Source organism: Rhinolophus ferrumequinum, chromosome 22 (assembly GCF_004115265.2).
Source record: "Rhinolophus ferrumequinum isolate MPI-CBG mRhiFer1 chromosome 22, mRhiFer1_v1.p, whole genome shotgun sequence".
NCBI lineage: Eukaryota > Metazoa > Chordata > Mammalia > Chiroptera > Rhinolophidae > Rhinolophus > Rhinolophus ferrumequinum.
The window spans coordinates 32,616,503-32,760,681 of record NC_046305.1 but is presented as its reverse complement, the minus strand read 5'-3'; positions in this window follow the sequence as shown (position 1 = coordinate 32,760,681).

Genomic DNA, 144,179 nt, shown 5'->3' with positions numbered 1-144,179 from the left:
GAAGGAAACTCATCAAAAGATCTATAATAAAAATTTCCAAAATTTGATACATACACCATGTAGGTATCAAATGACATCACTGTTCCTGCACCTTATGAGATAATAAACTATATATATATATATATATATATATATATATATATATATATATATATATATGTTTTTGCTTCTGGTTCTTGGCACAGAGCTCCTATGATCCTTGTAGTTTCCTAAGTGATAAGGGCACTAGGAGCATGTTTTGTTCTAATGAGGCCACTCTGGGTGGCTCCTGGGTGTGTACTCAACAGGAAGATCAAGAATGATTAGAAGCTTGGAATTTTCAGCCCCACTCATCATTCTTCAAAAGGGGAAAAAGGGTGGAAATGGAGTTAATAATTGATCATGGCTGCATGATGGAGCCTCCATAAAATCCCAATAGTATGGAGTTTGAAGAATTTTCAGGTAGGTGAACACATCCACCAGGAGGGTGATACACCCCAACTCCATGGGGACAGAAGCTCCTGTGCTCAGGACCTTCCCACTCCTTGCCCTATGTACCTCTTCATCTAGTTTTTCATCTGTACGCTTTATCATATCCTTCAATAAGCTGCTTAACTTAAGAGTTTCCCTGAGTTCTGTGAGCCACTTTAGCAAATAATTGAATCCAAGAGGAAGGAGGTCGTGGGAACCTCCCATTTGTAGCAAAGTTTGACAGAAGTTGTGGGTAACCTGGGGACCTACTATTTGCAGTTGGCGTCTGAAGTAGGGGGCAGTCTCATGGGACTGAGCCTGAGGGGTTTTAACTGTCAGAGTTGAGTTAAATTGTAAGACATCCAGCCGGTATCAGATAATTGGTTGTGGAAAAAACCCTACATATTTGTTGACCAGAAGTGTTAGAAGCGAAGTGTGTGTGGAAGTAAAGGAAAAAGACACAGGAGGAGAACTGCAGGTTTTTTCAATATACACACCTAACCTGAATCCTGGAATCCTTCTCACTGGGTCCTTTTCCCTCACTCCCAGTGAACAGTGACTAAAAGTGTCTCAGTTCGGGCCGGCCCGGTGGCTCAGGCGGTTAGAGCTCCGTGCTCCTACCTCCGAAGGCTGCCGGTTCGATTCCCACATGGGCCAGTGGACTCTCAATCACAAGCTTGCCTGTTCAATTCCTTGAGTCCCACAAGGGATGGTGGGCAGCGCCCCCTGCAACTAAGATTGAATACGGCACCTTGAGCTGAACTGCCCATTGAGCTCCCAGATGGCTCAGCTGGTTGGAGTGAGTCCTCTCAACCACAAGGTTGCTGGTTCGACTCCTGCAAGGGATGGTGGGCTGCGCCCCCTGCAACTAGCAACGGCAACTGGACCTGGAGCTGAGCTGTGTCCTACACAACTAAGACTGAAAGGACAACACCTTGAAGATGAATGGCACCCTCCAGAACTAAGATTGAAAGGACAACAACTTGATTTGGAAAAAGAAAGTCCTGGAAGTACACACTGTTCCCCAATAAAGTCCTGTTCCCCTTCTCCCCCCAAAAAAAAGTGTTAGCAAAAGAAAAAGCACTTTACTTTCTAAAAAAAAAAAGTGTCCCAGTTCAAGTCACAGCAATCACTCCATTCCAGTCTATTCAGACTTTCATCTTGTTTAAACTAGTACAACAGAATTCAGTTTCTTCTTCTTACCTTTAAGATACACCACAGGTAATAGGCGTGTAGTAAGGAGCCACCCAAAATGCCAGCCAGAGAAAATTATTTGCCGTTTCCAACATGGGCCCTTTTTTTTTTTAGATCTCCATGCCTTTGGATAGTCTGCTCTTTTTCTTTTCTACATTCACTTTTCATACTCTGATCAGGGATCACCTCTCTTTCAAATGAAGCATTTCCCCTTCCCTTCATACTCTCCTTCCTCTCTCCACTTGGTTTAGGTAAAAATGGCTATGTTCGTTTGTCCCCACGGCACCCTGTGCAACACCCAAAGCTTTACGAACGATCTTGCTTTAACTGTCTGTCTCTATTGCTGTCTCTATTTCTAGAGCATATGAAATGCATTATATATGTAGGATTGAGGTTTGCAAAACAAGTTGTTTACTATTAGGGACAGGACTATGGCCACACATGTATGAGACTAATAAGAGTAAAGTGAAAGTAAACATGTTTATTTGTAGAGCATATACATGAAAGTAAAAAACATGTTTTTGTGTGAAACTGAGCATAACAAAATTGAGTGACAAACACATTCACCAAAAGAACTTCTGGTTATCACCTAAGAGGTAAAAAACTCCTGGCAAACAACTTCTAGTTATCACCTAAGAAGTAAACAAGTCCAAGGAAAAGAGGATAAAAGCAGACCTCCAGAGCGATGCCATGATGGTCCAACTGGGCGCTCCGGCTAAGCCCCTTTATGAGGCTCTGAGCGAGTCGCTCCAGAACAATCCTCCAGGATGTTCATCTGGGTGATCCAATAGAGTCCTCTGCGAGGTGCAAGCCATGATACCAGGACTCTCCGAAGTTCTTCCTTGCAAGACCAGCTTGCCTCAGACTCCTCGTGGGCTCTGCTGTCTCTCCTGGACCAGGGACCTTCACCACCTCAATTGACTCTGGGACTTGGTTCATTATTAAATTTTATTCTATTCTGTATAACCTTCTGTGCTGACCAGAGCACTGGCCTCTGGAGGGACATTGGCTCCCAAATAAAGCTGTGTTACTCTATCTGAACCTGTGTGCCGGGACTTTGTTCCCCACTTGCATTACGAGTACCACGCAGGGACGTAGAGCCCCGCTGAAGGGTAAATGTCCCCTTGACTTTCAGGAAGGGACTGAAATGTGGCGACTGCCCTTACAGATGTTCACAACACTTGCTCACATTGTTTGCTGCTTTAATAGTAGGCATGAGGCATATACTTCTCCAGCACCTAACAGAATGATAATCAAGTTACTATGGGAATCCCACTGGATAAGTAAACAGACATGGTCAATAGGGAGGAAATGCGCCATGCTGAGATGTCCTGTAGCTCTGAAGTGAGACACCTTAAAAGAGGTACAGGATGCTGTTCCTGATAAATGGCGAGGTGGGCAGTATTCCCTACCTTTTTTTTTTTTTTGGCCTCTTTTTTCCCTTTATGTCAATCTTTTTCCTTCCCAAATAGGTATAAAATTTCTATCCAAATGACATTTGCTATGTCTTAGGAAAATAAGAATTGTAGAGCTGTCAGTTCTGCTTCTCCTGAAAAATTTCTTGCAACTAGTTACACTGGTACCAGCTGGTGCTAAATGTCTGGGTCACGGTGTCCAAACCACAAACCATATGCTCTGCCTGCAATCCACATGGGGCTTCTTGATCAATCCCTCTCTTATGTACTTTCAAGAATAAATTTCCCAACTTAAACTATTTATTTTCTTGGTGTTATTTATACTCTCATGCGTCTCATACAAAGTCAGGGGACTTGAACTTGCTTGTATAACTGATGTATTGAACAAGGCTACTTTTGTGTATGCTGGCCTAAGGTATTTTTCAGATAAATTTTAAGATAAAATATAGATCTAATCAAAACAGATGAATTAGATAATTCTTTGTTTTTTTTTATTATTGTGGTAAATTGGTGTACAAGATTACAGATATTTGTATATGCCTCATAGTGACCACTACTGTAAGAATAGTTAACATCCATCACAATACAATTGACTCCATTCACCCATTTTGTCCTACCCCCAACCCTCTTGTAGTTACAAATCTGTTCTCTGTATCTATAAATTTGTATTTGTTTTGTTTGTTCATTTGTCCTGTTTTTGTTTTAGATTCCACATATAAATGAGATACTACAGTATTTGTCTTTCTCTTAACTTATTTCACTTAGCGTGATACCTCCAAAGTTTATCCATGTTGTCGCAAATGGTAAGATTTCCTTCTTATTTACGGCTGAGTAATATTTCATTGCATATATGTACTACATCTTCTTTATCCTTTCATCCATTGATGGACACTCAGATTGTTTCTATATCTTGGCTATTATAAATAACACTGCAATAAGCATAGGGGTGCATATATCTTTTAATTGGTGTTTTTGTATTCTTTGAATAAATACCCAGAAGTGGAATAGCTGGGTCATAAGTTAGTTCTCTTCTTAATTTTTTTGAGGATCTGTTTTCCATAGTGGCTGTACCAATTTGCAATCCCACCAACAAGTGTAGGAGGGTTCCCTTTAATCCACATCCTTACCAACACTTGTCTCTTGTCTTTTTGATGATAGCCATTTTCATTTTCCTGAAATTAGTGATACTGAACATCTTTTGATGTGCCTTTTGGCCTTCTGATAGTCTTCTTTTGAAAAATGTCTATTCAGATCCTCTGCCCATTTTCAAATTGGGTGGTTTTTTTTGGTTGCTTTGTTTGTTTGTTTGTTTGTTTGTTTTGTTTTGTTTTATGTAGTTGTGTGAGTTCTTTATATATTTTGGATATAAACCTCTTATCAGACATATGATTTACAAATATCTTCTCCCATTCAGCAGGTTGTCTTTCATTTTTTTGATGGTTACCTTTTCCATTGCAGAAGCTTGTTTAGTTTAATGTATTTCCACATGTTTATTTTTCTTTTGTTTCCCTTGCCTTTGGAGTCATACCCAAACAAAACATCGCTGAGACTGTTTTCAAGGACCTTACTGCCTATGTTTTATTCCAGGAATTTTATAGTTTTAGGTCGCACATTCAAGTCTTTAATCCATTTTGAGTTAATTTTGGTGTATGGTGTAGGATAATGGTCTAGTTTCATTGTTTTACTTGTGGCTGTCTAGTTTCCCCAGCACCATTTAATGAAGAGACTGTCCTTTCCGCATTGTAGGTTCCGGGCTCCTGTGTTGTAAGTTAATTGTCAATATACATATAGGTTTTTTCTGGCCTCTCTATTCTGTTCCATTGATCTAGTTTTGTTTCAATACAATGCTGTTTTGATTACTACAGCTTTGTAGTATAGTTTCAAATCAGAGGGCATGATACTTCCAGCCTTGTTCTTCTTTCTCAAGATTGCTTTGGCTATTTGGGATAATTTGTATTTCCATACAAATTTTAGAATTATTTTTCTATTTCTGTGAACAATGCCATTGGAAGTTTGATAGTTTTATAGTTCTCTGTTCCTTTTTTTCTCTTGGTTTTATGACTTTCTTTGGTGTTATGTTTAGATTACATTCTTGTTATTTTTTGTGTACCTACTGTAAGTTTTTTCTTTGTGGTTACCATAAGACTCACATACATCAGCATATATAGTATATTCCATTCTATTTTAAGTTGGTAGCAAGATAAGTTTGAACACATTCTAGAACTCTATTTTTACCCTCCCTCCACATTTTATGTTTTTGATATCACATTTTATATCTTTTTATTTTGTATATCCCTTTACTAACTACTGTACTTACAGTTATCTTTGCATCGTTTAACCTTTGTATTAACTTCATAGTTGATTAGTCCATTACCTTTTCTATATATTTACCTTTACCAATGAAATTTTTACTTTCTTATGTTTTCTTGTTACTAATTAGTACACTTTCTTTTTATTTTAAAGAAGCCTCTTTAACATTTCTTGTAAGGCCAGTTTAGTGGTGGTGAACTCCTTTAGTTTTCGCTTGTCTGGAAAACTCTTCATCTCTTAATCTGATTGATAACCTTACCAGGTGGAGTATTCTTGGTTGTAAACTTAGTGCTTCTAGCACTTTGAATATACCATGCCATTCCCTTCTGGCCTGCAAAGTCTCTGCTGAAATATTTGCTGATAGTCTTATGGGGGTTCCTTTGTATATAAAATATTTTTTTCTTGCTGCTTTTAAAATTCTCTCTTTATCTTAACTTTTGACATTTTGATTTTAATGTGTCTTGATGTGGATCTCATTAATTTATATTTGGAACTCTCTGGGATTCCTGGATCTGGACGGCTGTTTCCTTCCCCAGGTTAGGGAAGTTTTCAGCTATTATTTCTTCAAATAAGTTTTCAATCCCTTTCCCTCTTGTCCTTCTGGGACCCCATGTAATGCGAATGTTATTCCACTTGATATTGTCCCATAGGTCTCGTAAGCTATGTTCACTTTGTAAAATTCTTTTTTTGTCTTTTTGCTGCTCTATTTAGGTGGGTTCTACTGCTCTGCCTTCCAGGTCATTGTTCCTTTCTACTGCTTCATTTATTCTGTTGTTGAACCCCAGCGTTGTATTTTTCAGTTCAGTCATTATATTCTTTAGTCATTATAGTATATAAAGAGTGACTTCTGTTTGGAACTTTCTTATATTTTCTATCTTTTTGTTGAAGTTTTGTATGTGTTCTTTTTTTTTTACCTGAGATCAATGAGCATCTTTATAACCATTACTTTGACTCTTTATGAGGTATATGACTTACCTGTGTTTCTTTAGGACTTTTTCTAGGATTTTATCTTGTCCATTTCTCTGGAACACATTCCTCTAGATCCTCATTGTTCCTGACTCTCTGTGTCTGTTTTTATGTATTAAGGAAAATAATTGACTCTCCCAGTCTTGAAGGGGTGTTCACTGGAAGACTGGGGGTGTGTTTCAGTCTGCTGTCTGTGCAGTCCCCTGGGAGTAGTAGCCTGCCAAGAACTGTCTCTCTGCTTGTTTCAGTTCCATGGAGCCCAGAAACACAAGCCCCTGGCATATAGTGCCAGGCATCCAAGGGGCATCCCTTGTGTGGAGTGCACACACTTTCTGGTGCTCGTGGGGCGGGGGATGCAGTGGAGGAGAACCAGGCCAGGACAGAGAGTAATTTGTTTATAAATAGTTCCCCAGGTAGAGTATGAACTTCCATAGGGCAAGACTGAAATGTGTGCACTTGCATCTAGCACAGGATCTGAACTAGATCAGGTATTTTAAACATTATGCTCCTTATTTTTAGCTACAGAAAATCTGTGGTCTCTGTCAATGTACTTGCTCAATGTTCACTCAGTATATCCTTTATCATAGACTCTAACACGGGTTGATTTACTTCAATATTAGAGAAATGCCACTCCACAGTTATTATTTTACCTGGGAAGTGACCACTTTCTACTTCGTGGCCTCTGTAATTTCTCTGCCCCTGACTCTCTTGGACTACTGCCTTTATCTTCTGTGATGTGAGCAAAGGCAGACAATGAAGTCTAATAGTTAGGCATATAGACTGGTGTCAGATGGGTTTGCAGTACAGCTCTGCCACTTACTTGAGATCTTGGTCTAGTTACTTGGTGTTTCCATTAACCAGAAACATATAGGTGTTTTTCTGTTTACCTAAGTTTTCTCATCTTCAGGATAAGATAATGGTAGGATTTACCTCCTAGAACTGTTGGAATCATTAAATGATATAAGATGTGTAAGTTTCGTCAAACAGAACCTGCCACGTGGCAAGTGTTTAATAAACGTTAGTTATTGTTATTTTATACTTCAGTGGTAGAAGGGATTTTTATAAGCCAGTACTTATTGGTATAAATAACACCTTTCAAATTAAGCTATAAGCTGAAAACAGTTCTTCAATTAAATAAACATAAATCCTGTGAAACTTCATATAATGCTCTTAAAGATATCTTTTGCCACTGCAGCTTAAGGTTTTCTTGCTTTATTATTTCATATAATCTTATCATTTCATATAGACCCTTCTTACTTTAATTATGGTCCCTGGACCAGAAGCACGGATATCACCTGGGGGCTTGTAGGACATGCAGAATTTCAGGACCCACAGAAATCCTACTAAATTACAATCTGAATTTCATGACAACCCCATATGATTTTTATGCACATTAAAATTTGAGGAGCACTGATGTAGATTATACAATAATTTTCTTATCTAAAAACATAAGAACAATCAAAGTACCTACCTAACCAGTTTGTTTTGAGGTTGAATGTGTTAATGTATGTAAAGAATTTTGAACAGTGCCTGACGCATACAGCAAATAGTAAATATGTGTTAATATATATGTTGTATTGAGAAAATGGAAGTGAGGCTATTGCTCTCTCTTTTTTTAATTGTGACTCTAGATGGTAAAATAAGGAAAAATTCATAAAAGTAATAGATAGATTTGATTCAAAATAAGTAACAGGTTTAATTTCCTTATAGTTACATCCGTCTAAAGTAGAATGAAGTATTTTCAAGGAGGTGAGTTCTCTGCTCTGAAATGTCCAAATGGAGCCTGATGTTCACCTTCTAAGAGGGCAACAGGGATTCATAAACTGGGTCATTCCTGGGGAGCATCCAACTCCAAGATGCATGATTCTATGAATGATACAACTGAAAGGGTATTTAGCCTTCCTTTAGATTCTAGAAACTACAACCTCTTTGGTGTTTAGGAAAGTCACAGTGACTTTGACAATCTGTTACCTAATTTCTTATACATTTTTCCTCTCTTTCTAAATAATTCCTTGTCTCTCTTTTCCACATTTCAAAAGCAAAAAGAGACAGCAAATTTAGGCCTTTCTACAACCAGTATATAAACTACCCTCCACTGAGTTGGCTTTCTCAACCAAGAGACAAAAGCTACTTAACTCTTAAAAGGGAATGAAGCTACTACATTTCCCATCAATCTTTAAACATTTTCTTCTTGATATTATGTTACATTGAATAAGACTTCCTTTGCCAAAGGTATATATGCAAAGCTCATATTTTTTCTCCAGTAAAACTTCTGTAGGAATGTTCTACAAAGATCCTGAACTTACTTGGAGCAATCTATTTCAAAACCAATGTAAACAAATGTTGGAACGGAAAGTTACTTCATTAACTAAGTAAGAGGTTGAAAACCCATCAAGGCTCATTGTATCACTGTGTCATTGTTTTCACCACAGGGAGTAGACACTAGAAGAATTCCAGGCACCAAAGAAAGGCCAGTAGGACAAAGTTGGACGAGCTCAAATGTAAGATCAAACTCCTTAGATTGACATACACCAGGGTGAAGAAATATGACAGAATGATTGTCTAGTCTTTCATGAGCAACAATTGGTCTGGTGAACCTGACACAACAAAGGGCAAAGTTGGAAATGAAACAAAAACTGTCTGATAATCCACTGTGTACCAGATACTTCCATGTACATTTTCTCATTTAAGTATCATAGTAGTGTGGGAGGAAGGTTGGGCTCTTCTCATTGCACAGAGGAGGCAGCTGACGCTCAGAAAAGTCAATTACTTGCTCAAAGTCACACAACTAATTAATAGCTGAGCTGACATTCAAACTTTGATGTTTTGATACTCAATGTCGGTTCTTTCTAATTACTATATCCAAACTGCTGGAACTTATAGTTTATCCCTGAGATTAGACAACAAACAGAAGGGCAGACTCTCTTCTAAGTAAGTGCTCACTGTCAATTATTTCAATAACTTGATAGTGTTCCAGGTGGACAATGGCAGACACCAAATTTTTGCATGGGAAAGAGACAGCTTTTTAGATGCAAATGGTCCTAGACAACTGTCGATCCTTTCTATCTGACATACCTTTATAGTTCCCTGACTACTTGAAGAAGCAGTACAGACAGGGAAGGCAATTTGAAGACTTTAACTTGCTAAGGAAACCAACTCATCAGCATTCATGTACTCCCTATTATGTTCATGTGGCAAAGTGTGTGGGGCTGGCATTCAAGGGTTTAGAGGCTACAGTGTTGGAAGGACTCCATTTCATGTCAGCATGAGGGCAAACAATGGAGGAATTGGCTGTGATAGAGGTGTCAATAGTTAAAGCTATAATCACAACTTCAGGAGAGATCAACACCTACTGTACAAGAGGATTTAAAAATCCAATAAATGAAGCTAAATAAAGCTGCTATACTGAACAGTGGCATAAAGCCATGGTTTACAGGCAACATAGAACATCATTGCATAATGGCTGAACACAACCAGCGTGCTGTGTCAGGCAGCATGAAGCACGGCCTGCAAAAAGCCAGAGAGGGGTTTTGAAGTGATTGACCAAGGTATATGATTTGCAGGTGCTTTTGTGTACCCTTTCACTGGTCGGTCACTTATTCAGGAAGTGGGAAAGGCTTGAACCCATGCTGGCAATATGCTACTAATTTTGACTTTGGAAAGAAGCCAAGAAGAGAGGTCACAAAATGGTCTAGAATTCATAGGTGGCTTCCAATTTGTCTATAAAAAGGAAATCCAAGGAAAATCTCAGAAAACATCTTAAATCACAATTGTGTAAGTGTATTTAACAAACAGGTGATTCATTATAAAATTTATTTAGTAAAAGTATGACTGTGTGTACATGCATGTTTGTGTGTATTTCTTTAAAAACACACAGGCGTTAATGAAATTGATGGCATGTAGTCTTGTGCTGGGATCTAGCCGGTATGCATGCAAGAAATAAAGCCATAGCTTCTTCCACATGTTTTACCTCAAAAGAGGAAGAAATGAGCTTCTGTTGTTAAAGCCACTTTCATTGTCACTACTTTTTTTTTCTTTCTTTTTCTGTCTCTTTTTTCTCCCTGTTTCCTGTTATATAAAGCTATGCTTTAAATTTTGAAAGCAAAATAAAATAGAGAGCTATTTTAAGACAAAATATTAAGTATGAGAAATTTGGAGTTCTGAGGTTGTTTTTCTAATTACATAGAGAGTTAGTGTGTGGGTATTTTAAACAGGTGAAGCTTTAGCTCTCCCTACAGGCTTTTGTTACAGTAGCCATCTAAAAGGAAGAAAACTTCAGAAGTTCAAAATCATCCCAAAGAGTTCATCAAAGAGAGTGATTTCCTGTGTCCAAGATGAAGTCAGATGCTATTACCTGGGTGGACAGTGAGACGGTGCAAATTCCTGCTACCAGTGACACTTTATCACCTTATTGAGGCTACTGAGTCTTTTTCTTGTTCCTTTAGTAGTTCTCAGCTTTTTATAGGGAAAAAAGCACAGGAAAATAATAATAAAAACCATCATAATGGGACCACCTTAGGGAAGCCAGTCAGCAAAGCTGATGCTGCTTTTTCCGGTTTGCTAGTTTCTCCAGAGCGTGGCTTTGGAGACCAAGGATGACATCCTGAAGATGCTGATTCTGGGTTGGGCTCAATATCGACTCCAGATGGAATCGCTGTGCGATAGTAATCTATTAGCATAAGCCCTGTTTGAAAAACAGATTAACCACAAAGATCCTCAACGAACCTCTGAATGTTAAAAAGTAAAAACTAGTTTTATAAACACACTTTGGGCCACACCCCAAACCCAAAGGGAAAATAGTCCCCAGATAGTCTTCAGTGTTGCACAAGAGGTGCACTGAATCTATAACAGTAATAATAATCGATAATAAGAATAATCAGTAATCAATAATAGTAATTGTAACAACTACTATTTATTTATCATTTGCTGTTGGCTGCACATTCTGCTGAGCTATTTTATTTAGTCTTCGAAATAATGCAGACATGTAGGTGTGATTATGTGTTTCCCAGGTGAGCAAACCAATTCAGAAGTTACGTCACTTTGCCCATGGTCACCCAGTGAGTTAGGGCTGGAGGCAGAGCTCACACTTAGGGTTGTCCAACTATGGAGCCAAGATCATTAACCACCCTGTTCTGCTCTTCTCTTGACCACTATACTGTTTTGCTCTTTAAGAAGATACTTCTAGATATGACCTGACAGCAAAAATCATTTCAGCAAACATTATCGCTTTTCAACAAGCATGTTTAGTATTTATGGAATGCTAGAAATGGGCCAAGTATTTAACATACACTTAAAAATTGCTAAGAGAAATCTGGCAATGAGAAACATGAAGCAGGACTACAGAATATGGATAGATAAAGAAATAAACCTAAAGAAGGGGAAATGAAGGAAGTTACTGAATTATACAGGCTCTCATGCTAACACCACCACTGAGTAGAGGGAGAAAAACAAAAGATGTCATTATGACAGGAGTCAATATGAGGATAGACTGAAATGATGAATAATAGAAAATTGAAAAGAGACAAAGAAGGATTTTGTTCAGCTTTTCAACAGTTAGAAGTTATGGAGAGGATCCAACATTCCAACCATTTATTCATTCCACAAACATTCCTCGCGTGCCAGGGATAAAAATAATAAATGTTTTATTTCTTCTGGTGCTAAAGATTGAGGAAGAAAAACAGACCTATAAGCAATAAAATGTCATTACATTCTGATAAAACTTATGCAGGATACAGTGAGGCAAAGAGAATTAAGGTTTCATAGAAAACAATTTAATAGAATCTTGAAAGATGAAAAATATTTTTCCAGGTGAACTGGAGAAGTGGGATGGGAAAAGGAAAATATTTAGGGGAGAAAACAGGATGTACTCCTTAAGCAGGGACAGTAAGGTACATTTCTGCTTGGGTTTAACTGCAGGAAAGATTATGTCTTTCAGATCATTTTTATGTTTTTTTTTACCCTAGTTGCCAAAAATTTTACATCTAAATTTATTCAAATATTACAATTTGTTATACTCAAGTGACTGAAAGCATCTATTCTCCCTTCTTCTATAAGAGTTTTGTTGTGTTTTATCCATAAATACTTTACCTTGCATTGCATTTTAAACTGCCCTTAATAAATAAATACATTTATCAATAATTAGCTTCCTTCTAAGCAGGAACATAACTCTATATTTTGTATTTATGGCCAACATTGGAACCATCATGAGATCTTTGTGAGATGGAATATAGAAGTTTCCGGGGTCATTCCATGAGCAGCAGAAAATGTCTATTGAGGATGAACAATTAGAAGCATGGCTGGAACTGTGGATCTGTAAAAGCCCTCTCCCTATGCTGTTTTCTCTTTGTTTGAAACATTACGAGGTGAGCCTCTTTATCCTAAAGGCACTTACTATATAATTTGCTACCCCAGGGTCTGCAGACTTTACTAAAAGATTATCTTGAAAATCCAGTCATACATCCTTCTCTCCACCTTCAGCAGTTTGAAGATCATTGCTTAAGATGACTACTGTAAAATTAGTCAATTCGACCTAAATCAGAGAATCCACTTGATGCAAAAGGTAGAAAACAGATATAGGATGACTCCACTTGATCACATGAAAGCAGAAGCAAAGAGTGTACCATGTTGGGAAATTGCAGAAGGTAAATTCTTAGTGGGAGATTTATTAGCTTTATGATCCAGAAACCACCATTCTTAGAGTCAGTATTCTATTAGGTGGCAGAAAACCCAGAGAGAGGAGAGAAACAATGTTATTTTTCTAATAATATATTGAATTGCTATTGATATAAGTTTCTATTGAAATTATAATCTGTGGTAAGCCTGCACTGCAGGGCAGTCTGATTCTCTCTTGTGCAGAGCCTGGCATCCTGTTGGCTGCCAGCACATGTTTATTGTCAGTAATAACAATAATAATACTAATAATGATAATTTGATGATTAGAATCTTTTGCAGTAATAGCCAATGCTTGGATTATAAGAACTCGTTTCCTATAGTTTCCATTTTTGCTCTCCGTGGTTCATATCTCTTTCCGTCTTGAAAATGAATTCCCCATTCACCTTCTGTTTGAGTCTGGCAAACATTAATGTTTTTGTGTGTTTTTTTCCTTATGGACCTCAAAATTAAACGCATTTCCATTTCTCCTTGTTTGTCTTACCAGAATCACTGAGGAGGTCAACACAGCTATAGCAAGAAGAGATAATAGTTAACCATTGCTTTAGAAGCTACTGGAAAAGCACAGAAACCTCCACACCATATATATATACATATATACATATATACATATATACATATATATACATATATATTTTACATTTCTATAACAATAGTACACTTGATCTTAATTTCCCTAATTCTTAGTGATAAATTTATTATTTTAATTAAGAAATAAGGAAGTTTTTTTTTTTAAACCGGTGTGTACTTTCTTCCCAGACTTTATCAAATTTTATCATTTCAAATTGAGGCTTTAAGTCCAGTGACATAAACAAGGGAGAATGAGAGCAGTAACTATTTCTCAGCAGGAGGGTAGGGATGCCCAAGGGAGGGTACGGATGCCCAAGGGATGAGTGTGACAGTAGGAAAGGGAAGAGAAAGCATGGTGATAGGTAGGAGAAGGGGTGGGAAGTAGAAGAAAAAGGAGAAGGATTCCAATGTGGTCACAGCAATAGACAGATGATCCAAGTACCAACCCAGGGAAACGGAAGGAAACAGAAGTGGAAGAAAATGGGCCATGATGATGGCATGGGGAATCCCAAGTAAGGAGAATGGAAAGGAGGAGCAGGAGAGATGCGGCCTCTGGTTGTGCTAGTCTGGAGAGAAATTTCAAGTGGACACCATCTTTCATAACTAGGGGACTGAATTAGTAATTACGTGTTTGTTTTAATTAAAAATTTTCTTTTGCTTAGATTGATTTTATGTATAAAATAATTTCCATTTCCTTACCTGAGTAAATATGTTATGCTTCATGAAAATTTTTGCACATTTTGGCATCATGCGCAATGATGCTATTCACTCCCAAACAGTATTGTACCACTAAATTTTTTCTTAATTATTTTTATTAACTATGGCTTCACCTCTTAGTTGGTACCACAATCAATTGAAACTCAGGTTATTTAGCAGAAGGATTATACTTATTATTTATATTTTTATAGGATGGGACTTATGATCCAAGCCACTGCATGAATTGGAAATAGTGTGTTGTGTGATGGTTGGGACAACCCGGCTCCAACCTTGCCTTGATTTCGGCTAGTTATAGTACTTTTAACAGTTTTCTTATTTGTAAAGTAGAAGTAATAATGCCTATCTCATAGGGTCATTCTGAGGATTAAAATGCAATGGTGAATGAAAAGCCCTTAGCACAACTTGGCACATTTTAAAGGGGCTGGCAAAATGGTATCTGTCATAACATATTCCTTAGAAGATTATGGAGGGGTGTATAAGATAGAAGAAACAGGTATGAGATTGCAACTTATTTTACTTTCTGTCAGGTAGCATTGTAGGCATGTGTGCATCGTGGCACCTGTCTCAACGTCCCCAATAAGGAGGGCTGGGGGGGTTACATGTAGAGAGGAGGAAGCAATCTCATCACAGGCACAACCACACCCTCTGCTTTCTCATACCCATGGATATGAAAAGCAGAGTTAAACACCATGACATTTACTGCACTTTATGTTAAATAAACCAAGGCCTTCCATAAATTAAAATGATTTTCCTATGCAGCGTGACACAGGGTTATCTAATTTGTCAGAGAGGTGCAACTCAGTCTGTTGTAAGGGGAAAGTGCAGGTAGGTTGTGTTTAAAGCTGCAAGTACTATGTCAAAAAATAAAAGCCCCTCTTGGTTTAGTAAATGCATTTGCTCAGGACCTGATAAACTAAGAATGGAAAGAGGTTAATTGACAAAGTGCTACTTGTCCAATGCTGTCCTGAACATTGCATTCAGGCAGATGTGTGAGACAGGGATCCTGCTTTGCTGACAAGGATGATTATTATAACTGACTCTTTTTGCCCTCAAGGGTGTGGAGCTTCTAGAAGCTTTTCACCCTGGAATCTTACTGCTGTGCTACAGCCAATCCAAAGAGGGTTGTAAAACTAGAAAGCCAAAGGCCAACACGGTTTACACTTAACTTAAGCGTGTTAAGGCAAGGCCACAGATTGGCACTTATCCTAAAGGTTGTGGTAGAAATTCCACTTTGGGTTAACAACGTCCATCTATTGAGAATGTGCTAGGCAATATGCCAAAACTCTAGTCCCTTACCTTTTGCTCTTTACCCACAGTGATTAAATGAGGTAGGTGTTAGTCTCCTACAGATACAAATGACGAAACTGAGGCAATACATTGCACTGTTTTCCAAAGCACTTGATAATATTGATATATTAATTCAAACATTTGTTCCACGGGTGGTTGAGTCATTTAGTGATAAAACAATGGTCATAGACACAATGTCTGACTCAACTCATAACGCAGAAAATTACTGACTCCTTAAACTGGCTGTGACTATATATGGGGACTACAGGAGAAGGGCAGCTGCCTGGCTGCCAAACTGAAGATGATGGAGGAAATCCCAACCTTTGATTTTCTAACTATTGGGAGTAGGACTGAAATTCACTTGGAATACCAGCAGGATTGATATGCAGCTGAGAGGAGACAGCACTCTTGTTCTCTGAAAATCTGATAGTGAAATGAGAAGAACAAACTAAATAGCAAAGCAACAATGAATATATATATATATATATTTAAGTGACACATATTGCCCCTTTCATAAATAGTTATCTACCCATTGGCAGCTAAAACATTTGTTAGCTAAACATTTAAATGTTAGCTAAACATGTAAACATTCTTATTTTGAAAAGCTTGGGTTCTACTCAATAGCAGGGAATAATTGTGATTCTTTCAAAGCCAGTAGGATTGTTAGCTGTCATTTAAACTAAACAGAATAACAAAAAACCCTTTCCAATTGGGAATGAACTCTATTTTCATAGTCATCAGAGCAAGGCTCTTAAAACCTAAATTTCTCATAAGGACCTTCTCATGGGTTTATTGCTTTGTTTATTCTGCTTAGAGCAAGTCAGGGGGCAATTTGGAATTGACATTATTAAAAAAATTTTTTGAAAGTGTGTTGACCTTTCAGTTGCTCATTTTGAAGGGCATTAAACAGCTCTTTTAATGTGAGCAGTGGTCATCTGTCCATATGCTCGGCACACAAGTCATCAAGCACATTGTGACACGGGTTGTGACATATAGGTATACATCCCCCTTTATTAATACGTATGCCTGCCTTCCCCAAATGTACATTTATTGTGGTTATTTTGATCCCTTTCACCTAATCATTTCTAGATGTTACTTTCAGATACATCATACATAATTTAGTTGGTCCACTGTTTAGTTCTTTCTAATCAGTATGTGGATATTTATTCTTAAACATTCCTTTTTTAAGTCAAACTTATCTTTTTTCCTTTGCTTTTCTTTTCTCCAACATACCAGTGACGATGTTTTCTTATACAACTGGAAATATCTCCCAGGGTGGTCATTTTCCTAAGGTACCCTTGCAATATTCATTTTCTGAGTTACCTTTCGATAAACTAAAAGGTTTCTCCAGGTGACAAAAGATAACCAGAAACACACACACACACACACACACACACACACACACACACACATGCAAATGAACATCAAAATGCATAAAATAGTCATTGGTGAAGAGAAGATTGAAGGAATGTTTGTAGTTTTATTGTCTCTTATTTGAATACATGGTCTTATGTAGTATATATTTCAGATTTTAATATAAACTCCTTGAAGTATATTAAGAGTTACATTATCTTTCTCTAAGTTTTCATCACTGAATAGTTGAGAGAGTTAGTTGTCAGGCCACTTCATTCTCAAGTCTTGGGTAGAACAGAATGGAAGAAAAATAATGCCCATAATGGAAGATCTGGCACCAGAGCCCTAAGAACTGAGACAAGTGGACAAGTCATTTACTTTCTCTGAGGTTCAGTTTCCCTGGAAAATACATACATACATACATACATACATACATACATACATACATACATACATATATACATACATACACAAATAAATACAAATAAATAATACATACATATACAAATAGATAATAAACTCTGTGTGTATGTATATTGTCAAACAAAATTTTCTTCACTGTACCAAGTTAAACAGACTAGGAAGAATTTATTTAGAGCTATTGCAATAGTGGAGAAAGAAAAGGGTACAGTTTGAATTCAGTTCTGCTGAAACAAAGGGTGAGAGAGATTTGAGTTGGGAGGGGCGGGGGGGCATCATAGGCCATCTGTGTTTGCTAATTGGTATTACCCCAAGGAAAAGTAAACTTTCTTCAGGGCAGGATGTAGTTTTACAACTTGGAGCAAGGCACTCCTGAAGTTAGGTTTCTACCCTCCCAGAGAAACTGGACATAAGGGTGCTATTTCCTTTGACATTAACATTTCAAAGAGATGGATCCAGGTCTTTGAGAAAGACATTCATGGGTTGCAAATTTGGAATAGGCAGTTTAAAAAGATTTCCATCTCAGAGAGTCAGAGAAAGAATTTACAATAACAAGTTTTCTAAAGTAAATATTTTAAGAAAAGGGAGGTTAGGGGATAGAGTCAGGAAGAAGCCTGTCTAAGGTTGACTCAAACTCAGGGGAACATTAAGGCCATCATGGTAGTGTGTATGTATTTGAATGTGGCAAGGGAAAGTTTTGGACAAGATCAGATGCTCTTGTCCTTTCTGAGCTTTGATTTCATTAATCCCCTGTGTGTTTGGCTAACTTGTGACCAAAACCTGGGAAGAAAGATCCCTTTGTGCAAAGTACTGGCAAAGCCAAGCCCTGCCAGGGCAGACTTCCATGTTGCGCCTTTCAGGTGTCCTCTTGTTGTCTACCTGAGTTATTTCCTTACCCACCACAGTACTGGCTGCCTAACCTTGCACATGTGGCCTAGCATGGAGGAAGGCTGGAAGAGCTGAAGCCAAATATCACCTTGCTGCTTTGAGTGTAGCATTAGTACTACCTGAGGAGCTTGTTAAAGATGTAAAAACTCACCCCAGATCTAGTGAATCAGAATCTGCATTACAATAAAATCCTTATGTGATTCGCAGGTACATTACAATTTTGGAATAGAGGCCCCTGTAAAGAGAATCTCTGGTAGGAAGTGTCACATTAGTGGTACCTACCACTAAGTGAGAAAAAAAAGAATTCAGTGAAATGTCCATATCCCAGGTGACTATCACCATGCCAAGAAGTTACGGACTTGACAGATATGCCATCAACCATTGGTTAAGAATTTTGAAGCAGTTTGGGGAACTTTACCTTCCTTGTCACAGTTTTACTTTTCCAAATTTCTCTGGTCTCCTACCCCTGTCATCAGAACCTCCTTCTCCCTACCCTGCTGACATTGACACTTAGAGTTTTTCCCCTGTTGCTACTGTCAGATGCCACCGAAGTCCTTGTTCACCACATTGGCCTTTTCCCATCAGGGACATGCCTAGGTCATGGCTTCTGGATGCCAACAACACTATCTGTCATTTATATACATCCAGTCTTTCCAGAGAGCAGCCTGAATTTTTGGAAGAACATAAATTCATAACAGAATTAAGAACTGAATGAGTTTAGTGCAATGCTATGAATAATGGTAGACAAAGTCTGGGATGTGGAAAATGCCAATTTCAGCTGATGCTGTGAAAGTAGAGGATCTGCTTTAGCCCAGAGATATTTGCAATAAAGAGCAAGTCACTGAGCAGGCAGTACTCACTCCTCCAGTGCTCCCAGCAACCCCTGGCTCAGCACTCCTTTTTATTTCTATTTTCTTCCTCTACTAAAAACACCTTCCCTGGTGCCCAGCTCTGGCTCAAGGCCAACACCCTGACAGACAAGCAATCTCACAGTACCTGGGGGGGAAAAGCTGTTTTAACTAAAATAGATCAGCAGAAATATTTTCTTTGACAACGCTCTTTTCATGTAGGTTTACCTCTCCTACACACTGCCCAAGGGGTGAAAATGGACGAACAGGGAATTCACATGTGAGTCATCTCTCACTGACTCCACTCCCCAGGATCACCGAGGCTGTGTCTAAATGCAAAGGTGTCTCCCCATTTTTCCTGAATTCCTTGTGCAGCAAGTGTGGCACTGAAAGTCAGGAGTGGGGCTCTACTCCCTGTTCTGACAGGTCCTCACTGTTTGGCCTTAACCTTTAACCTGCCTTTTCCGTACCTCAGTTTCTTCATCTGTTAAATGAGAAGTTGGACCAGACCAGTGGTTCTTAGCCATTAGAATCATCCGGGGATCATAAAACAAAACAATAAAAAAACTAATGCTAGAGCTTCAATCATGTCAGAATCTGTGCATGGGGCTTTGACACTGGTATGCATTTTTAAGCTTCCAAGATCCTTCCTAAAGTGTAGGGAGGACTCGGAACCTCCGGAGTAGGGTCCTCACTAAATATGTGTCTGAGAACCTGTAGCACTGACATCACCTGGGAGCTTGATACAAAATGCAGAATCTAGGGCCCCACCTCACACAACTGAATCTGCATTTTAGCAACATTCCCAGGTGATCCATATACACATTCAAACCTGAAAGCAAATCTCAAATCTCCTTTTTAGCTTTGTCTCATAACATACGGATTGTGATTCTATTTTAATCACAGCTACAAATTTTGCTGGCTCTTTCTTTTACTTTACAATAATTTCTTGAGCATGTACTTTGTGGTAGGAATCATGTGAGGGGCTGAGGATGAAAAGTAAACAAGAAAGACATGGTATCTACCATCACAGAGCTTCAATCACCGGGACAAGCCAGATCCTAACTAAGTTATCACATCGGGTGATATATGTGAGGACAGACAAAATATTGGTAGTTATGAAAGCACCCAGTAGTCAAGAGTGAGATTGACTAGGTCAGGGGAGACCTTTCTGAGAAATAGAGTTTAAACTTCGTAACTAGTGCATCCTGGGAAATGGTGAGCTGGTTTTCTATGCATACATAATCATGATTTCTGGGAATACACAGACTGATGTTGAGCCCTCTTTGCATTTATACCTTGGAGCAACTTTGAAAATTGACTCTGAATTACTGCAATTTAGCGATTCTAAATTAAAACTTTTCCTCCTAAATCTACTAATGACCTGAGGAGGTCACCTAATGTCATTTTTCTAAGTCACATCTTGTTGATCTGTAGCTTTTAATAATAACTATGCTCATGTTGGTTGACCCTCACCTTCTGCCATCCCCTTCCCACCAAAATACCCACATCTTAATCTCCAGAACCTGTTACTTCAGAAGTGTGATAAAGTGAAGGATCTTGAAGTGGGGAAATTATCCTGGATTATCTGGATTGGCCTTGAATACAATCACAGGGTCATTTTCAGAGGGAGGTAAGAAGGTCACAGGAGGAAGTAGGAGATGTGATAATGGAACTAAGGACTTGCAATCATACAGGGAAAGCTGATTAGTCACGGGATGTAGGTGACCTCCAGATGCTAGAAAAGGCAAGGATATAAATTCTCCCCTAGTGTCTCCTGAAGAAATCAGCCCTACTGACAGCTCAACTCTAGCACAGTGAAACTGATTTGGGACTTCTGACCTCCAGAGTGCTAAAAGAGTAAATCTGTGTTGTTTTAAGCCAATAAATTGATACACCAGGGAAAAGGAATAGGGATTAGGAAGAGTAAAATAGGGAAAGAGGAAAAAGTAATGTGCATTATTAAGCTGGTTACCCCTGTGGGCAACTGGGGCTCAGTCCCACTGTGGACCCTCTTAAGAATCATGGACAATGCCATGTCTGCTATCTGCCCAAGGTGCGGAAGAGGAAATATTTATCTACCAGCTCCCATCCTCACTGGTTAAGCCTTGAGGGCACTGTTAATTCCCTTGCACTTCTAAGAGCAAGGATTAAAAAACACATGGGTAGCCTCCATTGGGAGATACAATTTTGTGGCAGGTAGTCAACAAATGCCATGTTTAAAATCCCAGGTGGTAAGTGGTAATATGAAAGATATGTTTCTAATGCAAGAAGAATAGAAGAAAGATTCCATAAAGGTATGGGGAAAGTTGCATGGAGAAATCGCTATTGAATTGAGACTGAAAAAAAGGGAGGTCATTCCAGGAAGGAAGAATAATACATACACAATCAGGGAAGTGGGGAGCCTATTGGAAATGGCTAGATGTTCTGTGTCAATGGGATGTAATGTTATAAGGTCCAGGGAGAAGGACACGATGAAGGAAGTTAGACTGATAGGAGAACGAAGCTTTGGGTCACTAGGCATCAAAGCCTTTGTCAAAGCAAGAGTCTTATGATAAAAGCCTCTTTGGTTCCAAGTGGCAGAATGGGAATAAAGCCCCAATTATATGATTCTTTAAACTTCCCTTCAGCCAACTTATAATTATGAAAATGTCTTGAATTATCATCCTCTACTTTTCCATTTTCCCTCAGCATTGTTTTGAGCAATTCCACAAAATAGAGGAAAAAAGTTAATTAGAACATAAAGCAGGAAAAGTTTAATTCCTTTTTCAATAAGAAGCTGGCTGCAGTTTATACGGGCTTAACGATAATTCTATTTTGTGCCTAACCATAATTACTCATGAATAATTACAGAATAGAAATATGAAAAAAATGTCTAATTAGAAATTAAACAAATCCTTCAAATTAGGTATTTATTATTGCAATTAGGTATTATTAGAATTAATAATGACATGATTGCAACATAAGATATTAATGAATACATGATTAGCTATTGAATGTATTTTGTTACGTCAGAAATAAGTTTGACATTTTCATGAAGATATTTAGTTGAAACTGTTATTGCAAATGTAAACAATGTAGGAAAATAACTCCATTTATTAGCTACTATATTACTCATGCATCCAATTAAAAGCAGAATTCCTTGCTGTGATGAACATAGATTTGTCTTGGTTAACTGAAAGGTGAAACACCTTGAGAAATTGTGAGGGTGTCTGGGGTCACCCTGCTGTGTCCTCATTTTACAAAAAAAGTGTCCTGAATATTTTATTAGCTCAGAGAAACAATGGAGGCTACCAGTCTTCTTTGAGGAAAGGCTTAATTAAGAAGAAAGATTTAATAAGCCTTTAAAGCGGCATTTTGAAACTTTGCGGTTGCCATGATAGTCTGGAATTATGTCATACACCCATGCTGACTGGGCCCACAATGACCTGGAGCACGTGCTGCTGACCAATCATGAGAGTCATACTTCTACGGAAGCTAGGAAACCTCACTGAAGGGATTGGAGTCCAGGAAATAGGTGAAAAAAGAACTGGGCATTTTATGGAACAGGTACGTTCAGAAAGATACCTTTGGGATTGTCATGCAGGGGACCCTGCTTGCTGGGCCAGTTGTCACGTGGGGCAGCCTGCGGGGTCTCTGGTCCCACTCCCCACACAAGAACGCAGGATATGGCTAGGCCAAAAAGGAACACCCACGGAGCCATAGGTAGGGAAGTCATACCACTATGGTCTCACTGAAGGCTGGGTTTACACGACGTGCAACCTGCTGTCCGCTTTGCTGCCAACTGACCGACTCTCCTCCACTGTCCTTCAGTCTCCTCCTCTCTCTTCCTCGACTTCCCTCCATAGCCTAGGCAGTTATATCAGTGGCCAATGGCTAAATGGTTACAGCTGACGGCCAACCAGCCACAGCTGATGGCTATCTACTACCTGAGCCAGCACCTTTCCACGAGGCTGAGAGCCTGGAAACTGCTCTCTGGGGCTCTGTCCCCACACTCCACCCCTACAGGTTCTTGCCTCATAATCACGCGACAAGCGTCTTTCGCGGGGGTCCCTGTGCCATATTAGCCTATTGACACCTACGGACGAAAAGAAATGGTAGTCTTAGGAACCAACAATGGCAAATCCCTTCCATCTGGGAGGATACATGCTAGCTTTTTGTCCGGGGAAAGGAAGGTCGCTGCCACTGGCACCTTTCCCGGTTTGTGGTACCAGACATTTATGTCAGTGCTTGGGGTCCCTTGCATAGTTTCAACATGTAACAGAACAGGGGACCCCATAATAGGCCATAGTGAGAGCACATAGGTTCCCCGCAAAATCATCCCGGTATCGGGACCTCCGTATACTACAGTCACTTGCGGTGGCCACTCAGCCACCACCCCTCGCATCACTTGCAAATCATGAGTCAAACCGGCCCCCCATGGGGCTATCAGGCCCAACCATCGACAGTGGGGGCGTTTGACCTGCCAGGGCCAAGTCCATTGCTGCCGTTACCCTGCTTTCAAGCATGTGGGTGTTGGCAGCAAAATGTTTCCATTTCTGCCGTAGCCTGGCTTTAACAGAGTCTCACTGGTGGCAACTTGTAATTGAATGGGAGCGGCCGTTCGATGTAGCAGAGCTTCTACTGGTGCGGGCCCTCCCTTCCGTGGTCTCTCATTCAGGATTCTCAGGACATCCCATAAACGCGAGGCCCAGTCATGCATCATGGGAGGGTGTTTTGACACCCAGAGACCTTGCTTCAAAAGGCCGTTATAGCGTTCAATCATGCCAGCTGCTTGTGGGTTATACGGAGCATGAAACAACCATTGCACGTCCATCCTGGCAGCCCAGCGCTGCACTTCTTGCCCTGTAAAATGGGTACCCCTGTCACTTTCAATGACTTGGGGGCGCCCATAGAGGACGCACAGCCGTGTAAGAGTGACCACTGTATGCCGCTGATCCACAGCTGGACACGGCCAAGCAAACATAAACCCCGTAGCAGTGTCCACTGCTGTAAATGCGTATATCGCATTGCGGGCCTTAGGCAGGGGTCCAATGTAATCCACTTGCCAGAGAGTGAGGGGCACCCTCCCTCGCGTAATCTGCTGTGTCTCCCAGGGGAGCCTCCGCCTTTGGGGGCTATCCTGGGCACACACCGCACAGTCATAACAGGCATCGGCTATCTCCTGCCATTTCAAAGGCAGACCCCAGCGTCTGCTCACCTGCCACATGGTTTGGCTTCAGGCGTGCTGCAATTTCCTATGCAGCCAATGGGCCACATCAGTGGCAGGAGCCCGTTCTAACCATCGGACCCGTGCTAGGGCATTTGCTTCATCATTACCTGGGGACACTAAGGGGGAGTGACCTGTGACATGCATTAGGGTCACATCTTTTCTCTGCCCTAGGTCTCAAAGGTCCTGCCACATGGCTTGACCCCATAGTGGACAGTGTCCTACAACCAGTGTTGGTGTTTCGACGTAGGGAGCCACAACGTTAGGCCCCGGAACACCGTCCAGCTGTCAGTACAAATAACTAGGGGCCTGGGCTCGTGGCTGATTACCATCCACACAGCCCGTAGCTCAGCCCACTGTCTACTCTGGCCCGTCCCAGTATCAAACCAAATTGTCTCTGTTTTGGGCTGCACACCAATAGCCGTCCAAACAGCTGCAGCCCCTCGGCTAGAACCATCGGTAAACCAGGCATCCTCAGGTACTGGGGACTGTCCTTCTTTATAGGGCAAGGGCTCCAAGTCCTCCCCTCTAGGCAGAGCGCTTGGCTCAGTCTGGGCTACAAGCTCCACAGGCCCCAGGACCTGTTGTAGCTCTGTGCTCAAAGGGCTTGAACTAAGGGTGCTACATTGCTCTAAGTAGGCACCCCACTTGGCGAGGGTGGTGATCTGTGCCACCCCCGTTTTGGGTCCCTGGGTCCACGTACGGACCCACCCCTGGACAGGATAGCTTGTTCGAACCAACACCCGTGCTGTTCCTGAAATGGCTTCTGTGGCCACTAGGGCTGCATACACAGCAGCCAGCTGTTTCTCTATTAGTGAGTAGCGGACCTCTACTCCTTTCCATAATTGGGACCAAAATCCCACTGGCAACCGGAGATGCTCCTACCGTTGCCAGAGGCCCCATCCGTACCCCTCTTGGGTTATGTGAACATCAAGTTCAAATGGGCGGCCGGGGTCCACTACTTGCAGAGCCTGTGCCTGCTGCACTGCCCGTTTTGTGGCAATGAAGTCTTGCTCTAAAGCCTCTGTCCAATACCATGAGGCCCCCTTTTTTTATCATATTGTTCAAGGGCCTTGCCATTTGTGCTAAATGGGGTACAAACGCCCGCCAATATCCTAGCAGACCCAAATATGTCTGCAGTTGGGAGACCTTGGTCGGCCGGGGAAAGGCTTGTATCTTATCAATAATTGCTTTAGGTATAACCTTTGTCTTACCCGACCACACAACACCCAAAAACTTGACGGATAAGCCAGGGCCTTGGACCTTTTCCTCATTCACCGCCCAGCCACGTGACTTCAGGTGGCGGAGAAGTGAGGGAGCTGCTTGCTCTAAATCAGAAAGAGAATGTGATGTTAATAGAATATCATCGACATAATGAAACAAGGCCACAGAGGATGGGCGATCCCACTGTGCCAAATCCTGGGCTACGAGCCTGTGGCAGATAGTGGGGCTGTGCAAGTATCCTTGTGGAAGGACTTGAAAAGTCCACTGCCGCCCATCCCAAGTAAAAGCAAATTGCTCTTGACACTCGGGTGCAATGTCAATGGAGAAAAAAGCATTGGCCAAGTCCACTACATAGTGATATGTCCCCAGGCAGACAGTCAGATGATCCATTAAATCATGAATTGAAGGTACTGCAGTGTGTAAGGGTGGCGTCACCTTATTTAACTCCCTACAGTTCACAGTCATTCGCCAGGTCCCATCTGGCTTCTTGACAGGCCATACTGGGGAGTTAAAGGGACTGTGCATTGGCCTCACAATATGTGCCTTCTCCAATTCCAATATTGTACGACCAATCTCCTCCTGCCCTCCTGGCAGGCGGTACTGTCACACTGTAACCACACGCCAGGGCTGTGTCAACACTTGAGGAGAGTGGTGAGCATGCCCGCGTGTCACCGCTTTCACCACCCGGATCCAGAGACAGAACTCTCCTACCGATGTCCGTAAGCCGAGGCCATGTAGCACGTCCACCCCTAGAATATACTCCGGAACGGGGGAGACATAAACCTTGTAGGTACGAGGGGGAAGCCTTCCTATACCCAGTGGTAAGGAAACGGCTTTCACAGTCACAGTCTTTCCCCCGTAGCCATCAATGCAGATTGCTGGTCCAGGGAACAGTTCTGGGTTCCCATAAACAAGACTGCAGTCTGTGCCAGTGTCAACTAGGGCCAAAACCCTCTGCACATTAGAAGGGGACCAATGTATGGATAGTTCCACGTGGTGCCTCCAGTCCCTGCTCGTCCCCTCTGACCGGGTACCTTGGCCCCACCTCTAATCAAGCTGAAAGGAGTTGTCCTCAAGCGGCTGCATGAAGTCCTGGAGGGACACGGGTCGTGCTTTCCCAGACTTCTCCTTTATGCTTCTCCAGAATTGTTGTTCTGGACGCAATTGTTTCCAAAGTTCCAGCAGGAGTACATTGGGTTTTCCGTCTCTTTTCTCCCGATCGACCCCTGCTGCCACAAGATCACGCCACATCTGTGCGTGTGTTACTCTCTGAGGTCCGCGACCTCGCCCCTTTACCTTTGGTTTAGGCTTCCAGGTCTCAACTGTGCGAACCTCCTGTCTTAATTTCCTTTGCCTCCGGCTTTCAACATCCCCTAGGGTGGCCATGGCAGTTGTAACTTCATGGATCCATTGCCCTACATAAGGTGTAAGAATAGCAACCAAGGATCCAAAAGCACTCACAGGTGCAGTATCCAAAACCAGATCTCTCATGCTGGCTGTAAAAAGCTCGTCATCTGGCCCCTGCATGTTAAGGTTAAAAATAGCATGTCTCATACCCATTTCACGGATGATCTGCATAAGTTCCATATATGACTGCCATTGACTCAGTGTCTGGCAGCTTGCCAGCCTGTCCCCATACTGTGCGTACCGCAGCAGTGAGCCACTCCATTAGAGAATGGTTGCCCTGGTCGTGGGCCAACCTATGGCAGTTCTGTAACCTTTGTCGCAGGGACGGATGCACTGTCACAAAGGCTAGCTTTTCCATCCCGCCTGGGGAGCAGAGAATGCTGTCTGCCCCCTCATCCCATAAACGTAATAGCCAAGCCGAGACTGGCTCTCTAGGGCGCTGTCAGTACCACCTCCCCAGCTCCTGCAACTCAGTGGGAGTGTAAGGGGTGTAGGTTGTGAACTCAGTCACAGCTGGGTTGCCTGCAGCAACGCCCCCTGGAGCCCAAAGGTTGCTCACGTTTTACTCTTTGCTTCAAGATTGGCCGGGCTTGGGGGTTGGGAGCTACATTGTCTCCACTCGCTTCCTCTGCCTCTGCCTCAGAGTCTCCACTGTGGGGCCCCGCTTCCAACAGGTGGACCCGAGCTTCCAGTGCTTCCAACCGGGACACCTGGTCTGGCACCTGGGCCATTTCATTAAGCACATTTTCCGTATTGAGACTCAAGGCGGTGAGGAACATCCAGCCCACACGACCAGCTGTAGCCTTCTCTTCCTCTGACAACCGCTCAACCAGAGCCTGCAGGGCCCTCTCCACGCTGGCCGGAGACCCGTCCATGTCCTCCCACCCCTCCTTGGGGGTCCAACTCCTGAGAACAGTGGCCACCGGACACCACACACTCTGTGGGGGGCCACACGTCCTCCTGCCCAGAGTCAGACTCCATTCCTACCTGGTCGGAATCTTGCTCACCGTGACAGGTGTCTGAGTGGGTGGAGGCCTCCTTGTAAGATGTCCACAACCCTCGGATCCTAAGGCCGCAGCAGATCACCAAAATTAAGACAAAGTCTTCCATGGCCAGCCAAGAAGGTGGTGTGCCAGCTGGAGGCTTGAGTCTCCCAGGCGGACCGTGCCTCCCGTTCCCTGGTGTCGCTCCTCACGGGCCTCCTGAAGCTGAGCTCTCACACGCACAAACGGCTCCCCCATGCTTTGGTAGGTTTTGGCCTGCACCACACCCTGCTTACGAAACTGAGCTTTTACACGTGTAAACTGCTCCAGTATATTCCGGAGAGTTTCGGCCGACACCATATCCTGCCGACTACGCCATGTGTCATGCAGGGGACCCTGCTCGCTGCGCCAGTTGTCACGTGGGGCAGCCTGCGGGGTTTCTGGTCCCACTCCCCACACAAGAATGCAGGATATGGCTAGACCAAAACGGAACACCCAGGGAGCCATAGGTAGGGAAGTCATACCACTGTGGTCTCACTGGAGGCTGGGTTTACACGACGTGCAACCTGCTGTCCACTTTGCTGCCAACTGACCGGCTCTCTTCCACTATCCTTCAGTCTCCTCCTCTCTCTTCCTCTCTCCTCCTCGACTTCCCTCCGTAGCCGCGGCAGTTATATCAGTGGCCAATGGCTCAATGGTTACAGCTGACGGCCAACCAGCCACAGCTGATGGCTATCTACTACCTGAGCCAGCACATTTACATGAGGCCGAGAGCCTCGAAACTGCTCTCTGGGGCTCTGTCCCCACAGGGATTTATACCTGCTGGTGAGATATTTATTATAAGAATATCTTACTGTGAAACATAACTGATATTTTAGGCTGGGCATCTGGTACCACTTGACAGCATAAGTCTACATTTTGAACCTTGCCCTGAATTCTCTCACAATCCTAAAACCATGTGGAGATTAAATTTGGGGCAGGAAAAATACATTTGAGACCCCTAGTTGGAGAGTTTGTAGCCCTGGGTGTGGGGAGTGCAGAGTGGGGAAAATGTGCTTGCGCCCAGGCCAGCTCTTACCTGAGTGAAGAAAAGAGGAGCAACAATTGCTGAGTACCAGTATGTGCCAGCCACTATGATTACCTCCTTTGCTTTCACAACTGTTGCCACGCAGCAGCCTACCCGTCTGTCCCCTCGTACCTACTGCTAAAGAAAGGAGAGTCTGTGAGACTAATCCTTTCAGGGACTTTGCTTCACCTTTGTGCTTACACCTTATGTCTCCCTGTTTGGCCCCGGAGGATGGCTGGTTAGTCAATGATGAGTAAGATTCCCCACGGGGGTGGGGGGTTGGGGGTGGGGGGGCGGGGGAACAACTCAAGCCAGGCACAGCTGAGCAAGGACCAACAGGAGAACCCATGGGGTTGATAGAGATGGGCATAGACCCCCACCTCCCCCCCCCAACCCCCGAAAGAGAGCTTCTGCCTTTGTGGCTGCATTCCTTCCCACAACCTGCTTGGGAAGAGCTTCAATGGTGTAATAACATCAGTTCTCCATCTATCCATTTCAGTAAGTTTCAGCATGAAGGTTTTATCTCTTGGGGAGGTACATCCTGAAACTGATGGTTCAGCTGCATGCAGGCAAGGATAATTAGTTCAAATCAGTTTCTTAGTATAATGTGTGAAATTCACAGACCTTGGAGGAAACAATGTTGCTTTCTTGTGTGGGCATCAATAAAAGCTACAAGGCAGCCTGATTTGGGGCTCTCAGTCCTTTGAGGCTGTGAGACCCTTGGCCTCTGTTTCATAACTTTTTTGATTTCTGTCTCTTACTTTCTTAACCCTTTACCGCCCCTTCTCGTTCTCTCACTGCCTGTGTTGCGCTGGATGCAACACACAACTCTATGAATTAGGCATTGTCTCTGATTTACAGATTAGGAATTTAGAGAAACTAAGATACTTGGCCAAATGCATACATTTAGTAATCACTAAAGTTGAGATGTAAAACAAGGTTTATCTGAGGGAGTAAATCCATGCTCTTCCCCTCAGTAAGTTACCTCCTAAGAAGGGAAGTAGGTTTACTTGGGATTCATCTGACTTGCTTAATACCTAGAGAGACTTCAGACCTATTTCATCCATTTGACAGTTCTTCACAGAATGATGGAAACACCCTATGCTCAGACCATTTGTTTGTATAGCCTGGTATTTATTTCATCAATGTTAGACATGTGTTAGACTTCAAATCTGATGGTGCTTGTTTAGGCCTTGTTTGTTAGTGTTCTGTGACAAGAGTTAAGAGTGCAGGACCTGGAACCAGATAAACCTGGATTTGTATCTATTCTCCATTCACAGGGCTCTATTACTCTAAATCAGGGGTCTCCAAACTGCAGCCCATGGCCACTTTTAATTGGCCCACAGCAAATTCCAAAAATATATTTAGTTTACTTAAATAAACCAGGTGAGGCAATACGTACTTCACCTCGAGTGAGTGGCCTGGCTGTTTGTGTATTTTATCGCATATGGGCCTTGGTGAAAAACGTTGAAAAAAATTTGGACACCCCTGCTCTAAATATATCTGAGTTCCGTAACCTGTAAAATGAAATAAAATAATGAATGCCTAGTACACATACCAGATGCTTAATAAAACATGGAAATGAAAAATAGGAGAAAATGCCTCTATAATGCTACCCAAACAAAAAAGAGAAAATATGAGCCTTTTAAACCTCACAATTAGGTTTTTCTTACCTGTATTTATAGACTAGAAACAACTTTAGCAGGTTACCTGCAGTGATCTGGGAACCACAAAAGGATAGCTGAGAAACTCAAATCTATCCATCAGCAAAATAGAATAAACTGTTGCTTAAGGACGTCATTATCTCCTCTTGCTAATCATTTCCTTAATTTAAACTCTCAAATTCAACTACACTTCACATTTTCCAGTTGCACTTTGAGGTGCATAGTTATAACATGGCTTTTTAATTGGTAAAACGAAAGAATATGAGTTTTCATATTTTTATTCCTATCAACAAATCTTACTACCGTTCACATATTATTGCATGATCTAACTTGACCTGCCAACCTATGAGCAACCCCTCCACAGGTAGGGAAGAGAGTGAGAAATAATAACTTTGTTAATTCATTTGAGAGGGATGGGAACACTTGTCCTCTGTTTGGACCTCTGTTTCCGATGATGACTGTCAACCTGCACAAGGGACTTTTTATTTCCCTCAGCCTTGACAACTGAGAGTGTCCATCGTATGGAAATCCCTGGGAAGTTATAGGCAAGAAAAGGATGAGAAAGGACTTACGGGACTCCTTTCCACTTTTTGCTCACCAGTTTTCACTCTGCTGCAGCAAGCTGTCTATCAGAAGCAAATGACCTTTCATTTTCTCCACACAGCCCTTGTTTAAGAGGCCCATGTTTCTAACTCACTCTCTGGCCTTTTGGCCTAATAACAAAGATACTCTTCTGGGTGAATGACTCAGAGGCTTGAACAAACACACAACGATAGTTAAAGAGATCATGTGTGTGTGTGTGTGCATGCGTGTGTGTGTGTGTGTGTGTGTGTGTGTGTGTGAGTGAGTGAACACAGCAGGGCTGGTACTGAATGGTGAAGGGATCTCCTTCAACCCACATTAGAATATTCTTTGTCATGAAACAAAGAAAAATAAATCTTTTTTTTTTTTTTAATTCCAGGAAAATCTATTAGTTATTCTTTCCCAGTTTCTTTAGCTTTGAAACAAGTAACTGCAGAGAAAGAAGACCTGGAACTAGGGGCTATGTGTGATCTGTCCGCTAAGCAGAGTGCAGGAAATAGGCCATGGGGGATCTGGGACTTAAGTGTAGGGAACTCCAGAGAGCAGTAGCAAAGAATCACAGTGCCCACGAGCCAGCTATGTAGAGAACCAAAAACAGGTCATTGGCTTCTGCCCTGCAATTCACAGAAACTGCCAGTGATATTTCTACATAGGTGAACACGCTTTACATGACAGCTCACTTTGCAGGAAATCTCCATCCTGGAGAGTTGAAATTGCACTAAGATTACTTCTCTGCAAGCACACTGACACCAGTATGCAATATGTGGTATGAGAAACCAAAAAGCCATTAATCTAAAGCAGGAATTTAAACAATTGTGTCTAACTCTGGGAGAATTCCATTGAATTAGAATGCCTTTCTAAATTGAAACTGCTTTAACTGAATGCAACGTTGCAAATAAAGATTTGATTTAGCAAAACAATCAGGTTTAAATGTAAATGACCCACTTTACCCTTTGATCCTACTTATTAATTAGAATATTTGAAATTGAATAAATAACAGGGCTGCCAAAAAATGTACACAAGTGGACATTTTGGTCAATGTTGCTCAAGCAGTAGTTCGCCGTAATCAAAAGTGTCTGAACGCTGATGGTAACCATTCTGAGCACCTCTTGTAATTGCAGAAGTCAAACATGGCTTGTATTCATCTTTTGTTATAGGTATATAATGAATATTACAATTTTAATAGTTTTTCTTAAAATGTATATACTTTTTTTTGCACCCTCTGTATATTCATGAAGTCATTCATCCATTCATTGAGTATTTATTGAGTACCATTCAGGGCCATGCATTGTGCTAGTGATTAGGATTACAAATGTGAATAAATTATGATCCCAAACTCTAAGGCATGTACAAATCCAGTGGTACTAGATGCGGAATCAGATCACTGTAACACAGTTTAAGGCTTGAACAAAGACATTGGAAGTGTTGGGGAGCAGGAAAGAATACCCCCACGCTACCCTTCTTTAGTTCTTCTGGCTGGGTTAGTGATATAATAATAAAATTGACACAAGACTGGATTAACAGGAGAAAAAAACAATTTAATACGTGTGCCTGGGAGGATCACAATATGATGCTCAGATCATAAAATAAGGCTCAAAGAAGTGATTGAACTAGATACCTTTTTATACTTTTTAGACAAAGCAACAATAAATTTGTGAGAAATTGACAGGACAAGGAAAGTGCTCATTAGAAAGGAATCCAAGCAAGGCTTGGATATTCATTCGTGAGAAATCTAAACAGAGTTGGGCTTGGGTAGTAAATTAGTACAGGGGTTATAAGCTTATTGACTCTGGATTCTTTTAACTCTTGTGATAAGGTTGTCTCTCAGTCCTTCAGAATAATCAGCATGCCATTGTGGGATATCTTGGGGCAGCCTGCCCTGGGCCCCAACCATTATAAAAAGACACTAGTTCACTTGGGTTCCTGGTTTATTGAATTTTGATTTTGTGCAGATAGTGTCTTTAAGTGAGGGTGCCTACCTCAAATTGATCGACAATCTAGATTCAGAAAGAACAGGAAAGTGTCAAACAAATATTGTGCCATCTTTCCTAGAAAGAGATGTGCTTTTAGGAATATTTCAACTGGACTTGACCTAGAATTCCTCATTATATTAATCACCAGCCCTGGAATAGATGTCACACTTCAGCTCCGGCCCACCTTCCATGAGAAAGCGACTCGCTCGTGACTTTACATTCATAAATACACTCACAATGCCAAGGGATGTTTTTTTCTCCCATCAATTCATTAGATCTGCTCACATGAATTATTTATGTGCAATGTTAAAAATGATTCTGAAACATTACAAGAATTCAGTATCAGTTTTCGCAGTGGGATTTCATCATCTTAGCGTTGCAGCATTGGTAACCTAATGCATTGCTAATAGGAAATGGTGCTAATAGGGTACAACAAGAATTCTCTCTACTGTGCAAACATTTCCATGTTGTCTTATTATTTCTCTTAAGTTAATATGCTATGGTGATAATATGATGAAATGAATGAGCTTCATATCATTGTCTGCATGAGTTGTGCATATTAACGGCATCTTTCTTCCCCCACCCTCTTGAATTCACTTGGAATGAGCTTGAAAACTCACCCTGTAGTTAGGCTTATGTTAATGAGGCTGTTTAGAAGGAAACATCTCTGCCATTGCTTAGCCAGCTGGAGAAACAATAGATGCGTACCCTCTCTCTTTGGAAAGGAATGTTTTCTGGCCTCCCTTCAAAGGGTCTCTCTCCATCAGGCTGCTTTAGTACTCTCTACTTGTTCACAATATCAATCCATCCATGTGTTAGACATTTTACTAGCAACGTTTAACCAGATTGTATATTTCTATTAGATATGAAGCAAATCTTTTCCAAGAGAAATTGGATGCATAGCCAACTGGCCCAATGTTTTAGAATATTTAAACACACACACACACACACACACACACACACACACACACACACACACACAAACCTACATGCGCATATACATAAAATGCATACAAATATATGCATATTTGTGTGTGGAAGCTATGTATAGACATGTTTACATATGTATACAGACATATACAGATGTACTTCTTTGTTTTTGTGTGTAAATGATTTAAAAGTTTATGGAATCCATTCCATAACCAGCATTTCTTTTCTGGCTGTTAAATCCTGGGTGGCTTAGGTCCAGTGAGTATGAATCCTCCAAATTTCAGTGTTTATTCATTTTCAGATATATAACCAAAAGCCAGATGCTTTTTCAAATCTTAGCTGACATTTGCAAATCATGAATTTCTCACCCAAACCTGTGTGACCTTTCCTTTTGAGTTGCTATCAGGTTCAACAAATTTAGCTTCAGAAATCCCAGAGGTCAATGCTCTCAAGAGACTTCTAAAGGCCCCGCTCATCCTTTCAGTCTAGATGCCCAAGTGCGCCGCAGTGATGATGAGAGCCACTGCCAACTATATGGTGCCCTGATGCAAGTTAGGAAAAGGTGCCTGTTTGGACCATCACAACCCCTCAGGAAACAGTATGGAGAGTGGCACCGAGCTAGATTTCTGCTCTCTCTTGTTCACTGAGATACATTCTCTTGTGCTGTAACTTGGACGATGTTTTGTTCTCTGCTAGGAATAGCTCCAAGTGGGAAAGCGTCCATTTTAATGGCAGCTTTGGTTACACAATAGGCAATCCAAGTTCTGACACTGACTAGCTGTGTGGCTTAAAGCAAGACTCTGAACCTGTCAGTGGCTCAGTTTCTTCATTTGCAAAATGAAAGAATAGATGATCTCTGGTGACCTCCAACTTGGCATACTATGATTGGTGACTGAACAATGAGACATCTCCTCACCATTTTAATGGGAGAAATGATTAATGAGTTTCTGTATTTGTTTGGGGTGAGGACAGCATGAGAAAAATAAAGTTATTTAAATATTAGGGTTTGGATTCTAGGCATTCAATAGGATTATGTGTTTTTAACAAAGGATGTTACTGAGAAGAATGCGGGTTTTATTCCAAACCTGTAAGATGCAAATACTGGTAATATCAGTGGGTTTATTATTAAGTCAAATATGCAACATTTGAAAGATCTTAGTAAAATGTATATTTTAGGAACTTGTAATATAGTCCCTGGTGATTGGAATTAGATATTGCGATTAGACTGATAAGAGGACTAAAATGAATCCTTTTCGTGAAAGCACTCTGGTAATAAGAAAAATAGTGCCAAATCTCTCTTACTCAGATCAGATGTAAACATGTATTTGGGCCACTTTTATCTACCCAAGAAAGAATAAGATTTATTCTGAGGTCCTATGAAAGAAAGACTCCCTATTTGTATATCACATTTGAAAATGGAGACTAAAGGAATAATATTTGGAGAAAGTACAACCACATTTAAACCAATTCAATTTCTTTAGCAGACCTTTGAAAGTTGGAGTTACTGCCTTATAATTTTATACTTCTTTCTTTCCTTACTAAGAGCTGCTCAAAGCAGATGGCCTTTTTGCAGCTCAGTAGCCAGGGTTTTGGCTTGTCTGGTGTGATTGTGCAGCTTTACCTTTTTTCACAGTTCTCTCTTAAGTAGCTAGATTTAATTGGGGTTATGTGCAACATTACTTAAAAATGATATTTTACTGTAGCATTGATAAAAACTTTCTAAGCTTAAAAATGTCATCAACAAAGAGTCTGGTGCTTCTTTAATTATCTGATTTCCAAAGCTAGAGTACATAATTCCTTGTATACTCAGAGCTTAAATTCTGAAAAAACTCATATGGGTGACATTTCCTCTCAATTTTGAATAGGGATTATTTTAAGAGGATACAGAATTTAGAAATATTTCAATGAAGCTGATATTTAAAGCATATTTAGTGGCATTTATGTTTTAATCTGCTTATTGACTAGACATTAAAGAGAGCTGTTAGTATTTTAGCAGTGATTAAAAGGACCAGAAATTGTTTGATATAATAAACAAGACAGTATTTCCAGAATGTGGTGCTAATATATATATATATATATTTAAATAGAAAATAATGTAGCCTTTTCCCAGTGAAGCATTACGATCTGAAGGATTTTCTTTATTTGGATTTTTCTTTGCCCTTGGGACAAGGGATTCCATTGAGAGACAAATTCTCCCAAATTACGTAAACATATAAAGATTTGATGGATTCCATTGCCATGCTCCCTTCCTATTTCACACGTCGTAATCATCATCATCATCAGTAGCAGCAGCAACAGCAGCAGCAGTAACAGCAAGTAATTATGAAAGCAATAATAACAAATCTTTATTTACTGCCAATATGAGCGTAAGGTACCAGGGGTACTAAGGTGGAAAAAACAGTTTCTTTTCTCAAGGAACTTCCATACCAAATTGTCACATTGCACACAATGCCTGGAGTACCTAGGCACTCAACAGTGTTTTAAATAAATGAATGAGTGAATGATTTGGCTCCAGTCATCAGGGCATTCTATTAAAAACTAGTCTACATCCCATAAGAATTTCTTGTTAAATGATTACGAACTTGACAATCAGCTATTACAAACTATTCCATGTGGGTATGTGTGCATAATGAGAAAATGCCCATCAGATCAGTCATATTAAAGAAAAAAATAGTCAAACCCCAAGGGGAACTGTTTTTTGATAATTATTATATAAAATAAAAGATCATTTAATAGGCTGGTTTATTTTTCAAATTGTTTTGTTGCAACATTTAAACAATACAGAAAAGAACAAACAAGTCATCAAAAGCAAAGAGCAGGGATTTATCATGAGAAACAATAGCGTTGATGTGTGGATACAGGTCAGTGCCAGCTTTGCTTATGCAAACAAAGCTCCCTTTCTTAATTTTTTTGTCAGTACTGTTGACCCTAGACAGTAAGGTACGTTTCTGAAAATTACATTGAAATTTGGCCTGTTTTTCACCTATAAACCATTTGATTCAGTTTCACATCAAATCCTTAGTGGTACTAAAGTAGATTTCATTTAATTCTCTTAGATATTTTTTTTAAATGTTGCATTTTTATGGAGAAAATTTATTCCTTAGTATGTGAATCAATTTCTCTTAAATACAGAAAGCATCCCCTGGCTAGTTCTTTTCCAAAGAACATCAGCAAAATCTAAAATGAACACTTACAGGTAATTTGGACATTAATCTAAAGGAACAATAGCTATAATATTCTTTCTGTGAGTATCATTATAAAGTAAAATTAAGTAAATTGATGTAAGATGTGAATGAGAGAAGACAGAATAAGTCAAATGAGCATGGTGTGCGAGTCGACATCTTTACCAAGAGACTACCTCTTTCATCTCACTCACTTCCTGTTCTACATGTAGTGAGGAAATCCCCCTTGCCCCCCACCCATGACCACAAACAATGAAACTATCTAGACACCAAGAGGTCTAGACCCCAAGGGGAACTGCAAGACTGAGGGGCTGGGACATTAATGTTACATAGAGGCAGGTTGGGTTAAGCTTGAAAGCTCTTTTTCTTTGTTCTTCTATTTCTTCTTTCTGCCATGAAAAATTGTCAACAAATAATTAGAATTCACATGAGCTTTTAAAGTAATAGAAGTTATTAAAGATGGAAAACAACTGAGATATATCTGCATTTTTTTTTTCCATAAACGGTGAGCACTCTTGAGGAATCCTTTTTTGTTTGGTCTAGAGTTACTCATAGATGTTGTCTAGGAAGTTCTACTTTAATATTTATCTTTTTCTTCTTTGGATATTCAATTTTTAAAAATATCAGTTACTTGTGTCCATGGAAGAGAATTCTTGAGGTTGGACTTGACTCTTCATATAGAATAATTTATACCTGGCTCATCTCAGAAAAGAAGCACTTATTAACATTTCAAATACCTGAAGATTTAAAAAAATCTCACAAATAGCTTCCATTTATTCAGTACTTATTAAATTCTGGACACTTTGTAAAAAGCTTTTTACACTTTACAGTGTAAATTTCTTTTAACAACTTTTAAGGTAGTTTTTATTCCTATTTACTATTTGAAAACAAATCAAAACGTTGAGATGCTAAGTAATATGTACAAGGTGATGGCACTGAGAATCCAATTCAGATCTGTGTGACCCCACAGCCAATACTTTTAAAAATTGGGCTGTTAAATACACTAGTGAATGAAATTGTACCATAATGCATAGTTCATCATGGACCATCAGTTTTCTGTTCATGTGATTTAATTGTCTATATTTAAGGAGACGGTCTCTTTCAAAATAGAATTAAATCAATTTTTTACCTATTGCAGTGGTTTGGTTTCAAAGTGTTAACTGAGTACTTTTTGAATAATAGATATACATAAATCCTATGATAAGAATTCCCTCCTCCTCCCTCCACTTTTGAAAATTATGTAGGTATTGAGAGAACAAAGCAGTTAACAGTATGAACTAATTGTTGCCTGAAGTTTTCAGTACTTTTTCAAGAGTGTACTGAAGTCAGTAAATGTGTTTTAGATTTTTAGGGCACATGGTGGTCACTCCATGTATATTGCATAAACAAAGCTTTCAGACCTTTGGAGTTTTAGGGTTTATCCAAAAGATCTTTGTGGAACAAACAGAAACACTATCATCTTAACTCCATTAGTAATGGGCTTAGATTTGCTCAGCTGAATATAAAGGTAGTTTATAATCTTACTTTTATAAAATAAGGAAACAGAGCTATAAAAGTTAGCTAAAGTTAAACAAGTTGACTTGTTTGTGATGAATTGCAATGCAGCTGTCCCTTTCATTACTCCTAAACGCACATAAAATAAGAATAGAAATCTAAGATTGTTCCATTTACTAAAACTACAAAGCATATTAGATGCAATTTAATCCAGACCTTTTAGGGACTGTGCCTATGTAAAGGAACAATTAACTATTGGATTAATTTTATTGGTTAATTCTATTTAAATACCCACAAACAAAAATATATACCAGACCGTGCCAAGTAAACTATCATAATCTTTATCCCTTATTCAGAGCACTAAGCTGTGGTATGAAAGCGAGACCATCCCATCCTAAATCTGGAATCCCTAGAAACTGATGCAATGTCCAGAGGGAGGGCATGTCCTCCTCATTCTCAGAGCTAATACACTTTTTTAAAATTCATTTCAGATATACAATACAACATAGTGATTAGACTAAAGTGACAACCCCAATAAGTCTATTACTCGTCTGACACTGTACATAGTTATTACAATATTATTGACTATATTCTATATGCTGTATTTTATATCCCTGACTATTTTTTAAATTATAGTTGACATTCAGTATTATTTTGTATTAGTTTCAGATGTACAGTGCAGTGGTTAGACATTTATATATAATTTATGAAGTGATTCCCCCCAATAAGCCTAGTCCCATCTGACACTATACCTAGTTTTTGCAATATTATTGACTAGAATCCCCATATGGTACTTGACAGCCTTGTGACTAGACTATTCTGTACCTACGAATTTGTACTTCTTAATCCCTACAGCTTTCTCGCCCAGTACCCCAACCTCTTGTTTGTGCTAGTAACCATCAGTTTGTTCTCTGTATCTATTGTTCTCTGTATGCTTTGTCTATTTCTGTTTTGTTTGTTAGTTTATTCTGTTCTTTAGATTCCACATAAAAGTGAAATCATATGGTTTTTGTCTTTCTCTGACTTATTTCACTTAGCATAATGCCCTTTAGGTCCATCCATGTTGTTGCAAATGAAAATATTTCATAATTTTTTATGGCAGAGTAATATTCCATTGTATAAATGTACCATAATTTCTTTATCCAATTGTCTATAAGGTACGACAATTAAGTTTGTGAACTTGCCACTGTGTGCTTACATTGGCAGCACTGTACAAACAGGTCGGTAAGATTTCATAACCTTGGTATATCAGTGTCTCACAGCTGTGTTCATGTTGATGTGTGGCGGTGTCTCGCTGAGTGGTGTTCATTATTGTTGCTGCGTGTTTTTTTGTGCTATTGCAAGAATGTCTGAGCTTGAATTAGAGCAATGAACAAACATTAAATTTCTTGTTAAACTTGGCAGGTGTGAAAGTGAAATCAGGGACATGTTAGCCCAAGTTTATGGGGATAATGCCATGAAGAAAACGGCAGTGTACAAGTGAATTAAACATTTTCCCGAGGGGAGAGACTCGTCACTGATGAAGAGAGGTCAGAGCGGCCAGTGAAGAGCAAAACTGATGAAAACACTGCAAACATTTGTCAAATTGGGTGTCAAAATTGTCAACTGACTGTAAGAAGCATGTCAGACCAAGCAAACGTCAATAGAGAAACAGTTAGGAAGATCTTAACTGAATATCTTGGCATGAGAAAGGTGTGTGCAAAAATGGTCCTGAAGGAGCTCACCCATGAACAAAAGCAAAGAAGAGCTGAAGTTTGCAAAGACCTTTGGAAAGGCAAGACAATGTTTTGGGTCATGTTGTCACTGGTGATGAAACATGGGTGTACCAATACGACCCTGAAACAAAGCGTCAAAGTGCACAATGGAAGTCAGCCAATTCTCCACGACCAAAAAAGCTCCGTCAGTCCAAATCAGGAGTCAAAACGATGTTGCTAAACTTTTTTGATATCAGAGGGATTATTCATTATGAATTTGTACCAACTGGACAAACAGTTAACCAAGTTTACTATTTGGAAGTGCTGAAAAGGTTGTGTGAAAAAGTTAGATGAAAACAATCAGAACTTTTCACCAACAATTCATGGCTCTCACATCACGTCAATGCAGCAGCTCACCTTGCGCTGTCTGTGAGGGAGTTTTCAGCCAGTAAATAAATAACTGTATTGAATCATCCTCCCTAATGGTCTGATCAGGCCCCCAATGACTTCTTTCTTTACCTAAAAAATAAAGGAAATATTAAAAGGAAGATATTTTGATGACATTCAGAACATCAAAGATAATACAAGGACAACTCTGATGGCCATTCCAGAAAAAGAGTTCCAAAATTGCTTTGAAGGGTGGACTAGGTGCTGGCATTGGTGCATAGCTTCCCGAGAGGAGAACTTCAAAAGTGATCATAGTGATAATCAGCAATGAGGTATGTAGCACCTTTTCTAGGATGAGTTCGCAAATGTAATTGTCAAACCTCGTATTGATGGGCATTTTGGATGTTTCCATGTCTTGACTGTTGTAAATAGTGCTGCACTAAACATAGGGGTACATATATCTTTTCAAATTGGTGTTTTCAATTTCTTTGGATAAATAGGTGTGGAATTGCTGGGTAATAAGGTAGTTCTATTTTTAGTTTTTTGAGGAACCTCCATACTGTTTTCCATAGTGACAAATTTGCAATGTCACAAACGGCACAAGGGGTCCCTTTTGTCCACATCCTCTCCAACACTTGTTGTTTGTTGATTTATCAATGATGGCCATTTTGACAGGTGTGAGGTGATATGTCATTGTGGTTTTAATTTACATTTATCTGATGATTTGTGACATTGAGCATATTTTCATATATCTATTGGCCATCTGTATGTCCTCTTCGGAGAAATGTCCATTCAAGTCCTCTGTCCGTTTTTAAATGACAGTGTTTGTTTTTTTGTAGTTTAGTTGTATGAGTTTTTAAAATAGATTTTGGATATTAGCCCCTTATCAGATGTATCATTGGCAAATATCTTCTCCTATCAGTAGGCTGTCTTTTTGTTTTGCTGGTGGTTTTATTTGCTGTGCAAAACCTTTTTAGTTTGATGTAATTCCTTTTATTTATTTTTTCTTTTGTTTCTCTTTCCTGAGGAGATATATCATTAAAAATATTACTACGGGTAATTTCTGAGAGTTTACTTCCCATATTTTCATCTAGGAGTTTTATGGTTTTGGGTCTTACATTTAAGTACTTAATCCATTTTGTACATTGAGAAAGAAGGTGTTCCAGTTTCATTTTTTTGTATGTATCTGCCCAGTTTCTCCAATGCCATTTATTGAACAGACTGTCTTTACCCCAGTGTAAATTCTTGCTTTCTTTTTCATGGATTAAATGACCTTATAATCATGGATTTATTTATGGACTCTCTATTCAGTTACATTGATCTTTGTGTCTATTTTTATGCCAATACCATGCTGTTTTGATTACTATGGCCTGGTTATATCATTTGATATCAGGTAGTATGATACCGCCAACTTTGTTCTTTCTCACGATTTCCATGGCTATTTGGGGGCTTTAATATAAATTTTAGGATTATCTTTATGGGTCTTCCATACAAATTTTAGGTTTATTTGTTGTAGTTCTGTGAAAATTGCCATTGGTATTTTACTAGGTATTGCATTGAATCTATAGATTGCTTTGGGTGTATGGACATTTTAATTATATTAATTCTTCCTATCCATGAGCATGGCATTGTATATGTTTTAATTGATTTGTATCTACTTTATTTTCTCTCTTTGATGTCTTATGATTTTCTGAGTATAGGTCTTTTACTTCCTGGGTTAAATTTATTTCTAAGAATTTTTTTTTTTAATGCAATTGTAAATGGGACTGTTTTCTTAATTTTTTATCCTGGTAGTTCATTATTGGTCTATGAAAATGTAACTGATTTCTAAATATTAATTTTGTGTCCTGCTACTTTATTAAATTAATTTATCAGTTCAAATAGTTTTTTGGTGGAATCTTTAGGGTTCTTTTTATATAGTCTCATGTCATCTGCAAATAGAGACAGTTTTACTTTTTTCTTTCCCATTTGGATGCCTTCTATTTCTTTTTATTTTCTCTCCCTTTCCCTTCCTTCCTTCCTTCCTTCCTTCCTTCCTTCCTTCCTTCCTTCCTTCCTTCCTTCCTTCCTTCCTTCCTTCCTTCCTTCCTTCCTTCCTTCCTTCCTTCCTTCCTTCCTTCCTTCCTCCTTCCTTCCTCCTCCTTTCTTTGTCTGATTGCTGTGGCTAGGACTTCCAGTACTATGTTGAATAAAAGTGGTGAAAATGGACATCCTTGTTTTATTCCTGATCTTAAGGAAAATGCTTTTATCTTTTTCCCATTGAGTATAATATTAATTGTGGGTTTGTCATACACGGCCTTTATTATGTTGAGGTATGTTCCCTCTTTACTGAGAGTTTTTGTCATAAATGAATGCTGGATTTTGTCAAATGCTTTTTTTTTTGTATCTATTGATATGACCATAAAATTTTTACTTTTCATTTTGTTTATGTTATATATCACATTTATTGATTTGCAGATATTGAACCAACCTTGCGTACCAGGAATGAATCCCACTTGATTGTGAATGAATCCCACTTGATTGTGGTGTATGATCTTTTAAATATATTGCTCAATTCAGTTTGTTAATATTTTGTTGAGGATTTTTGCATCGATGTTAATTAGGGATATCAGCCTATAGTTTTCTTTTTTTTGTAACGTCTTTGTCTGATTTTGGGATAGGGTAACAGTGGCCTTATAAAATGAGTTTGGGAGCCTTCTCTCTTCTTGAATTTTTGAATTTTAGTAATAGTTTGAGAAGAATAGGTGTTAATTCCTTTTTGACTAGTTGGTAAGATTAACCTGTGTAGTCATCTGGTCCAGGATTTTTACTTGTTAGGAGCTTGTTAATTGCTGATTCAATTTCATTAGTAGTAATTGGTCAGTTCACATTTTCTGTTTCTTCTTGATTTAGCCATGGAATATTATATGCTTCTAGGAATTTATCCATTTCTTCCAGATTGTCTAATTTGTTAGCATGTAATTGCTTGTAGTATTTTCCTAAAGTTTTTTTGTATTTCTGTGTCCATTGTCTCTCCTCTTCTTTCATTTCTGATTTATTTACTGGATCTTCTTGTTTTTTTCCTTGATGAATCTGGTTAATGGTTTGTCAATTGTGTTTATCTTTTCAAAAAAACAGGTTTCATTGATCGTTTGCATTATTTTTTAGTCTCTATTTTATTTCTTTCTGCTCTGATCTTTATAATTTCCTTCCTTGTACTCATTTTGGGCTTTGTTTGCTGTTCTTTTTCCAGTTCCCATAGGCATACAGTTAGACTGCTTATTTGAGATTTTTCTTGTCTTTTGAGATAGGCCTGCATTGCTATGAATTGCCTTCTTAGGACTGCTTTCACTGTGTCCAAAAGATTTTGCATCATTTTGTTTTCATTTTTGTTTCTCTCAAAGTATCTTTTTATGCTTTCTCCAGTCTCATTGTTGATCCATTCATTATTTAGTAGCATGTTATTTAACCTCTATGTGATTGTTTTTTCTGTTTTTTCTTGTAATTGATTCCTAGTTTCATACCATTGTTATCAGGGAAGACGCTTGATATGATTTCAGTTTTCTTAAATTTTTTGAGACTTGTTTTGTGGCCTAACATGTGGTCTATCTTGGAAAAAGTTCCATTTGCACTTGAAAAGAATGTATATTCTGTTGCTTTGGGGTGAAATGCTCTAAAAATATCAATGAAGTCAATCTGGTCTAGTGTATCATTTAAAGCTGCTGTTTCTGTGTTGAATTTCTGTCTGGAAGATCTAGATCTCGCCACTGGTGTCAGTGGGGGTGTTAAAGTCCCAGTAAAATACTGTAATTGTGTTACTGTTGATCTCTGCCTTTATGACTGTCAATATTTGCTTTATATATTTAACGTCTACTATATTGGTTCCATAGATGTTTACTATGGTGATGTCCTCTTGTTGGATTAATCTCTTTATCATTATATAATATCCTTCCTCTCTTATTGTAGCCTTCATTTTAAAATTTATTTTGTCTGGTATAAGTATTGCTACCTCAGATGTTTTCTCATTTCCATTTGTGTGAAGTACTTTTTTCTATCCCTTTACTTTCAGTCTATGTGTGTCTTTCGATCAGAGGTGGGTCTCTTGTAGACACCACAGGCATGGGTCTTGTTTTCTTATCTATTCAGCTACCCTATATCTTTTGATTGGAGCATTTAACCTATTTACATTTGATTATTGAGGTACATAGTTATTGCCATTTTATTATTCATATTTTTGACCTGTGTTTGTTTTCCCCCTTTTTCTTCTTAAAGAAGTTCTTTTAACATTTCTTGTAACACTGGCTTGGTGGTCATGAATACCTTTAGCTTTTTCTTGTCTATGAAGCTCTTTATTTCCCTTAATTTTAAATGATAGCCTTTCTGGGTAGAGTAATTTTGGTTATAGACCCTTGCTTTTCATCACTTTGAATATTTCCTGCCACTCCCTTCGGGTCTGCAAAGTTTCTGTTGAGAAATCAGCTGACAGTGTTATGGGAGCTCCCTTATAATATCTGGTTGGCTTTCTGATTTTAGGATTATCTCTTTATCTTTAACCTTTGCCATTTAACCATTGCTGATTTTAGGATTATCTCTTTATCTTTAACCTTTGCCATTTTAATTATATTGTGTCTTGTTGTGGGCCTGTTTGGGTTCATCTTGTTTGGGCCTCTCTGCTCTTCTTGGGCTTTTATGTTTATTTCCTTTACCAAGTTAGGGAAATTTTCAGTCATTATTTCTTCAAATAGGTTCTCAGTTCCTTGCTCCCTCTCTTCTCTTTCTACTACTCCTATGATGTGAATGTTGTTACGCTTGATTTTGTCCCCAAATCCCCTAAACTATCTTCATTTTTAATTATTCTTTTTCTTTTTGTTGTTTCAATTGGACGTTTTCTGCTACCTTGTCTTCTAGATCGCTGATTCAATCCTCTGCTTCATCTAGATTAGAAGTAATTATTCATCTAGATTCCTTCTAGTGTAGTCTTCATTTCAGTTATTGTATTCTTTATTTCGGACTGGTTCTTTTTTATGGTTTCTATGTCCTCATTTATGGTGTCGTAGGTGTGGATTTTATTATCTCTTTGTTGAAGTTCTCACTAAGTTCTTCAAGCATTCTTATAACCAATGTTTTAAATTCTGTCTCTGGTAGATTGGTTCCTCCATTTCATTTAGTTCTTTTTCTAGAGGTTTCTCATATTTTTTTATTTGGAGTATGTTTCTTTTTTTCCTCATCTGGCTGTCTCTTTGTGTTTGCTTCTATGTATAGGTTGATCTCCTATGTCACTCAGTCTTGCTGGGTTGCCTTATTTAGTATGTGTTCTGTGTGGTCCAGTGGTGCAGTCTCCCTGATCACCTGTGTGTGTATTCCAGGAGTATCCCTTGTGTGTGCTGTGTATGTGTTCTCCTGTTGTAGTTGAGCCTGATTGCTTTCGGTGCATCAGTAGGTGGGGTTGACTCTTAAGCTGACTGGCTGTCCACCCACAGTGTATGAGCCACTGTGTGGAGACTGACCCCTCAGAGTAGTATTTGTCCCAGTGGGCTCTGGTGACTGTTGAGATGATCCTTTGTGTTTGCTGCTTGTGGGGCTCGTTGGATAGTACTCTGGTGTAGTATGAAGCTGGTCTCTGGGTATGTTTTTCCTGGTGTCTCTTGGAAGGCACTCCCATGCAGAACAATTTCAGCCTTGCCTGTGACTGACCCAGAGCTACCTGGTGGGAGCTACAAAGCTATATGTGCCTGGTTGCTGCCTGTGCTGGCCCTGGAGGTGTGGGGGTGTGGCCTTCTTGTAAGCTGAGGCCAGCTGCCACCAGTATTAGGCTTGGGTCAGCTTAGTAAATGGTCCAGGGCCCCCTAGGCCTGTTGCCACCTGCTGGCTGCCCATAAGGCTCATTTGTTAGAAGAGCCTCCTTAGGGTGTGGGTTAGTCTTTTTGACCCGGTGTTGAGAGTACCCTTGGCAATGCAACACTAGCTGGATGCGGCAGATTTGCAGGACATCACTGGGTGTGCCCAGTGGTTTTTACAGAATTAATGTAGCTTCAGCTCTTGCACCAGTGCCGGACCTGTGATCACTTCGCAAAATGCCCTAAGAGCACTGTAGCCAACCACTGATCACCTTAGGCCCACAGATCCCCTAGAGCTCCCCAAGAGAGGCTGCAGCATGAGCTTTGGCTGATTGCCCTTCACTGAATATTGCCCAGGCTGTCGTGGGCTTTCTGCTGCTCTAAAAGTCTTCCACAGCTTATGGGGCAGGGCTGGCTGCCCAGAAGCCAAGGGTACCTGTGGGAATGCAACACTAGCTGGGCGGGGCAAGGTCCCAGGGAGTCAAGAGGTGTGGGTGGGGGTTTTACAAAGTTAATGCAGATTCAGTTCTTGCGCCGGTGCCAAGCCTGTGATCCCTGTGATCATTCTGCAAAAATGTTCTGAGAACACTGCAGCCAGCCACTGCTTGCCTCGGGTCTGCAGATGTTCCAGGGCTGCCTAGCTGTGGCTTACTGTTCACCACAGAAAGTTCCCCAGGCTGTAAAAGGCTTCCGCAGCTTGTTGGACAGAGTCTGCTGCTGAGTAGCTGAGAGTGTCTTGGGTGATGCAGCACTAGCTGGGCAGGGCAGGGTTCCAGGGCATCACCAAAATGGTGTGCACAAGAAGATTTTACCAGACCTATGTGGTCTCAGATTTGGCCCTTTGAGGGAGGATTCAACACAGGAAAGATGGCACCCACCTGTAGGTTACACATGAGGCAGGCTCCACACAGGGACAATGGCAGCTATTCCTCCAGCCCTTGCTTCAAAACCATGCAACTCAGTCTTTCTCCGTTTGTCTCTAGAGCCTCTCAATTGCTGCCCCTCCACTGGAGATGAGGAGAGTGTTTGCAAATGCGTTTGTGTGTGAGCCCTTTAAGAGGACATCTGGGTTTCCAGCTGCCTTCCATCTCACCAGGACCGACAGACTGGGTCCTAGATGATTTTCACTGCCAGATGTTGTGGGAACTCCTTTTCCCAGGACAGGACCCACCGGCTGTGGGGATGGGACCCCTCTCTCTTCCAGGGCTCCTTCTGGCACCTATGTGTCCCTCCCAGTGCTTAGCTATTACCTGTGAGTTTGAGGTCAGCCTGTTTTGCATCTCTACCCCTCTTACCTGTCTCAAGTGGCTTATTCTTTAAATCCTTATAGGGGTTCCATTTAGCTAGTCTTCAGATGATTTTTGAGGTTGATTGTTCTATAATTTAGTTATAATTTTAATGTGATCCTGGGAAGCAGCAAGTAGAGCATTTACCTCTTCTGCCATCTTGGACCTTTTCCAGCTAGTGCACTTTTAAAGGGCCTCCCCCTTTTCAGCAGCTGGCACTGTTCACCACATGTTTATTCTTGAAATTCACTTCTCCCTTGATTTCATGATACCAGTTACTATAGAATCTCTTTTATATGAACCAATTCTTATTTAATTATTGAATAATTCATTCATCTATTTAATAAGAGAACTTTTACTGAAGTATCACATATATGCAACAAAGTGAGTGAATCACAAGTTCACAGCTTAATGAATTTTCATAATGTGAACAAATCTATGAAAAACTATCCACATGATAAAATGATTTGTGACTACTGACCACAGAAGCATTCCTCACATCTTCTTTCAATCACTGCTCCAAAAGAAACTACTATCCTGATTTTCATCACTGTGTATTAGATTAGTATTACCTACTTTTTGAACTTTATATGATGAAATAATGCAATGTTCTCTTTTATGTCTGGCTTTTTTGCTGAGTATTATGTTTGTGAAATTTATTTATCTATTTTCATTGCTTTCTAGTATTCTATTCCATGAATATGCCATGTTTTATCCATTCTACTGTCAATGGATATTTGAGTGTTTGTAGGTTCTGACTAGTATAAATTGTGCTGCTAGGAGCTTATGTATGTCTTTTCATCTTCATCTCCATGTACGTTTTATGGGTAAATCTCTAAGAATAGAATCACTGAATTACAAGGTATATGTATGATCAACTTCAGTTCATGTTGTTAATTTCCAGAATGGTTGTGCCAATAAACACACCAACCAGCAATTGAGCAGAATTCCAGTCATCCAAATTCCTGACAAATCAGCCCTTCATATTTCAGCTATTCTAGCGAGGATAGATATAGATACAGATATAGACATAGACATAGATATAGATACAGATAGATATAGATAGCTATATAGAGATAGATAGATGCTAGATAGATAGATAGATATCACTGTGGTTTTTATTTACATTTCCTTGATAACTATAAAAGCTGAACATCTTTTCACATATTTATTGCCACTTGCATATCCATTTTGTAATGTCTTGTCCATTTTTATATCATTTTGTCTATATTTTCTTAATTGATAAGTAGTGGTTCTTTATATATTCCAGGTATGAGTTTTTTGATGGATACATGTTTTGGAAGTATTTTCTCCTACTCGGTGACTTGAATTTTCATGCTATTAATGGTATATTTGATAAATGGAAGTTCTTAATTTAAATGTAGTTCAATATATTAATATTTTCCTTTTTGGTGAGTACTTTTTATGTTCTGTTTAAGAAATCTGTGCCTATCCCAATATCATAAAATGTTCTCTTATATTTCTAAAAAGTGTTTGTATTCTAACCTTCCATTTATGTCTACAATCATCTGCTATTGACCTTTATGTTTGGTATAAGGAAGGGATTAAGATGAATATTTCACTGATATAAATATCCAATTGACCTAGCAAAATTTATTATGAAGACTATTCTTCATTCACTGGATTGTAGTATCACCTTCATCAAATTTCAAGGGACTGTATATTTGTAATCTGTTTCTTGGCTCAATTCTGTTTTATTAGACTAATGGACTGTATTTGTCTATATACTGCCTTATCTTAATTGTGACTTTATAATCTTTTTGCTTTAACATTGTCTTGATTTTCTTTATCCTTTGAATTTCCATATAAATTTTTAGAATTTTTGTGTAATTTTCCCCACATTCAAACAAAAACATGCTGGATATTTGATAGGATTACATTGAATCAATTTGGGGAGAATGGACATCTCTACAATATTGAAACTTCTGATCCAGAAACATGGTATATCCGTCCATTTATTTAGGTCTTCTTTAATTTCTCTCAATGTTTTATAATTTTCTGCGTAGAAGTCTTACATAATTTTTTTAGATTTATTTCTAGAAATATGGTGTTTTGATGCTATTTTTAATAACAGTATCATTAAAATTGTTCTTTTGGGGAGCTAGTGTGAAGAAATACAATTAGTGTTTATATATTGACTCTACCAATTTTACTTAACTTTATTTATGAAGGTTATTTTTTAATTTCTAAGTTCACCATTATGTGCTTTATTAATAATGACAGTTTTATTATTATGTACTTTTTAATTCTTATGTCTTTTCTTTTTTTCTTGTTTTATTGCACTGACAAAGTAATTTTTTGGAAGAATTTGTGTTATTTCTTCTTTAACTGTCTGGAAATATTCATCAATAAAGCTATCTTGACTTAAAGATTTCTATGTGGGAAGATCTTCCAATACAAAATCAATTTCTTTAACAGAATCAGACTATGCAGATTTTCTATTTCTCCTTGTATCAGTTTTGTAAATTGTGTTTTTTAAGTAATTTATTCACTTCACTTAAATTATCCAATTTATTGGACAACACTTTGATTTTTTAATGTCTATAGAAAATTTTAGTTCTGTTCCCTTTTTAATTACTAGTAATGTGTATTTGTGTCTTCTGTCACTTTCCATTGGTCAGTCCTTCTCAATGTTTACCAATTTATTTAGTTCTTTCACAGACCTTGCTTTTGACTTTGACTTTGTCTAGGCTTACATGACTAATTAGATTTCTAATGTTTTCTTGGTCTTAATATGCTCCCTCTGAAATTATATTTCCTAAAAACAGATTTAGTCACACCATTCTGTTAAACATAACCTCATACGCTCATCACTAACTATAAAATAAAGTCCCAAATCCCTTTCGAGATTTTATGAAACTGTATTGGTTTGTAAGAACTTTATTATTTTACCATCTCTGAGCTTTCTACTCTCATCCTTAGATATTCCTCTCTTTTGAACCTTATGCTGTTTAAATTCCCACTACTAAAAATACTGTTCTTTATTTTGTGTAACAAACTATTCACAATTCTTGTACATTCCAGTTATTTTTTTTTTAACACTGCTCTCCTTGTCTTTGATACTGCTCTTCTTCTGTCTGGAATCTCATCCTTTACTTGATCCACCTGACAGTCTCCTCCAGATTTGCCTTCACGGTTACCCTCTCTGTCATTCCATTTAAAACTACTTTTTACTACTAAAAAATAATTTCATTCTTTGTTATACCTATAGCAATCTGTCTCTCACACTGGACTATGCCATACCTGAAGGAAGGAACCTAGGTACCTAACAATTGCCCCAAACCCCATAGAGATAAAAAAGTGATGCATTATAGAACTCAGTTATCCTTGTTTCTATTCTATTTCTTTTTCCTTGACCTCTCTTTTTAAGGAAGTGTATCTGAAACATCAAACAGAAGGCATGTATTAAGAACTTATTAAAAGTTTTTAAAGTTTATACCATCATACCAACCCACAATTAGCAAAATTACAGGAAAAATAAAAAGAATTCCTACTTTGTCAGTATCTATAAAATTCCTGTTGTTATTCAGCATAACTGGACAATCATACTGGACAATCAATATGATTGTCCAGTTATGCTGAATAACAACAGCCAAGGAACACCGAGTCCACCCAGCCACACTCTATACATTGTATAGTATTGGTTAATTACTCATTCAGTGAATTTTCAAATTCTTTATAACTAAGAATTCTATCAGTCCTATAGTCTTCTAGAATACAAGGGGATGGACATGGGTAGGAGTACATGGTGTTATAAATAAATCCAGGCTGTGTCAATTTTTCTAACCAGTAATACTCAAATAGCCAGGTTACTCTCAAATTATGATTATGATAATTTGAGGAAGGTTTGATAAGGACTATTTACAAAGTTTGGTAGGGTGTAGGGTAACCAGAAGAGATAACATAGCATTTTGGGCAAATATGACAACAGTGCTCTGTCACCAACCTAGGAAATAAGTGATAAGAGGAGAGAGTAATTATCAAAGTCCATGGACAGGGTGACTATTTACAGAGGGCTGCTTATAGGCACTAACACATTTAGTTTAGGGATTGGATATAGCCTGCTCAAGATAATTTTGCAGGAAAAACATTCTGAGGTAAAACAGAGCATAGGAAGAGATCCTGTGTTTCATGTCTTTTGGTTTTGCTTTCTCAAGTCTGACCTTGTTTTTTCTGCCTGTCCTTTAGGTACTCTCATATGAAAATCAAAGTTTAGCGTGACTATTAGCATTGCCCCAGTTACATGCAGAAAATAGTTCTAACCACAAGGAAATAACTATAAACAAAGCCCAGTTAATTATACAAGACATTCTTGGCTGCCCTAATTAAGGCACAGTTCAATACTACTAGCTGGGTGTTTTTTTTTTTATTTTTTAATTGTGAATAGATTTAGTAGGAGCTAGTCCTAGAGACTCAGCTCAGTGTCTTAGAAAGAATCTGATTTTAAAAAAATTATTCACCAATAATTTGTTTTCAGCTGCTTTATAGAACTCCTTCTCCTTATGGCACAGATATAGAATAATGTGAGTTTACTCTCCAAAGAGCCTGCAGCTCAAATTAGAGGAAACTAGGGGATGTTTATTTTATCAAGTGGGAAGGGTATGAGGAATGGAGGATGATCCCACTGGGACATGTATGTGTATAATTGGTGCTTATGGAGGCTTTTATGACTAGTTTCTTTCTCAGAGAAGTTTATGTGTTTCATAGGATCAGCTCCCACGTAGACACAAATAATGCGACAGTATGAGAAGTGGTTATCCATAACCTATTATTTTGTTTGTTTGATCACATACGCACACTTGACTACAGAGTAGTAAAAAACATAGTTTTGTAGACCTTTTAAAAAATAGTTTGGATATGTAGGCTGTAATAGTATAATATTGGCGGGCATTGAAGTCAGATGAAAGTAGGTTCAAATACTGGCAAATAAATACCTTTTCTGTATAACTTCAGGCAGTAGTTTAACTTCACCGAGATCCTGTTCTTTAAAATAAGAATTATATGTTCCTTATGGTGTATGGTACGAATACAAATCATGGGGTATTTTATTTTGAAAATTAAATGAGAGAACGTGTGAAGAATATCTCCAGTGTCTGGCACACGGTAGTTGCATAATCACTCCTGGCTTTATCCCGAAGTTACTTCCACTCTACTCATCCATATGTTTCTTATTTTCCAAATGCTCTCATTGTTTAGGATACCCTGTGGATGACACCTTTTTTCTTTCTTTCTTTCTTTTTTAATGTTACTGGGATGAGATACGTGTGGAAAGAATGGTAATGAGAATTAAAACACACTATACGTAGAGCATTCCTCATATTATGTTCTCTTAGAAGGAACTTTTGGTTAATTTTGAATATCCTATTTTTAAACTCTCATGCATGTTCTGTAAGTAAACAAATAGCTTGGCCATTATGCAGTGAGTATGGCTTATGATAAATTTAGGTAATTACTAATTTAGTACTTGAGAGTTTAATGTGCAGGTCCAATCCAGAGAAGATAAAGTGACACAAAGGATATTTTTATACATTTCATTTACTCACGAAGGCAAATGTATCCAATTTATATCTTTCGCTATAGGCATTTCCAGTAAGATTCTTATCAATTATCAGCCCAGTCAGTTTCCAATTCTTTTGAGTTCTATCTCTGAATATTACTCATACCCATCTCTTCCTTTCCATCCACATTACAAGGATGGAAGACAGCAGAATTTGTATTTTAGAGAAACCACTCCCTTATGGAAGCTGGATACATAGAAATGAGATTGGAAGCCCTGAGTGCCCAAGTCATAATAGATAACATTATGGCATCCTTAGTCTATGCCAGGCTGTCTTAAGTTCTCTTTATACCTAATATTTTGCATTGCTTATAACAGCTCCCTTTGGAAAGTATTATTAGTATTACCTGTCTCACAGATGTGAAGATGTGCGTTTAAAGTGATTAGCTAACTCCCTTAGATCACACAGCGATTGCAAAGTTCAGACTTGAACAAAGATCTGCCAGGTTCCCAAGTTCCTGTGACTGACCTCTGTGTTCCGGAGTGGCCTGGGTAAAAAGCAATCGGACAAACAGGATAGTGCTATTGAGGGTGGGAAGGACAGAATGGATTCACAAATTATTTCATAGGTAAAGTTTGCTGGACTTGGTAATGCACTGACTATGGAAAATGAGAAAAAACGAGGAGTCTGGGATGATCTACGGTGTTGTTTTCTGAGAGAACGACAGTGCCATTTACCAAGGTAGAGAATGCCATGGGGGGTGCACTTGGGGTAGGGTAAGAACGGAAGAAAAATGCTGATTTCAATTTTGAACAAATCCAGATGTCAGTCAGACACCCAGGAAGAGAAGTTCAGTAGGCATTTGAATATGCCAGGCTAACAATTAAACAAGAGGTAAAATTTGGAAATTAACAGTATGCCTTAAAGCTATAATGGGATTGCCTGGGGGTGGAAGAACACAAGCTGTGGGCTAAGGATGCCAACTTTAAAAAAAATAAGTGGATAAAAAGGATTCAGGATTGTAGGGGAATCAAAGAGAGGATGAAATCATTACAGGCAATAGCAAATATCAAGGAAGACACAATCAGCAGTGCACCAGACAGATTCAATAAATGTATTAGGATAACAGAGTGCTATAACAAATAAATAACCAAATTTTAGTCACTTAATATAGTAAGTTATTAACCCTAATCATTCAGATTGGATCATCTTGATTATCAGGCAACTTTCTTCCAGTTGGTGATTCAGAGATGTAGACCCTATCCGTTATATGGCTTGGCCATACCCCAGTACTTCAAAGTCCGTGGCATCCGTCTAGCAGATGGGCAAAGAGAAGATGATGCACACTTGCTTCTTCACTACCTTGGCTCCGATGTATCACACATCATTTCCACTCACATTCCATAGGAGAGAACCAACTCTTTCACCTAGAGGCAAGGGAGGCTGAAATCCATTGTTTCTGGCTGGACAGCCACTTCCAAGAAAAAACTAATCTCTGGAAAACAGGGTACACATTTTTGATAGGCAACTATTAGTGCCAGTGTAAGATTTAAATTGAAGTGTCTTCAAATTGGGAAGGTGAGGACTGTTGGAGACCTCTGCCACGTATTGGGAGTAGGAACCTCTTCTATTTGATGATCTGTTATTCCAAAGCCCCTGCCTGGCCCTCGCTCAAGCCTGCCCTTTTGTGGGCCTAGTTTGTTGGTGTCTTAACTGAGCCGACATGGTGCACATAATTCAGGTGCCCAATGTAGACTCAGCATCCCAGTTTCAGGGCCTGGTTTCAGTGTACTTCTGTTCAGCGGCAGAGTGCCCACGCACGTAGGCTTTATATGGGGGGTGGTGGAAAACTTTTTCTTGTTGGTTTTTTATTTAAATGAAGTAGTGTGTGTGTGGGGGGTCATATATGAGTATAGTCATCTTTTGAGGTGATTCTGTTAATCTACCCAGAAAAATCAAGTAATCTTTCGAGTAAAGAACAAAGTGAGCTTATCACTTTGCAAAAAGTCTATTGAGAAGGCAGTATTTGTGCTGCTATTGTTGGAGGGCCCACAGGTTATTATTAGTGTTCAATGTTATTTATACATTTTCTTGCAAATATATTGTTGTTTTAATTTAGTAATGCACAATTGTCTACATGTTTAATAAGTATATAATTGTAGAGATAAATCTTCAATTTATAATTTGATAAGGCTATATCATACATTTTAAAACTTAACCGGGCCATAAATGTATGTGTAAATTAGTAGTCAAAAAATAGCAGGATGAGGGGGAGAAAAGGATGAGGACAACATTTCATTCAATTCAACAAGCATTTCTGAGTACGCTGTACAGATATAGTTATGAGAATCAGTGGTAGATAGAGCAGAAAAAGAATAAGATGAGATTACTGATCTCAAAGAAATTAACATAGTTTCAGGAAGAGAAGGCATATTCATGTAAAATGAAGGGCTATTGCTATTAGTCAGTGCCTGATTGCGTACCCAAATATGATGTGCAGATAAGAAATTCTGCCTAACACAAAGAACGAAAGGTGCTATGAAGTGGAGGAGCTGAAAAGGCTGTTGGAGAAGATGGAAATAACATATATCAGGTGCCTACTTTGTGTCATAAATTTTCAGGCTTTTGCTTTTAGCTCATTAAAAACCTTTGTGGTAGATATTATGTCTAATTTAGAAAACTAAACCTAAAAAAATTATTGCCAGAGGCAGGATTCAAACTCAAATCTCCTGGCACCCAATCCAGTGAGTTTTTGGTCACACTGTGCTGCATTCTGTGGGCCACCAAGAGTATATGATTTTCTTTGGGAAACTTATGCTACCTATTTCCTCTAGCTTTTCAGATTCAGCTGGAACACTTAGTCTCTTTCTTTAATGTATCATTAGCCCTGCAGAACACAGTCTATTTGATGTCTTTACTGGAACACAGTAGGAATTGGTAAAGCTCAGAGTCACAGTTTAGATTCTACTTTTGGGGAATACTTATTATAAATAGATTCAAGTTAAATATTAAGGACTTATTCACTTTGCCATGTCTTTTCAACATTTTCTGTTTTGAGTCCCTGAAGGTGGGAAACTTGAGTGAGTGGGCAACATGTTTACAACGATTTTCTTACACTCAATAGCCATCCTTTTCATGGCAGCTGGAAGTCTAGATAGACTGACAGCTATAACAATTAATTATTCAATTTCTCATACTTGCTTGTATGTTAAACAGATGATAAGGAGCACTCTGATAACTAGCAGGTTTGTGAAGAAAATGGATGCACTGGAGCCATTAATATATGTTCACTAACTTTCTAACACAGGAAAACATAATGCAGCAAAAGTTGTAACATCAAGTTTGAAAAAAAAAAATCTCCCCATTGGGAGCTGGTGGTTTTATCATATACTTTACCACAATCCACAGGAATGTTTCCCTGGGAATTAATTAGGCCTATTAGCATGATATATTGTGACAATATGTCACAGTCATAAAACAGTTGAGTTTGAAATGTTAAAGTGACAGAATAGATTTAAAGTAATTAAGATAGAGAGAGAGAAACTAATGAAACTCAAAATAGAACTAAGGCTTATCTTATCTGAGATTTTATTTGAAACTCCCAAACAGTGACCAAGACCAAATCTAAGATAAAATTTTTATTTGAATGAGTTATAGCATGCATTTGTAGATATTTCTGAAAACTTAAGACTATGGCTAGAAACATACATAAACACACATAATTCGACAAATGCAGCTAAATGATTTGGAGATGGACCCGTTCTTTTGTAGTAAAGGATGATAAGTAATTCACTTTTAAACCATTATTTTGGCAAGCTACAGAAATAGCATTAAACCTAAGGGAAACCTAGTTATGAATGCTGGGGTCACTTTCTCACATTCAAGGAATTACTTTGTTAAGCCCTCAAACCAACCAAGAGAATTTATCCTCCCAATGACCACGACTATTAAATCCAGCTAGGAATGGAATACTTATACCTATGAATGGCTAATCTAGCCACTAATTCAAAGAGTCATAGGCTGCCACCAAACAGCATTAAAATTTTGATTATTTTATGGCTGTCCAAATGCCCAGTCCCCCAAGCAATTGTTGTAATTTACACACACATACACACACAAAGCTCAGGGAAAAGAATATCCATCTTTTAACGTTATCCACAAGGGTCTGGCTCTGACTGCACACATAAAACAAAATAAAAGTACCTAGCTCAGGCAATTAAAATGTTCCTGTTTTCTATTAAAATAAAATGTATTCATTTGTGAGTGGCTCCAAAAGGCAGGCTTAGGAACAATTGCCAGGATTTGCTTTGATAAGAGCTGTAGATTCAATAATAATGACTCTGACAAGAAATCTATATATTTTTTTTCCAATTAACTATCAAATATTCACGAAATGTAAATAATAAAAATGCAGCAATACCAGTAGATAAAATTTGCTTTTTACTTTGTTGACAGGTGAAATAGAACTGCAGAAAGTAGCAGAAATACTTGAACTGGGAAGGGTCTTGGAGACCCTCATTTTCCTGGTAAGAACTGAGGCCCAAAGTGATGCTGGCTAAGGTTCATAGCTAATTGCTAACAGAAACAAAATCAGCATCCATGACTTCTCATTTTCTGTCCACTGCTCTTTTCCCTATACTGGGCTGCTTCAACACATATAAGTTTATGTCCAGATCTTGTTAGCTTTGACTTTAAGAAGCATCTGGAAGGTACTGCAGAGAAAGACAGAAGTGGCTGGTTATACCAAGGTGACTGTCTCAATAAATGGACTGTGTACCTTGGTTAAAGAGTCCATATTCTGATTATTCCATGTCCACTTTCTCAACAAATTTGAAGTCTGAGAGTCACCCCTTAAATCTTAAACCCCATTTCTCCCCCTCACTTCCCTTAGTACATAAACCAGTGAGAAAGTTCACTGGGCCTCAGGACCCCACCTGAAATTTAGCCGCTGATGGGAAGCTGCAGTGTGTGCTCACCTCACCCACAGTGTGCCCTCTGAAATCCATGGCTCTTTGCCATCTCCCTCCTTTTTTTTTTTTTTTTTTTTGATATCTAGTTACAAAACCTTATGTGCATCCCAGCATGAAAGTTTTCTCATTCTGTTTCACCTTGATGGTGTTCTGTTCAGTAAGTCATTTATCTCCTGATGTGGCAACAAATCCTACCACTGACCTATATTCAGTGTTGTGAACAATAACAACATTCATAGTTTGAAGAAACATCTGCCTTGGAGGAAGCAACAAAAAGGTCAAGAATAAATCTTGAGAGATCTACTTTTTTACTTTTTTATTTTTATTTATTTTCTTCAGTAGTTCACTGTGGTTGTTTCTAGACAAGGGTGAGCTTCCTGAAGGCAGGACTAACAGTTTTGGTATTCTTAGTAATTTTATTAGTAAGCACTGAATGCGATATCAAATATGCAAGAATTCTTTTTGAATAAATATTTAGGAGATGTGAGTATGAAATAATGCAATCATACAGAATCCTGGGTGATGAGGCATCATTGGGAAATTAGAGTATAAATCTCACTTTCTCTTTCCCACCAGATTTTGGGGATCCTATCTCAAGAGCCTCCGTGGTACGTCTGAACGTCTGCAGCAAAACCCAGCCAGCAACAGGAATTTCTTACTGGGAGAAAAAGCTACACCTATTTTAATCTTCTGTTTGCTATCCAAAGAGTTTCGATTTTTTTTCTTTTGTTTAAATAGCAATAAGTTTCTCCAATCATAAATTATTTGACCAAATCTGATCATGAATCTCGCACCTGCTTCTTACTTTGAAATATGTCAAATGATTTAGAAAAGTTTTTGTTTTTTAAACAAATTACCCAACATGTAGTAACAGAACACATGATAAACTATAGAAGCTGAGATCAACCAAGTGTGCAATTTTCAAATATCAAGTTGAAGAAATATTAAAAATAAAAAAATCCTTATGAGTATTTAAACAAATCAGCAAGATTTTATTAACTTCATATTTCTTGACCTGAAATATTGAAGTATTCTGTTTCTAAGTATGAAGACAGAAAAACATAATGTATTTGCATACAATGATGATGTTAACAAAACACTGTCCATGGATTTGCATTCATAGTATTATAGCGATGATTAGGGTTTGGGGATATGCAGAAACCAATGTTAATGAGAATATAGGATTGGAGGGGAGATATTTTTTATATATTAACAATATATTGAGCATATTTAGTTGAGTAAAGGCAGTGACATTCAGTCTTCGGATAATGTAGGTTGGAGGTAGGCATTATCCTTTCATTTATATATATTTGATTTCAAGGATTAACATAGTAGTAGGAACCTCTTAAAAGAAAAAGGACAGGAACATTGTTCTTTTGTTTAATTTGAGGTTATGTGGGTCCCACTAATTAATGTTAAAGGCGGGAAGAGATAATGGAAAGCCCTGAGAGGGAACTCACGGTAAGCGAGGGGTGGGTTGTGGGCTCAACTGTAGATCATAAGTCTTTGGAAAGCAGTGTGGCTGGAACCTTCCATAATTCAAGTCATCCTGTGAATTGGCCTGAAAGAGCTTTATTTCGCAAGAGTGATAATTCCTAGGTTGCTGTAGAAAACCCTTTCTGAGTATGATTCTGAGAGAGGGAGCACACTCTTTCATGCCTCAAGAAACAACTAGAGACCTCAGTCGTTTGATTAAGGTGAGCCATGGTGGCAGGAGAAGATAAGAATAGAACCAGCAAAAGGTGGCAGCCCAGTCGCGTCCCTTCAGAACCGTAATACTGGTTTTAAAGCAAATGTGGCTGACCTTGTCTTTTAGTGATTGTACAGAAACAAGCATATCCATGCACAGTTCTTCAGTCACTCTCCCCCTGCCACAGTGACTGAGGAAGCCATGTGTCCCATAAAATACAATTAAAGGAGGAATCTCTATCAGCCTGAGTCCCCAGGAGACTACGTAGAACAGAGATTATGTAGTCCCCAAGAACCTATGTGGAACTGCTGACCTGAATAGTACTTGGAATATACTATGTACATGTAGTATAAGTAATAAGATTGTGTTAAACCAATGGCATTTGCAGGTTAATTTGTTATTGTGGCATATCTTAACCTATCCTGACAATCACAAATAGTTCAAAACTGAATGTACTCTTTGATTAAGTTCTATGCATTTTCCAGAGTATTCTGCATATTGTCCAATCTCATGAAACATTGATATAAATTATTCTTAGATTTAGACAGCTACAGAAGAGCTTATTTAGCATGACAGAAATATGCAGCATTTGAGTTATTGCATGTATTTTTACTCATATATTTGATTTGTGCTGTACTTGAATCTCTGTCAACTGTGAGTTAGATGAATCTATCTCAAGAACATTAGTTTGTAAATAATTGAATTTTATAGTGTGTGAGAAGTTAAAAGGTGTCAAGTCTATTTTATCTTAGGGAGATTTGTCAGTAATACTTAAAGTTTAAAAATACATAGTCTTCAATTCAACATACAAATGGTCAAGGGAAAAAGTTTAGAAATGTCCAAATTTTTTTTCGTTCTAGCAAAAACATTCAAGACGACCTAAATGCCATTCAATAGAGTAATGGTTTAGTAAACTGTACATCCATTTATCAGCCCATATGAATATACTGAAATGGAAGATTGCTCGTGATACACATTTGTGATGGTTAATTTTATGTATCAGCTTGACTGGGACACTGAGTGGCCAGATAAACATTATTTCTGATGTGATTCTGAAGGTATTTCCAGATGAGATTAGTATTTGAATTGGTACAACTGAGTAGAGCATCTTGCCTTGCCCAGTGTGGGTGAGCATCACTGAATTAGATGAGAGCCTAAATAGAACAAAAACACCAGGGAAGGTTAAGTCCCCCTCTCTGCCTGATTGCTCAGCTAGAACATCGGTCTTTTCCCGTCCTTAAACTGGGACTTACATCATTGGTGCTCCTGGTTCACAGGCCTTTGGACTGACTTGAATTTATACTGCTGACTTTCCTAGGTTTCCAGCTTGCAGATTGCAGAACATGGGGACTTCTCAGCCTCCCTAATTGCATGAGTCAATTCCTTACAATAAATCTCATTATATAAATATGTTTTGTCTCTGGAGAACACTGATTAATACTATGTTGTATAAATAAAGCACGTAAGTTTTAGGACAACATATGTAGTATAATCTCATTTTTTGGTTAAGAATTACAAGTAGTTTTTGGACATGGATAAACAAAGGTTTAAAGGATACACATCAACCTTAAAAGTGCTTCCAGTTGGTGAGTGGGATAAGGAATTGATAGGGAGACTAAAATAACACTTGAGGGATGACTGCAGTGAAACATTCTTTGGCATACAAACTCCAATCTAGATGTAAAATACACCATTCTCAGGAGAAAACTGGACTATTCTTTAAAATAAGAAACAATATCATGAGGTCATTAAGAACTTCAAGGAGGTCGCAGAAGTTGGAGATATATGTCTCCAAATATTCACCAAGGGGTGACAATAACTGCAAAGTTTATATTGCTGTGATAGCTAGTGTTCTCTGTCTAATACATCTTTCTAAGGCAGATTCTCTAAGATCTCAGGCCAACATAGCAAGTAGGAGACAGGAATTGAGAGCTTCTAGCAAATGTTTGCCAATTATTACTTCTCTAAACTTAACCACATATACAAATGCCATTCTTTGTATGTAAAGTACAAGTTTGGAAAATAAGGGGAAGTTATAGGTGAAATAAATTTAGAATTATAGCTCTAAATAAAATAATATTATAGGAAGTAGTTTCATAAGTCTGACTAGTTACATTGTGATGGGAAAAAAAATTCTTAATATAACTACAATCTTTGATACCATCAACTAACCAACATATCTACCAACATAGACCTCTTATAATTCTCTTTGTGGGGTGGGAGCAGAATCATTTAGTTTGTATGGCCACATAGCTATCTAGTTTTGTCATATAATCACCAAAGCTTTATTTTATTCTGAGCTATTTACATGTGGCCAATGAATGAAAACCACTATTCTTTGCAAAACTGAAATTTTCATGGACACCTTGCTCTTCATAATTTCAAGAAACAGATAGATATTCTCCATGAGCTCTTTTCAAAATGTTGTAAAAAGAAAAAAGACTTGATATCACAATGAAGTGAGCCCATTCTAAAATTTTATTTTAGATTTTCTAGTGGCAGTGGTATAGGAAGGTGTGGTTAAGTACCTAAAATGGAGCATTTGCTTAAACCAACAGGGATTTCATAATCGAAAGAAATGCTGCCTGGTACTCAGCTGCAGGCTTGTGATACTGCAGGCTTTCTGTACATACGTGTCTCAAATTCAAAGTCATTTCTCCATACCTGTCAAATGAATTGAACCCCCTGATTGTCTCTGCCTAGGACAGTGATCCATTTGTAATGTATGAGGCTACAGTTTCTGAACTCATAAACTATAAACTGTATTAAATAAACTGCCTTCTGATTGATGAGTGCTGCTCTCATAGGCTAATTTCTCATCTAAACAGTGATATGAAAATTCTTGCTAAAGGGTTGGTGACAGGACAAAACGGGGGTAATAGAAGACTTAATCAAGAAAGACAAATGGGATTCATTAACCACTGGCACTCTGCAGACAATCTTCATAGACTTCTCAGTGCAATCCCATTGGTCCAATCCAAAATAATATTGTGTGCTGCTTTTATTACTGAATGCAGAACAAGCCTGGTGATAAATCCTATTGATGATATTAAGTAGGATTCAAATTTGGATTGAATTTTGTGCCAAGTATCCCATCTTTGGATGAGAGAAAGGGAGGGGAAAAAATCCTGGGTTTCATGCTGGGACCTGCTCAATGATCAGGTTTTCCGCATTGTTCATTCCACACTGGAAATTTAGTCAACTAGATCAGACCATAACTGGCAGGGATGACTTATACTAGAAGCAGCTGGTCTCTGGCTGACTTTAGAATTGGCACATAGTCAATTTTGTCCAAGCTCACTGAGCTCCACTTCCAGTAATGCTTTGTCTCATTGAGCTGTTTAGATTTGGCCTCCATGGTAGTAAGGGCCAACTCTCTACCTAAGAGTCATGCTCCCCTTCCACAGAGTAGAGAGTCCTCAGAAACTCCTTCTAAATCAGGAACTATTTTCCCTAGTTCCCCTACATTTAGGTGGGAGAAATGTGACTAAGTTCTTTTAAATGGTTTGTGGGCAAAACTATGCATGCATTTCCAGGCCTGTTCCATAACAGTCTCCCACTCAGTCTTTCACCCTTTATGTTCCTGATCTATGAGCCAGAATCAGAAGATTCAGCAGATCTAAAGCACGTCTAAAGATTGGATCCATAGACAGAAGGAATATGAGTCATGTTTGAGAAGAACAGTGAATTTTACACGAGGGAGAAGTATGCCTGGCTTGCATGAAGCCACTGAGAATTGGGGCTTATTGGTGACATCATCTAGTTTCCTTTTGATAGAGGCTGCTAGTTTTATGACTGCCCTCTGGCCTGTTAGCTTTAGTGGACTTATTTCTTTTTATTTTAACTATTTTATTTATTTATTTATTTTTTATTAGTTTCAGGTGCACAAAACAATGTAATAGTTAGACATTTATCATTTATGTCCCTCACACAGTGACAATCCCCTCCCCCATCCACTATCCCTCTGACATTGCACACAGCCATTACGTTTCCACTGTTTCTATTCCTATTGCTGTACCCAGCTTCTTGTAACTATATATATATATATATATATATATAAAATTGTAGTTGACATTCGTTATTGTTCAGCTTCAGCTTCAGGTGTACAGTGCAGTGATCAGGCATCTACATCTTCCCTGAGGAGTTCTCCCTGAGACAAGTGACCATCGGATACCCTGCAAAATCTTTACAACATTATTGATTACATTCCCCAAATTGACTTTCCTAATCCCATGGCAATCTTGTGGTTACTGACTGTGCTTTCTAATCCCCTCACCTTCCCCCTTGTCCCCACACCCCCATCTAGCAACCCTCAGTTTTTCCTCTATGTCTCTGAGACTGTTTCTGATTAGTTCATTCATTTATTCTTTTCTTTAGATTCCACATATAAGTGAGATCATATGGTATTTGTCTTTCTCTGTCTGACTTATTTCACTTAACATAATGTTCTCTAGGTCAATCGATGTTGTTGCAAATGGTAAGATTTCTTTCTTCTTTATGGTTGTGTAATACTCCACTGTATAAATGCACCACAGTTTCTTAATCCAGTCGACTACCGATGGGCATTTCGATTGTTTTCATGTCTTGGCTATTGTTTATAGTGCTACAATAAACATAGGGGTGCATACATTTTTTTGAATTAGAGTTTTGGATTTCTCCAGATGGATACCTAGGAGTGGAATTGCTGGATCATAGGGTAGTTCCATTTTCAGATTTTTGAGATACCTCCATACTGTTTTCCATAGTGGCTGCACCAATCTACAATCCCACCAACAGTGCACAAGGGTTCCCTTTCCTCCACATCCTCGCCTACACTTGTTGTTTGTTGATTTATTGATGATAGGCATTTTGACTGGGGTGAGGTGGTATCTCATTGTGGTTTTTATTTGCATTTCTCTAATGGTTAGTGAAGTTGAGCATTTTTTCATATGTCTGTTTGCCATCTGTATGTCCTCTTTAGAAAAATGTCTCTTCATGTACTCTGCCCATTTTTTAATTGGGTTGTTTGTTTTTTTGGAGTTGAGTTGAGTGAGTTTTTTTTTATAAATTTGGGATATTAACCCCTTATTGGATATATCATTGGCAAATATTTTTCCCATTCAGTAGGATCCCTTTTTGTTTTATTGATGGTTTCCTTTGCTGTGAAAAAAATCTTTAGTTTGATGTAATCCCACATGTTTATTTTTTCTCTTACTTCCCTCACTCGAGGGGATATATCAGTAAAAATCTTACTCTGGGTAATATCTGTAAAGTTTTTTCCTATATTTTCTTCTAGGAATTTTATGGTTTCAGATCTTACATTTAAGTCTTTAATTCATTTTGAATTTATTCTTGTATATGGTGTAAGGAAGTGATCCAGCTTCATTTTTTTGCATGTGTCTGTCCAGGTTTCCCAGCACCATTTATTGAATAGACTGTCTTTACCCCACCGTAAATTCTTGCTTCCATTGTTGTAGATTAAATGGCCACATAGGCATGGATTTATTTCTGGACTCTCTATTCTGTTCCATTGATCTATGCGTCTGTTTTTATGCCAGTACCATGCTGTTTTGATTACTGTAGACTTGTAGTATAATTTGATGTCAGGTATCGTTATACCTCCCACTTTGTTCTTATTTCTCAAGATTGCCGAGGCTATCCAGGGTCTTTTATAGTTCCATATAAATTTTAGGATTAAATATGTTCTATTTCTGTGAAAAACTTTCTTGGTAGTTTAATAGGAATTGCATTGAATATGTATATTGCCTTAGGCAGTATGGACATTTTAACTGTATTAATTCTTCCTATCCATGAACATGGTATGTGTTTCCATCTATTTGTATCTTCTTTCATTTCTTTCTTCAGTGTCTTATAATTTTCTGAGTACAGATCTTTTACATCTTTAGTTGAATTTATTGCCAGGTATTTTATAGTCTTTGAAACAACTGTAAACTGGATTTTCTTAATTTCTCCTTTTGATATTTTATTATCGGTATATACAAATGCAACAGATTTCTGAATATTAATTTTGTATCCTACTGCTTTAGTAAATTCATTTATCAGCTCTAATAGTTTCTTGGTGGAGTCTTTAGGGTTCTCTCTATATAGGATCATGTCATCTGCATATAATGACAATTTTACTTCCTCCTTACCAATTTTGATGCCTTTTATTTCTTTTTCTTGTCTGATTGCTGTTGCTAGAACTTCCAGCACTATGTTGAATAGAGTGGAGAAAGTGGACAACGTTGCCTTGTTCCTGATCTTAAGGGGAATGGTTTTAGCTTTCCCCATTGAGTATGATGTTAGCTGTGGGTTTTTCATATATGTCCTTTATTATGTTGAGATATGATCCCTCTATTCCCACTTTCTTAAGGGCTTTTATCATAAATGGCTGCTGGATTTTGTCAAATGCTTTTTCTGCATCTGTTGATATGATCATATGACTTTTATTTTTCATTTTATTAATGTGGTGTATCACATTAATTGATTTGTGGATTAATGTATTGCTGAATTCTGTTTGCTAATATTTTGTTGACGACTTTTGCATCTATGTTGATTAGAGACATCAGCCTGTAGTTTTCTTTTTTTGTAGTGTCTTTGTCTGATTTTGGGATCAGGGTGATAGTGGCCTCGTAAAAAGTGTTTGGGAGCCTTCCCTCCTTCTGGATTTTTTGGGAGAGTTGAGGAGACTAGGTGATAATTCTTTTTTGAATGTTTTGTAAAATTCACCTGTAAAACCATCTGCTCCAGGGCTTTTGTTTGTTGGGAGATTGTTGAGTACTGATTCAATTTCCCTGGTGGTAATCAGTCTATTCAGGTTTTCCATTTCTTCTTGAGTTAGCCTTGGAAGGCTGTATGCTTTTATAAAATTGTCCATTCCTTCCAGATTGTCAAATTTGTTGGCAAATAGTTGCTCGTAGTAATATCTTAAATTTTGTTGTATTTCTGTGGTGTCTGTTGTCACTTTCATTTCTGCTTTTACTAATTTGGGTAGTCTCTTTTTTTTGATGAGTCTGGCTAAAGGTTTATCGATTTTGTTTACCTTCTCTAAAAACCAACTCTTGGATTCACTGATCTTTTGTATTGTTTTTCTGGTTTCTATTTCGTTTATTTCCACTCTGATCTTTATTATCTCCTTCCTTGTTCTCCCTTTGGGCTTATTTTGCTGTTCTTTTTCCAGACACATTAAGTGTGAGGATAAACTGTTGATTAGTGATGTTTCTTGTTTCTTTAGGTAGGCCTGCAATGCTATGAATTTCCCTCTTAGGACTGCTTTTGCTACATCCCATAAATTTTGTGTCATCGGGTTTTCATTTTCGTTTGTCTCGAGATATCTTTTGATTTCTTCCTTGATCTCATGGTTGACCCATTCATTATTTAGTAACACATTATTCAACCTCCATCAATTGATGTGTGTGCCAGTTTTTTTTCCTGTAGTTGATTTCTAATTTCATAGCACTGTGGTAAGAGAAGACAATTGATAGGATTTTAATTTTCTTAAATTTATCAAGACTTGTTTTGTGGCCTAACGTGTGGTCTATCTTGGAAAATGTTCCATGTGCGCTTGAGTAGAATGTGTATTCTGCAGCTTTGGGGTGAAATGCTCTGAAAACATTGATTAAATCCAACTGGTCCAATGTGTCATTTAAGGCAGTTGTTTCCATGTTGATTTTCTGTCTGGAAGACCTGTCCCTTGTTGTCAGAGGTGTGTTGAAGTCCCCTACTATGATAGTGTTACTGTTGGTCTCTGTCTTTATATCAGTCAATATGTGTTTTATATATTTAGGTGCTCTATGTTGGGTGTATAGATGTTTACTAGGGTTATATCCTCTTGTTGGATCTATCCCTTTATTATTATATAGTGTCCATCTTTGTCTTTTAATATATTCTTCATTTTAAAGTCTATTTTGTCAGATATAAGTATTGCAACTCCAGGTTTTCTCATTTCCATTTCCATGAAATATCTTACTCCAACTCTTCACTTTCAGCCTGTGTGTGTCTTTTGATCTGAGGTGAGTCTCTTGTATACAGCATACACAAGGGTCTTGCTTTCTTATCCACTCAGCCACCCTATGTCTTTTGATTGGAGCATTTAATCCATTTACATTTAAAGTGGTTATTGATAGTTACATAGTTATTGCCATTTTTTAAATTTGTAGTTAGATTGTTTTCATCTTTCTTCTGTTTACAGAAGCCCTTTTAATATTTCCTGAAATGCTGGCTTGGTGGTAATAAATTCCTTTAGCTTATTCTTTTCTGGGAAGCTCTTTATCTCTCCTTTAATTTTAAATGATAGCCTCTCTGGATATAGAAATCTAGGTTGTAGGCCTTTGTTTTCCATCACTTTGAGTATCTCCTGCCACTCCCTCCTGGCCTGCAATGTTTTTGTAGAAAAGTCATTTGATAGTCTTATAGGAGTTCCCTTGTATGTAATCTGCTGTCTTTCTCTTGATGTTTTTAGGATTCTCTCTTTGTCTTTAAGCTTTGCCATTTTAACTATAATGTGTCTTGGTGTAAACCTGTTTGGGTTTATCCTGGGAAGCACTTCCTGGGCTTGTATGTCAGTTTCCTTCAAAAGGTTAGGGAAGTTTTCGGACATTATTACTTCAAATATGTTCTCAGTCCCTTGCTTCCTCTCTTCACCTTCTGGTATTCCTATGATGTGCATATCGTTATGCTTGATGTTATCCCAGAGGTCTCTTAAGCCATCCTCATTGTTTTTTATTCTTTTTTCTTTCTGTTGTTCCGTTTGGGTGATCTCTGCTACCTTGTCTTCTGAGTCGCTGATTCGATCCTCTGCTTCATCTAACCTGCTGGTAATTCCTTCAAGTGAGTTCTTAATTTCGGTAATTGTATTCTTTAGTTCTAACTTGTTGCTCATTATGATTTCTCTATCCTTCTTTATGTCGTCACTAAGCTCCTTAAACATTGTCATCATCAGTGTTCTGAACTCTGTTTCTGATAGGTTGGTTACCTCTATTTCATTTGGTTCCAATTCTGGAGGTTTCCTCTGTTCTTTTATTTGGGATATGTTTCTTTGTTTCCCCATTCTGTCTGACTCTCTGTGCTTGTCTCGATGAATTAAGTAGATCCCCTAGGGTTCTTAGTTTTTGCTGGGTTATCTTATGTAGTATGTGTCCTTTATATTTGACTTGCATTGCTTCCTTCTTCTCCTGTACGTGTTCTCCAAAGATGACTGTTGTGTTGTGTATATTATCCTGTTAAAGTTGATCTTTAATTGCTTTCGGCCTGTGAGTAGGTGGGATTGACTTCTAGGCTAACTAGTTGTGAGACTTGGCTCTGCCCACAACGGATGGTCTGCTGCGTGAGGGTTGACCACTTAAATGAGGCTTGGCCTCTATGGGCTCTTATGCCTGTAGAAAATTGCCTCTTGGTGTGTCACTTGCAGGTCAAACCTGGTAATACTCTGGTTTGGTCTGGAGTTGGCCTCTGGGTGTGTTGAATCTTGTGCATCTTGAGCTGGGCCCTACTGTAGGGCAATTTCAGAACAAAGCAAATCACCAAGTACAACAACAACAACAACAACAACAACAACAACAACAACAAAAACAAATACATTCACATGTAAAAACAACCAATAACCCATACTCAACAGAGGCAAAAATATCAAAAAGCAAAAACAAAACAAAACAAAAAAGGCAGTGCCAGTCTTGGCTTAAGCCTACCAAGTGGTCTCCAGGTTGTCCTCTGCTATACCAAAGAGTCCTCTGCGTATTGTACAGACAGAGCCAGTAACCTGGTGCCCAGAGTGACCTTGGGACTTCAGTTTTAGATGAGTGGGGCTATGGGGTCTGGATGGTAGTTTTTACAAAGTCAGTGCAGTTTCTGTTCTTGCCTGCACATATGTGCACTTAAAGTAATACAACCAGCCCTGTGTCCAGGTCTCCTTAGTCTTAGGGCACTTCTTCCGTGTGTGTGTGTGTGTGTGTGTGTGTGTGTGTGTGTGTGTGTGTGTGTATGTGTGTGTGTGTATGTGGAGGGTGGGAGATTTCTGAGCTGCTGAAAGCCCAGAGCTGTGTCTGCTGCCTACTGCTGATCCCTGAGAGTGTCGCACCAGTTGTAATTGCCCTGCCCTAGGCAGGCCAGAGAGGGTGGGGGCTAGAGATGGAGGCATCTTCTCTCTCCCAGCCCAGCCGTGTCATACTTTTCCCAGCGTCTTCCCTGGGTCAGAGCTACAAGCTGGGTCTTCCCAGATCCTGAGCGCCACGGCTCCTGTGTAATCTGACACTGCTCCTCAGTTCAGGGGCCAGCTTAAGTCTCTGGAAGGGTGGGGGATAAGATTGGGAGAGTGGGGGGAGGGGCCCAGGTATGGAGTTTATGTCCTTTGTCCACCTAGGGTCCAGCAGGAGGTCTCAGCTGAGGTTACTGCGTCAAATGCTGGATATGCTGCTCTCTCTGCAGGAGAGATCAGCTGTGGGACGCAGGGAAAGAGCCCACCTCCTGGCTTTTGTGGTCTCTGTTCCATTCTGGGACCTCCTCCATCTCTGCAGCCACGGATGCAGGCTGCATCTCCACTCCCTTCCCTCTTCCCCTGCTCGCCCAATTTGCTCACCTTCAAGTAATCCTCGTACGAGTCTCTTAGCTATTTTCTGTGATGAGCAGAGTGTCCTTTGATGGGTTATAGATGTTCTGTTTGTGGTAAGTTCGGGAAGACAACTCAAGAAGTCTGCCTCGCTGCTGCCATTCCTATAACTCTAGTGACCTTACTTCTTAACTGATCTCCTTAACTTTTGATTTTGTATGTAGTTGGGCTTTAAAGCAAGTACCCTTCTGTCTTGGGTTTGTGAGAGCTAAGTCCCATTTATGTACAGATAAAGCTTTGCTACTGGCCTATTTCTGTCCCGTCCTGCAGCTCCATTCTCAAGTACCGGGTACAATGTATGCCCCTCCACCCAAGCTTCCAGGAAATGAGATCAAAGCCAACTGACATCTTCTTTTCAGGTTGTCTCATCTTTAGAATCAACATTTTATATAGGAATTCTCTGGGGATAGCTCTGTTCCTAAGTTACCTGTCTCCAGATTGAGGAGAAGTATAGATTGTGGCCCAGAAGTTTAAGTGATGCTGTCGTGCTGGGTGGCCTGCAGGGTCTCTGCTCCCACTCCCCACACAAGAACCCAGGATATGGTGAGGCCCAAAAGGAACACCCACGGAGCCATAGGTAGGGGAGTCACACCATTATACTCTCACTGGCGGCTGGGTTGGAGAAACAGGAAACAGGAGCCACACAATTCTCAACCCTCACTGTGCCGCTTGCAGGCTCAGCCACCACCTTCTTGCTAGCCCCCATTTGCTGCTAGCCTAGCCACGGCAGTTATATGAGTGGCCAATGGCTCACTGGTTACAGCTGACGGCCAACTAGCCACAGCTGATGGCCATTTGATCACAGTCGACGGCCATTTACTACCTGAGCCAGCACCTTTCTATGTGAGGCCGTGAGCCTGGAAACTGCTTTTTGGGGCTCTGCCCCGACAGCTGCTTAACCTTCTGTCCTCTGGGCTCTACTTCTGGAGGTGTTGGGCTGCCAACAGCTGGGCCAATCTGGGCCCCTGCCTATGGCAAATGTTTTGGCCCCATCCACTCTCCTGTGGCTCTTACTATTCCATTACTTGTCAATGGTGTCTACTTTAAGCTCTTGCTCCTCTCCTCCTGAGGGTTTTATTTTGGCAGGCCTGAAGTGCCTAGGGGCAGACTTCAGCCCATGAGAGATGGTACTTGGAGGAAAAAGAACCCAGCCTCCTTCTTCCCCACCCCAGCAGGGTATAACCCCAGGCATTCCCTACGTTATTTCCCACAGTTCGAACTGGGACGGAGCCTCAATTGCCACCCAGGTATAATGTACACTTCGTGGTCTTCTGTCCCTTCTATTTTACTTCCCCATTATCCTACTGGGACTTCCTAGGATTAATAGTCAAATTAGCTACTTACATTCAAATCTGCTTTTGGAGCATCTAACCTAAGACACTGACATGCTACATTTTGGAGATTCTGATGTCAGCTGTTTTTTGAACATCAGTAAGTCAGTTAATGGGTAGTAGCTGCTGATCTCTGATGCAGTGAATTACATTCTGCTATGCAGGAGAAGTGAAACAACTTTTAACTACAGTAAAACCAATTAATTCTGAAAATTATATATCCATTATTTTTTCAAATATTAAAACACTGCAAAAGTTGTTATCACAGATACATTTCAGCCAGTTGAAACAACTTCAAAAATGTGGTGAGTCTATCTCTCTCCTCTGCTCTCTTTCTTTTTTTGAGATTTCGACTATAGTGCTCTAAATATGCCACCACTGGGGAATTATAGTCACTCTACAAATTTCCATTCAAAATTACCTGCACCTAATTCAAGTTACCGGCATCTGGCAGAGCAATGACCTGGCAGCTGCCTGTGGCAGGGGGTTTATCCTTTCCACAATCTCTATCACCCCAAATAAACACAATTTTAGTAACAATTGTGTGCTTGGTAAGATAATACATCTTCAAGCCATTTGATGTAAACACAAAATAAATACAAAAATTAAGTAAAAACATTAGCCTTGCTATGCACTGCAGTTTCAGTGCACAAGTTCTCCTCTCCAGCCACTTTCTACCAGATTGCAGCCACAATGTCCTTCCTAATTGGAAATTTTGGGCTTGCTCCAGCTCTAGGTACAAAAGAACTACAGCATTAGTGAATGGCTTGAATATCTCTCACCTTGACTTCGAGCCCTCTTCAAGGTCTCTATGCTTTCAACTGCCTCCTCCTGCTCACTTGGCTGCCTCACTCGGAGGCTTTATGCCCTCACTCAGAAACTATATTTCCCATGCCCTTCCTCATCACTAGACAATTGTCAGAGTGAAACATTGGCCCTATATGATTCTAGCCAGGAAAAAAATAACTTAATTTTTAAAATTTTCGGCAAAGCAGGTGAGAGCAGATCTTTGTCCTTCAGAAGCTTAAGACAAGATTAGCTCTCACCTCTCAACTTGCCTTCCCTAGAACCCATAGTAATAAGTTGAGTGGAGATCACAACTTTTAGTGTCAAGTGCTGAACATACATCAGCACCTACTGATGCTTGTATTATATTATTGCTCTGAAGTATTTCCTCAGGTTTTGAACATGATGTGAGAGGGCCCTGATTCATTGACTCGGGCCACTGAGTCATTGGAAAGGACACTTCTCAGTAAGGCACATTTCATTCCCTGTAACTCAGGCTTAGCAGATCTTTCCTGATGTAAGTCAATAAACAAAGACTTGAAAATTCACCTAAAGCTGTAGAAAGGTGCTAATTGAAGCAGGAGAACCTGTGTTTCTAGCAAAGTTCTTAGAAATAAAAAAAACTCAGAATGTGATTACAGAAATTTCACTAGCTGCCACAGCAGAAAATATGTGCATATATGTATAATTTGTATAATGTATTATATTATTTTATTTCAATAAATGGTGGCACATTATACATTTATGTATACTATTTAAACACAATGCTACATCTTGAGGGTTGTTCCCTATGTCTGTATAGAAAAGCCTTGTTCTACATAATGTATTTATAAATATGGTTATTAATGTTACATAAAAGGTTACATCAGGTACTGGATTTGCAGTATAATCTCTGCAATATAATTATTGTTCTTATAGTTAATCATAATACAACTTCAAGCCAACCTAATAACTTTCAAGTATACCTATTTTCTAAAGCACCGCAAAACTTGACTATAAAAGTTTTAATGGTTAGACTATAATGTAAGATTGATGAAATATAGTGAATGTGGCAAAAAGATGTTTAGGATTAAAATTCCCTGGCCTTTAATAATATGGTTTAAGAAACATTTAGAATTGGCTACTAGTAAGAAATCACAAATAATTAAAGGGAGATAGCAAGATTAAGTAGATTTTCTGTAGTTTATTAATAAACCTTTGTATTTGTTTAATGTGACCAAGGGATTTACATTAGAAATTGATATTAATTTACTTGAAAAGACAAATGTAAACTATGACAATGAATTTGGATTACTTTGCCCCCTTCACATTTTTTTTTTCTATTCATAATATATCTTGCTGTAGTAGAATAAGAATTAAAAGTTCTGGAGAGTGTGTAACCTGCAGATATTTACAATAATTCTCTCATATGTAAATTTATACCTTATTGTGGAGCAACCTACCAAAAATCATTTCAATTAATAGGTGTGGATGCATGTTTTTCCCCAATAAGTCCTCAGCTGTTGTGGACAAAGCAATGTGTGTTCTCATCCTCTATGGATTCAGCTTAGCATCAAGCACTGTGTCTTGTATATCATGGGCACAGAGGAAAAAAACAGTGGCTGAACTGAACCATGCTAAATTAGATAGTAAAAATCATTCTTTATTTATTTCCTCCTCCTAGCCTCTAGGTAGCAACAACAAAAGAAATATTCAAAGAAATTTCTTGCTTTGGGGTCACAATTCATGATAATGACAGGACTGAGTGAAACATGGTACAAAAATAGAAAACTAGTAGTGATCACCAAGTAGAAGTAACACTTAACTTTTTCACATGATTTCTAGGTTTGATTCATTGCTTTTGGAAAAATTAGCAACCTAATTTAGAGGTCGAATCTTTTCAGCATGACAGAAACTCCTTGGTAAACAGGCAACTACAACTACTGAGATAACTTTGGCATTAGAAGAATAGAGGAGGACTTGGTGGAATGGGGTCCCAGGGACTCAGAGTCAGGGATGATGGCTGGGGCTGCAAAGGGCCAAGGAAAGACCTATGTAGAAAGCATCTGTCTCCTGCAACTGAAAGGATCCCTTGGGGGAAGTATAATGGAGTCTATGGAAATATATATAACCTATATTCGAATCCTGTTTCCTGAGTTACTTGCTATCTGATCTTGGGAAAATTATTTAACTGCTCAATTTCTTTAAATATAAATTGGAGATAATTATAGCATCTACTTATTAGTAATTTAATGATTAGGATTAAATGAGATAATCCACGTAAACAGCTAGCTGCTTTAACATATAATAAGTGCTTATTATTGTTAGATACTGTTATTACCTATTCTATAAATTGCATTCTATAAAGGGGAGTATATTCTCAGTTAGACTATAGAATGGTCTCTTTCTAACCAACATGCCAACTGTACACAGGGAAGATAGTTGCTCAAACACAAGCCTTAGGGCAGAGAAAGATGAATGATTGCCTTTCTGAAAGGAAATTTGATCCTCCTCCTGTTGTTACCACTGAAGCACAATAGATAATGCAAAGAAGGCCTCCAATGCTGCCAGTGAAAGCAAGAGATATACGAGTATGATAGGTTCTAGATGCGTAATTTTGAAACACCATGAAAAGGAATCATTAGGATCTCTAAATGAATCTGGAGGCTTCCCAGAGCACTATGTTCACCTTCTCTGGGAGATCTAGTTCTTGAAAGAAAACACCAACATCTGTTTTATCCTTGTAGAATGGCAGTAAGTAATAACACAAAAGTGATAAAGAACTGTTAAAACTACAACTATTTAATACATTTCCTTCTCTATTCATGTTAATGCACTTTGACAGACTGTGATGCCAACAAAGAGATAGGTGGATAGGAAGGAATCTGTTTTAAGGAGGGGATTAGCTTGAGTCCCCTGGGTTGTGCTATGTCCAGAAGAGATGCCTATGAGAATCCATCATGAGAATAGAAATTCCAGATCAGCCAAATTAGGGGCCCTTTGTTACCAATGGAAACTTGGAGTTATCAACTGGGAATGAGAGCTGGATGGTGATAAGCATAAGCAGAAATGGAGGAGGACGAGGGCTAGTGACAGCAGCATCTGGCAATAAGGACGGATAAGAGCTGAGGCCACAAAGACTGATACTCTCACACCTACCTGGGAGAAGGAATGTGACAAGTTGGGCAGAGATGAACTGTCAGAGATTGCCAAGTAGTGCCCCCCAAAATCTGAATACTATGCAGGAGGGTTAGAGGATGGATATTCCTTCTCCCCTAGAATTTGCCCATGCTGAGCACTTATTCACTCAGACACTTCCTACTTGGTAAATGAATGACAGGTATCACGCCCTTTCAGCCTTACCTGGGCTGATATCTGGCGTGTCTTATTTCCTTCTTTCCTCAATTTTCCATTGTCAAATCAGCCATTAAGTTGGATTGAGTCTTCCTAAGCCAGCACTGTCTTGGAGTGCTCAGGTGAGGTTGCTTTGAAAGGAATAAGACCTTGGCTGTCATGAAGGTTAGCACAAGTTCTCATGGTTCATCTTCTCACCTCGCAGAAGTCCTGTGACATCGCAGAGGGCTTAAGCCACCTAGAATGCTCCCCTTCTCAGCACTCTCCTCTTTTAAGGCTCAAAAACTGTGATTACTCTCTGTTCCAGCCTCAAGACATTGTTTTTTAAGGAGAGGGCAATAGGACAGAGGTGAGGTAGAGAGCAAAAAATGTGAGTGGTCTTTTGACATTTTATGTTCAAGCCTAACTATGTAACCAGAGATAATTTTCCCAACAGGTGTTAGATAATTTGTGGAAGAGTTTTAACTGAGAAACCTCAACTGGTGTTTCTGTCAAAAGTCATTTGTTTTAAAAATTAGGAAAGGAAAGGCCCACAAAAGCAAGCTGAATTAGCTCCTTGCTTTTTAGAGACCGTTAAAACAGATTTTTCTTGTACTGATCACTTTTCAAGGAAAAGTGTCTCCTCACCTAGGGCATAATGGCAGCATTGTTGTCAGGAAGCATGAAAAGCATGCCGACTCCCGTGAAATGGAAAGCTGGCAGCTTTCACAATCTGTCCTGCATGACACTCCATGTGGGTGACAGAGCTATTGTGTTTCAAACAGGAGCCTAGAACCATCAGGAACTGACTGTTGGGAGGGGTTGGTAGAAAGGCTCAGGGCAGAAAGTCGCAAACTAAATATATGTATCTCAGTGTCCTAGATGTGGTCCAGGTCTAGGACAACCTTGTTTGTGAATTCATCTATGGTCTTTTTTATTTAGAAAAAACCATATCAGCATTATAGTTCCCTAAGACTGAAGAGGTGATGGTTAGCTTCTCTTGTTTCAAATACAAACTTAAAATTTATAGGAGGCACAGTTACCCTATACTTTCTTACATTTGCTTTACCTTTTTAAAGGTATTTTCTGCAATTTTCTCTGCAAACGAAGCCATAACTATATTTTGAATGTGCCCAAGCATGTGTTTGGTTGTAGTTTCTTTAATCTCTTCCCTTTTCCCATCCTTACTGCTTTGGTTCAGAATGTTATTATATCTCGTTTGGTTTTTGACATGGTCTCTTCACTAGCATCTCTACTAAGAGTCTTGCCCCTTCAAACCACTTTCTATGATGCTGAAAATTCCATCTTTCTCCAAAACAAAGTTGATCATATTATTTTTCTGTTTAAAATATTTCAATATCCCCATTGCTTATTGTCCATTCTACCAGAGGCCCTTTATATGAACTCTATATGTTAGTGAAGCCAGCTCAGAGATCCTATGAAAATCCAGCATGAGCTGCAATACTGCCCTTGTAAATCCTTCCTCTTTGTCTCTTTGCAATGTGCGCCTTGGATTTTCTGGAATACTCAGCTCCTCCTTTGATTCCTTCCTTGGCCTCACTCTGTCTTTTCTCTTGGATTGATAATTCCGTTTTAGATGTATTAACCTGGCTGCATTATTGGCCTCTCCCCTGGACAGGACTTCCTGTATTCCAATTAGTTTTATGCATTTCAAAGTTGCATTAATTAATTTGTTCCTGCATCCATCCATTCATTGACTTAAAAAATAGTGCCATCCATCCATCATTCAAAGAAAACTTTCTAAAGGCAGAAACTGGATCAGGTAGAGTAAATGGCAAAAGATAAGGCTGGACAGCTAAGCATCAGTCACCTTACATACCACGAAGGAATAGGATTTCATTCTGAGGTCAATGAGAAGTCACTGAGGCTATCATGCAGAGGAGATAGTAATTAATTTGAGTAGTAGAAAAACTACTCTAGTGTTGTTTATATAGATTAATTTGGAGTAGAGAAGACTGGGACCAGGGGTAAGAGATAAGTGTAACCACTTTGGAGAGTGCTAACAGTGGTCTGGGCTACTATACTGGCAATCTTGGTGGAAAGGATTGCATGAATGTTACAGATATTTTAGGAAGTAAAAATTTAAAAATGTAGTGGCTGATAAGCAATGGAGAGTTGTAAATAATATAAAAAAATTGTAGTGACTAACATTTCTTGAGTACTTACATGCACAAAAAGCTGTTTAACTGTTCTATATATACAATCTCATTCCATCTTTACACAATCTATGGGATAGATATTGTTGTTACTTCATTTTCAGATGAATGATCTCAGACACTAGGGGTTACATCACTTGACCTAGGTCACACATCCAAGAGGTGGAACTCAGACACAAACTCAGGTACCACTGGAGCCTACATTCTTAATCACTATGCTAGACTCCCTCAGAAGGATGAGCAGTACACAATTCCATCCTGGAGTGGCTGTCCTACCTCCCTTTGAGTACCCACCAGATTAGGTGAGGTATCGGATGTTTAACAATGTGGCTGGAACATAGATTCTCAGGGGGAAATGTGGTGAGTGCTTCTTGGCAAAACTCGAACTAGTCCAAGTTTCTAATTTTTCTTAGAAGAGGCCTCCCGCAGATAGAGCCATAATCTATTAGACTCTGCTGGAATTAGTGATTGGTTTCAAGGAGCAGACATGAATTCCTACCATCTCAAGTAACAATGAACCCAAATTCGAGGAACTCAATTAACATGAATAGAAGTGAGCCTAGACTGGAAACTGGAAAATCAGAAATAATCTCCCTTTTTTGCTCAGTCTCCAAGGATCTTTGTCTCTGCTTCTCTCCACAGATTTTGTTTCTGCTTTTCTCAAAGTACTCATGGCTAAAGATGGCATCCAGCTCTAAATCTACATGACCAATGACCACAGTCTCTACCTTCCTGGCCACTGTACTTCAAACAAATTCTAGAGAGAAGAAACTTCACCTTGAGGCACATGTACAGCTCTGATCCCATTAGTTGTGGTACAAGCAAGACCACAGAGACTCATCATTTTGAAAGAAGCTGAGAATGCAGGCAGATTTGAGTATGGGCAAGGAAGAAAAGACTGCTTGTTAGTCTGTTCTGGAATGTTATTTCCCTCTTGTGCTTCCTGGCCAGAGGCACATTCTTAAAGAGATAGAAGTATAAAGGATCTGCCAGGATGTTATTGGATGTGATGATTTGGCCACGACTCTACTTTATCTGTCTTGTTCTTAATGTGAGGCTTCTACTCATGCTTCTAGAGTATTTCAGGTCTGATTTCTGATACATACTGTATTATGTAAATTTGCATAGCTGTCCTCGTCTATCTCTATTGTTACTCACTTAATTCAGTTTATTATCATTTCTGACTGAATTACTGTGGTAACACCATGACTGATTTCTTCTTCTTTTTTTTAATTAATTAATTTTTTTAAATTTTAGTTTCAGGTATACAAAACAACAAAATGATTAGACATTTACACCCTTCACAAAGTAGTAACCCCCTCCCCCATTCTACTACCCCTCTGACATCATATATAGCTGTTACAGTACCATTGACTATATTCCCTATGCTGTACTTTACACCCCGTAAAGTATATCCTGTACTTTACAACTATATATGATTATAGTTGACATTTGATATTATTTTATATTAGTTTCGGGTGTACAATGCAGTGGTCAGGCATCTACACAATCAATGAACTGATCCCCCCATAAGTCCAGTACCCATCTAGCTCCCTACATAATCTTTACAACATTATTGTGTATATTCCCCACACTGTATTTCACATTCCCGTGACTATTTTGTGACTACCAATTTGTACTTTCTTACCCCTTCACCTTCTGCCCCATCCCCTAGTCCCCCCTCCCATCTAGCAACCATCAGTTTTTTCTCTATATCTCTGAGTCTATTTCTGTTTTGTTTGCTCATTTATTCTGCCCTTTAGATTCCACGTGTAAGTGAAATCATATGGTATTTGTCTTTCTCTGTCTGACTTATTTCATTTAACATAATATTCTCTACACAGGTCCATCCATGTTGTCGCAAATGGTAAGATTTCTTTCTTTTTTATATAATTCAACAGAGCATTTGTTAAGAGTGAGTTTAGAGCTTCTCAGGTAAAAAATATAATATGCATCTTTGATAATTTGCTCTGTTTCTTACAAGTCTTTTTTCGTGTATTCTCCCTTTCCTTTAAAAAGAAAAGTCAGTAAGAGAACACATCTAACAGTTAAGGACCTTCAGTTGTGTGCATCTTCAGGGCTCTGTGAATGTAATGGGCCACCTTGTCACAATAAAGTGGCTTCCTCAGAACATACTGCAAAAACATTAAGCCCTTTTATTGGATTGCATAGATCCAGATTGTGTGGAAATCTCAGCTTGACAATAGTTCTTCTCTGCTTAAATCCCACCTTCCTCTCCTGGTAGCAAAAATTATATTCATGATATTGGTCAAAACACCTGATATTCTGTGGGAAACTTCTCTGGTGAACCTTGCACTTCTCTGTTCCAGCCTAGGGCACTGGGAAGTTCTTGTCCACACCTGACAAACACAGGCACAGACAGTTCCAGGTCTGTGCAGTGATCCCGTCCTAACCTCTGTCACCAAGACATTGCCCCCCCCACCTCAGCAGGCATCAGGAGAATGGGATTTCACAGTTGCCAAAACCAAAATAGAACATTGGACCCCACACCATGATTTTTGATCTTTTTCTCCTTTACAAAAAGCCAGATGATTTATCCATTCTTTTCCAAGAGACTTTATCAATGTGCAGAGCTTCATAAATTCAACCAACATGAAACAAGAATAGCTAAAATTTATTGAGGGCTGACTATGTGCCAGACACCATGTCCAGCACTTTACATAGATTGCCAATTTCATCTGCATAATTATATTTTGAATAAGGACTTTATTGAGATATAAAAAATTCACCCTTTAAAAAAAGATTTTTATTAAAATATACCTAACATACAATATTACATTAGTTTTAGGTATATATCATAGTTATTCAACATTTATATATCTAAAAAAGTGATCAGCATAATAAGTCCAGCAACTGACACCATACAAAGCTATAACAATATTACTGACTATATCCGTATGCTGTATATTACATCCCCATGACTTGTTTTATACCTGGAATTATGGACCTCTTATTCCTCTTCATCATCCTTTCACCCCTATTTTAAAATTTTCAATTACAGTTGACATTCAATATTATTTTATACTCATTTCAGCATAGGGGTTAGACATTTATATATTTTACAAAGAAATACCCCTGACTAGTATACGAGGTCTGAAAATTACAACACATTCACTAACTCATCCTAGAAAAAGTGCTACATACCTCATTGTTGAATATCACTACAGTCACCTTCAAAGTACTCCCCTTGGCAAGCTATGTCAGTGCCTAGTCCACCCTTCAAAGCAATTTTGGAACTCTTTTTCTGGAATGGCCATCAGAGCTCTCCTCATATTATCTTTGATGTTCTGAATGTCATCAAAATATCTTCCTTTCAATATTTCCTTTATCTTTAGGTAAAGAAAGAAGTCATTGGGGGTGTGATCAGGCGAGTAGGGAGGGTGTCGTGGGGGGGACCCTGCTCGCTGCGCCATTTGTCGTGCAGGGCAGCCTGCGGGACAGCCTGCGGGGCCTCTGGTCCCGCTCCCCACATAAAAACGCAGGATATGGCTAGGCCAAAAAGGAACACCTACGGAGCCATAGATAGGGGAGTCATACCACTATATTCTCTCTGGCAGCTGGGGGAGACACACACAGTAGTAGCCACACAATCTGCAGTCCGCCATTCACTTCTCTGCCAGCCAACCAACCAACCAATCAACGCAGCCCGGCAATTACATCAGTAGCCATTTGGCTAACAGTTACAGCTGACGGCCAACCAATCACAGCTGAGGGTCATTCACCACCCGAGCCAGCACCTCCCCACGCAAGACCGAGAGCCTGGAAACTGCTCTCTGGTACTCTGTCCTCACAGAGGGTGTTCCAATACAGTTATTTGTTTATTGGCTAAAAACTCCCTCACACACAGTGCCTTGTGAACTGGTGCATTTTCGTGATGCAAGAGCCATGAATTGTTGGAGAAAAGTTCAGGTCGTTTAACTTTTTCAGAGTCTTTTCAGCACTTCCAAATAGTAAACTTAGTTAACTGTTTGTCTAGTTGGTACAAATTCATAATGAATAATCCTTCTGATATCAAAAAAGGTTAGCAACATTGTTGCAACAAGTTTGCAAACTTAATTGTCAGACCTCATAGTAGTACCTACCTGGCACTATATGCATAGTTATTACCTGTTATTGACTATATTCCCCATACTTAACATTCCCATGACTATTTTGTAACTACCAATTTGTACCTCTTAATCCCTTCACATTTTCTCCCGTCCCCTAGCTCTCCTCCCATCTGGCAAACATTAGTGTGTTCCCTGCATCTATGAATCTTGTTCATTTATTTTTTTTTTGTCCATTTGTTCATTTATTTGTTCATTTATTTGTTCTTTTGGTTCCACTTATAAGTGAGATCATATGGTATTTATCTTTGTCTGTCTGACTGTAATTCACTTAGCATAATATTCTCTACCTCCATCCATGTTGTCGCAAATGGTAAGATTTCATTCTTTTTTACGGCTGAGTAATATTTCACTGTATGTATGTACCACATGTTCTCTATCTAATCTATTGCTGGGCACTTGGGTTGCTTCCATTGTAAGTAGTGCTGCAGTGAACATAAGGGTGCATATATTGTTTTGAATTCGTGTTTTGGACTTTTTCGAATAAATACCCAGAGGTGGAATTGCTAGGTCATAAGGTAGTTCTATTTTTAGTTTTTTGAGGAACCTCCATAACGTTTTCCACAGTGGCTGCACCAATTTGCAATCCCACCAACAGTGCATGAAGGTTAGCTTTTCTCCACATCCTCCCCAACACTTGTTGTTTATTGATTTATTGATGATGCCCATTCTGACAGATGTGAGGTGATATCTTAGTGTTGTTTTAATTTGCATTTCTCTGATGATGAGTGACACTGATATCTTTTCATATGTCTATTGGCCATCTATATGTCCTCTTTGCAGAAATGTCTATTCAGGTTCTCTTCCCATTTTTAAATTTGATTGTTACTTTTTTCAATGTTAAGTTGCAGGTGTTCTTTATAAATTTTGGATATTAACTCCTTATCAGATGTATCATTGGAGAATATATTCTCCCATTCAGCAGCTTGTCTTTTTTCATTTTGTTGGTGGTTTCCTTTGCTGGGCAAAAGCTTTTTAGTTTGATGTAGTCCCATTTGTTTATTTTTTCTTTTGTTTCCATTGCCCGAGTCAACATATCAGAAAAAAATATTACTATGAGCAATATCAGAGAGTTTATTGCCTATATTTTCTTCTAGGAGTTTTGTGGTTTGGGGTGTCTTACATTTAAGTCTTTAATCCATTTTGAGTTTTCTTGTATGTGGTATAAAAAGGTGGTATACTTTCATTTTCTTTCAACTATCTGTCCAGTTTTCCCAACACCATTTTTTGAATAGACTGCCTTTACTCCACAGTATATTCTTGACTCCTTTGTCATAGATTACCTGACCATATAGGATAGGACTTCTTTTCCTGCTCTCTATTCTGTTCCATTAATTTATGCATTGTTTTTATGCCAGTACTATGCTATTTTGCTTATTATAGCCTTTTTGTATAGTTTGATATCAGGTGTAGGGATAGCTCTAAATTTGGTCTTCTTTCTCAAGATTGCTGTGTCTATTCAAGGTCTTCTTATGGTTCCATATAAATTTTAGGATTATTTGTTTCAGTTCTGTGAAAAATGACATTGGTATTTATCTTAATAGGGATTTTATCTATAGGTTGATTTAGGTAGTAGGGACACTTTAATGATGTTAATCCTTCCTATCCATGTGCAAGGTACATGTTTCCATTTATTTGTATCTTCTTTGATTTCTTTCTTCAGTGTCTTATGATTTCTGAGTACAAATATTTTATCTCTTTGGTTAAATTTATTCTTAGGCATATTATTATCATTATTATATTTTTTAATTGGGGAATATCGGGGAACAGTGTTTCTCCAGGGCCCATCAGCTCCAAGTCATTGTCCTTCAATCTATTTGTGGAGGGTGCAGCTCATCTCCAAGTCCAGTCGCCGTTTTCAATCTTTAGTTGCAGGGGGTGCAGCCCACCATCCCACGCGGGAATTGAACTGGCAACCTTGTAGTTGAGAGCTTCCAATCTAATCAATTGAGCCATCCAGCTGTATTTTCTGATGCAATTATAAATGGGATTGTTAATTGCTCTTTCTGGTAATTCATTATGGTGTATAGAAATGCAACCACCTTCTGAACATTAATTTTCTATTCTTTATTCATTAATTTTCTATTCGGTACTTTACCAAACTCATTTATCAGTTCTAATAGCTTTTTGGTGGAATCTTTAAGGTTCTCTCTCTGTAGTTTTATCTCTTTGCAAATAATGACAGTTGTACTACTTCCTTTCTAATTTGGATGTGTTTTATTTCTTTTCCTTGCCTGATCGCTGTGAGTAGGACTTCCAATACTACGTTGAATAAAAGTGCTGAAAGTGGGCATTCTTGTCTTGTTCCTGATTAGAAGGAGAATGCTTTTAGCTTTTCCCCATTGAGCATGATGTTAGCTATGGGTTTGTCACATATTGTCTTTATTATTTTGAGGTATGACCCCTCTATTCCCACTTTGTTAAGAATTTTTTTTATCATAAATGGATCCTGGATTTTGTCAAATGCTTTTTCTGCATCTATTGATATGATCATGTTTTTTATCTTTCATTTTGTTTATGTGGTGTGTCACATTAATTGATTTGTGGACATTGAACCAACTGTATTCCCAGGAATAAATCCCACTTGATCATGATGTATAATTTTGTTAATGTATTGCTGAATGTATACCAGAAGCAATGTGTAACATGGAGTGTTGTCACGATGGAGGATGATTTACAGCACACTTTAAAACACACCTTCTCTCAACCGTAGCTCACATTTGACTGACTGCACCAAACAAGTTGAAACTTGCCACATACTGTTACTAAGGTTTGATACACAACTTCCCATACTGAAGATCTCTGCCTTTATGTTGCACGGCATTTAGCAGCAGCATTCACTGTATTCATTGATCACACATCACTTCTGGTACGGCGATTTCTGACAAATAAAAACATTACAGTGTGTCCTCATCCACCTTATTCACCAGACTTGGCACCTTGAGACTTCTGGCTCTTCCCCAAAGTCAAAACAACCATGAAAGCTAAACATTTTGAATCAATTCAGGACTTGGAGGCAGGCACGACAGTGCAACTAAAGACACCCATGAAAGAGGACTTCCAGAACTGCTTCAGAAAGTGGCAAGAGGACGTCATAGGAATGGCGGCAGCAGGGCGCACTATCTGAGTTCTCCTCCAGATCTTGTTGCAAACGGGAACTATAACCCATCGAGGAAATTTTCGCTCACCACACAATATTGTGGAGAGATTCGTGGATTGCTTGAAGCTAAGAAATTCTTGGGGATAAGCTAACTGGACGGAGCAAGGAGAGGAGGAGGAGAAGCGGCGTGGGAGCGCCCGGCCGGCAGCGGCGGGAGAGCCCAGCCCCCAGCGGAGCCTCAGCTGGCGGGGGCGAGGACCGAAAACCACGGAGCCGGGCAGGCGCGGGATCCCAGGCGGAACGGAGAGCGCAGAGACCGGGGGTAGGCCCTTTCCCTGCTCCCACGGCTGATTTCTCCCGCCGGGAAGGCGGCGCGCCCTGCGGCGGACGGGGGGCGCAGTCTCCATACCTGGGCCCCTCCCCCCGCCCTGCCCTCCCAATCCTACCCCGCCCTTCCAGAGGCTGGGACTGGAAACCGTGGTGCAGCCCCGCTGTGCCGGGCGCGCAGAGCGCAGAGACCGGGAGGCGGGCGCTTTCCCTGCGTCCCGCGGCTGATTTCTCCCGCCGGGAAGGCGGCGCGCCCTGCGGCGGAGGGAGGGCGCAGTCTCCATACCTGGGCCCCTCCCCCCCGCCCTGCCCTCCAATCCTACCCCGCCCTTCCAGAGACTGGGACTGGAAACCGCGGTGCAGCCCCGCTGTGCCGGGCGCGCAGAGCGCAGAGACCGGGAGGCGGGCGCTTTCCCTGCGTCCCGCGGCTGATTTCTCCCGCCGGGAAGGCGGCGCGCCCTGCGGCGGACGGGGGGCGCAGTCTCCATACCTGGGCCCCTCCCCCCCGCCCTGCCCTCCCAATCTTACCCCGCCCTTCCAGAGACTTAAACCGGCCCCTGAACTGAGAAGTGGTATCTAACGCTCACGCTTTGGGAAGCCTGACGGGCAGCCCTGACCCAGGCAGACTGGGCAGTGTGCGTGATTTTGGCTGCGCTAGGAGAGAAGAGACGCCTCCACCCCCAGCCACCACCTTTTCTGGCCTGCGGGAAGAGGGCGACGCACGGCTGGGCTGGGAGAGTGAAGACCCCTCCATCTCCAGCCCCCACCCTTCCTGGCTTGCCTAGGGTGGGGTGGGTGCAGCGGCCGAGACACACCCGGAGATCAGCAGTGAGGCAGGCGCAGCTCTGGGCTTTCAGCAGATCAGAAATCTTCTGCCCGCACTCACACACACACACTGAAGAGGTGCCTTAAGACTCAAGAGTTTTGGTCACATATCTGGTGGTGCCACTCTCAGTGTGCATTTGTGCAGGCAAGGGCAGAAACTGCACTGATATTGTAAAAACTATCATCCAGACCCCTCAGGCCCACGCTTTTAAGTCTGCAGTCCCAAAGTCTCTCTGGGCACCAGGTGACCGGCTCTGCCTGCGCAATAAGCAGGGGGCTCCTTGGTACAGCAGAGAACAACCTGGACATTGCTTGGTGGGCTTAGGCCGAGACTGTCGCTGCTTTTTGTATTGCTTTGTTTTGTCTTGTTTTGCTTTGTCTTTATATCTTTGATATCTTTGCCTCTGTCGAGTGGGGTTATCAGGTGGTTTTTGCATGTGAACGTATTTGATATTTTTCTTTGTTGTTGTTGTTGTTGTTGTGCTTGGTGATTTGCTTTGTTCTGAAACTGCCCTGCCAGGGCCCAGTTTGTGAGGCACGGTCAGCAGATCAGAAATCTCCCGCCCGCACCCATACACACACACTGAAGGAGTGCCCTAGGACTCACGAGCTCTGGACAAAGGACTGGTGGTGCTCCTCTCGGTGTGCATACGTGCGGACAAGGGCAGAAGCTGCACTGACTTTGTGGAGACTATCATCCAGACCCCTCAGGCCCACGCTTTTAAGTCTGCAGTCCCAAAGTCTCTCTGAGCACCAGGTGACCGGCTCTGCCTGCGCAATAAGCAGGGGGCTCTTTGGTACAGCAGAGGACAACCTGGTCATTGCTTGATGGGCTCAGGCCGAGACGGTCGCTGCTTTTTGTTTTGCTTTGTTTTGCTTTGCTTGGTTTTGTTTTGCTTTATCTTGTATCTTTGATATCTTTGCCTGTGTTGAGCGGGGGTTATCGGCTGTTTTTTTTTTTTTTTTTTTTTTTTTTTTTTTTTTTTTTTTTCTTTTCTTCTTCTTTGCTGTTGTCGTTGCTGCTGTGCTTGGTGATTTGCCTTATTCTGGGACTTCCCTGCCGGGGCCCAGCTTGGGTGGCACGGGACTCGGCATATCTGGGGGCCAACTCCAGACCAAATCGGAGTGCAGCCGGGGTTGACCTACAGGTCACATACCTAGAGGGGGTTCTCGGCAGGCTCTGGAGCCCATAGAGGCCAAATCACATTGGGGTGGTCAACCCTCACGCAGCAGAGTGCCCTGCGGGGGGCAGAGCCAAGTCTCACGGCAGGTCAGCCCAGGAGTTGACCCCACCTGCTCATTAGCGGGAAGCAATTAAAGATCTTATTGAACGGGACAGTGTACACAACACAAGACTCACCTTTGGAGCACACGCAGAGGAGGACGACGTGGTGCGAGTCAAATATAAAGGACACATACTACACAAGATAACCTAGCAAGAACTAAGAACTCTAGGGGATCTACCTAATATATCAAAATAAACACAGTCAGCCAGAATGGGGAAACAAAGATACACGTCCCAAATAAAAGAACAGAAGAAGCTTCCACAACTGGAACCAAATGAAGCAGACGTAACCAACCTCTCAGAGACTGAGTTCAGAACACTGGTGATAAGAATGTTTAAGGAGCTTAGAGAAGACATAAAGAAGGATGTAGAAATCATAACAAACGAGCTTAGAGAAAACATAAAGAAGGATGTAGAAATCATAACGAAAAACCAGTTGGAACTAAAGAACACAATTACCGAAATTAAGAACTCACTTGAAGGAATTACCAGCAGGCTAGATGAAGCAGAGGATCGAATCAGCGACTTAGAAGACAAGGTAGCAGAGATCACCCAAACGGAACAACAAAAAGAAAAAAGAATAAAAAACAATGAAGATGGCCTAAGAGACCTCTGGGATAACATCAAGCGCAACAACATGCGCATCATAGGAATACCAGAAGGTGAAGAGAGCAAGCAAGGGATTGAGAACATATTTGAAGTAATAATGTCTGAAAACTTCCCCAACCTGATGAAGGAAACCAACATACAAGTCCAGGAAGTGCAGAGAGTTCCAACCAGGATTAACCCAAACAGGTCCACACCAAGACACATTATAGTTAAAATGGCAAAGCTTAAAGACAAAGAGAGAATCCTAAAAGCAGCAAGAGAAAGACGGAGGGTTACATACAAGGGAACTCCCTTAAGACTATCAAATGATTTTTCTACAGAAACATTGAAGGCCAGGAGGGAGTGGCAGGAGATACTTAAAGTGATGGAAAACAAAGGCCTACAACCTAGATTGCTTTATCCAGCAAGGCTATCATTTAAAGTTGATGGAGAGATAAAGAGCTTTCCAGAAAAAAATAAGCTAAAGGAATTTATTACCACCAAGCCAGCATTGCAAGAAATACTAAAAGGTCTTCTGTAAATAGGAGAAAGATCAAAACAACCTAACTACAAATTTAAAAATGGCAATATCTATGTACCTATCAATAATCACTTTAAATGTAAATGGATTAAATGCTCCAATCAAAAGACATAGGGTGGCTGACTGGATAAGACAGCAAGACCCTTGTATATGCTGTATACAAGAGACTCACCTCAGAACAAAAGACACACACAGGCTGAAAGTGAAGGGTTGGAGTAAGATATTTCATGCAAATGGAAACGAGAAAAAAGCTGGAGTTGCAATACTTATTTCTGACAAAATAGACTTTAAAATGAAGAACATACTAAAAGATAAAGATGGGCACTATATAATAATAAAGGGATCGATCCGACAAGAGGACATAACCCTAGTAAACATCTATGCACCCAACATAGGAGCACCTAAATATATAAAACAGGTACTGACTGACATAAAGGCAGAGATCAACAGTAACACTATTATAGTCGGGGACTTCAACACACCTCTGACCACAAGGGACAGGTCTTCCAGACAGAAAATCAATATGGAAACAACAGCCTTAAATGATACATTGGACCACTTGGATTTAATCGATATTTTCAGAACATTTCACCCCAATGCTGCAAAATACACCTTCTTCTCAAGCGCACATGGAACATTTTCCAAGATAGATCATATGTTAGGCCACAAAACAAGTCTTGATAAATTTAAGAAAATTGAAATCATACCAATTGTCTTCTCTGATCACAATGCTATGAAATTAGAAATGAACTACAGGAAAAAAACGGGAAGACACACCAATTCATGGAGGCTGAATAACTTATTACTAAATAATGAATGGGTCAAGCAGGAGATCAAGGAAGAAATCAAAAGATATTTCGAGATAAATGAAAATGAAAACACGACGACCCAAAATCTTTGGGATGCCGCGAAAGCAGTCCTAAGAGGGAAATTCATAGCTTTGCAGGCCTACCTAAAGAAACAAGAAACATCACTAATCAACAGTTTATCTTCACATTTAAGGGATCTGGAAAAAGAACAGCAAAATAAGCCCAAAGGGAACACAAGGAAGGAGATAATAAAGATCAGAGCAGAATTAAATGAAATAGAAACCAGAAAAACAATACAAAAGATCAATGAATCCAAGAGTTGGTTCTTAGAGAAGATAAACAAAATCGACAAACCATTAGCCAGACTCATTAAAAAAAAGAGAGAGAGGACCCAAATTAATAAATCAGAAACGAAAGAGGAGAAGTGACAACGGACACTGCAGAAATACAAAGAGTTTTAAGAAGTTACTATGAGCAACTATATGCCAACAAATTTGACAATTTGGAAGAAATGGACAATTTTCTAGAGGCGTACAACCTTCCAAGGCTAACTCAAGAAGAAACAGAAAACCTGAATAGACTGATTACCACCACGGAAATTGAATCAGTAATCAACAGTCTCCCAACAAACAAAAGCCCTGGACCAGATGGCTTTACAGGTGAATTTTACAAAGTGTTCAAAAAAGAATTATCACCAATTCTCCTCAAGCTCTTCCAAAAAATCCAGAAGGAGGGAAGACTCCCAAACACTTTTTACAAAGCCACTATCACCCTGATCCCAAAATTAGACAAAGACACCACAAAAAAAGAAAACTACAGGCCGATATCTTTAATGAACATAGATGCAAAAATCCTCAACAAAATATTAGCAAACAGAATTCAGCAATACATTAAAAAGATCATTCACCACGATCAAGTGGGATTCATTCCTGGTATGCAGGGGTGGTTCAACATCCGCAAATCTATTAATGTGATACACCACATTAACAAAATGAAAAATAAAAATCACATGATCATATCAATAGACGCAGAAAAAGCATTTGATAAAATTCAACAGCCATTTATGATAAAAACCCTTAAGAAAGTGGGAATAGAGGGATCTTATCTCAACATAATAAAGGCCATATATGACAAACCCACAGCTAACATCATACTCAATGGGGAAAAGCTAAAACCATTCCCCCTAAGATCAGGAACAAGGCAAGGATGCCCATTATCTCCGCTTCTATTCAACATAGTTCTGGAAGTTCTTGCCACAGCAATCAGACAAGAAAAAGAAATAAAAGGCATCCAGATTGGTAAGGAGGAAGTAAAGTTATCATTGTATGCAGATGATATGATACTATATATAGAGAACCCTAAAGACTCCACCAAGAAGCTATTAGAGCTGATAGATGAATTTAGTAAAGTGGCAGGATACAAAATTAATATTCAGAAATCAGTTGCATTTGTATATACCAATAATAAAACATCAGAAGGAGAAATTAAAAAAACAATCCCATTTACAATCGCTCCAAAGACTATAAAATACCTGGGAATAAATTTAACCAAAGAAGTAAAAGATCTATACTCAGAAAATTATAAGACACTGATGAAAGGAATGAAGGAAGATATAAATAGATGGAAACACATATCATGTTCATGGATAGGAAGAATTAATATAATTAAAATGTCCATACTGCCTAAGGCAATATACATATTCAATGCAATTCCTATCAAACTGCCAACGTCGTTTTTCACAGAAATAGAACATATAATCCTAAAATTTATATGGGACCATAAAAGACCCCGAATAGCAAAGGCAATCTTGAGAAATAAGAACAAAGTGGGAGGTATAACAATACCTGACTTCAAATTATACTACAAGGCTACAGTAATCAAAACAGCATGGTACTGGCATAAAAACAGACACATAGATCAATGGAACAGAATAGAGAGTCCAGAAATAAATCCACGCCTATATGGCCATTTAATCTACGACAAGGGAAGCAAGAATGTACGATGGAGTAAAGACAGTCTATTCAATAAATGGTGCTGGGAAACCTGGACAGACACATGCAAAAAAATGAAGTTGGACCACCTCCTTACACCATATACAAAAATAAATTCAAAATGGCTTAAAGACTTAAATGTAAGGTCTGAAACCATAAAATACCTAGAAGAAAATATAGGAAGAAACTTCTCAGACATTACCCGGAGTAAGATTTTTACTGATATACACCCTCGCGCGAGGGAACTAAGAGAAAGAATAAACATGTGGGATTATATCAAACTAAAAAGTTTTTTCACAGCAAAGGAAACCATCAATAAAACAAGAAGGGATCCTACTGAATGGGAAAAGATATTTGCCAGTGATATATCTGATAAGGGATTAATATCACAAATCTATGGAAAACTTACTCAACCCAACTCCAAAAAAACAAACGATCCAATTAAAAAATGGGCAGAGGACTTGAAGAGACATTTTTCTGAAAAGGACATTCAGATGGCAAACAGACATATGAAGAAATGCTCAACCTCACTAACCATCAGAGAAATGCAAATAAAAACCACAATGAGATACCACCTCACCCCAGTCAGAATGGCTATCATCAATAAATCAACAAACAACAAGTGCTGGCGTGGATGTGGAGAAAAGGGAACGCTTGTGCACTGTTGGTGGGATTGCAGACTGGTGCAGCCGCTATGGAAAACAGTATGGAGGTATCTCAAAATTCTGAAAATGGAACTACCTTATGATCCAGTAATTCCACTCCTAGGTATCTATCCGGAGAAATCCAGAACTTCAATTCAAAAATCTCTATGCACTCCTATGTTTATTGCAGCACTATACACAATAGCTAAGACATGGAAACAACCAAAATGCCCATCGGTAGATGATTGGATTAAGAAACTGTGGTACATTTATACAATGGAGTATTATGCAGCCATAAGGAAGAAAGAAATCTTACCATTTGCAACAACATGGATGGATCTAGAGAACATTATGTTAAGTGAAATAAGTCAGACAGAGAAAGATAAGTTCCATATGATCTCACTTATTTGCGGATTCTAAAGAAAAGAATAAGTGAATGAACTAATCAGAAACTGGGAGACAATGAGGAAAAAACTGAGGGTTGCTAGATGGGCGGGGGGAGTGGGGGGTGGGGGGGAGGGTGAGGGGATTGGAGGGCAGTCGGTGACCACAGGATGGCCACGGGGTTTGAAAATTAATCTGGGGAACGTAATTTGGTGGTTACCAGAGCGTAAGGGGGTGGGGGGGGGGGGGATGAGGGTGAGGGGGATCAAATGTACGGTGATGGAAGGGGAGCTGTCTCTGGGTGGTGAACACACAGTGTGATTTATGGATGATGTGATTCAGAATTGCACAACTGAAATCTATGTAATTCTACTAACAATTGTCACCCCAATAAATTAAAAAAATAAAAAAATAAAAAAAATATTAAAAAAAAAAAAAAAAAAAAAAAAATGTACTGGCTCCAATGCGCAGGCTGAAAATTTCCTCCTTTTAGTTCTATGTGCCTCCCTTCACTATATAAAGGTTTAGTGATGGGAAATGTCTCCTTTCTAAGAAATCTAAGTCTTTATATTGCCTAAGCAGAGGCTAAGGAAAAGAAGGGTTTGGGGGGGAATCAAAGTAAAGATGTAATGACTGTAAAGAATTAAGCTATTCTCCATCTAAGATGGGTTTAGTTCAGATGGTACAAAGGTAGGGAATGAACCAAAAGTCCTAAGGAGCTCCTTAGGTCCAAGGGATCTTTCCAAAGTTTCATAATTTGGTGTTTTCAAGCATGTGACTGAATTCTTTTAACACATGGACAGAATTCTTTTATCAGTTATGCTCTTTTGCAACTCTAATTACCATAGACTAATTTATATTTAAGGAAGTTCACTTTTACACTTAACTTACCCAGTTGTCAATATTTTGTTTTAGTTCTTACTTGGCTATATAATGTCTTCAAGTAGAGTTTTCCAGAAGATTCATGAGTGACACATCTCCTGAGCCCTGGAGTATTTTTGATGATTTTATATTTCAACCATAACTTGACTAGCAATAGGATTCTTAGGTCACAATCTTTTTCCCTCCAAAATTTATAAATGTTTTACTGGCTTTCAATGTCATCATAGAAATGTCTGAGGCCAACCTGACTTTCTCTCTACTATGTGCCTCAATGGTTTTATTCTTTCAGTTCTATGTGACTTGAGATTTTGCAAAAGGGGTGTTTGCCATTTCTGCTTTGATTTACCCATGCCCCTATTCCTAATGCTGGTTGAATCTTTGTGTTCTCTTTGGATCTGATCTAAATTTCACTGCTTTTGGCAGATATTCTTTCGTCTGTGTATGGGTATGTGAGTTATTTAGTTTTTTAATATATGGAGCTTCCTTTTTTTGGTTGGTTGTTTTCATTTTGGTGAGTTTTAAGAAGTGAAGTATTCACTCCATGATTTTTTCTAGAAGTAGACAGGGCTGTCTTGACAGATACTCAGCTAATTACAGTAGGGGCGTTTAAATCAGGCATCTCAATTTTTCCGGCGGACGGGTGGCTCAATTGGTTGGAGCGTGGGCTCTCAACTACAAGGAGGAGTTGCCGGTTCGACTCCTCGACTCCTGCAAGGGATGGTGGGCTCTGCCCCCCACAACTAAGATTGAACATGGCACCTTGAGCTGAGCTGCCACTGAGCTCCCGGATGGCTCAGTTGGTTGCAGCACGGGCTCTCAACCACAAGGTTGTCGGTTGGACTCCTCGACTCCTGCAAGGGATGGTGGGCTGCGCACCCTGCAACTAACAACGGCAACTGGACCTGGAGCTGAGCTGCGCCCTCCAAAACTAAGATTGAAAGGACAACTTGACTTGGAAAAGTGCCGGAAGTACACACTCTCCCCAATAAAGTCCTGTTCCCCTTCCCCAATAAAATCTTTAAAAAAAAAAAAAAAAAAAAAGAAAAAAAAAAAAAAAAAGAAAGTGGCAAGAAAAATGGGATAAGTGTGTTTGAAGCAAGGGAGAGTATTTTGAGGGGGATTAATAGCAATGTGTCTTTTACTGTAATAGTTTTTTAAATTTAAATATTCACTGTATTTTTTTATCATACCTCATATGTGATTAATATTTTTATGTTTTGTGTATTTCGGTGGTCCTATGTGGGGTGCATAAATGTTTATAAGAGTTACATTCTATTGTAGGATTGATCCCATTATCATTATGCAATGTTCCTATTTGTCACTTATTATTACCTTTGTTTTAAAGTCTATTGTGTCTGATAAAAATATTGGTACCCCAACTTTTTTGTTTAAATTTCCATTCACATAAAACCTCTTTTTTCCATCCCTTTACTTTCAGTCTGTGTGTTCTTTCTATCTGAAGTGGGTCTCTGGTAAACAGATATGTATGGGTCTTGTTTCCTTATCCATTCAGCCACCATTTACATTTAAAGTGATTATTGATAGGTTTTTAGTAATTGCCATTTTATTACTCATATTTATGTTACCTCCCCACCCTTCTTGTCCTTAAATAAGTTTCTCTAACATTCCTTGTAGTACTGCCTTTGTGGTAGTGATGAATACCTTTAGGTTTTCCTATTCTGGGAAGCTCTTTATCTCTCCTTCAATTTTAAATGATAGCCTTTCTGGGTGGAGTAGTGTTCATTGTAGGTTCCTACTTTACCTCACTTTGAATATTTTGTGCCAATCCCTTCAGTCTTACAAAAATTCTTTTGAGAAATCAGCTCACAGTCTAATGGGAGAATCTTTGTTGGTAACTAACTGCTTTTCTTTTGCTACTTTTAAGAGTCTTTCCTTGTCTTTAACCTTTGGCATTTTAATTATGATGTGTGTTGGTGTGGGCCTCTTTGGGTTCATACTGTTTGGGACTTTGCGCTTCCTGGGTTTGTATGTATATTTCTTTTGCCAGGATAGAGAAAATTTCCATCATTATTTCTTCAAATAGGTTTTTTTTTGCTCTGTCTTCTTCTGGTACCTCTATGATATGAATGTTGGTATACTTGATGTTGTCCCAGAAGCCCTTTAAACTCTTTGTTTTTTTCTTAATTCATTTTCCTTTTTGTTGTTCAAATTGGCTGTTTTCTGCTACCTGTCTTCTAAATCACTGATTCAATCCTCTGCTTCATCTAATCTGCTGTTGATTCCCTCTAGTGTGTTCTTCATTTCAGTTATTGTATTCTTCATTTCTGATTCATTATTTTTTCTGTTTTCTACTTCTATTTTTATGTTTCCTATCTCTTTGTCGAAGTTCTAATGATATCATTGAGCATCTTTATAACCAGTGTTTTGAACTCTGTATCTGGTAGACTGCTTTTCTCCATTTTTTTTTTTTTTTTAGTTATTTATGGAGTTTTCTCTTGATCTTTAATTTGGGATATATTTTTTTGGTTGCTTCTCTGTGTTTCTATGTATTAGATGTACCTGCTATGTTTCTCAGTCTTGGCAGGGTGGCTTTATGTAGTGGGTATCTTGTGGGGCCCAGTGGCACAGTCTCTCTGGTCACCTGAGCTGATGCTCCAGGAGTACCCCTTATGTGGATTGTGTGTACTCTGTTGTAGTTGAGACTTGAATGCTGTTGGCATATTTGTTAGTGGGATTGACCCTCAGTCTTATTGGTTGGGAGGATTGGCCATGATCACAACATATAAGGTGCTGTGCAGGGGATGACCCCATTCAGCAAGATTTGCCCCAACCAGCTCTGGTGCCTGCCAAGACTACTCTTTGAGTATGCCACTTGTGGGGCGAATGGCATGTTGTTCTGTTGTGATTTGAAGTCAGCCACAGGGTATGCTGGTACTAAGACCTCTTGGGAGTGGCTTCTGTGCAGGTAAAGATCAAACACTGTGTGTGACTTGCCAGGGCTACCTGGTAGGAGCTACAATGTGATTCACAGTTGGTCACTGTGCTGAACCTGGAGGTCCATGGGAGAGGCCACACTGCAAACCAAGGCTGGCCTCAGTAGTACTGAGCCTGGGGCAGCTCAGTACAAGACCCAGGGCACCCTGAGGCCTGCCGCTGCCTGCCAGCTCCTGTAAGGTTCAGCTGCTGAAAAAGCCTTGGGTGCTATGGGAGTTGGGTGGGAAAAGGTCTCAGGAACTCACTAGCATGGGGTGAATGGTGTTATCGGGTTAATGCACTTTCAGATTTGACACCAATGCTGAGGCTGGGGGTACTCTCCAAAAGGCGCAAAGCACACCAAGGCCAGCCGCTACCTGCCTGGGGCCTGCAGACCCTCAAGAGTTGTCCAAGAAAGCCTGTAGCTCGAACCAACACCAGCTGCCTACAGGCCACTGAAACAGTCTCAGAGGTGTGTGAGTTGGGGCAGGATACCAGGGAGTCACCAGAGTGGAGGGAGTGGAGTTCACCAAGTCAGTGCAGATTCAGATTTGCATGGGGGGGGGGGTCGACACAGTAAGGTGGCCCCTGCCTGCAGGTTGCATGGGAGCAGGACTCAGCACAGGGAAAATGGTGGCTTTCCTTCAAGCTCTCACTCTGAGACCAAACAACTCAGTCTCTCCCTGTATGTCTCTATCACTTTCTGAATTGCTTTCTCCACCAGTGCCCTGGGTGAGTGCCTGGGAGTGAGGTGTGGGCTCTTTAAGAGGATGCCTGTGTTTCTAGCTGCTTTCCATCCCACGCACATGGACAGAATCCCCACTGCTTTTCATAGCCAGATGACATGGCAGCCCAGTACTGGTGTTCTGGGCTGCGGATCCTGGTGTGTGGCTGGAATCCTTCAGTCTTCAAGGGGTCCTCTGCAGCTGAGATATCCTTCCTGAGTCTCGACTGACACAGGGGCCAGCCTGTTTCACATCTCCACCCCTCCTACCAGTCTTGAAGTGGCTTCTACTTTATATCCTTAGTTATAGGACATCTATTCAGCTGGTCTTCAGATGGCACAGGTTGATTATTCTGTAGTTTAGTTGTAAATTTAATGGGGTCATGGGAAGAGGCAAGCACAATATTTACCAAATGTACCATCTAGACCAGAACCCAAAATTCACTTTTCTGAAGTGTAGAAGGCAATAGTTTTTACTTAGTATATCCACAGACTTTTGTAACCATCAACACTATATGATTTCAGAATAATTGCATCACCCCAAGAAGAAATCTTGTGCTTGTTAGTTGTCACATCTATCCTTCTCTTAACTCCGACAATCACCAACCTTTCTGTTCCTGTGAATTTTCCTATTTTGTCCATTTCATATAAATGGAATAGAACAACGCACGATCTTTTGTGACTGGCTGCTTTTTATTTAGCATAGTGTTTTCATTTTTAATCCACATTGTAGCATGTTTTAGTACTTCCTTCTTTTCTCTGGTGGAATAATATTCCATTGTATGGATATACACACTTTGATTATCTATTCATCAGTTCACGGACATTTATGCTGTTTCCACTTTTTGACCATTATGAATAATGCTGCTATGAACATTCATGTACAGGTTTTTGTATGATCATAAGTTTTCAATTCTCTTGGTATATACTGGGGGTACCAAAAAAACATATACACATGACTTGTATTCATCTTTTGTTATTGGTATATATTGAGTATTACAATTTTAATACAGTTTTTTTTTATTTTAAAAAATATGTGTAGATCTCTTTGGCACCCTCTGTATTTAAACAGACTTTAAAACAGTCTTATACATTATCACCATCTTCAGTGGAGGAAACTGAGGCTGAAAAAAGTTAAGTAACTAACTCAAAGTCAAATGGCAAACCAGTACTATTAGATGATCATCATGGTCATGCAGCTTGAAAACTTTTTTCATCTTTGACTACTCTCTTTTCTTCGACACTCTTCATAACAAGTAAGCCTCCAGATCCTATGAGTCTTCCTTTCCATTCCCAAGACCATCATATATTATGGTAGATACTGCTAATTGCTTACCCAGTATTCATTTTTTCCTTCTTCCTTTGTATCAGAAACCTGACTTGGATATTGGTTTCAATGTGCACAGCTAAAACTTTCATTCCTTAATTTCACTTGCATAAATGGGTGGCCACATGTCACATTCCTGGTCAATTAGAAATAAATCAAGTTTGGATGTTTTTAGGTGGAGCTTTGAGTAAAGCTCCACCTCCCAACCCCAATTTTCCTGAAATGTGTTATAATAGCTAGAGCTGACTGCACTATCTTTTCACCATGAAGGAAATTCCAAGAGAATTTCAGATATCTTGGCTCTTAATCTTGGAACCAGTCAACCAATGCCAGAAACTATCTACTTGAAAACTTAATAAGAATCACATATCCCTATTTAGTTATGTAATTTTTATTTTGATTTTCTTTTATATGCAGCTGAATTCAAATGACTAATTTTAGATATACAAGAGTTCAGGTTATTGGTATCCCTTAAATGTCTTTATATGCACGCCCACTGTCAAAAATCATACTCATGGTGTAAGGTTTAATTAGGTAATCTTTTTTAGAGAATTTCTCAAAATCCTTATTGTGAGTGACCTCTTCTTATTATATTGTCTAATTGTCAGTTAATATCTCTCCTCTGGAACTCATAACATACATGAGTGATATGAAACTTTCATATCACTTTTTGAAACTTTATGCACATTTTCTTTTATGATATTGACTGTAGTAGCTTGGGTTCTCAGGAAAAGAGAATGTGGGGCAAAGTTTTAGGTGTTGACATTTTATCTGGGTTGTGCAAGCCTAAGGCAATAAGATGAAGAAAATGGGAAAAGAATGAAGGAAAGAGATGTTAATGTGACTCTACTACTTTGTAATAACAAACAACAGCTTTCTCAGCTCACATATGTATTTGGCACATGAGGCTTCACCAGGCAGATTTTGCAGATGAATCAAACCTCAGAGTAATGTACAGATAAGAGAAAGAAGGGAGAAGTCATTTGTCTGGCCTTCTCTCATCTCCTATTTCTTACTGGTTTATTCTATGGGAAATAACTAATTTTTCACCTAGCTCCTCAGTAGCTTCTCAGGAAACCAAATCTTACACTTTAGGTATGGTGTTTCATTCAGGTATAAAGTGGAAGAAAATTGAATGAAGGTGGTTAGTCAACCAAGAGACAAATGAGGCAGTCAATGGAATCTGTGAAAGCATGTAAGGTTTGTGTCCAAACCATAGACAGATTAAATTTGTTTAATTACAAGTTAATTTTTACAGAATTTTTATATGTTCAGTATAAAAAACTAGTATGTTCCAAAAAAGCAAAACGAAATAAACATTACCTATAATCTTATTTCCTATTAACTAACATAACATTTTGGTGCATAACCTACCACTTTTTTTCTTTTTAAAATACATACATATGCATTATTTACAATGGCATCATGTTGTATCTGATTTTTCTTGTTTTATTTTTTCACTGATTATGTCGTAATTTTTTTATGTTATTCACTGCTATTTTACTATTTAACTTTTAGTAGCAACAAAATATTATAAGAACGTGCCATGTTGTTGACAAATCTTCCATTTTATGGTACATTGGTTGTTAATTATTTTTTAGCTATTAAAAACTGTGTGATGAACATTCTAATTGTTCCATTTGTGAGGACTTCAACAATCTGTTTTCCTCAGTTGAAATTCCTGGAGGTGTATTTGTGTCATAGACTATGAATACTTTAATTCTTTTGATGCATGTTGCCAGATTATATTCCAGAAAGATATTCCAATATATAGTCAACTAATAATTAATTAGAGGGCCTATTTTTATGCACCAATCAGTTCTGTAGATTATTGTTGGAAAGTTTTCTAAGTTGGATGATTCAAAACAGTATTTCATTGTTATTTTAAAGTTGCATATCTTGGTTACTAGTGGATATAAATATTTTATATACATTTCTAGACAGTTAGTTTTTTCTTCTTTTGTGAATTGCCTGTTCATGCCATTTGTCATGATTTTAATTTGTGAAGATTATAAGGTTCTTTGAGGGCAGAGACAACCATTTCATTCCTGCTTAAGTTCATTTCCATCAGTACTACACCTTAGGTCCATCACAGGCTGAGACTTGTTAAGTATTCGCAGAATGAATGAATGACAATCCACTATTATGTTTTTAGTTAATTACCAATAAAAGAGAATCAAATTAATTTTGTACATTTGTGTTTAGTGAGTGACAAATGACATATTTTTCACAAAAAGTGTTTTCGTCTAAAAAAATTTTCTTAACTTCTTTTTAACAATAACACCCTTTTTAGCCTGAATGGATAAATACAAGATTGGATAGATTCAGCTATTTTCATGGCTTTTTTTTTTCTTTTTTCTCAGCAACTGTCAGATTTTTCTACTCTTACAAGCTATTTTGGAATACTCAGGCACAAATATTTTTGTATCATTGCATTATAGAAAATGAAAGTACTAAAATAAAACAACTCAAAAACTCATCTCTGAGAACATTCTACAAACTTGTGCTTTTTCTCTGCTACATTATACAACTGAGCCCATCAGGAAGATAATGCTCAAACTTTTTTGAGCTGACCTGCTTCTTTTTCAGAACATTTTATTTTCAACAGAACTTCTATTTTCAATATTTAGAATATGGGGATGTGAAAGTGACATATTATAGATGTAAATAATATTTTACATATTCTTATAGACGTTGCACTTGAATATATATACTCATATGTGTAGATATATGTAGAGACAAACACATACATATATTCTTTCAGGCAAATTATTTTTCCTGTTAACTTCTTTTCACAGATTCCACATCATGCAGAGGAAGTGGAAGGCACCATTTTCTTTTCTTTTTTTTTCTTTTTCCTTTTTTTTATTATTAGTTTCAGGTGTACAAAACAATCTAACATTTGGACATTTACAACCCTCACAAAGTGACAACCTCCCTCCCCCAATCTACCACGCCTCCAAGATCAAACATAGCTGCCACAGTTTCACTGACCCCATTCCCTGCGCTGCACTCCACATCCTGTCACTATATATATATATATATATATATATATATATATATATATATATATAATATATATATATAATATATATATAAAATATTATATATATAAATCCAGTCGACACTTATCACTATTCAGCTTCAGCTTCAGGTGAAGCCACCATTTCCTGAGGCAACTATTAGGCCTTATACATATAAACATACAACTGTATGTAAGACCCTAAAATTCTGGAATCACAATTGTTATAGTGTTTTGTTTTCTAAATAAAGTTATAAATGACTAAAGCCATGTATTAATTGTATAATTTGGAAAATAAGTAAAACATATAGAAAGAAAGGTTGTCATCCCATCATTTAGAGATAATAGTCAATAACCTTGTAGTTAGTTCCACCATTTATTTTATTTTCTGTGGAGATACAATATAGATATATGTACTTATAAGGCTGTAATAATAGTTTAAAATAACATATATTGACATTTTCAAATTAAAAAATAATATAGTCTCTCTATGAAAACTTTGTTAAAAACCAAATGTCATTTATATTCTACTTTCAGTTATTAAATATTTAGGCTGTCTTTGTCTTTTTTACTATAATTACTTACGATAATTTTAAGATTCAAAAGGATAAGAAATTCCGTCTACAGATATTTAACCTTATTTCATCCTCCAAATTGTGAATTGTATTGTATTGTATCCATCATTTATCCAGTGACTTGAAATACCACCTGTATCATGTACTAAATTCATATTTGTGTTTGGGATTTTTATATTATTGTTGACATAAATTCATAGTCTCAAACTTCAGCCAGGTGCTTATTAGTCATTTTTACATCTTCATGCTTGGCTTCCATTTTCATCTCCTTCAGGTATTAGTTTGGAACTTCACTACAGCTCAACAACCCCCTTTATACCTTCGTGCTACTCCCTTAACTCCTGCTACATCAGTAAGACAAGGCCACAAGTATAATTTCCCCCAACATCTCTGTATTAGTTTCCTAAGGCTGCTGTAATAAAGTACTACACTTGGTGGCTTATGACCACAGAAATTTATTGTCTCACAGTTATGGAGACTAGAAGTCTGAAATCAAGATATCAGCAGGGCCATACTCCCTCTGAAACCTGTACAGGAGAATCCTTCATTGCCTCTTCCTAGTTTCTGGAAATTCCCACCAATCCCTGGTGCTCCTTGGCTTATAGATACATCAATCCAATCTCTCTCTTGGTTGTCACCTGGCTGTCATCCCTTGTGTGTTTTCTCATCATATTCCTTCTGCATCTGCCTATCTCCAAATTTCCCTCTTTTTATAAGGACTCCAGTTATATCGGATTAGAGGCCTACCTTACTCCAATATGCTCTCATCTTAACTAATTACATGTGCAATGGCCCTTTTTCTAAATAAGGTCACATTCTTTTTCTTTAAAGATTTTTATTAAAATATAGCTAACATACAATATTATATTAGTTTCAGGTATATACCATGGTTACTCAGCATTATATACCTAAAGAAGTGATCACCATAAGTCCAGCAACCATCTGACATCGCACCATGCTACCACAATATTATTGAATGTATTTCCTGTGCTGTATATTACATCCCCATGACTTATTTGTTTTATACCTGAAAATTTGGACCTCTTATTTCCCTTCATTGTTTTCCCCCTTTTTTAATTTTTCAATTACAGTTGACATTCGATATTATTTTATATTAATTTCAGGTGTACAGCATAGTGGTTATACATTTATATAATTTAAGAAATGATCCCCCTGACGAGTCTAGTATCCACCTGACACTATATAGTTATTACCTCATTATTGACTATATTTCCTGTGCTTTACATCCCCATGGCTAATTGTAACTACCAATTTGTAACTACCAATTGTAACTACCAACTTTTTCACCCTTCCCCCCAACCCCTCCCAGCTATCACCCCAACAAATCTAGTACCTATTTGACACCATACATTGTTATTACAATATTGTTGACTATAGTCCTTATGCTATAACTTACATCCTCATGATTACTGTATACAATCAATTTGTACTTCTTTCTTACTCACCCCCTTTCTTACTCTTCCCCAAACCGTTCCCATCTGGCAACCATCAATATGTTCTCTGTATCTATGAGTTTGTTTCTGTTTTGTTTGTTTATTTTGTTCTTTAGATTCCACATACAAGCAAAATCGTATTGTATATGTCTTTCTTTGTCTTACATTTCACTCAGCACAGTACACTTCAGGCCATCCATGCTGCCACAGATGGCATGAACCCATTTTCTTCCATGGCTGAGAAATATTCCATTATATATATGTACCACATCCTCTCTATCCATTCTTCCATCGACAGACTCCAACGCTGCCTCCACATCTTAGCCATTGTAAACAATGCTGCCATGAACATATGGATGCACACATCCCCTCAAAGTACCATTTGAGTTTCTTCAAATAAATACCCAGAAGTGGGCTTACTGGGTCCTTCTTTGACCCTTGTTATAGCCTTTGTTTTGAACTTTATTCTGTCTTGTATAAGAGTGGCTACCCCAGCTTTTGTTGTTGTTGTTTCCATTTTCATGAAATAACTTTTTTTTTTTTAATTTATTGGGATGACAATTGTTAGTAAAATTACATAGATTTCAGGTGTACAATTCTATATTACATCATCTATAAATCCTATTGTGTGTTCACCACCCAGAGTCAGTTCTCTTTCCATCACCATATATTTGATCCCCCTTACCCTCATCTCCCATCCCCCTTCCCAATTACCCTCTGGTAACCACTAAATTATTGTCTCTGTCTATGAGTTTTTGTTTCTCATTTGTTTGTCTTGTTCTTTTGTTGTTTTTGGTTTATATACCACATATCAGTGAAATCATACAGTGCTCTGTTTTTTCTGTCTGACTTATTTCGCTTAGCATTATACTCTCAAGATCCATCCATGTTGTCACAAATGTTCCTATATCATCTTTTCTTACCGCCGAATAGTATTCCATTGTGTATATATACCACAACTTCTTTATCCATTCATCTATCGAAGGACATTTTGGTTGTTTCCTTGTCTTGGCTACCATAAACAAAGCTGCAATGAACATTGGAGCACACGTGTTTTTATGTATAAATGTGTTCAGATTTTTTGGGTAGATACCCAGGAGAGGGATTGCTGGGTCATATGGTAATTCTATTCGTAATTTTTTGAGGAAACTCCACACTGCCCTCATAACAGCTGCACCAGACTGCATTCCACCAACAGTGTATGAGGGTTCCTTTTTCTCCACAGCCTCTCCAACACTTGTTACTATTTGTCTTGTTGATGTTAGCCATTCTGACTGGGGTGAGGTGATATCTCATTGTGGTTTTTATTTGCATTTCTCTGATGATTAGTAATGTTGAGCATTTTTTCATACGTCTATTTGCCATTTGTATGTCCTCTTTGGAGAAATGTCTCTTCAGATCCTCTGCCCATTTTTCAATTGGGTTGTTTGTTTTTTTGTTGTTGAGTTTCATGTGCTCCTTGTATATTTTGGATATTAGCCCCTTATCGGAGGCACTGTTTGCAAAAATCTCCCATTCAGTTGGTTGCCTCTTTATTTTGTCAATGGTTTCTTTTGCTGTGCAGAAGTTTTTAAGTTTCATATAATCCCATTCATTTATTTTAGCATTTACTTCCATTGCCTGTGGAGTCAAATTCATAAAATGCTCTTTGAACCCAAGGTCCATAAGTTTAGTACCTATGTTTTCTTCTATGCAGTTTATTGTGTCAGTTCTTATGCTTAAGTCTTTGATCCATTTTGAATTAATTTTGGTAAATGGTGACAGATAGCAGTCCACTTTCATTCTTTTGCATATGGCTATCCAATTCTCCCAGCACCGTTTATTGAAGAGGCTGTCTTTCCTCCACTGTATGTTTTAGCTTCTTTGTCAAAAATTATCTGTCCATATTTATGTGGTTTTATTTCTGCGTTCTCAATTCTATTCCATTGGTCTATGTGTCTGTTTTTCTGCCAATACCATGCTGTTTTGAGTATTGTAGCCCTATAGTACAAGCTAAAGTCAGGAAGTATGATACCTCCAGTATTGTTCTTTTCTCTTAAGATTGCTTTGGCTATTTGGGGTCTTTTGCGGTTCCAAAAAATCTGATGATTTTTTGTTCTATTTCTTTAAAAAATGCCATTGGGATTTTGATGGGGATTGTATTAAATCTGTATATTGCTTTGGGATATATGGCCATTTTAACTATGTTGATTCTTCCAATCCATGAGCACGGAATGTCTTTCCATTTCTTTGTGTCTTCTTCAATTTCTTTCAAAAAAGTCTTATAATTTTCAGCATGTAAGTCCTTCACACCGTTGGTTAAGTTTATTCCTAGGTATTTTATTCTTTTTGCTGCAATTGCAAAAGGAATTGTTTTTTGTATTTCTTTTTCTGAGATTTCATTGTTATTATATAGGAATGCAATGGACTTTTGTACGTTGATTTTGTAGCCGGCAACTTTACTGTATTCGTTGATCGTTTCTAATAGCTTTTTGGTGGAATCTTTAGTGTTTTCTATATATAGCATCATGTCATCTGCAAAGAGTGACAATTTAACTTCTTCATTCCCAATTTGGATGCCTTTTATTTCTTTCTCTTGCCTGATTGCTCTGGCAAGGACTTCCAACACTATGTTGAAAAGCAGAGTGATAGGGGACAGCCCTGTCGTGTTCCTAAATGTAGAGCAAAGGGCTTCAGTTTTCACCATTAATTATGAGATTAGCTGAGGGCTTGTCATATATGGCCTTTATTATGTTAAGGTATTTTCCTTCTATACCTATTTTATTAAGTGTTTTATTTAGAAATGGATGTTGTATCTTGTCAAATGCTTTTTCTGCATCAGTTGATATAATCATATGATTATTGTCCTTTATTTTGTTTATGTGATGTATCACATTGATGGATTTGCGGATGTTGAGCCATCCTTCTTCCCCTGGGATGAACCCCACTTGGTCGTGATGAATAATCTTTTTAATGCATTGTTGTATTCGATTTGCTAGAATTTTGTTTAGGATTTTTGCATCTGTATTCATCAGAGATATTGGTCTGTAGTTTTCTTTTTTTGTGTTGTCCTTACCAGGTTTTGGTATCAGGGTAATGTTGGCCTCATAAAATGAGTTAGGGAGTATTGTCTCTTCCTCAATTTTTTGGAAGAGTTTGAGCAGGATTGGTATTAGATCCTCTTTGAAGGTTTGGTAGAATTCACTAGTGAAGCCATCTGGTCCCGGCCTTTTGCTTTTGGGAAGGTTTTGGATGACTGATTCAATTTCTTTACTGGTGATCGGTCTGTTTAGATTTTCCAGTTCTTCATGGTTCAGCCTTGGAAGGCTATATGTTTCTAAGAACTTGTCCATTTCTTCTAGGTTATTGAATTTGGTGGCATATAGTCCTTCATAGTATTCTTGGATGATCCTTTGTATTTCTGTGGTGTCTGTGATAACTTCCCCTTTTTCATTTCTGATTTTGTTAATTAGTGTCGTCTCTCTTTTTATCTTAGTGAGTCCTGCTTTCTTTTTGCAGTTGATATCCAATTTCAAAGCCTTGTGATCAGAGAATATGCTTGGTATGATTTCAAACTTCTTAAATTTGCTGAGGCTGATTTTATGTCCCAATATATGGTCTATCCTTGAGAATGTTCCATGTACACTAGAAAAGAATGTATAGTCTCATGTTTTAGGATTAAGTGCTCTATATATGTTAATTATGTACATTTCATCTAATGGTTCATTTAGGGCTGCTATTTCGTTATTTATTTTCTGTTTGGATGATCTATCCATAGCTGTCAATGATGTATTTAAGTCCCGTAGTATAATTGTGTTTTGGTCAATTTCTCCCTTTAGTTCTGTTAGTAGTTGCTGGGTATATTTTGGTGCTCCCTGATTGGGGGCATAAATATTGATGACTGTTATGTCTTCTTGTTGTATAGTCCCCTTTACCATTATAAAATGTCCATCTTTGTCTCTTGTTACCCTTTAAACCCTGAAGTCTCTTTCATCTGATATCTTTATGGCTACACCTGATTTTCTCTGGGTACCATTTGCTTGGAGTGAAAATTTCCACCCCTTCACTTTGAGTCTATGCTTGTCCTTGTAGCTGTGATATGTCTCTTGGAGACAGCATATGGTTGGGTTTAGTTTTTTGATCCAATCTGCTACTCTGTGCCTTTTTATTGGTGAGTTCAGTCCATTTACATTTAGGGTGATTATTGATATGTGAGGATTTCCTGTCATTCTATCTTTAGTTTTCTGGTAAGGCTGTGTCTCCATTGTTTCTTTGCCTTTTTGTTGTTGTCTATTATTTCTGTGTGGTGGTATTCTATAATGTTTCCCTCTGTTTCTTCTTTTATTACAGTATATATTGCAGTTCTGTATTTTTTTTTTTGAGTGGTTATACTTAAATTTATGTAAATGAAAGTTTGGTATTTAGAGTATTGCATTTTCTTCATCACACTTACTTTCTCCATTCCCATATTCCGGTTCAGGCCCTTACTCTCCCCCTCTTTATGTTTCTGTTGCCACAAATTGTCCCTGTTGATGGTGGTCGAATAGCCTCCTTTAGTATTTCTTGTAGTGCAGGTCGTGTATTAGAAAATTCCCTCAGCTTCTGTATGTCTGGAAAGGTCTTTATTCGTCCTTCATATGTAAAGGATATCTTTGCTGGATATATTATTCTTGGCTCATAATTTCTCTCTTTTAGTAGTTTGAATATTTGGTTCCACTCCCTCCTGGCTTGTAGAGTTTTTGCTGAAAAATCTGATGATGATCTAATGGGCTTTCCTTTGTAGGTTACTGTCTTCTTTTCCCTGGCTGCCTTGAGGATTCTTTCTTTGTTGTTGATTTTAGACAGCTTCAATACAATGTGCCTTGGAGAAGGCCTGTTGGCATTGAGGTAATTAGGTGTTCTATTACTTCTTGGATTCGAGGATCTAGTTCTGTCCACAAGTTTGGGAATTTCTCATCAACAATTTGTCTGAATATATTCTCTGTTCCCTTCTCTCTTTCTTCTCCTTCTGGTATGCCCATTATTCTTATATTGCTCTTTCTGATGCAGTCAGAAAGTTCCTGTAGAGTTCTTTCCTTTCTTTTAAATCTCAAGTCTCTTTCTTCTTCCATCTGTGTAATTTCCAGGTTTCTATCTTCGATGTCACTGATTCTTTCCTCCATCTGGTCAACTCTACTACCTAAGCTGGTTATTTCATTCTTAATTTCTTCTATTGAGTTCTTAATCTCCAGAAATTCTATTTGGTTCTTTTTTAAAATTTCAATCTCTTTCATAAAATGCTCATGTTGTTCTTTGACTGCGTTTCTGAGTTCATTAAACTGCCTTTCTCTCTTTTCTTGCATCTCGTTGAATTTTTTCAGAACTGCAATCTCAAATTCTCTGTCATTTAAGTCACATGTTTCTATATCTTTAAGTTCCTTTTCTGGAGACTTTTCACTTTCTTTCTGAGCTGTCTTGTTGCCTTGGTTATTCATGGCAATTACTGATTTATTATTTCTCTTCTTAGACATCTACAGGAGTGGCTTCTGCCACAGGTTGATAGGAAGAGGTCTTTCTTTTGTTTTCAGTACTTGTTGGTAGAATGTTTTATTTTCTCTCCGACTGCAGCCTTTTTTTCCTCTCTCACACGGTAGTGCTATGTTTGCTCTGCACTCTTCCAGCTTTGCACACAATGAGGGGATTCCCTGGGAGACTGGCTTCTCCTCTGTTAATAGTTCTCCTGGGTCACAGGGCACAGTGTCGGCATGGGTATACGGCATGGGTATGCTTTTTAAGTTCCAAAGCTCTTCCTGCACCAGATTCAGAGCCCGTATGTTTCAGCAGTTCTCTTTATTCCTGCAGGGATCTGCCCAGACAGGTGGGGCCAGGAGTGGGGTGAGTTGTGAGAGGTGGCCCAGAGCAATGGCTGCGACCACCACCACAGCCGGTACTGCTTCCACAGCTCCCTCCCCTTTGCCGGAACTAGTTGGGCTGCGAATCTGTGTCTGCGGTCCACAGTTCTCAGAATAGCAAATAGTCAGTTTTTTTGATCTGACACCACTACCGTTCTGCTTCTAGCACCGGGCAGGTGGGGGCAAGGTGAGATCTTGGAGGATAGGGAGGGGGCGGCTAGTCTCAGTGCCTAAGTCTTCTGTTCTCTGCTCGGCAGTGAGGTCTTAAACCAGCATTTTCAGCCTTCTTGCCTCAGTCTTTTCTCCGAGGTCTCTGTTGTGAGCGTTGGGTTCAGCCGTGTTATATGCTGCCCCCTCAGCCCTGTGGGCCATAAGCGGAGCCCTAGCAGTCCGAGTCCTTCCCTCTCCCGCAGCTGCGGTAGTTCCGGGATGCAGCGAGCTCGGAGCACTGAGCTATGTCTGCGTCCTGCGCCCGCCCGTGCGGCTCCATCTCTGCACTTCTCCCTTCCCTCCTCCCCCGCTCGTGTGATTCGCCCACCTTTTGGTGAATTCAGTAGTGGGCCTCTTCGTCTTGCCTGTGTGCTGTGCAGGGATTCCTTTGTGGAGTTATTATTGTTCGATTAGTTGTAAATTCCAGGGGAGCTTTACAGAGGCTCACCTCATGCCGCCATTTTGATGACCATGAAATATCTTTTTCTATCCCTTTACTTTCATCTGTGTGTGTCTTTCAATCTGAAGTAATTCTCTTGTAGGCAGCATAGATAAGGATTTTGTTTTTTTTATCCATTTAGCTTTCCTATGTTTTTCATTTAATCTATTTACATTGAAAGTAATTATTGATAACTATGTAGCTATTGCCATCTTATTTTGATCCTTTGGTTTTTTTTTTTTTTTTTCCATCTTAAAGAAGTCCCTCTAACATTCCTTGTAATACTGGATTGATGGTGATTAACTCCTTTAGCTTTTCTTGTCTGGGAAGCTCTTTTTCTGTCCTTCAATTCTAAATGATAGTTTGGTTGGGTAGAGTAATCTTAGTTGTAGGTTCTTGTTTCTCAGCATATTGAATATTTTGTGCCGATTGTTTCTGGTCTGCAAGATTTCTGTTGAGAAATCAGCTGACAATCTTATGGGAGCTCCCTTGTACTCGTAGGTTACTGGTTGCCTTTCTCTTGCTGCTTTTAGGATTTCCTCTTCATCTTTAACTTTTGCCATTCTAATGTGTCTTGGTGTGGGCCTGTTTGGGTTCACCATGTTTGGGACTCTCTGCACTTCCTGGACTTATATGTCTATTTCCTTTATTAGATTAGGAAAGTTTTCAGTCATTATTCCTTCAAATAGGTTCTCAATCCCTTGCTTTCTCTCTTCTCCTTCTGGTACTCCTATGATATGAATGTTGTTACACTTGATGTTTTCCCAGAGGTCTCTTAAACTATCCTCAGTTTTTGGATTCTTTTTACTGTTCTGATTGGGTGTTTTCTGCTACCTTATCTTCCAAATAGATGATTCATCCTCTGCTTAATCTAGTCTGATGGTGATTCCCTCCAGTGCATTCTTCATTTCATTTATTGTGTTCTTCACTTCTGACTGGCTCTTTTTTATGGTTTCTATGTACTTTTTATGCTTCCCATTTCTTTGTTGAAGTTCTCACTAAGTTCCTTGAGCACGCTTATAGCCATTGTTTTGAACTCTGTATCTGATAGGTTGCTTGCGTCCATTTTTTATAGTTCCATTTCTGGAGTTTTTTCCTGTTCTTTCATTTGGGATGCATTTTTTGTTTCCCACTTTGGCTGCCTCTCTGTTTGTTTGTATGTATTAGGCAGGTCTGCTATGTCTCTGAATCTTGGCTGAGTGGCCTTATGTAGTACGTGCCCTGTGGGGTCCTGGCACAGTCCCCCTGGTCACTTACTCCAGGTGCTCCAGGAGTGCCCCTTGTGTGAGTTGTGTGTACCCTCTTGTTATAGTTGAGCCTTTATTGCTATTGTCACATCAGTGGGTGGGATTGACCCTTAGGCTGATTGCCTCTGGGGTTTGGACACTTCTTCAGTTTACAGGCTGATGTGAAAGGGGCTTACACCACTGAGTGGGATTCACCCCAGTGGGCTTTGGGACCTGCTGAGATCACCCTTTAGGTGCGCCACTTGTGGGGCTAATTGGGTGGTGCTCTGCTGTGGTATGAAGCCAACCTCCAACTATTTTGATTCTGGGGTCTCTTGTAAGGGGCTGTGAGGCAAGTCCAGGTGAGCCACTGCCTGTGACCAGCCAGGAAGTACCTAATAGGAGCTGAAAGTGATCTCTGGTTGTACACTGCCTGTGATAAAATTGGGGGCACTTGGAAGAGTCCACTCTGTGAACTGAGGATGGCTGCCACCAGTACCAGTCCTGGGGTATCTCTGCAAAAAGCCAGGACATCCTGAGGCCTGCTGCCACCTGCTGGCTTCCTTAAGGTTCAGACCCTGATTAAGCTTTGTGTGGTACACCAATTGGGAAAAGCAGGGTCTCAGGGAGTCACTAGAGTGGGAAGAGTTGTGGTCAATGGGTTAATGTAGACTGGTTTGGTGTTTCAAACATAGACTCTATTTATATGTTTCAGGGAATTTATCAGATATGTCCATTAAAAACACACCCTAGAGTATTCACTACAATATTGTTTGTGGTAACAGGAAGTTGGAGGCAATCTAGGTAACTGCTACTAGTAGTGTGTGCTCACTATAAAACACTATTCATCAATTGGGGGCAAAGAAACAAATAGAAGCATACTGACATGACAGACCATAAAAACAGCATGGTTGACAGAGTAAGAATCAGTCAAGTATAATAGTGTTAATGGATGCATGTAAAATAATATTACAAGTTTAACAAGGAAATCTAAGATAAAAGAATATACTTTAAATACTAGAATAAATGACCATTAGGAAAGAAAAAAATTAAAGTGCTGAATGAGAATGAGAGATGAATAATTTAAATAAATGAAAGAAGAATAAATAAATAAGATACTCAAAAGAGGGTCTTTCATTGAAAAAATGGTAGTATTAGGTCATTGCCATGAACGGAATGTTTGTGTTCCCACCCCCAATTAATATGTGGAAGTCCTACCCACCATGTGATGGTATTTGGATGTGGGGCCTTTGGGAAGTAATTAGGTTTTGAGTGTGGAACCCTCATGAATGGGATCAGTGCCCTTATAAGAAGAGACATGCGAGAGATAATTGCTCTCTCTTCACCATGTGAGGACATAACAAGGAAGAAGGCCCTAATCAAGAACACAACCATACTGGTACCCTGATCTCAGACTTCCAGCTTCCAGAAACATGAGGGACAAATTTTTGTTGCTTAAGCCACCTAGTCTATGGTAATTTGTTATAACATCTTGAAATTCCTAAAATAATGATTAACTAGTTGAAGAGAATAAACTCTCTACACCTAATATAAATATAACTGAAATAAAAACAATTCTTAGTTGAGCTTCTAACAATAAGATATTTTGAAAAAGTTTTACTACCAAACATCTAGCTATAAGCTGTATGTATTTGCACATTGAGCAACTGAATATACTGATCCTTAAAGATGTTGTCCTTCACTAACAATGGAAACTCTTATGGATTTGTACTGATAAGATGCTAGGGCCACAGGTGGAACACAGAATCAATTGAGTTTTATATCCCACGTGTCAGTAAAATCATATGGTTTTCGACTTTGTCTGACATATATCACTTAGCACAATAATCTCAAGATCCATCAATGTTGTCTCAAATGGCACTATTTCACTTTTTCTTATGGCAGAATAGTATTCCATTGTGTATACAAGGTCAGACAATTAAGGTTATGACTCATCCTAGAAAAAGTGCTACATACTCCACTACTGAATATCACTATGGTCACCTTCAAGGTACTCCCCTTGGGAAGCTAAGCATGGATACCAGCACCTAGTTCACCCTTCAAAGTAATTTTGGAACTCTTTCTCTGGGATGCCCAACAGAATTCTCATCATATTACCCTTGATGTCCTGAATGTCACCAAAATGTCTTCCTTTCAATATTTCCTTCATCTTTGGGAAAAGAAAGAAGTGAGGTGAGTAGAAAGGGTGTTGCAATACAGTTACTTGTTTACTGGCTAAAAACTTCCTCACAGACAGTGCTGTGTGAGCTGCAGGATTGTTGTGATGCAAGAGCCATGAATTGTTGGAGAAAAGTTCAGGTTGTTCTCATCTAACTTATTCGCACAGCCTATTCAGCACTTTCAAATAGTAAACTTAGTTAACTGTTTGTCCAGTTGGTACAAATTCATAATGAATACTCCCTCTGATATCAAAAAAGTTTAACAACATCGTTGCAACAAGTCCGTGAACTTAATTGTCAGACATCGTATATACCACATTTTCTTAATCTAATCATCTCTTGAAGGACATATTTGTTGTTTCCATGTCTTGGCCACTGTAAATAAAGCTGCAATGAACATCAGAGCGCATATATCTTTACAAATAAATATTTTCATATTTTTTGGATAAATACCCCCAGCTCTTTACATAGTTGACACATTTCTTTCAGAGCTTAGGTTAAAAATGTTCTCAGAGAAGCCTGTTCTGAACACTTCCTTTACACCATAATACCCTATTTATTTTATTCAGAGTATTTAAAGAATTATTTTGTTATTAGAACTCAAGCATGCCAGAAGTATGCATTTTAATTTTAAGATGTCATCTTCCTAACATAGAGGGTATTTTAAAATCAATCAATCTTGGGGACTTTACCCCTCAGGTTAATGGAAAGATCCACAGTACTCTGGAGGCCCTGTCATCATGGCTGATAGTCTGCTCCATTTGCCAGGCCACAGGTGTGAGGACTCAATGGCCTCTCTTTTCTGAGGATTGGCCTCCTTCCCAGGGTGCTGTGAGTGGCACATTCCTGTCTCCACTCTCTCTGGAGCCTGTAGTCCGGTCTCCCTCCAGCATCTGGGTATTGCTGTTATTTTCAAAGAAAGCCTTTCCTTCCTGGTTTTCCAGAGGCAGGGACTTTCCACTTCCCTACTGGAATATCTGGCATAATTTTTCATTACTTTTGGTGTTTGGAAAGAAAAGGTAGGAAGAGAACTGCATGTTAATCTACTTTCATCTTTTTCCCTGCCACAAACTTCTCCTGGGCACTAATGGTCCTCACTATAACCGTGTAAGGTTGGTGCTATAATGGCTCCATTGAAAGATTTTAAAAAGAAAGTTGAGTCTCAGAGAATATAGGTAACTTCCTTTAGATCTCAGATTTCAAATGTTGGATGATTTATTTTATATGTGACATTAGGTTAACTTTATTCTTTAAGCCCGTCAAAGCAAGTTCTAACTGCTAGGCTGGGGGAGAAGAATGGAATTAACAGGAAAACAAAAGATTTTGGTTTGATATTTAGAACAAAGAAAGAAAAACTTTCTAACAATTAGTAACATTGAAGAATAGAATGGTCTTCCTTGTGAGACGGTGAGTTTTTTTCTGCCTGGAAGTCATTTGTTAAATGTGTAGGAAAACTAAACACTGTTTGGGGAGGATAATTGTATCCATGTCTTCTGTTTCTCTCTGAGTTTGGGGTGGGGGTTGGAAATGCACGTATGAAATGTTAAATGAGTTTGTTCTGCGGAGATTTTTATACCGTGTCGGAGAATCTGAAGGTCTCTTGCTTCGTGCAATCTTCTAATCTACCTTTTCTTGTCATAACTCAGTCCCTCAGGCATTTCCCATTAATTAGGCTGCTACTGGGGAACCTTGGGAATTCTGAGTGGCCCCTGGCCTCAAGTACCTCACACTTTTGTCTGTATAAGTAGACGATTATTCTATGGTGCCACGAGTTCTGAGAGGGAGGTAGGAATTCTGAGAGAATATAATGTAGAGCTTATTGTTGTCTCCCAGTAAATGGAATCAGAGAAAGGAAAAGATATTCACAGAGAGTCTGAGTATATTATGGAAGGAAGGATAAAAATTTGCTAAGTGAAAAAAGAGGAGTAGGGAATTTCAGTCACATTTTAGTTCATAGATGTGAAAGCTATGGAGATGAAAAGAACCGCAAATAGTATGATCGGAGAACAGAGACCTATGGAAACATAGGTAAGTCACAGATCACAAAGGGCATGCTAGGTGTTTTGGACTTTATCCTGTAGGTGATGGGAACACTTGAGGGCTTTTGAGGAGGGAAAAATTATGCACAACTATGAAGGTACGTATACTGGAAAAATATCGCAAAGGGCAGTTTAGATTGTTTGCCCCTTTCTCCTCTCTGTTAGTGCACATAATCAATAATCAACCTGAGTACCTTTCTAGCTTCACAGTAATCAGCCTTCTGAGAAAGATCCATGGTAAGAGATATTTCAGAAAACATTTTTTGGATGCTATTTATAAGTACATAGTGACAGCTTAGAAAGGAAAGAACCAAGCGTGTTTAACCAGGTTAAAATTTCAACCTCTGTGAATGTTAGAAGCATGACTTCTTCAGAGAAAAAAAATTTATAGGGAACCCTTAGAAATTTCGATGGATACCTTTTCCACAATAAGTTTCCCTTTGTTCTTGTTTGTAGCATTGATTCTGCCCACCCAGGAGTTTGCCCAACCAGGCAATCTAACATGCTCTGTTTTTAACATGTTCTTATCCCTGGTCCAAGGAGACTGGTCAACCCAATGTTCACAATGGCCCCGTGAGCTTGCTCTGTAGCCCTGCTAGTGAGTTTCCCTATGACTTGCTAGGCTGTGCTGCATAACATAATTAAACAAAAAAAAACCCTCTGTCATCTAATGCCCCTTTCCCCTCTGCTCCCACCCTCTATTAGAAATTTTGGAGAAATTGCCCCTCTCTCTTTCCTTATTCCTAAATGAACTCTGCATTTTGTGCTGTCAGCCTGCTTCAAGTGGCTCCTGTATTAACAACATAAAATTCTGCCACCAATACTGCTCACGTTCTCCCTAATCTTTCCATGGAACTTGAAAACAGCATGCTCACAATGTACGTTTATTCCACAGAACATTTTAGTACCGGGATTTCTTTTATTTTTGAAAATTATTTTTTTCAGAACAGTTGACATTCAATATTGTTTTGTATTAGTTTCAGGTGTACAGCAAGTAGTTAGATACTTATGTAATTTATGCAGTGATGCCCACGATTAGCCTGGTAGCCAATTGGCACTATGCAGACAAGTTGCAACATTATTGACTCTATTCTTTATGCTGTACTTACATACCCGTGACTATTTTGTAACTACCAACGTGTATTTCTTAATCCATTCACTTTTCACACACCTTTCCAACCCCTTTCCACTCTAGCATCCTTCAGTTTGTTCTCAATATCTATGAGTCCGTTTCTGTTTTGTTTGTTCATTTATTTTGTTCTTTAGAGACTACATATAAGCAAGGTCATATGATGTTTGTCTTTCTCTGTCTTACTTATTTCCTCCCCAGGTTTTTTTGTTTGTTTTCATTTGTATGATGTATCTTTTCCCATTTACTTTCAGTCTGTGTTTCTCTTTCCATTTGAAGTAGGTATCTCATACACAGCATATGTATAGGTTTTGTTTTCTTATCCATTCAGCTACCCTATGTCTTTTATTTATTTATATTTTTGTTTGGAGCATTTAATTCATTTACACTTAAAGTGATTATTGATATATACTAAGTTATTGCCATTTTATTATTCATCTTTATGTCATTTTTCCCTTCCTTTATTTTCTTAACGACGTCCCTTTACTGGTTTGATGGTGATGAACTCCTTCAGGTTTTTCTTATCGGAGAAGCTCTGTATCTTTCCTTCAATTCTAGATGATAGCTTTGCTGGGTAGAGTAATCTTGGTTGCAGGTCCATTGTTTTCATCACTTGGAATATCTCATGCTAACCGCTTCTGGTCTGCAAAGGTTCTAAAGAGATATCAGCTCACAATCTATTGGGAGCTCCCTTATAAGTAACTAGTTGCCTTTCTCTTGCTGCTTTTAGGATTCTCTTTTTGTCTTTCACCGTTGCCATTTTAATTGTAATGTGTCTTGATACGGGCCTCTTGGGGTTCATCTTGTTTGGGACTCTCTGAGCTTTCTGGGTTTGTATCTCTGTTTTCTTCATCGGGTTAGGAAAGTTTTCAGTCATTATTTCTTTAATCCCTTGCTTTCTCTCTTCTCCTACTGGTGCCTGTGTGATGCAGGTGATGTTATGCTTGATGTTGCCCCGGAGGCCCCTTAAACTGTCCTCATTTTTTCCTTTTTTTCTTTTTGTTTTTGCTGTTCCAATTGGGTGTTTTATTTTACCTTGTCTTCCAAATCGCTCATTCAATCCTCTATTTCATCTAGTCTGCTGGTAATTCCTTCTAGTGTATTCTTGATTCACTGCTAGTATTCTTCACTGCTAACTAATCCTTTTTTATGGTTTCTATGTCATTTTTATGCTTCTCATATCTTTATTGAAGTTCTCACTAATCTCCTTAAACATCCATATAACCGTTGTTTGAACTCTGCATCTGCTTCCATTTTGTTAAGGTTTTTGTTTGTTTGTTTTTCTTTTTTTCTTTTTAGTTTATTCCTTTTCTTTCATTTGGGACATTTCTTTGTTCCCTCATTTAGTCTGCCTTTCTGTTTTTGTTTCTATGTATGAGGCAGATGAGCCATGTCTCCCAATCTTGGCTGGGTAGGTTTACATGGTAGGGTCCCTGTCAGGTCCATTGGTGCAATCTTCATGGTCACCTGTGTCGGGTGCTCCAGGAGTGTCACTTGTGTGGTTTGTGTTGCCCTCTTCTTATAGTTGAGACTTGATTACTATTGTGACATCAGTGGGTGGGACTGATCCTTAGACTGACTAGCTGTGGAGTTTGGCCACGTCTACAGCTTACAGGCTACTGTGTGGAAGGCTTACCTTAAAAAGCAGGATTTGCCCTGCGGGGCTCTGGTGCCTGTTGAGAGTACTCTTTGGGTTTTCCGCTTTGGGGGCTAATTGGGTGGTGCTCTGCTGTGGGTGAAGCCAACCTCCAGGTATGTTTGTTCTGGGGCTTTTGGGAGGAGCTCCAGTGTAGACCCAAGTGAGCCACTGCCTGTGACCAGCTGAGGAATATCTAGTAGGAGCTACAAAGCTGTGGTTGGTCTACCTGTCCTGGACCTAAAGGCACATGGGAGAGGCCACACTGTGAACTAAGGATGACTGCCACCAGTACCGGACATGGGGTTGGTTTGCAAAAAGGCCAGGGCACCCAAGGCCTGCTGCCACCTACCAGCTCCCATAAGGCTCAGCTGCTAATAAGGTCTCATGTGATATGTTAGTTGGATGAGTAAGAGTCTCAGGGAGTCACCAAGGTGGGCTGAGTGGTGCTCACCAGGTTAATGTAGATTCTGGTTTGGTGCCAGTGCTGAGCCTGGAGCTACTCAGCCAAAGGCTCAAAACACACCGAGGCTAGCTGCCATCTGCCTGGGACTTGAGGGCCCCTGAGAGTTGTCCAAGAAAAAGTGCAATGTAGGCAGGGCAGGCTACTTGAGGAGTAATGCCTCAGGCGTTTCTCGCTTTGGGTCTGGCAGGGTCCCAGGGAGTTATCAGGGAGGAGCAAGCAGAGTTTACCAGGCCAATGCAGATTAAGATTTGGCCATGTGGTAGACAGCTCAACACAGGAATAATGGCCCCTGCCTTCTGACTGTGTGGGAGAAGGACCGCACACGGGGAAAATGGCTTCTGTCCTCCAGCCTCCATTCTGAACATGAAGTCACATTCCTCAGTATGCCACACGTATGTCTCCAAAACTCCTAAAGTTACTGTCCCTCTGCTGGAGCCCAAGGTGAATGCCTGCAAGTGAGAGAGTCTGTGCATAGTCCTTTTAAGAGCATGTCTGGGTTTCCCCTCAAGCCTTCAGTCCCACCTGGATGGTTAGAAGCCCCACTGTTTTTCACAGCCAAGTGTTGTGGGGCTCCTCTTCCTGGCACCAGTACTTTGGGCTGTGGAGGCTGGTTTGGGGCTAGGGTCTTGCACTCCTCCTGGGGTGACCTCCATGGCTGAGATATCCCTCCCAATTCTCAACCACCACACAGAGGTTTGGGGCAAGCCCATTTTGTGTCTCCAACCCTTCTACCAGTCTTGACATGGCCTTTTCTTTATATCCTTAGTTATAAAACTTCTGTTCAGCTAAACTTCAGATGGTTCTCCAGGTTGATTGTTCTATAATTTCTTGTAATTTTAAGATATTCATGGAAGAAAACAGGCACAGTGTTTATCTACTCCACCATCTGAGATCTCCAATAAGGTCACATTCTTAGGTAGTGGAGTAAAGACTTCAATATGTATTTATAGGGAACACAGTTCAACTAATAACAATCCCTCCTCCATCTACACAGTTACTATCCCATCTTGCTCCCCTCATTTTGTGTTAGAGGATAAGGTTTTCTTTCTGTTTATGCTAATTTAATGTTCTTTATTCCAACCGCTCCTATGTACTATGGTACTTTGCTCCATTAACTAACCCCTATTTTTGGCCCAGTCCTCTTTTGCCTTTCCACTAAAAACTCCCCTGCATTTTGAATACATGCTCAGGTCCCGCATCCTATTAGAATTACCCATTCCTTTAACCTAAGCCCTCCCTTTACTTATGATTACATCTTTTACCTCTACTTATCATATTACATTTCTTTACTTTTATCAGCAGCACTATTAGTTTACAGTATTTACAAAGAATTGACATTTTTGTCCTTTGACATGAGTCATTGTGTGTCCAAGGACAATTAAGGAAAATCAAACTTGAGTTGAGATGTCAATGCTGGATAGTTGGCTCAGATCCCTTCCTAGTAAAGGCTCCACTTTTCTCATGAGCCTGATGGTGTGTAGGCCAAGATTCATGATTCAAAAGACTTATGACTTTGTGTCCTGGCTGTTTGAAATTTTCTTTAGATTGTAGCAACAGAATGTTAAATATATTACATTATAATTTTTTGGTCACATTTACCAAACATTAAGTGAACTGAGGCTTGGGAAAAGAACTAAATTATCTTTGTATCTGCAGAACCTAACAGAGAACTTGGAACCTATTAGGCATGTGTGTTCTTTGGTCCAGAGATCTGAATACAAGGAATAGTATCAATGATTAAGATGGTTATCATGTTTTAATTCAAGCTAACTCAACAATGCCCATATGTTCACCTTCATGTGCAGGGGTTTTACACCACAGGAGAAAAATGACAAAATTATGAAACTTGGAAATCATATTGGGTATCTGGCATACCTACTCCACCTTCCCTCGTGAGAGACACAGAACTTTATGCCTGATGTGAACAAGTCCTCTTAAAGGTGGAGACAGGAATATCCTAGATTATAAGCAAATAATTCTGGAGGAGGGAGAAAAGCTGTCTCTGGATTTATTATGCTCAGAATATAAGCAAATGACTCTAGGAGATATAAATCTCTAATTCTTATCCAGAGCAATTTACATTCTCTAACTTCTAAGGCATGCTTGCCATTCAATCATAAAGTCTAGGCTGTACAGAAATATGAAAATATTCATGGAACATTGCCTGCCAACAATTGTTTAAGTCAAATGGTGAAATAGAACCATAAGTTATGTGTGTGTGCATGTGTGTATGCGTATAAAACCAGTGGTCTTCTATTTTACTATTATACTTCCCGTCTCCAGTACTACTCCTAAGAAGTAAATGCTTTTAACTGACCTTGTTGTTTATTCTGATATTTACCTCCATATTTCTAAATTATCTGCATTTTCTACATTTCTTAATGTAATAATTTTATCCATTATCTCCTAATTTCTTGTTATAGTAGATCAAGATAATTAACTATCTTACATGCTCCTCTACCCCACACCCATTTTGTGCTTACTTTTTCTTTTTTTCTGAATAAAGCTATATTGTAATTTGAGCAAAATAAATATTCAGTGTTTACATGTCCACAACTACAGGAATGTTGTTCATTGGTGAGTCTGTGCAATGTGATAATGTCTTCTTTCTTATATTACTGTTGAATTTTTGGAAACTATTTCCTCAATTTTTTCTTTTCTTATCTTTCTAAATAGCTATCAATTTTTACACAGTCTTATTAAGATATAATTGGCATGCAATAATTTGCACATAAAGTGTATAATGTGATAAGTTTGATGTATGTATCACAGACCTATGAAACTATGGCCACAAAAAAGATAATGAACATATCCATTGACCCCCCCATCTAATCTACTTTTTGTCACTATAGATTGGATTTTATTTTCTAAAATTTGTTTAAAAGGAATCTTACAATCTGTGCTCTTTTTTGTCTGGCTTTTGTCACTCAGCATAATTATTTTGTGACTTGATCATGAATATTTGATTTAGTCAGTCTTTTAAATTATAAACATTCTAATAGGCAGGTTGTGGTATTTCTGTGATTAATTTATATTTTATTAATGACTAATGTAGTTGAGCATCTTTTCATGTGCTTGTATGTATCCATATATGTTTGTTGTTAAAGTATCTATTTAAAAATACTTTGCCCATTTTTTAAAATAGGTTGTTTATTTATTATAGAGTTTTGAGAGTTATTTATATGTTGTGGATACAGCTCTTTGTCAGATAAGTGCTTTCAAATATCTTTTTTTTTTTTTTGTGATTTGCAAGTATCATCTTTCAGTCTGTGGCTGGTCTTTCCAATTTCTTAACAGTGGCTTTCAAAGAGAAGTCCTTAATTTTGGTAAAGTCTACTGTATCAACTTTTAGTTTTTTGGATTGTGGTTTTGGTACTGTTGCCCAAGAATTCTTTGCCTAAAACAAGATCACAAAGATTTTTCTTCTCTTTTTTCTTCTAGAATTGCTATAGCTTTCAGTTTAACATTTAGGTTTATTATCTATTTTGAGTTACCATTTTAAATCGTGGATAGAAGTACTTTTTTTTTTTGGTAGATGGATATCGAATTGTCAAGCAACTTTTGTTGAACACTATTCATTCAGAATGAATTCATTTCACCTGTGTTGAAAATTAATTACACATATAAGTATAGGTCTATTTCTTTACTCTCCATTCTTTCCATTGATCTGTTAATCTATCTTTGTGTCAGTATCATGCTGTCTTGATTACTGTATCTTTATAGTAGTAAGTCCTGAAGTCAATATTTTCATGCCCCTTTGCACTTTAGCAAGCTTCTGGAATTCTCTTATTTGGATGTGCTTGCTTCCATTTGACTGACGCTGTCACAAAAGTGGGAGGTTGCAGCTCACACTTTTTGGAGATTTTGATATCAGAGTGATAGACTAGAGAATCAACAGTCCCTATAGAGCAGTTTTGTTCCAAGTGCAGCCTGTGGACCACCAAAATTAGAAACAACTTTGAAATATGTGTGTTTGTGTGTGTGTGTGTGTGTGTGTGTGTGTGTGTGTGATACTACCATTTACATTCCTGTGCCTGATCTCGACTTAGAATCTGTAGGTGTGAGGGCCCAAGAATGCATATTTGATAACTTTTCTGTGATTCTATGAACACTAAAGTTTGAAAATCACTTAGACAATTATGACCTCCAAAAGCCCTTTTCCGTCTATTTTGCACACATTACATAGATGAGTGAAACAGATGTAATTTTTTAGGTGGAGAGGAAGAAAACACTTTAATTTGCCTGGTCATTTATGGATTGATTGATTGATTGATTCATTCATTCATTCATTATGAACAGCCGACAGTGACTAAAACATAATGGAGCAACTTGAAAGTGTGTGGCATCTCTTTACACAGACAGGATGTGTTCTTCAGGTATACTTTGTGGCTGTCATTTGATGAATCGGTAGCTGACGCTCAGCACTCCTAGTACAGAGAAACACTGCTGGAGGGGAGACCCATAGGCATCTCTACCCCCAGGCTTTTTACAGGTTTCTTTCAAACAATCACAAACTAAAAGGAGGCTAACTTATTGGGACCAGAGATTTCACAGCCTCCTTCATATATTAGTTCTAGTGCTTAGTACTACCTTTTCCACTACAAGTTCCTGAGTGTCAACAGTGGATATAGAAAAAAACAGGACACAGAAAAAGCAGGGCTGGCGTGGGGGGTACACCCCACTTGAGAAATATTAAAAAGCTGATGATTTTGGTGCCTCTTGTTTTTACTCTGGTTTCTTTCAGTGGTATCTCCACACCAGCATCGTAATGTTTTGTTTTGTTTTGTTGGTCTCCTCTAACTCCAAATCTGTGCTAAGGTAATGGTCTTGGAAATTCATTCGTATCAATGGTAAATGATAGATAGATGAACATTTCTTACATTGTAGAAATGAAGTATGGAACTTCAGACATTAGAGTTAATTAAGACAGTTGTTTTCATGGACCCTCTCCTGTGTTCCTGAAATTACTTGTTAGAAGCAGTTTGTTATTTTGCCTTTTAATTAGGCAGATTTGGAGAGTATACTGTGTTTCCCCAAAAATAAGACCTGGCCAGACCACCAGCTCTAATGCATCTTTTGGAGCAAAAATTAATATAAGACCCAGTCTTATTTTAATATAAGACTGGGTCTTATATAATACAATAATATAATATAATATAATATAGTATAATATAATATAATATAATTAATATAATATAATGTAATGTAATATAATATAATGTAATATAATGCTGGGTCTTATATTAATTTTTGCTCCAAAAGACTCATTAGAGCTGATGGTCCGGCTAGCTCTTATTTTTGGGGAAACGTGGTATGATGAAAACTTTCAAAAAAGAACAATAGTTTTGAGTAGTCACAAAAAAATGACTCTTTGTGTTACAGAATAGACATTATGCCTATTTGATTTGCAAGACAGAAGACTTAAGAGTCGAGAGAAACTTTATCCACATAGAACAGAGAGTGTTAAACTTGAAAGGGTCTTTAATATATTGGCCTCATTTTATAGATGAGGACGCTGTGGTCTAGGGAGGTGAAGTGACGTATGCTAAGTCACACAGATAACTAGTGACTGTCTGTAATGTGGAAAGCAGATAGAACAGCCTCTGCATTACTCTGCTAAAATAATTATCATGGGCTTACTAGTAATCCAGAGCACGTGAGGAATATGCTAAATAACTTCTTGTATCATAATCTTGGTAAGAGCTCTATAGTACAAATGCAAGATAATGTCCTCTGAGCCCATTCCTTTGTGGGAAGAGGCAGAGTATAAATAAATAAGCAAGTAATCTCCAACTTACACTCCTAACAATGAAGTTTTTAATTTTTTTAATGAGTGCTTCGCTAGGGGTATATATGTATATCACCATATTATGTACTGACTAAGAAATGATCCACAGTCCCTCAGAAGACCCATTTCCTTGATTAGTGGTAAGTTAGGTTAGTTAATTAAGGTTACTTTAATACTAATTAGTCAAGGCTTTAATTACGTTTTCAGGGCAGGAATGCTATGGTTCTTAGTGACCCAGTTAACCAAAGCAATGGGAGTTCTTATCTTCCATCTAACAGTGATTTCTGATAAGGAACAGGGGGAGAAAACCTGATCCTAATGGAATTATAGGAGCATTCTTAAACCAGAGTCAACTGGAGAGCAGCAGTGGGCCTGATTTAAAAAACAAACAAACACACAAACAAACAAAACATCCTCTGTAGCTTCTGGAATAGCAGGGCAGGGAAAGAGGGGCTCACAAGGGGATGGGCGGGGTATGGCTGACTTTGTTATGGAGAACTCCAAAGAAATTGGCCCAGTGGACCAGGAAGTAAATGCATCATAGAGTATAAGTGTGGGGACAGAGCCCCAAAAAGCAGTTTCCAGGCTCTCAGCCTCATATAGAAAGGTGCTGGCTCAGGTAGTAAATGGCCATTGACTGTGATCAAATGGCCATCAGCTGTGGCTAGTTGGCCGTCAGCTGTAACCAGTGAGCGATTGGGCACTAATATAACTGCCGTGGCTAGGCTAGCAAAAAAAAGGGGGAGCTAGCAAGAAGATGGTGGCTGAGTCTGCAAGCGGCACAGTGAGGGTTGAGAATTGGGTTGCTCCTGGTTCCTGTGTCTAATATAGTGGTATGACTCCCCTACTTATGGCTCCGTGGGTGTTCCTTTTTGGCCTCACCATGTCCTGCATTCTTATGTGGGGAGTGGGAGCTGAGACCCTGCAGGCCGCCCTGCCTGACACTTGGCGTACTCGGCAGGATCCCCCGCAGGTCTCCCGCACGACAATAAGAAATAAGTGAGAGCCTCAAGTTATAGGAAGGGAGACATGACAAATAGAAAACTAATCAGAAAACCCTTTTCCCAGTCATGACAGTGTGTTTCACTTACTGATGTCCTCTGTGTGCCAGACTCTACATCTAAGTATACAGGAAGTTACAGTATGATGGGACAGACAGATTATACTGCAATTTACTAAGGGTGCCATCTGCAAATCTGTCTCTCCCACCAGATATGAGACTGCATCCCATTTGTCACCAAATTCAGCATAAAAACAGGTTAGCTTCTTGCCAGCACCAGTACTCTCCTTTAGTATCTGTAGCCTCTCACGTTTCCAGGATAAAGTAGTAAAAACAAAGTCATTCTAGCTTATCTATACTTAGAAGAATTTTTGAATTGGTGTTCTTTATGGGTGAAAATAGGCAATTTGCCAACTCAAACCTGGCTCAAAAAACCAGATTTGAAGAAATCTGTTGGATTTGTATGTATTTGTTGTTTTAATAGATGATATCCATTCTTCATATTCATGAAATACTTTGCAATTCTCATTCAGGAAAGCCATTTCTCTACCATAAAGACTGTGGTTGGTTAATTTATGAAAATATGAATTTTGCTGTACTGTGCTTCCTTTGGCATGCATTCTTCTTCCTACATACCAAGTCTTTGTGATTCTCTCTCTGAGGCCCTTTTATACTATGAAGGCAAAGGGAAATTCCTTTGTTTTTAAAAATCCAACCACAATGAGAAGATTGTGCTAGATCTTCCCTGGAAGGGGGAAACTGCAGGTGAAGTTGAGGGCAGGGCTTTGGGGGTGGAGGGGCACCATTCTGAAAGGGGCGGGGGTGAGGAAGAGGCCAGATCAGGGCTCTGCACTTTCTAAAAGAAAGTACAGTACCTGCCTGAGGGAGGGGGAAGGGGCAGTAGAATCTCTGAGGAGGGTCACTGCCTGGTGCACCCAGATACTTGGATACTTTGTGCTTGACAGATAGAAACCCCACTCTCAAGGGACCTTGCTGGCTGAGACAACTAGCATATAGACAGTGAATTTCCTGAACAAAACACCAGAAGGACATACATGCTTGGCCATGTGAGATCCCAGAGTCTTTGGGTAGTGGCCTCAGCAATTAGTGAGTATTGAATTTGTTAGCTTTTGGGGACTCAAAGGACATAAAGTTCATAAATGTGACATTACTTCCGTGTTGTGGCTTACAAATTCTCACACATTACTACACTTGCACCGTAAAAAGCAAATTCAGTCTTCGCTCTTGAATCAGTGACACATGTTCTTAGAAGCCTCATTTCTGTGTACTTAGGGTTCTTAGGACAACTTAGTACATAAAGCTCCCTTCCATTACTACTGAGAAAATCTCCTTTATAATCTACATATATGGACATGGAGATGCTTAGGCCAGTATTGGATACAATGTGGAGTCATTTCATATATCCTTTGAACATTCGTAACTTTAACTCTACTTGCTGGTATTTTTGGGGACAATCCATAGCTTCTTCTGGTACTCAACAACAGAAGCAGCAGTCTACTAATGCTGGAGGAAAAGCAAGGTGCTTTTTTGTATAGGGTTGGCATATAAAACCATACATTAGATTTTATATGGATAATTTAGGAGATATTTCCAGACTAATTTTCGGTTATTGAAATTTTACCCTTTTTTTGGCTCTACCAATATGCCACTTGGTAAGTCAAGTTGTCATTTTGTATATGTTTCTCTAATTACATAAGTATTGCTTCTTAAATAAAAAAATGCTGACAACCCCAAAAGAAGATGCCAAAACACCAACTTCCCCAAAAGGAGAAGTTCAAAAACGAAAGGAAATGCTGCATCTTCAAGGAAAGGCATGTGGGATATTTAGGAGCTATAACATCACAGGCCAGGGAAGCAAAAGGAAGAAAAAAAGATCAATATAAATTTGACAACTTTTTCTGGCTTCAGACCTCTATCCTTTGGCTTGGTGCCTTATATAGTTCACTCCATTCTTAATGAACATTCCCCTATTAAGTGTTTAAGAAACATCAGTATGATTTAACAAATAACACACCCAGATAAGGTGATAGAACCCCAATTTGCTTCCTCAAATCTCTCCACTTATTTCTGGAACTGCTCTCATTACTTTAACTACCCACCATCTGCTGATGGCTCCTAAACTTAACTCTGTAGCCAAGACCTCTTTCCTGACTTCCAGACATTTTTTGTTTATCCAACTGCCTACTCGACAAATCCTCTAGATTTCTAAGAGGTCACAAAACTACTAGCCCCATGTCCATTGCTCCCAACATACATTTGTTCCCAGTTTTCCCATTTCCAAGGGTCATTTCTTTAAGAGATGCTCTAACCAGAAACCATGGCCTGTTTTCCAATTCTGCTGTCTTCTCCACCCTCACAACCAACATGACAGCAAATCCTGCCTATTGTACCTGAAAAATACATTCCAAGTCAGCTTTTCCCCACTTTTACGCTGCTACTATCTTCATCTGAGCACCCACCATTATTTGCCTGAAATACTGCCATAGCCTCTAAACCAGTCTCTCTGCTTCCATTTCTGCTGCTCTTGCCCTACACATTCCTTTCTCTACAGAGCAGCCATAGTGAAGCTTTAAAAACAAAATTCAGATCATGTCAATTCCTAGCTAAAACCCCCAGTAGCTTCCTATTACGATGAAGTCCAATCTCCTGAATATGTTGTAAAATGTCCTACATCACTCAACACCTATTTATCTCCATGAATCACCTCCTTTCCACAACAACCTTCTTTTGGGTCTTTGAAATGCCAGGCTGATTGCTGTCTTACGACCTTTGTACTTGCTATTCATACTACCTGGAATGTTCTTACCCCCAGGATCTTCACATGGCTGATTCTTTTATATTTTTTTCAGGTCTCAGTTCAAATGCTATCTCCTCAGCAAGCCCTACCCTGACCCTGGCTGTCTCTCATATTCGCCTGTTTTATTTTCTCATAGCACTTCTTGATGTCTCAAATGGACTTTTCCTTTAATTGTGGACTTGTTTATTATCTATCTTCACTTTCCTGTGCCTGTCTAGTTTTCTGCCATGTCCTTGGCACCTGGTATGTTGAGCACACACAACACACTTTCATGAGTAAGTGTTAAATTAATGGATATATGTCCCTAAGTTTTTTTCTAATTTAGATTCATCCATAAATCTTTTGAACTCCCATGTGGCAAGCCCTACTTTTCTCTTGCTTAAGTCCACTTGAGGGATGCTCACAGCTGAAACCTCTTCTTATCCTATAGCCACATGGCATAGGTTTCTGCAGTCCATCCCTTTTTTCCCTCTGCTCCTAACCCCCCACCACAGAGGGGTAGGCAATGAACATTTCTAGCACTGCCATTTCCAAAGCTGCATCTAGCTTCTAGAGCTAGTTCCATAAATCCATACCAGTCCATAAAGCTACTTCCATACAATCCTAAAGAAAATTACATTTGTGTTTTATGGCTATGCTCAAATAATCTGTGAGCCATGATTTTAGTGGCCCACAGAACTATCAATGAGATTACTTTTTTTTTTTGTAACATTCATTGCCAAGGATTTAGACAGGAGTTTGGAGCAGTGGTGGAGCAGGGAAAAAATCTGAGAAAGAGACCCAGTGCTAAGTGCTCAACAGCACTCCCCAGAAAACTGGATCGGTCAGTGTCCAGGTCTAACACCTGAAAGGCACCTGGCTCCTAATGCAGATACCTTCCACAGATCTTTCCCCTCCAGGCTGCCAGCCATGCCTAGATATAACTGAATTCCACCATAAACGCAGCTTAAGCTCCAGCTGTTACCCCCAGTTCTATGCCAAGTCCTGACACAGGACTGACTAACCATGCTTCAGGAGTTAGTAAAGACTTCATGGGGGAGATGATATTTCAGGTTGTTTAAAAAGGATAAGCTGGAAAATTGAAGACAGATGGAAGTGAAGGTGGAGAAATGGCATGTGCAATCAGAGACTTAAGGGACATTTATTAGGGTGGGAGTATAAGCAGAGGCGGTAGAAAGGGGAGAGAAGGGGCTGGTAAGGGAGGTTAGCATCAGATTGTAAAGGTCTGTGGGCTGTTCCTAGGAACTTAGGTTTTAACAAATAGGTAAATATCACTGAATAAATTTTAAGCAAGGGGTAGACATGTTCAAAACTTTCTTTTATGAAAGTAATTCTGGTAGGAGCACATATAATAAATTGGAGTGGGAGAGACTGCTGGTAAAAGATCAGAGAGAGGACTAACAAAGCTCAGCTAAGGGAAGAAATAAGATTAGTTTTGGGGGAGAGTAGATAGTGATGGGGAAAGAACAAGAAGGGACTGATTTAATGGGCATTTCAAAAATAGAATGGGCCTGATAATGGCTGATTGGCTCTGAGGGGTCATAGAAAATAAGTTTCAAGATGATTACTTAAATATTGTTCTTGGTAAACTGAAGGACTTACGATAGCATCAACTGAGATCAGTAATCCAAGAAGAGAAAGAACAGAGAAGAAGATGGAGGGATTTTCGGGCTGTAATAAGGCCCAGAAAAAAAGTCTTATGTCACAGAAACAGCTTTTAAGGCTGGAGTTGCAATCCTAGTAGGATTGGAAGACCTGCCATCCCTTGATATTGGTGATAGAATAGATGGGTAACATGACAGATTCGGCATATTAGCAGTTTGTACTAAAGATTTTGATCTGTGTTAAAAAAGTAAGTGACGCTCAGAGTCATTGATCTTTGTCTGGCATTTACCCATTCTCTCTAGCTTCCATTAGCAGTCTGTTGGCATTCTCACAGTGATATGTACAGATCTCTTTGCTTTTTCAGTCTCATTGTACAAACACTGAATCACTGTCTGTGTTCTGAGAAGGAGAAACCAATGTGGTGGCTTTTTGGGTTTTCCTTTTTTTTTTTTTTAATGTGTTGTGTTTAAAGCACAGAGGGGTTACAGTACACAGCTAGGAGTCAAAGGGTTTTGGTTCTTGTCCTGGTTCCTTCAGTTAGATAGTCTTTGTTTTTCTCTTCCTTCCTTCCTTCCTTTCTTCCTTCCTTCCTTCTTTCTTTTTTTTAACTTTGGTTTCCTTATCTGTAAAATCATGATGGATGGCGTTGGTGGCTGTAACAGTTTGGCTATCTTGCAGAAATCAAATGTGAGTATCAAGGGATGCTGGTTATAAAGATTCAATGAAACTCTGTCGTGTTGCTATTAAAGTACAGTAGCAGCAAGTGTTATCCAATGGAATTACCTGTGCAGAAGGCTCTATGATGTCTAGATAATGTGACCACATTTCCATCCTAGTCAATTCTGTGTAATAGAGAAAAGTGATTGAGAGCAGAGGCTCTGGAGCACATTGTCCCAAATACAAGTCCCAGGTCAGCCACTTAATGGTGGCATGATCATAGACAAGTTTTAGAAACTCTTTAAACCTACTTTCATTTTCAATAAAAGAGAGAGAGTAATTCTTCTTCACGTAGTTGATATGATCAAGTAGATGATTCAAATATTCAGGATATTGATTTTATTCCATCACACTTGGGTATCAGAAATGTCATTATTTTTCTATGTAAAAATTAAATCTCACTCATTATTTTTCCAAATAAAAATTAAATCTCATTAAACCATTAATTCACCAGAATGGTGACATAGTTATCATTCATATTTGTTCTTCTCCGCCTCCAACCACAGATAAATATTGTCTAAGAATTTAGAAGTTATATTTTGCGGTTGGAAAGGAAAAAAAGTCTTAACTCCTCAACCCACTGCAGTTGCTATTTAGATGTTCAACATCCAAGTGCACAGGATCCATTCAAATATGAGAGTCTCTGCTATTTCTGTGTCCAGCTTGGGTGTGGTGTGAAGGTCTCTGCTAAGGCTGTCCCTAGGTACACACACAACCATTCTCCTCCAAGGTCCTGTGTTTTCTGAGAGAGCTGAAACCAAATTGGGTATGGATCTTCACGATTTGCAAATTCAACTAAAACCCCCATCATCTCCTCCCAGGCTTGGTGGAATCGCCCTCTTCCTCAGGTTCACAATAATTGACCTCTATCTCTGTTTCTTCCACTCACCCTTGGGCACTTTCCACACAATTTTCCTTCAAAGAGTTTACAAATAATGCTACTATCTCTTTCTTTACTTTCTTGGGTCTAGTAAAGAGTATGTTTATCCTCATTAATGTTGTTGTGCTAAATCCCTATTTTATGCATGTAAATCACTTATCATATTGCTTTGCACAGGAAAAGTGCTCAATTAATGGTAGCTGTGATGGGCATCTTCTGTCTCTCCTGAGCCACACTCTGTCCTCCGTAATCTCTACAGTCCTGCTCTGTGTCCCAGGAGGTCGACATAGAGACAAGTCATCAGTTTCCTGTGCTCTCTGGTTCCAGGGTGGGTTTTCTCACTAGAGGAGATCAGCGAGAGGGAGGAAAGTTAGGTTGAGATATTTATTTCCCTGGCTCCTCCCTGCACAATTGTAGTGGACTGGCTACCTAGTTCTGTGAAAGGCCGTGGATCCTACCAGGTGCCCATGATTCATAGCCTTCTCTCCTATCCTTGTTTCTTCAAACCTCAGGCATGGTAAGAGCTCCCACTGTTAATAGACTTGTACTCTCCCATCCCTTGATACTTTTCATCAGCCATGCCCACACATTTTGTAAACAGCTCCCAACCCTCCTTCTTCCCAATAGAATCCTGATTTTATTAAAGCATTCGGTTCTCAAGTGCTTCATGGGTCACTTCCCAAACCTAGAGGAATAAATGTGGAAGCCAATCATGATAATTTCATTCCAATGTTAGCAAAAGCGACATATCAAAATACCTCAGCCAGTGAAATAGAAATAGAAGTCTCCTGGGAGCATCTTGGAAAGTTCTTCCTGCCCTTAAAAAGGGACACCTAGTAGAAGCTTGTGTTATTTATCTTTGCATGTTGTACAAGGATGTGACACTTGGAGCCAGTGAAGTCATCTAGTGATCATGAGAAAAAGCCAAGAGAATTATAGAGGAAACTGACGTCGTTGAGTTGCTGAATTAAGTCCAGAACTACCTACTCCAAAACTTTTGTTATGTGATGTAATTAATTTCCTGTGATTTAAATAACTTCGGTTGGAGTTTTACATTACTTGTAGCTAAAAACATCTGGACTGATTAATCCCAATCACTATTTACACGTGTTTACCTTTAGTGCAAAGAATATTGCTGATAGAAAAATAATTATTCCAAATATTCAGTAGCTGTTATGTTTTTCTATTTCATTATATATTTTAAATTTTATATATTTAATACCATGAAACAATAAAAGAACACTTAAATCTGTTTAAGATAAAGACTTCTAGTGTATAAATTTCTGTATCATCTGGGAATGGCACACTTTTGAAATGAATGTGATAGGAATTGGGAAAATATACAATTTCAACATATATTGAGAACAAACAACAAAATAACATCTATGAGATTTAGAGAAATAAATGCCACTATGCTTTTTTTAGAATTTCAATTTTACTGTGGAAATTATGGAGTCTGAAAAGGAAAAGCTATTTGCTTATCAGTTAAATAAAAAAGGGACAATTTTGAAGATTTGGGTAAATCATAGTAGAAATCATTCTACCAATGACTAATTTATAATTTTCCAGTACTTGAGAAAGTGCTTGGCCTATTTTCAGCATGATGTGATTATTTAATACATTTGCTGTATGAAAGGAGAGGTAGAAGCCAAGAGTGGTAAGTTTATACTCTCAGATAGAGGGCAGAGTTAAAGGAGTCATACAGCTGGATTTTCCAGGAAAGACCCTCTTCTAATATGGATTGATTCATTCAGTTCTACTTCAGTGACTCAAGTATCACAGTGTTCAGACCATAAGTCATATGACTTGCCCTATACATGGTTTATTACCAGAAATTATCGATTGCCCAGAAATAACTACAATTTTACAAATCCCTTACCTCACTCACAGGTTTTTTCTCTCTCTTTCTTTCCTTTCTGTTTCCTTTCCTTCCTTTCTTTCCTTCCTTTCTTTCCTCCCTTTCCTCCCTTCTTTTCTTTACTTTCTTTCCTTCCTTTCCTTCCCTCCCTTCCCTCCCTTTCCTTTCTTCCTTCCCTTTCTTCCTTCCCTTTCTTCCTTCCCTTCCTTTCCTTCCCTTCCTTTCCTTCCTTTTCTTCCTTTCCCTCCCTCCCTCCCTTCCTTTCCCTTCCTTCCTTCCTTCCTTCCTTCCTTCCTTCCTTCCTTCCTTCCTTCCTTTCCTTTCCTTTCTTTCTTTCCTTTCTTTCCTTCCTTCCTTTCTTTCCTTCCTTCCTTTCTTCCCTTCTTTCTTTTCTTCTTTCTTTCCTTTCTTTCCTTCCTTTCCTTCCCTCTTTCCTTCTTTCTTTCTTTCTTTCTCTTTCTGTCATGTGGGGCAGCCTGCGGGGTCTCTGCTCCTGCTCCCCACATAAGAACGCAGGACATGGTGAGGCCGAAAAGGAACACCCACGGAACCATAGGTAGGGAAGTCATACCACTATGGTCTGGAGTCTGGGTTCACATGACATGCGACCTGCTGTCCGCTTTGCTGCCAACCGACCGACTCTGCTCGACTCTCCTCAACTCTCCTCCTCGACTTCCCTCTGTAGCTGCGGCAGTTATATTAGTGGCCAATGGCTCAATGGTTACAGCTAATGGCCAACCAGCCACAGCTGACGGCTATCTACTACCCGAGCCAGCACCTTTCTATATGAGGCTGAGAGCCTGGAAACTGCTCTCGGGGGCTCTGTTTCCTTCCTTTCTTCCTTCCTTCCTTCCTTCCTTCCTTCCTTCCTTTTTCTTTCTTTTTTTTTTTAATGATTTCCTTCCTTCTAGTGCATTTGCCCTTTACACAGAGAAAGCAAGAAACAGATACCTGGGAAATCATTTATGTTCTTTCTGCCTTCTGTTTCCCTTCTCCTCACCCCTTATTTTTAATTTTAGGTGCCAACTCAGGTACCATCACCCCACAAACCCCAGCTGCAGAGGGGAGCAGGGGAGTGGCAGACATCGGCTCTAAGAAATAGCCATCCCTTTTCTGCCTCTGACACAAGATACTTACCGATACCAGCATAAAAACAAAGTAATGCACATATTATCCAATTTTTCTGTGTAAATCCAAAAAGACATTATTATTGACTGGTTTCTATATCGAGTTGGGCAAGTTATCCACAAACGTGCTAAAAGATAATAAACTCTTTGGGACATCAGTATACCATCCAGCAATTTCACCATTCCCTACAGCCACGGAGGAATTCATTTACCTCACACAGGTGAACCATTTTCTTCCCCGGAGAGCATTTTGTTCATCTGAGCTCAATACAAGATCAGATCCATTGTCAGTGGTAACAATTTGTTCCATGGTTTTTTGTTTTTGTTTTTTCCCCATTGGGCTCAAACTTAAAGCATGCCTGAGTGGAAAATAAATGGCAATAGCTGTATCTCTATTTTTTACAAGAGGGGCGAGGGAGAGGTGAGAGAGGACCTTAGAGAGATTAAGATCTTCACCTGAAGTCGCAGGTCCGTCCAATCAGTGATAAAACAGAAAACTGAAGCCAGGCATCAAAAAAACTAGTCTACTTATTTACTGAAATCTACTGTTTTCTTATTTGTTGCAGGTAAATGATAATCCTTGCTTCACTATAACTCACACAGACAGTGACGAGCCCCTTGGCATTCTAAAAGAATTTTATTTTTGCTGAATTTTGGGGCTGGCCTTGGCTGGCTTTCTATTAATGTTAGAGAAAAAGTCAAAGAACATTATTTTTCTATTAAAGCAAAGTTTTCTACATTAACTCTGAACTTCATGACACCATATATACCTGAAGAAAGAAATTGGAGTGACAGTGACACAACAATGAAATCAATTGAAATTGCCACCGACAATAAAGTAGGAAGTGGTGGTAGGCAGTAAAGGCTTGTCCCTGAAATTTTTACAGCATTGCTGATGCTGGAGGGAACAGTAATTTAAGACAGTTATGAACCTGAAAAAAAAAAAAAGCAATAATGTTGAAGTCAGACCCAGTCTGTATGGGATGGTGGGATGGTTATTATTTGGTTTAAAACTGCAGAATGCATTTACGACTTTGGTAAAAGAGAGAGGCTGACCTTGATAGAGTGAAAATCTGAAATGGGATTAGAAGTCTTTGTTCTTGCATTGCTGCTAAAGGCAGGGGAACAACAGTCAAAGAATGCCTGGGCATCAATAGGCATATGCATGTGCAAATCCGTCCACTCAGGGCTTAGAATCAGCAAACACTTGCATTTTAAGGATATGAGTATGTTCAAAAAGCACTAAGAAAGAAGTGGTATGCATATGTTCTTGGTCTCAGCAAGGGAGGTGCCCTATTCCACCTGGGAATATTGTATTACATAGGAAATTGGTTGTTGAATAAATAATCAAGATATTAAGACATCACAGTGCATCCAAATCCTAGCTCTCCCCCTTACTGTCTGTGTTATTTGGTGCCCGTTTTATTCCTTCTCTGATTTTTAATTTTGCCATCTATAATATGGGGTCATAATTATATTTAGTTTATAAAATTAAAGGGGTAAGTGAAAGAAAGTGAGGATATTGACAAAAGTCAATATTAAGCATTATACAAATGCTAAAAACTGCTCCCACTAGATTGGACTCATTTAAGGGAATGTAGGTTTTCCTCTTCTAAATATATGTAGATAGTTTAATATAGGCAATTGATATCAGTTACTATCAAGGACTCAGATGAAATTGCAAAGGAGACAAAATTTGAATCTTCCTAATTTCCATGTGAATATCTTGTCTGCTTATTGCTTCTTTCCCTCTGATCTTCAGATAGCTAGGTCATAACACAAGGAGAATTGAGAAGAGGATAATGTCAGTGGGCAAAGATAATGAATGATATGTAGGCTAAGTGCCTAGGGTGTACAAAAACTCATGAGGGATTATATAGTTTGAGACCTGAAAAAATAATTTTGGCTCCATTAGCAACTCAGCCCAATTTATATAGAGTTGTTATATTGTGCGTTTATTGTATGCTATGGGCATATTTTAATATGTTTGATGTTATGTCTATTATGTGTCTAGAATCTTAGAAGATCTTTAAAGGGCCTGGTGGGGGTGATAAGGAAAGACTTGTTCACTTATAGTAAAAACATCATTTGGGTGCTGAGTTAGAAAAAGAAAATGGATGAATAGTATCTGATGGAGTGTGTGTGTGTGTGTGTGTGTGTGTGTGTGTGTGAGAGAGAGAGAGAGAGAGAGAGAGAGAGAGAGAGAGAGAGAGAGAGAGAGAGAGAGAGAGAGAGAGAAAGTGAGCAGGCATCACCCAGAAGTAGCTAGGAGACATTTTCAAAAGTCACATATTTTTGTCTCTTATTATAGAACATAAGGTAAGATATGGAAAGTGACATTCCAGGCTGTGATAGTTTTTGCTCATTCAGTGTATCTGTATCCCCAGCTCTGGCAAAGGTCCTAGCACATATTAGGCAGTCAATAAATATCGAGTGAATAAACGAATGAGTGCTCAATGGTGCCAGAACAGGCAGAGAGAGGGAGTATGGTGTCAGGATGCCTTGAGTCAGGCATTAAGCAGTAGCTAGCCTGAAAGTTACCCTGACTGAGGTGAGTCAGCAGGAGAAACTGAGTTTTTGAAAGAGATACTAAATAATAATATCATCAATATGATGTAACATCTTGCACTACTATGTTACATTTGTTAGGATTGATAAACTGATATTGATACATTATGTACACATACACACATATAAACTTACATACATATAAACGCATTAGTAGGTGCACACACCGACGCACACCAATATGTGTATATCCATGCATATACAAATACACACATTACTGATTGCTATGTCTTTTTGGAAAATTAACCTCTTTATTTTTATGTAACACCTCTGTTTATCCTTGGTATAGTAGTTTTTCTTGAAGTCAGGGCTTTGGTATGAAAGACAGAATGCTCTGGGTGTATTTCAAAATGGCTACTTTCCCCTTCTCCTTTCCTAAAACAGGCAGGGATTTTTCTCTAATTTGGGCTACTAGAAATAGAAGGCTTCACTATAACTGTCCCCCTAGGAGTTTTTAACTCACAAGCTAGTCCACACACAGCCTTCAGCAATTTATCAATTACCATTTAAGATTTCCTACCGTTATTGGCTCTAGCTCCTGGTAAGCTGTATTGCATTAAACCACTAAGATAAGGGAACTTGTTGCAAAAGCTAGTTTGACCCTACCTAAATACATATGTTACATAACTTTCTAGCTATTGGTAGAGGGAAAATGGAATGTAGAATGCCTGATTGACTCAAGAGCAAGCAGGAAAGGAAAAAGAAAAAGAAGCAAAGAAAAAGCAGGACAAATATAAGGCATAAAGTTGTAGAATTAACTTAAAGCATACTAGTAACCACAATTAATGTTGATAGTCAAAATATAAATATTCTCGTTTGGATAAATAACAAAATATATATAGATATATGCTATTTTCAAAACACAACGTAAACATTAAACACATAATAGTGAAAAGTAAAAGCATAAAGATACTAAATACTAAAGAAAATAATCTGGTGTAGTTACATAAGTATATCCATCTCTTTTTATTTATTAGACAAAATTGACTTCAACATAATAATACAGTTTTGTGTGTACAGAAATCAATATTTAATGATAGAAGTTATAATTCCTACAGAAACATTTTAAAAATCTAAATTTATAAGCATCCAACAGCATATTCCTTTTTTTTTAAATTCATTGGGTGACAATTGTTAGTAAAGTTACATAAGTTTCAGGTGTACAATTCTGTAATACATCATCTATATATCACATTGTGTGTTCACCACCAAGAGTCAGTTCTCCTTCCATCACCATATATTTGATCCCTTTTACCCTCATCTACCACCCTCTCCCCCCTTACCCTCTGGTAATCACTAAACTATTGTCTGTGCTTATGAGTTTTTGTTTCTTCATTAGTTTGTCTTGTTCCTTTGTTGTTCTCAGTTTTATATACCACATATCAGTGAAATCATATGGTTCTCTGCTTTTGCTGTCTGACTTATTTCACTTAGCATAATAATCTCAAGATCCATCCATGTTGTCGCAAATGGCATTATTTCATCTTTTCTTAAAGCAGAATAGTATTCAATTGTGTGTATATACCACAACTTCTTTATCCAATCATCTATCAAAGGACACTTTGAGATATCATCTCACCCCAGTCAGAATGGCTATCATCAACAAGACAAATAATAACAAGCGTTGGAGAGGCTGTGGAGAAAAAGGGACTCTCATACCTGTTGATGGGAATGCAGATTGGTGCAGCCACTATGGAAGGCAGTGTGGAGATTCCTCAGAAAACTAAGAATAGAATTACCATATGACCCAGCAATCCCTCTCTGGGGTATCTACCCAAAAAATCTGAAAACATTTATCCACAAAGATATATGAGCTCTGATGTTCATTGTTCACTGCAGCTTTATTTATGGTGGCCAATACATGGAAACAACAGCATAGTCTTTATATACACATATATGTATTTATGTACATAACATATTTTTGATATATATATATATATCAAAAATGACAGAATTGTGAAGAAAAATTAATACATTAACATTCATAATAGGAAATTTAAAACTCATTCACAATATTTGATAGAGGAAGCAGACAAGAACATTGGTAACATTGGTAATGGAATATTTGAATAATACAATTAGCAAGACTGATGTAATGGGCACATATACAGCTCTACATTTAACAATTAGAGAATGTACATTTTTCACAAATACACATGGGACATTTATAAGAATTAACCACATTTTATACCATTAAGTATTTTTAAAAAATCAAAGAATTGTTAAACAGATTACCTTTTCTGTGAAAATGTATTTAATTTAGAAATGATTAAAAATGCTAATTTAAAAATCAATTTGAAAATTGTAGTAAAGGCCACAAACAATCTTTGGTTCTAAATAGAAATAATAATGGACATTAGAAAATATTAAGAACTGAAATTTGATGAAAACATTTCATTGAAAAATTTAGGGGATGTAGGTAAAACATTACTTAAAATAATTTTGACACCCTTACTACTTATGTTATAAAGTTTGAGATCAATAATCTAACTTTACAATTTAAAGGAGTTAGAAAAATAACAACAGAATAAACTCAAGGTAAGTTGAAAGAATGAAACATAACAATAAGAGGCGAAATTAATTAAATAGAAAAAAAAGAAAATAGGATGGGCAAAAGCAAACACTCACCATCTGAAAAGTTTAATAACACAAATACCCCCTGGGAAGACTGAACATGAAAAAAATAAGAGAGAGAATCCAGTGTGGAGGTTCCTCAAAAAATTACAAACAGAATTACCATATGACCCAGCAATTCCTCTCCTGGGTATCTACCCAAAAAATCTGAAAACATTTATCCATAAAAATATATGTGCTCCAATGTTCATTGCAGCTTTATTTAAGGTGGCCAAGACATGGAAACAAAGTGTCCTTAGATAGATGAATGGATAAAAAAGTTGTGGTATATATACACAATGAAATACTATTCTGCCATGCGAAAAGATGAAATAGTACCATTTGCGACAACATGGATGGATCTTGAGAGTATAATGCTAAGAGAAATAAGTCAGGAGCAACAGCAGAGAGCCATATGATTTCGCTGATATGTGGTTTATAAAACTGACAACAACAAAAGAACAAGACAAACAAATGAAGAAACAAAACTCATAGACATAGACAATAGTGTAGTGGTTACCAGAGGGTAAGGGTGGAGGGGAGTGGTAGAAGAGGGTAAAGGGGATCCAATACATGGTGATGGAAGGAGAACTGACTCTGTGTGGTGAACACACAATGTGAGATATAGGTGATATATTACAGAATTGTACACCTGAAATCTATGCAACTTTACTAACAATTGTCACCCCAATAAACTTAAAAAAAATTAAAAGAAAGGCAAAAAAAAAAAGAATCCATTAAAGAAGAATATTAGCAGTGAAACGAGTAGTGTCATAACCCTGGAAACTGAGAAGTTATTTTTAAAGATGATATTATAAACAATTGTAAGTCATCAAATTTGAAAACTTAAAACAAATTGTTCAATTTTCTAGAGAAATATAACTAGCCATTAGTGATTCAAGTAGAAATTAAAAATATGACTAATCCTTATTATTAAAGAAAATGAATGAATGTTTAACGTCTAAGTCTCACCTTCCCTATCTCTATCAAAACTGGATATCTTTGCCAGTGAAATAAGACAAAATTCCAAACAATATTTCAACAAGGATTTTTTTTTTACCTCAACGGAACTTAACAATATGATTATACAATATATGAAAGTACAAAAGACTAAATTAGCCAAGATGATTTTGAAAATGTACAATATAAGGAGACTGTCTTACCATATATAAATACTTACCATGAACTATAAATAATATAAAGCTATGAGCAGTAAGGTCAGTGTGCACTGTTCTAGGAAAGATAAACAGACCAATGAAACAGCAGAAACTTGAAATAGCTCAATGCATGGATGGAAATCTGATATGTGGCTAGAGATGGCATTGCCTACCAGTGGAGAAGGATGGGCTATTGTTTAAACAGCGCTTGGGGGGACAGTCGTCACTCGGTGGGCACACATCCGGGGGACCGGCTATTTTAGTCTTTTGTACTTTCATGTGTTGTATAATCATATTGTTAAGTTCCATTTGATTATCAATATGAGGAAAAACAATTGAGACTCCCCATCTCTAACCAAATACCATTATTATTTTGTGTGGATTAAAGCTCTAAATGTGACACCAATAGTTTAAAATGTTTTGGAGGAATTATAAAAGATTATGTTTATGGCTTCAAAATAGAAAAAGGTGCAAATTATAGTCAATCATCTGTTACTCAGTAATATGAATTCAAATGTTAGGATTGCCTAATAATTTTTACTAATGTAATAATTTTGTTGTTCTTATTTTATTCCTGAACTGATTTTTCTATGTTATGTATACAGAGCCTTGATGAATCACATTTATTCTTCCCTTGAGTGGAATACTATTGTTCAAAGAATCAATAACATTTCATAGCTGAAGCCAAGTAATTTTAAAACAGAGTTTAAATAGGTAGAATTCTTCAAACCTCAGCTACTATATATTTTCTTCTAAAGCATGGGGAAAATGAGTCTGATATACACATTCAACTAATAAGGGAGAAAGGGATGTAGCATTTAGTTTTATCTTTTAAAAGAATAATAAAATTTGTGAGCCTATTTTTAAAAATAAAATTCTTTGAATAAATCATATAAATAATGAATGAAAATAAATCAAATTATAGATTTGGAGCAGAATATTATAGAATATTTATAGTGATGTGCATTACCCTTAATCTGCGTTGATTTAGTACCTCACTTATAAATACAAATTTGAAGATTGGCATATAATGCTTTTTATATCATACTTTTGCAACAAAAACATGGTGATTGTATATTTTTATGTAATTGTTAATGACAAACTTAACTGAATATGATTTAAAAGCTAAACCTGCATTTTATAAACTCTGTGGTTTTACAAACTCAGGATTTTCTGTTCATTTGATTGCACAAAGGAGGCAGTTATAAATACTTCATACATTTGAAGAGACAAAACCAAGATAAGGGTGTAATTCATAATTGTATTCCCTTTATCTTTTAATTTAAGTAACAGGGAATTTCATTAATATACTTATTTGGAGGTAGTTTAAAATATTCTGCTAATTTAAAATTGCAAAAACTATATGTTTTCATAGACTAATGTAATGCATCATCACATTTTCACTGATGTTTTTCTGTGGCTGTCTTAGAAACACCATTCCCTTAAAATACCTGCAGGATCGACTACACAAAGAAAGGCAAGCAACTTTAAATGTTATTTATTCATTCAGTAATATAGGCTGTTTGTACCATAATACTTTTCTTTTTTAATTAATGTAGGTGCTTCAGAGTGACCCTTACTAATATATGCAAGGTATTTGAATGAAAGATGGGAATAAATATATTCAGTGCACTGTCTTTGCATGGTAATATTCATCACCATAATTTCAAACCTTTCCTCCATCATGCAGTATAAGGAAATAAAAATTATATATGCATGCATACATACAAACGTATATGTGTATATGCATAACATATATTATATAATATATGCATCATTATATCATATATATATTCTATATGAGGTCTGACAATTGAGATTGAGAACTCATCCTAGAAAAAGTGCTACATACCTCATTGCTGAATATCACTACAGTCACTTTTGAAGTACTCCCCTTGGAAAGCTATGCATGAACACCAGTGCCTAGTCCACCCTTCAATGCAATTTTGGAACTCTTTTTCTGGAATGGCCATCAGAGCTGTCGTCATATTACCCTAGATGTCCCGAATGTCATCAAAATGTCTTCCTTTCAATATTTCCTTTACCTTTTGGCAAAGAAAGAAGTCATTGGGGGCCAGATCATGTGAAGAGGGAGGGTGTTCCAATATAGTTATGTATTGACTGGCTAAAAACTCCCTCACAGACAGTGCCATGTGAGCTGGTGCATTGTCATGATGCAAGAACTATGAATTAATTGTTGGCGAAAAGTTCAGGTCATTTTCATGTAACTTTTCCATGCAGCCTTTTCAGCACTTCCAAATGGTAAACTTCGTTAACTGCTTGTCCAGTTGGTACAAATTCAAAATGGATAATCCCTCTGATATCAAAAAAGTTTAGCAACATTGTTTTGACTCTTAATTTGGACTGACGGAACTTTTTTGGCTGTGGAGAATTGGCTGACTTCCATTGTGCACTTTGACGTTTTGTTTCAGGGTCGTATTGGTACACCCATGTTTCATCTCCAGTGATAACATAGCCCAAAACATCGTCTTGCCTCTCCAAAAGGTCTTGGCAAACTTCAACTCTCCTTTGCTTTTGTTCATCATGAGATCCTTCAGGACCATTTTTGCACATAAGATTTTCAGTTAAGATTTTCCTGACTGTTTCTCTATCGATGTTTACTTGGTCTGCTATGCTTCTCACATTCAGCAGACGATTTTGACGCACAAGTTCGACGAAATTTTGCAATGTTTTCATCAGTTCTGCTCTTTACTGGCTGCCCTGACCTCTCTTCATCAGTGACACATTCTCTCCCCTCAGAAAAACGTTTAATCCATTTGTACACTGCCATTTTCTTCATGGCATTATCCCCATAAACTTGGACTCACAGGTCCCTGATTTCACTTCCACTCTTGCCAAGTTTAATGAGAAATTTAATGTTTGTTCATTGCTCTAATTCAAGCTCAGACATTCTCTCAACAGCACAGAAAAACACTCAACAACAATAATGAACGCTACTCAGC